Source organism: Oncorhynchus keta, chromosome 9 (genome assembly GCF_023373465.1).
Source record: "Oncorhynchus keta strain PuntledgeMale-10-30-2019 chromosome 9, Oket_V2, whole genome shotgun sequence".
NCBI classification, from domain to species: domain Eukaryota; kingdom Metazoa; phylum Chordata; class Actinopteri; order Salmoniformes; family Salmonidae; genus Oncorhynchus; species Oncorhynchus keta.
The window spans coordinates 17,245,528-17,382,479 of NC_068429.1; the positions used below are offsets into that span (position 1 = coordinate 17,245,528).

Consider the following 136,952-nt stretch of genomic DNA (forward strand, 5'->3'; position numbering starts at 1 on the left):
ACTGCTGTTATCTGTCCCATGTGTTCCTCTTCCTCCACCTTCAGTGCTGTTATCGATGCAATGTCTTCCTCTCTCCTCAAGTTCTCTCACCTCAGTCGGGAATGCAGCCAGCTCTTTGACGGCCGTCCATCTCCACCTTCCGAGTCTTGTAGTTGGGGGGGGGGTTGTTGTGCTGGTCTGTTCTGTCTGGATTGTGTGGACTAGCTCTCTTAGATCCACCATGTCTCTCTCCAGCTCTGAGAATTTATCCCTCTCAGTGATGGAGGAGCAGTGCTGTTGTGGGACCTGGGTGTGTTCAGTGCTGTCGAGGTGACTATCCTCGTCTGCAGGACAGTTTGAAGAGGTGTGATCAGACTCACTCAGGACAGGGGAGTCGTCACAGAGAGCTTTTCCTGCTGTGTTCTCTCTCTGATCCCGTAAAAGTCCTGCTGGCACTGCTAGAGTATGCCCTGCACCATTACTGTTCCAGACTTGTGGCTTTTGGCTTCAGAAGTAAGTTCAGACTGAACATTACTCACTCAGTTCTTCTGTTGGATGGTATTTCCAGATTTCCGCTGTGTTTCTTCTGCAGGTTTTGGTTTGTTCTAAAGTTTTTTTCCGTGATAGTAAGAATCCATTCAGGTAATTTTGTCCAAAAATCAACGTTTTAAGTATGGAATATTTATCTGAAGGTTTTACCGTAGAGGATAGTTTCCTGTATAAGTCATTGCAATTTTTTTGGGGGGAAGTTTATCTACATTTATCCAACTATAATTCAATTTTTTGCCAAAAGGAGCCTGGTCATTGCCTGATAGTCAGCAGGTCACAGTGAAATATATATATTTTTTTTGAAAGAAAAATGTCATGGCGGCAGTGGTATATTTTCGAAAGTAGCCCAAAAACCTGCCTCCCTCGACCAATACATATTCACCCATGACATTGTTTTCAAAGTAGCCCAATTTGCAAGAAAACCACAAACATTGCAACACTGAAGCCCTCTATAGATGGGTTAGTGGACATCATCATGAAAACAATGTGCATGCTTCCATGGGGCAGAAGTCAACAAGTTGTTATGATTCTGGATGGCCAAATTGCTTGGAAGAATATCCCTTAAGAAAAAAGATTGCAGTCAGAGTATTACTGCAGTACACAAAAAAATACTACATCCAAAATTACACCTTTAAAAAAAAAAAAGTATTACTGCAGTACTTTTGCAGTGTAATTGCAGTCTACCTAAAGTTCAATTGCAGTACACTGCAGTTATTCTGCACCCAAAATACCAGGCAACTGCAGTTACTGCACTTTTATTGCAGTTTCAAAACCGCAATCTTTTTTGTAAGGGAAGAAAGTGCCATGTGGGGTATCGTAAGTGGCCCGTTTCAGGTTGTTCTTGATACCATGTCTTGTTTTGAGGCGTTTTGACTATTTTATGTCAATAGGGTAAACATTTCTAGCTTGCAAACCAACAACTAACGGCGTATTGGACACAAGTGGTCAATATGGAAATGTAGGTTTTAAATAAACATTTGAGATGAAATATAGCTTACATGTCAATAATGTAAGCCAATCCTGTCTAAGACCAAGCAGTCTTTATAAACCACAGCCCTCTGCAAAAGCACCTTCTCGGATGTTGGTTTCAAGACAGTACTTATTTAAATTAGGTAAGAATATCATGTTATCATTGGTGTATGGAACGGAGAGTTAGGATGACATCACGCTGTCCCCTTAATAATCCTGCCTCCTGAATCCAAGTGTTTGACATGGGGGAGGGAACCATAAACTATGATCAAACAGTGTCAATGTGAAAAACAGTCATTTTTCATACAGTAATTTGATCTGGTTTCATCCAAATATCACTGACACTTCATGACCTTAAAAATATGTCCAACATTTTTGTTCAATAGTCCCAAAATATGACATCTATAAAATACATAATGATGCTTATCTGGACCTCTGTCTATTTCCATACCATGGACCACTTTTTGTTGACTATTCACTGAAGAATTGGAGGGAAAAGAAGCCTACAATTGTACATAAACACAAAATTTCTTTATTCAGCCTGATATGAGTTACACTAGATGAAAAAAAAAAAAGATAATCTAAGAGAACTACTTCCCTTTATGGAGTTAATGACATTTCCAAATCAGCTTTTGACCCTCACCAGACCGCTTCAAACATCAGTTGTTGCATTTACGAGAGGAACACAGCGTAATCAAATGCTACAATTGACCTGAGGTTTCCTTTGAAAAAACAAACAAAAAAACACATTTTTCCCTCAGCAGTCATCTCGTTTGTTTTTCCACCAAAAGATATGGAATGTTTTGGAAAGGTAGGTGAAAAAAATGTTTGGAAAGACAAGTGTCAATCCACCATTTCATGTTCTCTCGAACTGCAACAAAAATGGAGAAAAAAAAAAGAAAAACTAATCCTAGGTTTCTGCTCCTGGGGTGTCAGACATGCAGGGAGAAAGGGGTTGAGAAAACAATCCTTTGCTCACTGTGTGAGTAAGAGGTGCAGAAAAACACTTCCCCTTGTGTTGTGGCGCTTATTTCTCTGCTTCTCGATCATCTCCAACAAACAGAAATCCAGAAGTCGTTGCTGTACAGCAGGTAAACTAGCCCCAGCTTGTACAGTATGTGAGCGCTTAAACGCCTGTAAGTCAATTTTGGAAACGAATACACAGGGTTGGCCGTCATACAGAGACAGGAAAGAGGTATCAGAGGGGTATTTCTCCCCCACCTTTTTCTTACATTTTCAGAGTTCAAATGTGTTTATATTACGTTTTACACAAGTTTTTATTTTTTTTTATTCTCTTTTTCGTAATACAAGAGCCAAAAAAACTGTTTGCTTGTTTCCCCCTAGAATTATGCAATATAAAAAATAACTAATTTCATGCTGTTTTAACATCAGCCAATATTTGTACTTGACAGAGCCCTCCATGGTTACCATCTGCGCATGTGCTTTTACAGTTAAAATATAAACTCAGCAAAAAAAGAAACGTCCCTTTTTCAGGACCCTGTCTTTCAAAGATAATTTGTAAAAATCCAAATAACTTCACAGATCTTCATTGTAAAGGGTTTAAACACTGTTTCCCACAAACAATTAATGAACATGCACCTGTGGAGCGGTCGTTAAGACACTAACAGCGTCTAGGCAATTACGGTAGGCAATTAAGGTCACAGTTATGAAAACCTAGGACACTAAAGAGGCCTTTCTACTGACGCTACCATCTGACTCTACCATCTAAAAACACCAAAAGAAAGATGCCCAGGGTCCCTGCTCATCTGCATAAACATGCCTTAGGCATGCTGCAAGGAGACATGAGGACTGCAGATGTGGCCAGTGCAAAAAATTGCAATGTCCGTACCTTGAGACACCTAAGACAGCGCTACAGGGAGACAGGACAGACAGCTAATCGTCCTCGCAGTGGCAGACCACGTGTAACAACACCTGCACAGGATCGGTACATCCGAACATCACACCTGCGGGACAAGTACAGGATTGCAACAACTGCCCGAGTTACACCAGGAACACACAATCCCTCCATCAGTGCTCAGACTGTCCTCAATAGGCTGAGAGAGGCTGGACTGAGGGCTTGTAGGCCTGTTATAAGGCAGGTCCTCACCAGACATCACCGGCAACAACGTCACCTATGGGCACAAACCAACCGTCGCTGGACCAGATAATACTGGCAAAGTGCTCTTCGCTGACGAGTCGTGGTTTTGTCTGCCAGGGGTGATGGTCAGATTCTCATTTATCGTTGAAGGAATGAGCGTTACACCGAGGCCTGTACTCTGGAGTGGGACTGATTTGGAGGTGGAGGGTCCGTCATGGTCTGGGGCGGTGTGTCACATCATCGGACTGCATGCAATTGCAGGCAATCTTAAAGCTGTGCGTTACAGGGAAGACATCCTCCTCCCTCATATGGTACCCTTCCTGCGGGCTCTTCCAGTACCCTTCCTGAGGGCTCATCCTGACATGACCCTCAAGCATGAAAATGCCACCAGCCATACTGCTCGCTCTGTGTGTGATTTCCTGCAAGACAGGAATGTCAGTGTTCTGCCATGGCCAGTGAAGAGCCCGGATCTCAATCCCATTGAGCACGTCTGGGACCTGTTGGATCAGATTGAAGGGTGAGGGCTAGGACCGTTCTCCCCCAGAAATGTCCAGTAATATGCAGGTGCCTTGGTGGAAGAGTGGGGTAACATCTCACAGCAAGAACTGGCAAATCTGGTGCAGTCCATGAGGAGATGCACTGCAGTACTTAATGCAGCTGGTGGCCACACCAGATACTGACCGTTACTTTTGATTTTGACACATTCCATTTGTTAGTCACATGACATTGGAACTTGTTCAGTTTATGTCTCAGTTGTTGAATCTCGTTATGTTCATACAAATATTTACACATGTTAAGTTTTCTGAAAATAAACGCAGTTGACAGTGAGAGGATGTTTCTTTTTTTTGCTGAGTTTATATTAATTTATCATTAAATAGTATACCTCTTGCACAGTCTTGCATGCATTGGGGGAGCATTTCGGCAGCTATACAAGGAGAGGCATATGGACGGACTTGCTAAGGCTGTGGAATCCGGGCCGAGTCCAGACACTCTTTTGGTCCACCTGTAAATCGATGGCCTTTATACCATTTCAACCAGGTCAGTCCAGAAGATAATTGATTCTCCAGTGTGTTTTTAATGAGTGAGTGAGTGAGAGTGTGTGTGTATGTTCCTTTACTCAATTTCTCCAAGGAACTGCTGAGATCACTGAAGCTTTGTTCCAAGCTTCCGTTGTCTGTTTCTGGAGGATAAGCAGACATTCAAACCATTACTACACATGTAAACATGGTTAAAAACATCAACTCTATTTGGAGTCACACAGATTCCCACCTAATGTGGTTATTAAAATATGTCCCTTACCTCGCCTCTGACCTGGTCACTGTGTACTCAAACCAAAGGATGTTGGGGATCAGGCTTGTGTCCCGCACCAGAAAGAACTCTGATATCGGCCTGTCAGCAGTCAAGGATGGCGAGAGAGGTGGGACAAAATAAAAAATGGAGACACACTGAGAAAGGGAAAAGTACACAACAGATAATCAAGATGAACACATCAGTAGCTACAGTATACGCTGCCCAAATCTGTGCCAGGCTCTGATGGTTCACTTCTTGCTAAGCCTGTGTGCCCCCCTGAGAGGTGTCCCTGTTCTTTACCATGCTGCTATCTTGGGGAAGAGCGGTGTAAGCACCTCCTGTGTGAAGAAGAACCAGACTACTCCTATGGTGCTACCGGCCACTCCCCCATAGAAGACCTGACTCCAAGTGTGGTACAACAGGTACACCCTGCAAAAAGGTACATTGAGCATTTTTTAAATACAAATTGTGCAATTGTGCTAAATGGTTAAGAGTTGGGACCAAATTGACAAATGTGTCATGGTCTAAAAATACATAAAAATCTAGATAAATTAGACTTGTCCCTCACCTGCTGTATGACACTGATAAGGCCACGCCCAACAAGGTGATGGACAGTATGTGTCTCCACAGCAACTCCACACACCGAGCGTTGTTCGTTTGATGCATTCTAGACACAGGGGGCAAAGTGCGTCAGCCGACATCAAATGTTATGTATGGTTACAATGCATAATTTCCCCCCCTTTTAAATAAATGTAGTCTGCGAGAGAATGGTAACTCACCTTAAATAAAGGAAAAGAAAGAAGTAAACAACAAAAAACCAGATGAACTGGGAATGACTGGAGGGCATCCCATACTCTGTTGTCAGGGTTGTGTGAGCTCCTGGGAAAAGATACAGAAGAACAGGGTTTAACCACACGCTATGACAATCACAAATAGAACACAGTTAAACCACATTAATCACAAATATTTATGGCCATTTTTGTCCATCAAAAGCTGAAATTAGTCAAACTCGTGACAGTTAATGTCAGAGATGCTTCCGTTAGAAATGCCTTCAACAAGCTGCCACCCATAGTATTGTTGTTTTGTGTATATATTACCACTATCATATGAAGTATTTTGCTAGTTTGGGATTATATGATTGATGTGAAGATTATAAATTGGTGTACAATTCGGTCTATGACTGAAAGAAACTAATAAAACCTACTACGTTAAATCGACTGACAACTGAGAATGCTCCCCGTTCTCTCCACTGTGACCCATACAAAAGCGATTGGCTCATTTGTTTTTGACTAATACAAAATCTGTGTCTGGCTGCATCCTGGAAGCATGAATTTAGTAATGCTGTGTACCATTCCTGCATTCTGTCTTGCCTACAATATGAACTTATGTTACCATTGTTGGGTTCTGAGAATATGAAATATACTTCATGTGTATTTGTGATGAGTGTAGGGGAGCGATTACATGTGGCAGGCGTGAATGGTAAGGGGAGAGAGCCATGAATTAGTGATGGGGGGCGTATCACTAGTGTCCTGCCTAGCAGTAAAGAATGATGTTTGTACAGATGGTTAGAAGGAAACTCAACTTATGAGGAATGGTTAAATATCAGTGCGTGTGTGAAAATGTTTTTTTTTTGTCTAATGCAGCTGTATTGACCCTCTGGGAAGAATAAACTTGTTTAAGCTTTCAGTGTCCGTTGAGTGTTTTACTCTGAGAATTAACACAATACACCTACTGTATATTTATTTGATGCACAGACAGACACTGTATTGGCATTATTTGTATGTGTACAGACATATCCAAGGTGGCGTAGCAGTGCAGACGTGGTTTGTTGTCCTCTCGTTTACTTTTTGTATTTTTTGTCTTTTTTGTATATATTCCAATTTATTTTTCAATCTCTTTTTCCATTTTTAAATTAAATATACCTTCCGGGAACCCGCCTCACTCAATGTGACACAGATCCACTATTTGTTTTAGACCCTATAGCCAAAACTTTCATCAGAAGGTAGCCAGCTAATTAACTAAGTTACTATCCATTTATTCATTGTTAGCCACTGCTAGCGGCCTTTACCCTCTGCTCAGGCACCAGCCGTTTTTTTAGCCTGGATAATACCTGCCAGCCTCGGACTGTTTTTCTCCACTACGACGCCAGATTCCTGCCATAAACCCTGGACCATTGATCATCACAGCTGCCACTGAGTGACCCAGCCCCGAAGCTAGCCCAGAGCCAGGCACATCTCCCAGCTAGCAAACTAAATTCCCACAACTACAATACCTTTTTCGTCATCTGGCCCAGTCCCTTCGTCGTCACGGAGATAGCTTGCAAAGTTCTTTCATACTTTCCAGGTCTATGCCCAAACAGTTCAAGCTTCAAATGTTTAAAATTAATCTCTCCAGAAATAAGTCTCTCACTGTTGCCGCCTGTTATAGACCCCCCTCAGCTCCCAGCTGTGCTCTGTACACCATATGTGAATTGATGGCCCCCCATCTATCTTCAGAGTTCGTTCTGTTAGGTGATCTAAACTGGGATATGATAAACACCCTAGCAGTCCTACAATCTAAGCTAGATGGCCTCAATCTCACACAAATTATCAAGGAAACCACCAGCTACAACCTTAAATCTGTAAACATGGGCACCCTCATTTAAAAAAAAAAAAAAACTTTATTTAACTGGGCAAGTCAGTTAAGAACAAATTCTTATTTTCAATGATGGCCTAGGAACAGTGGGTTAACTGCCTGTTCAGGGGCAAAACGACAGATTTGTACCTTGTCAGCTCTTGGAATTGAACTTGCAACCTTTCGGTTAATAGTCAAACGATAACCACTAGGCTACCCTGCCGCCTCATAGATATTATCGTGACCAACTTGCCCTCCAAATACACCTCTGCTGTTTTCAATCAGGATCTCAGCGATCACTGCCTCATTGCCTGCATCCGCTATGGGTCCGGGGTCAAATATTCACCCCTCATCACTGTCAAACGCTCCCTAAAACACTTTTGCAAACAGGCCTTTCTAATCGATCTGGCCCAGGTATCATGGAAGGATATTGACCTCATCCTGTTAGTCGAGGATGCCTGGTCGTTCTTTAAAAGTAATTTCCTCACCATCTTAAATAAGCATGCTCCTTTCAAAAAATGTAGAACTTGGTTCACTCCAGACCTGACTGCCCTTGACCAGCACAAAAACATCCTGTGGCGGTCTGCAATAGCATGGAATAGTCCCGGCGATATGCAACTGTTCAGGGAAGTCAGGAACCAATACACACAGTCAGTCAGGAAAGCAAAGGCTAGCTTTTTCAAACATAAATTTGCATTCTGTAGCTCGAACTCAAAAAAGTTTTGGGACACTAAAGTCCATGGAGAACAAGAGCACCTCCTCGCAGCTGCCCACTGCACTGAGGCTAGGCAACACGGTCACCACCGATAAATCCATGATAATCAAAAATTTCAATAAGCATTTCTCTACGGCTGGCCATGCTTTCCTCCTGGCTACCCCAACCCCGGCCAACAGCTCCAAACCCCTCGCAGCTACTTACCCAAGCTTCCCCAGCTTCTCCTTCACCCAAATCCAGATCGCAGATGTTCTGGCAGAGCTGCAAAACCTGGACCCGTACAAATCAGCTGGGCTAGACCAATCCTGGACCCTCTCTTTCTAAAAAATTATCTGCCGCCATTGTTGCAACCCCTATTACCAGTTTGTTCAACGTCTCATTTCATCCGAGATCCCTAAAGATTGGAAAGCTGCCGCGGTCATCCCCCTCTTCAAAGGGGATGACACTCTAGACCCAAACTGTTACAGACCTATATCCATCCTGCCCTGCCTTTCTAAAGTCTTTGAAAGCCAAGTTAATAAACAGATCACTGACCATTGAGAATCTCACCGTATCTCCGCTGTGCTAAACGGTTTCCGAGCCGGTCACGGGTGCACCTCAGCCAAGCACAAGGTACTAAACGATATCATAACCGCCATCGATAAAAGACAGTACTGTGCAGCCGTCTTCATCGACCTGGCCAAGGCTTTCGACTCTGTCAATCACTGTATTCTTATTGGCAGACTCAATAGCCTTGGTTTCTCAAATGACTGCCTTGCCTGGTTCACCAACAACTTCGTAGATAGAGTTCAGTGTGTAAAATTGGAGGGTCTGTTGTCCGGACCTCCTGCAGTCTCTATGGGGGTACCACAGAGTTCAATTCTCGGGCTGACTCTTTTCTCTGTATATATCAACGATGTCGCTCTTGCTGCGGGTGATTCCCTGATCCACCTCTATGCAGACGACACCATTCTTTATACATCTGGCCCTTCTTTGGACACTGTGTTAACTAACCTCCAAACGAGCTTCAATGACATACAACACTCCTTCCGTGGCCTCCAACTGCTCTTAAATACTAGTAAAACCAAATGCATGCTTTTCAACCGTTCGCTGCCCGCACCCGCATGCCCAACTAACATCACTACTCTGGACGGTTCTGACCTAGAATAAGTGGACAACTACAAATACCTAGGTGTCTGGCTAGACTGTAAACTCTTTCCAGACTCATATCAAACATCTCCAATCCAAAATCAAATCTAGAATCGGCTTTCTATTTCGCAACAAAGCCTCCTTCACTCACGCCGCCAAACTCAAGCACACACTCAAGCAGGTATATCTCACTGGTCAAAGCCAACACCTCATTTGATCGCCTTTCCTTCCAGTTCTCTCTTGCCAGTGACTGGAACGAATTGCAAAAATCGCTGAAGCTGGAGACTTACATTTCCCTCACTAACATTAAACATCAGCTATCTGAGCAGCTAACCGATCGCTGCAGCTGTACATAGTCCATCTGTAAAAAGCCCAACCAATCTACCTACCTCATCCCCATATTGTTTTTATTTACTTTGCTGCTCTTTTGCACACCAGTATCACTACTTACACACCATCATCTGCTCATCCATCACTCCAGTGTTAATCTGCTAAATTGTAATTAATTTGCTACTATGGCCTATTTATTGCCTTACCTCCTCATGCCATTTGCACACACTGTATATAGACTTTCTTTTTTTTCTCTATTGTGTTTACTGTATGCTTTTTTTATTTCATGTAACTCTGTGTTGTTTCTGTCACAATGCTTTGCTTTATCTTGGCCCAGTCGCAGTTGTAAATGAGAACTTGCTCTCAACTAGCTAACCTGGTTAAATAAAGGTGAAATAGAAAAATTAAAAATATATATTTTGGAAAGTTCAGACGCCTCGACTTTTCACAAAAAAAAAAGAAAGTCAAGGCACGTTCCGAATGTACTGGGTCACTACAGTAAGTGAATTGTCGCTTTCCTCACCTTCACATGGGCGGGGCTCCCGTAGAATATGCTTCAGCAGCCAATTCACACCTTCGTTCAGGACGAGCCCCCCGAAGGAGGAGATCTAGGGATGAGGATTGGGAAAAGGATTATGTGTGATCATATGCCTTATTCATACACATGGTGGACTACAGCTTTTAAATATTTTCTTACAGAAATGTAGCTTGCAACATTAGCCTAATCTTTACTATTAATGGCCAATATCTATATCTATATGACCTTGCACAAGCTTTTCTTTATGTACAGTGCCTTGCAAAAGTATTCACCCCCCTTGCCGTCATGCAATTGACACACACAAAATAGCCCAAGTGGGTGAAGTGAAATGAAAAAAATAACTTGTTTAATTTTTTAAAACAGAAACAGAACTGGTGCATGCATATTCACCCCCTTTGTTATGAAGCCACTAAATAAGTTCTGGTGCAACCAATTACCTTCAGAAGTCACATAATTAGTTATTTTACCTTTATTTAACTAGGCAAGTCAGTTAAGAACAAATTCTTAATTTCAATGACGGCCTAGGAACACTGCCTTGTTCAGGAACACTGCCTTGTTCAGGGGCAGAACGACAGAGTTATACCATGTCAGCTCAGGGATTTGAACTTGCAACCCAACGCTCTAACCACGAGGCTACCCTGCCACCCCAAGTTAAAGTCCACCTGTGTGCATTCTAAGTGTCACATGATCTCAGTATATATACACACACCTGTTCTGAAAGGCCCCAGAGTCTGCAACACCACTAAGCAATGGATACCACCTAGCAAGCGGCATTATGAAGACGAAAGAACTCTCCAAACAGGTCAAGGACAACGTTTTGGAGAAATGCAGATCAGGATTGGGTTATAAAAAATATCAGAAACTTTGAACATTCCACAGAGCACCATGAAATCCATTATTAAAAAATGGAAAGAATATGGCACCACAACAAACCTGCCAAGAGAGGGCCGCCCACCAAAACTCACAGACCAGGCAAGGAGGGCATGAATCAGAGAGGCAACAAAGAGACCAAATGTAACCTAGAGGGAGCTGCAAAGCGCCACAGTGGAGATCGGAGGATCTGTCCATAGGACCACTTTAAGCCGTACACTCCACAGAGCTGGGCTTTACAGAAAAAAAACAAGCAAACACATTTGGTGTTCGCCAAAAGGAATGTGGGAGACTCCCCAAACATATGGAAGAATGTACTCTGGTCAGATGAGACTAAAATTGAGCTTTTTGGCCATCAAGGAAAATGCTATGTCTGGCGCAAACCCAACACCTCTCATCACCCCGAGAACATGATGTTTTTCCATCGGCAGGGACTGGAAAACTGGTAGGAATTGAAGGAATGATGGATGGCGATAAATACAGGGAAATTCCTGAAGGAAACCTGTTTCAGTCTTCCAGAGATTTGAGACTGGGACAGAGGTTCACCTTCCAGCAGGACAATGACCATAAGCATACTGCTAAAGCAACACTCGAGTGATTTAAGGGGAAGCATTTAAATGTCTTGTTATGGCCTAGTCAAAGCACAGACCTCAATCCAACTGAGAATCTGTGGTATGACTTAAAGATTGCTGTACACCAGTGGAACCCATCCAACTTGAAGGAGCTGGAGCAGTTTTGCCTTGAAGAATGGACAAAAATCCCAGTGGCTAGATGTGCCAAGCTTATAGAGACATACCCCAAGAGACTTGCAGCTGTAATAGCTGCAAAAGGTGGCTCTACAAAGTATTGACTTTGGGGTGGTTGATTAGTTTTGCACGCTCAAGTTTTTTTTTTTGTCTTATTTCTTGTTTGTTTTACAATAAAAAACATTTAGCATCTTCAAAGTGGTAGGCATGTTGTGTAAATCAAATGATACAACCCCACCAAAAATCTATTATAATTCCAAGTTAAGGCAAAAAAATAGGAAAAATGCCAAGGGGGATGAATACTTTTGCAAGCCACTGTATGGCTTAGCGTGTGTCATGTGTCGGTGTGACACGTGTCCTGTCCTCATTTAGTGATTCAGCAGGGAGTTGGGTAATCCCGTATGGGGCAAGGATCTGGGTTACATTACTTACCGTGTGCAGTTCACGCTTGAACACTATGAGGGTGACAAAGCCTACGAGAATCGCTATGGGCAGCAGGCTGGTGTAGGCCAACACTTGTCCAGTCAGATCACCTTTGAGAACAACCAACAAGAAATTCTTAAACACAATCCCCTTGCAGGAAAATGTGAACATTCAGGGGAACATCCAGCAGGGCAGTGCCTTCAGGAAAGTATTCAGATTTCTTGACTTATTCCGAATTGTGTTACGTTACAGCCTTAATCTACATACAATACCCCAGACATTTTTGCTAGTTTATAAAAATAACACTTAAATATCACATTTGCAGAAATATTCAGACCCTTTACTAGTATTTTGTTGAAGCACCATTAGCAGCAATTACAGCCTTGACTCTTCTTGGATATGATGCTACAAACTTGGCACATAGAAGCAAGCGTTGCGGGTACTATTTAATGACGCTGCCAGTTGAGGCCTTGTGAGGCGTCTGTTTCTCAAACAAGACATTAATGTATTTATCTCTTTCTATTCTGGTTAGAGACAGTTTGCACTGTTCTGTGAAGGGAGTAGTACAAAGCGTTTTACGAGATCTTCAGTTTCTTGGCAATTTATCGCATGGAATAGCCTTCATTTCTCAGAACAAGAATAGTCTGACGAGTTTCAGAAGAAAGTTCATTGTTTCTGGCCATTTTGAGCCTGTAATCGAACCCACAAATGCTGATGCTCCAGACACTCAACCAGTCTAAAGAAGGACAGTTTTATTGTACTTTAAATCAAAACAAGTTTTCAGCTGTGCTAACATAATTGCTAAAGGGTTTTCTAATGATCAATTAGCCTTTTAAAATGATCAACTTGGATTAGCTAACACAAAGTGCTATTGGAACACAGGAAAATAAAAACAAAAAAATAAAGCAATTTCCAGCTACAATAGTTATTTACAACATTAACAATGTTTACACTGTATTTCTGATCAATTCGATGTTATTTTACAATGGACAAAAACTTGATTTTCTTTCAAAAACAAGGACATTTCTAAGTGGCCCCAAACGTTTTGAATGGCAGTGTATATGGATGAATTATAAAGCCACGTACATTTAACAGTTAGGCTATTGATTATAGACCTCATTACTTTGGACTTTGCGCTCTCAATTTTATTAGACAATTAGGGTAAACCCGATTTGCACGTGACTAGTATTACTAGAGGACGTTGGTTATGTAATTATTACCCCAGAATGTCCTATTCCAGAGGATGATTCGGACTGGATTCGTTTTTTTCCAAATTCTTTCTACAAATAATTGAACCATTATGACCGATGCCTAGAGTTTTTTTTTCATAGGCGGGAATAAGTCCAGGCGATAACAGGGCTACACTTATAACTAGAGCTTGGTTCCCACGTTTCTAAACCATCTTTGGTTCGTGTCGCCATAATATTTGAATTGAGCAAGTATGATCATAATCATTAGGATTTTTTAGCAATCCATAGTCGACATACTAAATGGCCACCAGCCTTCAGATGTGAGCTAAACAGTGCACTTGAGATGTGTTTTAAGGCTATATGCGCACGTGAATGTATACTTTCTGAACGTTTAGGTCAGTTGTACGCTGCTTGGGAATCTATTAACAGCAAGGCTTATATTAAATAGGCACAATATTTTTTACTAATGCATTTGTCAATATATAAAATTCATACGAACACAACATTTTAACAAAATAATTCACTGTGAAAGTTGATACATGTAGGCCCTTCATATAGGCTATGCGTAGCACTTCATTAAATGTATCGAATCAGTTATTGTTTTCTTGCTCAAACCATGATTCGGAGACACCTGAAACCCCACCTCTTTAAGGAATACCTAGGATAGGATAAAGTAATCCTTCTCACCCCCCTTAAAATATTTAGATGCACTATTGTAAAGTGGCTGTTCCACTGGATGTCATAAGATGAATGCACCAATTTGTAAGTCGCTCTGGATAAGAGCGTCTGCTAAATGACTTAAATGTAAATGTAAATGTAATGATTAACACCTGTCAAACTCAGACATTTCTCTCAAAACACATGGAAGTCGATTCGCACGCGTGTAGAGTTATCAGAGGACCTTGGAGTTCGCCAAAAAACTGGTTATTCTGGATGAAATTGTTACTCTGCACAAATTACTGACATGGCAGATTCGGACGGGACTCAAATTACAAATGTGTTTTGTGCTTGTGCACATAATTACATTCATTACCCGACCAACCACAGTAAAAAGAATCCCTTCCGAACAGCAATGGCTGTTTAATTGCCTCTGCTGCTCTCAATATGCAGGTTAATTTTGCTATTATGCACATAGCAACATAGTGAAAGGCGCCAATTCTACTGCGCACCCTAGATTGTTTCAGTACAGAGGACAGCGACCATATCCAACACGGGAGAAAACGCATTTGTTATCAAAAAATAATAATATGATGTATTAGTGTTGCACCATTATCTTTACATAATAACCATATACAATCAGTATCACATGTCTTCGAGTGATTGACTGTGCCATCCGCAATGGATTAGTCTGAGACATGTGCGAATCAGACAGGTAGGTGTTTTGTGCATCATAGAAAAAAATAAAATCCGACTGCTCAACTAAAGAAATCTCAGTCAACCAACAGCCTTTCGACCAAACAATCGGCGAGTCGACTAAATGGTGTATGTTTTTGGGCAACCTGACCAAATTCACATAGAAATATGTTAGATCTGTCATTCTCATAGAAAGCAAGTCTCATATGCAGTAGATATGTTCTATTTGAGCCATTTCTATGCTTACTGTTTTGTACACCAACTTCAAAGGACGGAAAATACAATATATTCATTCATCATTAATGGAAAATATACTTCACAACGGTTTAGATGGAACAATGATTCAATGTCCTTGCTTGTATTGTCACAAACGGAAATTAGGCAAACTAACATTTTTGCAACCAGGAAATGGTAGAGCGATTTCTGCATAGCACATCTTTACGGTTGGTGGAAAATTCTGTGCTACACTAAACAGTACCAAACCTGTAACTCTCCAGTAATGGATACCAAAAATACATGGTAAACTCAGTTTCAGGTGTTACAATCTGTAGTTAGCATCAAGCAGAAGTTAGTATCAATGTGATAACTAATTTGGGTTTATATTAAAACACCATAAAGGTAGTTAGCTAAATTGTATGATGATACTTTTTTAATCGTTACCCACGTTCCATTAAAATGGGTGATGGTTGGTGTACTGGGTAGTTGGCAAGTTATCTAAACCAGCTAACGTGAAGATGTTCGTACAATGTATTACACGTGATCAATTTGCGTGATAAATGTAACACGATCCACAAATGTATTGTCAATGTTTGAGGCATGGAAGGCATAACGTTAGCTGGCCAACTACACTCAGTGTATTTCAACTAGCTAACTTTGCTAGCTACCTTACGGTCTCACAGTCAAAACGAGTTGGCTATACGGGGCCAGTAGTCAAGTGGCAAACAAAGATATATTCTAACGAATACATTTCATTATGGGCATGGGTTGTACATGACCATTTTTAAATGCAACACGTCAATGTAGCAATGAAAGCTCGAGCTCGTTAGCTTGGCATTATGGTCAACTGCGCATGCGGAACTATCACACAATTTGGCAGTTCATGTTCGGAGCTGTGTATACGCTTTTTCCAGGTCTCACTATTTGGCAGTTCCCGTCGGCCGTGCCCAGTCAGTTGCAAATCCTCCCAAGATCTCTTGCAGATTACCAAATCGTCAAGCATCTTTCATACGAATGTAAGCGAATATTAACGCTTAAACACACTTACCAGCAGGGAACTCTATGTGGGTTAGCGATATCGACCGCCATCGAAGTGGTACCGAGCACTGTTCTTCAGACGCCATTTTTCCCGGACACCGGTGACGAATCAAAATGTAATACGTAAATCCGACAAAAAACCAATAGGAAACACGGTTCCTTCCATGAAAATCACCATTCACAAGAGTAGATCCCCATGAAAAATAATGTATGGCTAATCGGAATGCGTTTTTCCCCAGAAAGGAGCATTATTACAGACATAAATACTCCTCCGTTTCATCAGCTGTCCAGGTGGCTGTTCCCAGTTGATCCAGGAGGTGAAGAAGCCAGATGTGTAGGTCCTGGGCTGGCGCGCTTCAGACTTGGTCTGCGGTTGAGACCAGTTGGACATACTGCATAATTATCTAAAATGACATTGGAGGCAGTTTATGGTAGATAAATTAACATTAAATTATCTGGCAACAGCTCTGTTGGCCATTCTTGCAGTCAGCATGCCAATTGCAGGCTCCCTCAACTTGAAACATCAGCACATTTTAGAGTGGCCTTTTATTGTCCCCAACCCAATGTGCACCTGTGTAATGATCATGCTGTTTAATCAGTTTATTGTCAGGTGGAAGGATTATCTAGGCAAAGGAGAAATGCTTGCTAACAAGCATGTAAACAAATGTGTGCACAACATAAGAGATATATACCTTTTGTGCATACATATGTAAAATGTCTGATTTTTTTTCAGCTCATGAAACATGGGACCAATACTTTACACGTTGCATTTATATTTTTGTTAAGTATATTTAGCTACTGTCCACATCACCAACAAACTAGAATGGTCCAAACACACCAAGACAGTCGTGAAGAGGGCATGACAAAGCCTAGTCCCCCTCAGGAAACTAAAAAGATTTGGCATGGGTCCTCAGATCCTCAAAAGGTTCTACAGCTGCAACATGGAGAGCATCAGGATGGTTGCATTACTGCAAGGCACTACAGTGGGTAGTGCGTACGGCCCAGTACATTACTGGGGCTAAACTGCCTGCCATTCAGGACCTCGACACCAGGCGGTGTCAGAGGAAGGCCCTAAAAATTGTCAAAGACCCCAGGCACAGACTGTTCTCTCTACTACTGCATGGCAAGCGGTACCGGAGTGCCAAGGACATAAAGGCTTCTCAACAGTTTTTACCCCCAAGCCACAAGACTCCTGGACAGGTAATCAAATGGCTACCCGGACTATTTGCATTGTGTGCCCCCCCAAACCCTCTTCTACATTGCTGCTACAGAGGTAGCAGCAATGTAGAAGAGGGTTTGGGGGGGCACACAATGCAAATAGTCCGTTTATCATATGCAGTCACTTTAACCATATCTACATGTACATACTACCTCAAATCAGCCCGACTAACCGGTTCCTGTATATGGCCTCACTACTGTTGTCTTTTTTACTGTTTCTATTTCTTTACTTACCTATTGTTCACCTAATACCTTTTTTGCACTGTTGGTTAGAGCCTGTAAGTAAGCATTTCACTATAAGGCCACTGGTTGTATTCGGCGCACATGACAAACTTTGATTTGATATCCTTAAAATGTCTGACCCCATACTTTAATGTACAGTACAAAAGGCTATCCCAAAGAAATATGGAAGTAGAATTGCCATTCACACTTGACCATTGACTAATGCCTTAATGATCAGCTATGAAAAGTCAACTGACATTTACTCCTGAGGGGCTGACTTGCTGCACCCTCAACAACTACTGTGATTTATTATTTTATTTGACCATGCTGGTCATTTATGAACATTTGAACATCTTGGCCATGTTCTGTTATAATCTCCACCCCACACAGCCAGAAGAGGACTGGCCACCCCTCATAGCCTGGTTCCTCTAGGTTTTGGCCTTTTTAGGGAGTTTTTCCCCTAGCCACCGTGCTTCTACACCTGCATTGCTTGCTGTTTGGGGTTTTAGGCTGGGTTTTTGTACAGCACTTTGAGATATCAGCTGATGTACGAAGGGCTATATAAATAAATTTGATTTGAGGGATCTCTCTTAGGTGATGCAATGCCAAAAGCCAAAGACAGTCACAATTTATTTGATAGGGAAAAGTCTAATTGAAAGAATTTAATAAGAATAAACAAAAAAATATGCAGATTCTAAAACTTTCAGTTTGTGCTGGCATTGTAATTTCACAACAATAAAAAAAGACACAAGGCATGAATAGGACACTTGTAGTGTACAACAAGTCATTTCATCATACTTAACTGAGTAAGAAGTTTCTCTCCTCTTTGGCCATTTTGAAATCATAAACCTACTAATGTTGCATAATGCAGACTTAAAAGATTGAATAAGCAAAGAGTTAACTGGCCTGTCTCATCAGCTTACATAAGAGTTCCTACAGCTGAATTTTGAAGTATAATCCATACAGTACAGAGTAAACAGTATTAAGCAGTTAATCATTCACTAAATCCGCATTGACATTTTCCTAGTTTTGATACCACAATTATTGGTAATTAAGATTAATTGATCATTAAAAAGGAAGTCACAGGGCATCTAATGCAATCCAACACTATGCTAACTGATGGGACACATTAACAAGATGCAAAAAGCAGTACAGGTATGACAAGAGTCCACATGCAAAGGCTGTTGAGGATAGTGCAATTCTGATACTACATATAGATCGATTGTTGGTTCAACCGAGAAGGAAAAGTCAACTAATCTCACAACCCAAAGGCCACCATTTGGGCATCCGAGCAGTAACGCATAACTATTACATTAATCTCCCATTGGGATGTGATACGTATTGATCAATTCATATACTTTTCATAGTAACTGGAGCCTAGGAGATCCCAAAATAGGCAGGGCAGTTTTCATTTGTTACTCAAATCAACTGAGTGACACAATAGAAATATCTGATTCAAATGTAGGTCTGCGAGATAATTTGCCCAAATTAGACCAACAAATCACATGTACAAAAAAACCAAGAATTCAATCTAATACGTCATCTGGCACAATGTCTGCCAGTCTTACAATGGGTATTCAATAATGCCATTTCTAGGGGAAAAGCCTCAAACTTGCTGTCATTTACTCATGCTAAAATATATCCAATAACATCAGTACATTTCATGGCGCAAGAACATTTTAAAACTAGACCTACCAATGACCTATCCAACTATTGATTAACAAAATAAAGGGTTAAAAGAGCGTTAATGTATGTTTTCCAATATAGTGCAAAGGAAGGATCTTTCATGTGCCAAAAAAAGAAAGTTTAAACTCTACTGGTTACTAGAAAAAGCTCCATAAACAGTAATGGGTATTAAGTTAGACTTAGATTTTTATTTAACCCTTCTTTTACCAGGTAAGTTGACCGAGACCACAATCTCATTTACAGCAAAGATCTGGGGAAGAAGAGGTGGGATGAATGAGCCAATTGGAAGCCTGGAATCCAAAGTGATATGTTCCGTTTCACTTCACCAATATACACTACATGCTTGAACATCTCATTCCAACCGAGGACAGACTATTTTTTACACACTTTAGCACTCGCCGGACCCGTTCTGTGGGCTTGTGTGGCCTACTACTTCTCGGCTGAGCAGTTGTTGCTCCTAGACATTTCCACTCCACAATAACAGCATTTGCAGTTGACAAGGGCAGCTCGAGCAGGGCAGAAATCTGACAAACTGACTTGTTGAAAAGGTGGCATCCTAGTACAGCGCCTCATTGAAAGTCATGGAGCTCTTCCTTATGGGCCATTCTACTGCCATTTTTTGTCTATGGAGATTGCATGGCTGTGTCCTCAATTTTATACACAGGTTAACAACGAGTGTGGTTAAAATAGCCAAATCCACTAATTTGAAGGTGTGTCCACATACTTTTGTATATGGATTTCACAGTTTGGATTCCAGGCTAACAAGACAGCCCCAAAGCAGATTCTGAATACACAGCTACAATATACTGAACTCTTATATCAAGATCACAATAACCGCATACTATACCACAACATTTGAATGTACATTGACAATCCCCATTTCAACAAAATGTGTGACAGAGCTCAGTACAAGGTAGCTGTGAATTCAAACATGTAAGGTAGTATCGCTCCTGTCTTTTGTTGAGGGCATGTGGGAATATTAGTGGGAAGTGCTATTCAGAAACAATGCTTTTCTCAAAAACAGCGGAAATGCATTTAAAAAAAATCTCATCCTGCTCCGTTAAAGTGCGGTAAATACCGGTATCACTGTTTTTTTTTTTTACAGACAAAGCGTGATTACAGACAATAAGAATTTCACTCGATCGTATACTCACACACTAATGCAGACACACAACTCGACAACAATCATCAGAACTGGCAAAGCAGTTCATGATATCCTACACCACCATTCAAAAGTTTAGGGCCACTTAGAAATGTCCTTATTTTTGAAAGAAATGGTTTTTGTCCATTAAAATAACATACATTTGATCAGAAATACAGTGTAGACATTGTTAATGTTGTAAATGAATATTGTAGCTGGAAACAGCTGATTTTTAATGGAATATCTACAGAGGCCCATTATCAGCAACCATCACTCCTGTGTTTCAATGGCAATCCAATGGCAATCAAAGTTTATAATTTTAAAAGGCTAATTGGTCAGTAGAAAAAACTTTGGCAATTATGTTAGCACAGCTGAAAACTGTTCTGATTAAAGAAGCAATAAAACTGGCCTTCTTTAGACTAGTTGGGTATCTGGAGCATTTGTGGGTTCGATTACAGGCTCAAAATGGCCAGAAACAAAGACCTTTATTCTGAAACTCGTCAGCCTATTCTTGTTCTGAGAAATTAAGGCTATTCCAATCGAGAAATTGCCAAGAAACTGAAGATCTCAGACAGAGCTGTGTACTACTCCCGTCCCAGAACAGCGCAAACTGGCCCTAACCAGAATAGAAAGAGGAGTGGGAGTCCCCGGTGCACAACTGAGCAAGAGGACAAGTACATTAGTGTCTAGTTTGAGAAACAGACGCCGCACAAGTCCTCAACTGGCAGCTTCATTAAATAGTACCCGCAAAACACCAGTCTCAACGTCAACAGCGAAGAGGTGACTCCGGGATGCTGGCCTTCTAGGCAGAGTGGCAAACAAAAAGCCATATCCTAGACTGGCCAATAAAAAGAAAAGATGGGCAAAAGAACAGACACTGGACAGAGGAACGTTGCCTAGAAGGCCAGCATCACGGAGTCACCTCTTCACTGTTGAGCCTGTAATCGAACCCAAAAATGCTGATGCTCCAGATATTCAACTAGTCTAAAGAAGGCCAGTTTAATTCCTTCTTTAAATCAGCACAACAGTTTTCAGCTGTGCTAACATCATTGCAAAAGGGTTTTCTAATGATCAATTAGCCTTTTAAAATAATACACTTGGATTAGCTAACGTGCCATTGGAACACAGGAGTGATGGTTGCTGAGAATGGTGTGGTCCTTCTGTAGCTCAGTTGGTAGAGCATGGCGCTTGTAACGCCAGGGTAGTGGGTTCGATTCCCAGGACCACCCATACGTAGAATGTATGCACACATGACTAAGTCGCTTTGGATAAAAGCGTCTGCTAAATGGCATATTATTATTATTATTATTAATGGGCGTCTGTACGCTTATGTAGATATTCCAATAAAAACCAGCCGATTCCAGCTACAATAGTCATTTACAACATTAAATGTCTACATTGTATTTCTGATCAATTTGATGTTATTTTAATGGAAACAAAAAAGTGCTTGTCTTTCAAAAACAAGGACATTACTAAGTGACCCCAAACTTTTGAAAGGTAGTGTATTTCCTGTTCTCCAAGCGTAACCTAAATTCAGCCTGCATTGTCACACGTCACCGAGGTATATGCTACAGTATATTATTAGGATTTCTGGGGTGGTATGCCCCTGCTTGGCATCTTTTTTTACCCCCACAGTACCTCGATACTGACCATTTTAAGTATGAGGACAAGATAGGAATATCTGTGCACTTTTTCTGTACATACAAGTTAATGACTGTCCAATGCCCTGCCTGACCTTATGTACAGTATTAGACATTTGTATTACACATTCTCTTGAATGAACAGGTGCTTTTTTTTTCATTAATGCGGCACCTAACACTATTGGAATAAATACGATAAATGAAAGGGATGATCAATCAATGGATAGAGACGGAAGCAACGAGTCCTGCAGCATCACGTCCCAGGGCACGCCTTCAAATTGGCCAAGGGTGTCGGGACAATAGAGGGGATCGGTTCGGATCACCTGCCTCAGAACACACACACTTACTGTACATCCATTACATAGAGACAACAAACATTTTCTTGCCGGATGGTTGTTGGTTCATCACACATTTGGAAAAAGGGATAACTAGTATTGACTGATGAACAACTCCAGATTCAACTCAGATGATAAAATGTACGAGGAGAGCTAGAACAAAAACATCCCTCTTTCACGTAAGGACCAATACAAGTCGGGTTCTGTTCGATTTGGTGGCTGTTATGTTTAGGGTGTAGAACCACAGACTGACTGGGTGATGCTGCAGTTCAAGCATGTGAATTAACAACCCTCCTAAATCTTGCTTGTTAAGTCCGGCTTTGACCAACCCAGTCCATTCCAGCTCAGCTAAGTCAGATACAGGGTCATATTCATTATGCCACACAGTAGCAAATCACTTTCTAACTGAAAATGAAAATCAATGTTCTTATTGGACAAATTCATGTACTACCTCCCCGTTTCATAACATCCCAAATGAACACTACTCATGTCTCAGTGGTGGTTGGAGGGGCTGGGGCCCGGTTCTGTGTCTCCTTGGGGTAGGGCTCCATTGGGCTCCAGCAGGCTGTCAATGCCAAGGTAGCCCAGCAGGATGTCACTGCGGCGGTGGGACAGGCTCAGGATGTCCTCGGCTAACGACTGGGCCGAGGTGAAGCGCACCTTGTCGTGGTCAAACATATCTTTCAGGTACTGCACTATTTGTTGCTGGAGAAGAGAAAATGACATTGGTGAGGAATGTGCTCATAAGAGATGTCATTTTGCAGATTTATTTCTAAGAAAAATCTAACTTGTTTTCCACATTAATTTCCCTCCTGAAATTCTCTGTCGAATTTAGGTAGACTGGGTAAATCACTTGGTAGACTGTCCACAGGGATTATGATATTTGAGAGATTAAGGCATCGTAGAGATCAGCGTGATTAAACTGCTGATGTGGGGTAAAAAGGACAGAGATTGAAGGATGCAGACAGAGACACACACGTGAAAATAGTAAATTAATAGAAAATAACAAAATGGTGACATGTGACCTAAATACTGCTAGTAGTAAATTGGAGACAAAAAGTTAGGATTAAAACTCACCTTGAAGATGGTGCACACCTCACTGAGGTGCTGTCGGGGCCCCAGGAAGCCAAAGGCCAGGACGGGGCTGACCTGTTCTGATATGGCGTAGAAGTGGGAGATGAAGCCGTCTGGAACCATCAACAGACGCCGCTTGGCCTTCAGAACGGACCAGCACGCAGTAGCCAGGGCCTGAGAAACACACAAAGTATGGTTTATTACATTTTAACCAATGGTAAAGTTGCAGTGAATGCTATATAGACCCTGTTTTCCATGTCTGCCTGTGTAATTATATTTATGCTGTGTAATGCTTGTTGTGTTTGTATTGCAGTTGTAACAGCTAGTATCACTAGATCATGTTGACTATAGGATTGTGGGTGTCTGTCTCACCGTCTCCTTGAAGCTGTCAGAGAGCCAACGGTTCCTGAGCACGGCCACAACGGACGAGGGCGGGCTCTCCAGGTCATCAAAGGCATCCATCAGGATGAAGTCCAGCACGATGTCAAAGAAGTTCATAACCACCACCTGGTAAAGGTCATAGATCATACGAGGTCAGGAGCTTTAAAACACAACTAGGTCATATATTCATCAAGGCACACCATAGGAAAACAAGGGTTTTTCTTACTGGTAGAAAAAAAACTGGTATCAGTCTGTTTGGTTTGCAATGAATATGGCCCAGCTTCAAGCCACATGTAAAATGTGAGTTCATGAGTTGTCAAGCACTAAAGTCAGTCTATCCAGAGTGATTTATAGACACGGATTCTTCCTACAATACCTTGAAAGAATCACCAGAATCTCTACAAACACTTTCATTCATGTTTGAAAAAAAAGAATAAAGGAAAATAGTGTCTCACCCCTCGCCCCTCCAGTTCCATCCTGCTGACTGGCCAGGTCTCCTCTCTCTGGGTGTAGAGAAGCATGTCCTCATAGGTTTCCAGGAAGGCTTTGGGACTCTACAGGTGAAACAGGAACACAGCCAACTCAATAAAAAAGCGAATCAGAGGAGTTCATTACAAAGTAACATGTTCATAGAGAAGAGTGTTGGTGAGGAGCCGCCTGTCCAGTGCACGGTCTGTCCAGTGCACGGTCTGTCCAGTGCACGGTCTGTCCAGTGCACGGTCTGTCCAGTGCACAGTGGGAATGAAATAACTTACAGCAAAAAAATATATAATCCAAGTCAACAGACAATAAAGTTGCAATGCATTGTCTGGGTTAGTGTTGCCACCTTGTTTGCCTTGGTCATGAGTCCTGTGATCATCTGCTTGCCGGTCTCCATGAAGAACGTCCGGTGAGTTTCGTCCAACAACAAAACCTGTCAAAACAACAACAACCACTGAGGACGTCAGCAAATATGACCAATCTTAGTCACATCAAATCCAGAGACATTATCCATATACAGTTGAAGTCGGAAGTTTACATACACTTAGGTTGGGGTAATTAAAACTTGTTTTTTAACCACTCCACAATTTTTTTGTTAACAAACTATAGTTTTGGCAAGTTGGTTAGGACATCTACTTTGTGCATGACAGAAGTCATTTTTCCAACAATTGTTAACAAACTGATTATTTCCCTGTATCACAATTCCAGTGGGTCAGACGTTTACATACTCTAAGTTGACTGTGCCTTTAAACAACTTGGAAAATTCCAGAAAATGTCATGGCTTTAGAAAATGGGGATGCTTCTAAGCCGAAGAACACCATCCCAACCGTGAAGCACAGGGGTGGCAGCATCATGTTGTGGGGGTACTTTGCTGCAGGAGGGACTGGTGCACTTCACAAAATAGATGGCATCATGAGGAAGCAGAATTATGTAGACATATTGAAGCAACATCTCAAGACATCAGTCAGGAAGTTAAAGCTTGGTCACAAATGGGTCTTCCAAATAGACAATGACCCCAAGCATACTTCCAAAGTTGTGGCAAAATGGCTTAAGGACAACAAAGTCAAGGTATTGGAGTGGCCATCAGAAAGCCCTGACCTCAATCCCATCGAAAATTTGTGGGCAAAACTGAAAAAGTGTGTCCGAGCAAGGTGGCCTACAAACCTGAATCAGTTACACCAGCAGCTCTGTCAGGAGGAATGGGCCAAACATTCACCCAACTTATTGTGGGACGCTGGAAACAATTTAAAGGCAATGTTACCAAAAACGAATTGAGTATGTAAACTTCTGACCCACTGGGAATGTGATGAAATAAATAAATAAATAATTCTCTCTACTATTATTCTGACATTTCACATTCTTAACATAAAGTGATGATCCTAACTGACCTAAAATGGAATTATAACTCGGATTAAATGTCAGGAGTTTAAATGTATTTGGCTAAGGTGTATGTAAACTTCCGACTTCAACTGTACCAATAAGTCATCTTCAGTAAGGATTTCAGACCTGGAAGGCTTGTCTCACACAGTGGAGCTTGGCTAGGAAGTCTTGGTCACCGTAGCATTCTAGCAGCTCAGTTCTGAGGAAAAATATGGAAATCAGAAATGTGAATAGTTATTAGTTCATTTTAACAGAAATATACGGTTGTGAGTAACACTGAACAAATAGTAGTATTTGTTTTCTTACAAATACTTAGAGCTACGATGGATTTTCGCTGGCGCAATGGAATCTATGGAATAGTCCAAAAAGTACAAACCCCAAAACTCTCCCATCTGGCACTCAATCAAGTGCACAAAAAAAAAAAAAATACTACTACTATTTTAACCCAGGACCAGTACTTAGCTAGTCCTTACCGGAGCTCTCGACAGGGCACGCTGCCGTGCTGGACCAGTGACACAGCCTCGTCGTAAAGAGCAGCGGGCCTCAGAGGCTGACACACCTCCAGAGATAGGTTGTCAAACAACTGCAGAGTAAAGAGGAAGAGGCACAATCCTCAACACATGTTCATAACATAGGATACATGATAGACATATGAGAGAGACTGTGTGTGAGGGAGAGAGAAAACGTGCGTGATAGGGTGTGTGAGGGAGAGAGAAAACGTGCGTGATAGGGTGTGTGAGGGAGAGAGAAAACGTGCGTGATAGGGTGTGTGAGGGAGAGAGAAAACGTGCGTGATAGGGTGAGTGAATGAGAGAGAAAACGTGCTTGATAGGGTGTGTGAGGGAGAGAGAAAACGTGCGTGATAGGGTGTGTGAGGGAGAGAGAAAACGTGCGTGATAGGGTGAGTGAATGAGAGAGAAAACGTGCTTGATAGGGTGTGTGAGGGAGAGAGAAAACGTGCGTGATAGGGTGAGTGAATGAGAGAGAAAGAAAGAGAAACTAACTTCTGCTGCTGAGAAGAAGGAATCGTCAGAAGTGATTGTAGTGGCATCGTCTTCACGCATTCTACTCTCCAAGTTTGGCAGGATGAGTGTTCCCTCACTCTCTGACAGGACGACAAAGCAAACAGTCTGAGCAACAACAAGGACTATGTAAGTCAAATGACCCATTATGGATAAATGCTAAAGCTTACTGTCAACATATTTGAACTAGCTGCATGCTAATAACAACCACAAAAATCAACAGATTTGCACTATCGTAGCATGTTAATTACCAAAGTCTGCCAGCAGGCTATCTGGGGGAATAGTGGCGCCAAAGTCCTCCTGTAGGTGGTAGGCCCTGTGAAGGAGGGTCTCCAGCTTCTCGGCAAAGACCTTGTTACGCGATTCAGACTGAAACCATGAAAACAAACAAATCACTACATTAGTTGATTAATTCAAAATCACAGTGGCCCTCCAGGGCTGGAGTTGCCCATCCTTTCTCTGAATTTTTAAGGAAATAGAGGCTGGTGGAGGAAGAAATCCGATGGGCTCATTCAATTCCACTCTTGCAATTACAATAAGCCCACCCTCCGATTTTTTATGTAATGGTAGGTGGATTTGTGAGAGTGCTGCTTGCTCTTGACCAGGGCTCAGTTGAGAATGAGATGCATATCTCAATGGGACTCACCTGGTTAAATAAAGGATAAATAAAAGTGTACCGTACCGTTGAGAGTGCGATAGTTCTGTGGCATACCGTGGGCAGGTTGGGGTCGGCCGCTGCCCCCTCCAGGGCTAGGCTGGTACTGGCTTTGGAGGCATTGGAGTGGGTGTGGTGCCGGATGTTCAGGGCCTGCTCCCACTTCTGAAGGGCCTCCTCAAACAACTCCATACCTGGGAGAGGGGAGAGGGGAAAGATGTCTGGGATTTTGGCTAAGGGAAAGGTCAGTTTCAATAATATATGAATGATAAATGGCAGAAAAGCAGGAATTACGAATTAATCAGGAAGAACGGCATTCCTGCTAGGGGAGGGGGACCTTAGGGTCTGTTCCTATTCCTATTCCTTACCCTTTCCACCAGAGTGTGCAGTGCACTTGTAAAACCGATGCTTATATCAATCCAGTGTTTCTTTACATGCATGAGCGAGCGGGAAAGAACAATTGTACATATGGGGAAAATACAGTAGGGAGAATGGAACACAACCACAGCTTAATGTCAGTCCTTAGTATTATGATGCATCATAAAATGACAGGATGAGTGATGCTATCCTGCCAGGTTGGTTTGATAATGACATCTACGTGCTGGGAGGCCACCCAGGTGTTTGGTTGTCGAAGAAGGATAACGGAGTCTAGCTGAATTACAGAGATGTCTTTGTCCAGGTGTTAATGGAAAAACTAACAGTGCAAGAAATACAGCATAGTCAGATGTAACCCTCTATATCAATGTCCCACTTCTATTCTTCCTCTACCAAGGGTCCTCATAGCCCCTTTCATTGAGCCAAACAGTTATTTTGAATGTCAAATAAGAACTAATTCCACTTTGGGAAATACTTTTACCCATTGGTGGGCAGGTAGCCTACATTAGAGTTTAGAGTGTTGGGCCAGTAACTGAAAAGTTTCTGGTTCGAATCCAGTCGACAAGGTGAACAATCTGCCCTCGAGCAAAGCACTTAACACTGTTTTCTCCTCTAAGTCGTTCTCGATAAGAGCTTCTGCTAAATGAATACAAATTTAAAAGCGCACCAAACACTGTCTCAGTTTGCTATGGACAGTCACGCTGAATCTTTGAGGGAATCCATGAAGGGGTATTATTACCAATGATGTACAGGTTCTCTGCGTTTGCGTCCCCCATGGCTCCCGACTCCTCCTCCACAGGCTCTGACTCCCAGGGAGTCGACGGATTGGCCGTCTGGTTCGGAGAAGTCGGGACTCGCATCTGTGACAACAAAAAGACAATAACAAATTGAAATCTTGAGGGGCCATGGACCACAAGGGTCTAAAAAGAGTTAAGTGAGGTAAACAATCCACTGAAGAAGAAGAGTGAAATCAGAATGAACTATGTTAAAATTATCGTCAAAGACTATAGCTCAGCGTTCAACACCGTAGTTCCCTCCAAGTTCCTCACCAAGCTAGGGACTGAACACCTTCCTCTGCAACTTCCTGAGAGGCCGGGCGCAGGGTGTGAGTGTAGGCAACAATACATCCGCCACGTGTACCCTCAACACAGGGGCCCCTCAGGGGTGTGTGCATAGTCCCCTCCTGTACTCCCTGTTCACCCACGACTGAGTGGCCACGCACGACTCCAACACCATCATTAAGTTTGCAGACGACACAACAGTGGTAGGCCTGATCACTGACAAGACAGCCTACAGGAAGGAGGTCAGAGACTTAGCAGTGTGGTGCCAGGACAAATGACCTCTCCCTTAACGTCAGTAACACCAAGAAGCTGATCGTGGACTACAGGAGAAAGGGGAGAGTACGCCCCCATCCTCATCATTGGGGCTGAGCTCCCTGCCATCCAGGACCTCTATAGCAGCGGAGAAAGGCCCAAAAGAATGCCAAAGACAACAGCCACCCAAGCCATAGACTGTTCACTCTATCATCTGGCACCAGATCATCGACTCTGTGACCAACAGGCTCCGACACAGCTTCTACCCCCAATGCATAAATCTTCTTAGACATAAGATTGCTAAATAGTCCATTAAAAATGGTTACCCGTGCCATCTACACTGACCCTACACACACTTCATTGACATTCCCACACATACTTATATTCACACACACAGACACACACTTTTACACATAATTTTCTGAGTCTACTCTGTTCTTTATTTTACGCTATTTATGTTCTATCCTGATGCCTAGTCACGTTACCATGCCTTCATGTACATATCTACCTCAAATACCTCGTACCTCTGCACACTGATCTGGTACTCAGACGCCTTGACTTTTTCCACTTTGTTATGTTACAGCCTTATTCTAAAATTGATTAAATAAAAATCTCAGCAATCTACACACAATACCCCATAACAAAGCGAAAACAGGTTTAGAAATGTTTGAAAATATATATATATATATATATAAAAATATTCAGACCTTTTGCTATGAAACTTGAAATTGAGAGCAGGTGCATCCTGTTTCCATTGATCATCCATTAGATGTTTCTACAACTGGATTGGAGTACACCTGTGGTAAATTCAATTGATTGGACATGATTTGGAAAGGCACACACCTGTCTATATAAGGTCCCACAGTTGACAGTGCATGTCAGAGCAAAAACCAAGCCATGAGGTCGAAGGAATTGTCTGTAGAGCTCCGAGACAGGATTGTGTCAAGGCACAGATCTGGGGAAGGGTACCAAAAAAGGTTCTGCAGCATTGAAGGTCCCCAAGAACACAATGGCCTCCATCATTCTTTAATGTAAGAAGTTTGGAACCACCAAGACTCTTCCTAGAGCTGGCTGCCCGGCCAAACTGAGCAATCGGGGGAGAAGGGCCTTGGTCAGGGAGGTGACCAAGAACCCGATGGTCACTCTGACAGAGCTCCAGAGTTCCTTTGGAGAGGTTGTCCTTCTGGAAGGTTCTCCATCTATGCAGCACTCCACCAATTAGGCCTTCATGGTAGAGTGGCCAAACGGAAGCCACATCTCAGTAAACGGCACATGACAGCCCGCTTGGAGTTTGCCAAAAGAATCTCAGACCATGAGAAACAAGTGGGTCTGGTCTGATGAAACCAAAATTAAACTATTTGGCCTGAAAGCCAAGCATCACATCTGGAGGTAACCTGGCACCATCCCTATGGTGAAGCATGGTGGTGGCAGCATCATACTGTGGGGGTGGTTTTCAGCAGCAGGGACTGCGAGACTAGTCAGGATCGAGATAAAGATTAATGGAGCAAAGATCCATGATGAAAACCTGCTTCAGTGTGCTCAGGACCTCAGACTGGAGGCAAAGGTTCACCTTCCAACAGGACAACGACCCATAGCAGAGAGGATCTGCAGAGAAGAGTGGGAGACCCCCCCCAAATACAGGTGTGCCAAGCTTGTAGCGTCATACCCCAAGAACTCTTGATGCGGTCATCACTGCCAAAGGTGCTGCAACAAAGTACTGAGTAAAGGGTCTGAATACTTATGTACAATGTGTTATTTCAGTTTTTTTAAACCAGTTTTTGCTTTGTCATTATGGGGTATTGTGTGTAGATTGAGGGGGGGGGGGAACATTTTAGAATAAGCCTGTAACATAACAAAATGTGGAAAAAAAGAGTCTGAATGCTTTCCCAAATGTACTGTATATAGCACCAGATTGATCTGGTACCTACTGTATATAGCTGTATATATCCTTGTTACTATTGTTACTTTTTTTTTTTTTTTTTTTTTTACTCTGCATCGTTGGGAAGGGCTCATAAGAAAGCATTTCACTAAAGTCTACACCAGTTATAGTAGGAGCATATGAAAAATGTCTTTAATTTGAGTGATAGAAAGTAAGGAGAGTGAAACGTACAGAGGCTATGCTGTGGGAGGAGCTTGAGTGTTTGCTGGGAGCCAGTGAAGAGATGCCGCTCATGGTTTCATTGCTCCGTGTGCTGGGGCTCATCATCTGTCGCCCGGGAAACGGACCACCTGGAATGGAAACGAGACTGTTAGCTAACACTTCTATCAAAAAGGCATTTTGATCACATTAATAACTGGTATTCTAACCGTGATCATGCTGAAACAGCTTTCACATACAGTATCCACACAGCCTTATGGAAACACCAGCATGTCAATGAACCAACTTACTTGACTTAATCCGTTTTACTTCCTTGATGTCAATCAGCCAACCAACAAACACATCAACAAAATGAGCCAATTCTACAGCCTGATTGAAACCACCAGTAATCACATTGAAGTGAAACTCACCTCTCCTCAGAGATGACTGTTTCCCTGACCGGATCAACGCCTCTGGTATTCCCACCTGCTTCTGCTCATCTTTCACAGCTGTTGCCTGTTTCCGTTTCCTGCCGCGTCTCTTCATGTGGTGGGCGGTGAGGGCCAGGGCTACGCTCCCCAGAGCTGTGGCAAACAGCACCTTCTTCAGACTGGGAGAAAGCTTCAGCTGAGAGAATATGGACTGACAGGAAAAGAGATGGGGTGAGTGGTCACAACAAACTAAAACAACTTGAAGCATACATGCTTATGTATCAAACATGTCTTTTCAGTGTGTCAAATATGGGGGGGAATTACAAATAAGTTACTTGCTAATAAAGAACAAACTTATGCTTTTTTTGGCAACATTCTTTGCAATGTTTTAGGATTCTTACACACATATTCAATAGTGTACTTGAAAGTGTCTTCTTGGGGAACATTGTTTACCTGCCCAAAGGTGGAGTAGAGAAACACGGGGATCTCGGCCACAGTCATGGCCAAGGCCTGGGCGATGGACATCCCTTCTGCTCTTCTGATTGACATTTCAGTAGAATGCCCACAGAGCCTCAAACAACCCCTTTACATCAACCTCCTCAGGGGCTTCCTTCTCTGTTCTGCTCTGAGACCAGCCAGCCAGCCAGCACAGTGCCTGTTCGAAATTGGGCTGTGGTCAGCCACTTCTGAGTCTGGGTGGGTCCCTCTGGTTCAGCTTCAGACTGTAGCCGCAACCAGTGTACCGGAGTCCTGTCCACACTGGTTTTGGTGCCCTGTCTCTCTTCTTCACTTATCCAAAGGCACCATGTTTCTCGATCCGTGCAAACCTAGGGGGAGTGTGAATTGTTGTCATCATTGCTACAATGAGTGATATCGATCAGTGATAGTTAAATCTGACTACTTCACAAATATGTAATGAACTGAAATAAACACATATACATAACATCGTCTCAGGCTATATAATGTAACAACCAAACAGCATCGAGAACAGAGTGAAGTAGACACACAGGCATTGCACAGGCCACCACACGACAGCTGCAGTTACACACTTAGCTAGCTAGCTAACGTTAGTTATTAGCCAGCATAGCATCAAAGAAGCACGACCAACTAAATATGAGTAGAATTCCTCTAGAAGATAACATGTTTAACGTTACTTTTTACTTTGACCAAATATTAACAAAAAAAAGAGACCCCCACAGCCTAGCGCCAAAGTAGCATTAGCATCATGCTAGCTGACAAGCCGTCCCAGCAGGTTCACAACTTTCAAGGGTTATCATATTTGACAATAACCTTTAACATCAATAAGGTCTCTTCGGTTTTGGCTGCGAATGGAATATTACAAACCAGTCCTGATTGCTGACCAACCCCACAAGCCGAACATGCTAGTTAGCCAGCTAGGAACTTTGATTCGCGCACTGACAGCTACTGCTGGCTTCAATCCGGCCTGGCTGTCAGATCACTCAGTCAACGGTCTCCGATGGACTACTAAAAGCTGCCTAACCGTGTATTCAAGAGATTGCTAACCTTTTTATGGATAAAAAAGATACCTAACACAATAAATCATAGAATCATCCAAAAGCTACTAATGCACATTGCGCATCCAAAGAGCCGTAGAAGGACATTCAGCAGCGCATTTCACACACTACTGTGATATTTGCTTCAGGGCGGACACATTTGTAATTGATACCATGGAAGACCAATGTCTGTTGAGTATATGTGGGCGCGTTCCTATTGTGGTCAATCACAATTGAGGAAGGAGGAGGGTGTACATTGGATATCCAATCGTATCAAAGATTGGGGCCTGACTCTTGCTTGTTCCATGGCAAAAGTTAGGTGAAAAGTCAAAACGTTTCATCCAAAAATGGATCAATAGCGTTAAAGTATTCATATGTTTAACATTGTAACGGATTGTTTATTTATTTTTTGTACACACAATTGTGTTGTCACAGTTGGATCTGTGCATAACAAGCCATTTCTGTTTTAGGTCTTGTGAGATAAATATCTACTCCTGTCTTAAGTGTAGTGTATGGACATAAACTGTTCCCAGTGCTGGTGTTTGTATTGGTGGTGTTGGGTTTTGACTAGATGGGATAACGGCAGTTTATGTCAGAATTAACCAGAATAGAGAGCAATAGTAATTACATACTCATCAGCTAACGTTGCTTTTTGTGAATTTTTAAGCATTTATGTAGGATTTTTTTAAAGCAAAGGAAAGGCATCATAATTCATAAAGATCACTGACTGATATTATCTCATATAACAAAACGTATAAGATATCCTAAGCCTGCGTTAACCTTATTTTCGGCGTTTATCCCCAACCCCTATTCTTTTCGCATTAATTTTCCTCATTAGAATGGCTGAACGAACCAGACGTAACTCATTTCCGCTTTTTTAGGAAGTTACATGCTGGCGAGTGCTATTGACATTTCGGAGCAGGCTAGGAAAACTTACTCCGCAGGTTAGAATAATTAGGTTATAAGGTTAGCGTTGGTTTAAATGCAAAAAATGTTAGTGATGCTTGTGCTGCAACCAAGAAAGATAATGTGCCTGCTGCTCATTAATTTAATTAGGCAAGTCAGTTAAGAATACATTCGTGTTTACAATTACGACCTACACTGGACGCAGCTGGGCGCCGCTCTATTGGTCTCTCAATCAATACAGCCTGGATTCGAACCAGAGACTGTAGTGTCACCTCTTGCACTGAGATGCAGTGCTTTAGACCGCTGCGCCACTCGGGGGTATGATGAAAGGGATGTCTTGACTAGTATGGGCTATATAAATAATTGACTAGTATGAAGGATAGAAATAATTAGGTTTTCCATAATATTAACTTTTAGAGGGGCATATATGCTTTTAAATCATTATATTACTGCATTGTATTCGTTACATCTTTCATTCCCTGAAATATCTTTCCAGTAATAAAATGTGTCCAATATCAGGAACTAAAGCTATCCAGGTTCTGTTCACTGACGGAACATAATATGGGTAACACCATCACTCACCATCACACACACCATCACAACAAGGGAAATACTAGGTTAGTTAGCTTATCATGTATCTTCTTATTTCATGTTAACGTATTATAATAATTGCATAGAGTCGGTTATTCGTTTGGTCAACGTTTCTGTTAATTGATTTCCTTTTTGGCACTGAATTAGCTGCCACCATGTTATGGCAAAATATTGGTCATGATGATAGTTAACGTTAACTAGCTAGCTAACGCGGTTCGATTGGTTATCATGTCAGTCATTTCGACCGATGTGCACTGAAGTTGACCCCCTACACTGGTTTTAAATGTGCTATTGATTAAACATTAGTTGTCAAATTAACGGTAGACGTTTTTATTCAACAGGTGAGATACCCAACTTATTTCCCACCAATTGTGATGAAATCCATTAGGGGCGGGGCCAGAGGTCTCTAATGGATATGAAGTCTCAGGTAAACATGACATCTTGTTTCCTACTCCTCATCATTATTACAGTAACATTTACTTCCTATGCACACTGACTACAGTTTTTAACCTGTTCATCTGATGTCAACAGAGGTGCCACTGGATTTGTCTAGTTATTGTAACACTGTCAGTGTTGTTATGGTACGTCCACATGACCAGATCAGATGGGTCCAACAGCATGGTCAACATTGGTCTCCAAGGATACCTCAGGATCACCCCTGGCAGGAGGGATCAGGTGAGCTGTTGATTTGCAGAGGTCTGCGTTGTGTTTTGCAACAGAGAATTAAAATCAGCATTTCCATTGGTCAAGCCCAGGTAGTCCCTAGTCTATTTCATTCTATTTTTATTTTTTTTGTTGCCTAATGAACACAACCCATGCCTTGTTCCACTTGCCAACACCTTCAGCCAGAAAGAAACAAACTATATGTTGATGTAAACACATTAATACATTTTCACCTCATGTGATTTTATGCCCTATTCTCTCCCTCCAGTTTCTGAAGATGCACTGCCGCCAGTGTGCCTTGGTGTCCAGCTCGGGCCAGATGCAGGGGGCAAGTCTCAGAGAGGAGATTGACCAGATGGGGTGTGTGATCCGCATGAACAACGCCCCCACACTGGGCTATGAGAGGGACGTAGGGAGCAGAACCAGTCTGAGGGTCGTATCGCACACCAGTGTTCCCCTGCTGATTAAAAACGAGAGCTATTACTTCAGGCACTCTGCAGACACCACCTACGTGTTCTGGGGTCCTGAGCGGAACATGAGGCAGGATGGGAAAGGGCGTGTTTTTAATGCCTTGATGAAGATGGCCACGAAGTACCCGCAGGTCAAAATATACATGGTGACTCGGGAGAAGATCCAGTACTGTGACAGTGTTTTTCAGAATGAGACAGGGAAAAACAGGTAAATAATGTCCTCGCCAAGCACTCAGGGGTCATGTTAATTAGGGTACGAGGGTCAAGTCCAGGTAGTCTATTACTTTTTCAGTCCGTTTTCTTCTGTTTGGTGCCGAAATGAACACGGCCAAGATGGCTATGTTGCTATTCTTATTATTATACGTTTTCTGTTTCAGAATGAATTCGGGTGCTTTTCTCAGCACTGGTTTCTTCACCATGATCCTGGCCATGGACATGTGTGACAGTATTCACGTCTATGGGATGATCGACGATAACTTCTGCAGGTGAGTTATTTGAAAAAGATGTGGAAGCAACTACCTGTCCAATAGCACATTTATTCTGGCGTAAGAGCACATTTATTCTGTTTTGAGACTAATTACATTTGAATAAAATAAATAGGAACCCTGAACTAGCAGTCAACTTGCCTTATATTACACTGTTTTGTGTTACACCACATTGTACTGAGAGCTATTGGGATTGATTGGCTGTATTTGACAATTAACCACACCCCTTTCATGCTTCTCTGAAGCCGTGCTGATCACAGTGTTGCTCCTTACCACTACTACGAGGGAAGCCGGATGGACGAGTGCCGCATGTACCGGCTGCACGAGCACGCAAGTCGTGGCGGCCATCGCTTCATTACCGAGAAGGCCATCTATGCCCGATGGGCCTTGCACCACAGGGTGGAGTTCAAACACCCTTCCTGGAACCTGCAGGAGAGGAAACATGACCCCTGAGTGTTGTGCCTGGTGACTTTTTAAAATCTTTGACCTCTGACCCCCGTATGACCCCGTTGGGGAATTCTGTGCAGTATGAGAGTCAAATTATCTTACTCCTTCATGGGGCTGCAGTATTAATTATAATATTTATGACAGCCTAAATGGTGTTCAAAACATTGTATTCAATAGTCAAGCATCAAACTGCCAACTTTTTTTTACATTGGTCAAAGTGCTCATATTTCTAATTTTAGACCTTTAGCCTATGTCTAAAGTACAGTATTCTAACCACTATTAAATTAAAACTGCTATTGGTAGGTCTAGTGATGCCAAATCAAATAAGATTTTTAGTGTTTGAACAAACTTGATGCCTTTGTTGTTTGTTTGTCATAATTATGCCTTTTCATTTCTGCACTCTTAAGATCCAATGTTTTTTCATTTAATGTAGCTTTTATGATGCACTGACTGAATGTTCAGCAACGTATTATGTTTTTTCCTGTTCACTGCTATATGCCCATGTATTTCAATGTAATGAAACATTGTTGTGCTTTCCTATCAGAGTTTAGTCTTAACAACATTTCAAACTTGTACATATATTTATTATGTTATGGTTCAAATGTAACAAGAATCATGAATTTAGTGTCACTGAAATATAATAATGTGCTGGTCATTTACTATCAGAGAAAGTGACTATCTGATAGCAAAGAGAAACTCTTGCTGATTTGATTGGTTTTTGCAGAGGCCAATGGAATGATTTGACATGTTATGAGTAGAGACTCATCCCCAAAAAGTGTGCCTTTTTCTTTAAGTTCCTATTTTTGTCTGACATTATACACATGTTGACTTTAAACAAAAAAAGGTGTTGCTTGACAAATGGTAAATGGTGTAATGTTACTTTTATATAAGGTCTGATATGCCTTATATTCTGATGGTCTTCATGATGATATTTACAAAGCTTGACAATGCTACTATCATGTTCAATGGAAAATCCCTATAGTGCTCTCTTTTAGGAAATATGAAATGCTCTTTACCTGCCTTTATAAATTACTTAATGATGTCTGATTCCAAAGAACTGTATTATAAATGTTTACAGTATTGTGGTGTTGATTAGTTTATTCTGAAGGTGTCTGGTTTTCACAACACTGAAATTAACTATGTCCATTTTAAAATACTAGCCTTTGTGTCTTCTCTAAATGATTTATTAAGTTCCTAATAATAATTTTCACTGCGGCGCTGAAATTTTGATGACGCAAGCGAGTCCCCTCCTACGATGGTTTAGGGAGATGGGGGACGCGCCGACAGATCAAACGTCAATGATGCACAGATCTCATATGGATAAAAAACGAATTGGTAAGCAAACATCGTATTCATTTCATTTAATCATTATTCTACAGAAATTGTTGAATGACAGCCATTTCCCGCTATTATGGCTTAGAATAAAGCTATTTATGGTGTCAACACGAGTCATGTCCGATAGCCAACGTTAGCAATGAGACAACGGGTTTAGGTCTGGGCCAGAATATTGTCATGTCCCCCAATAGCTTATTCTATTGAATTTGTATATTTAAGTTTTGATAGGCTTATAATTACAGTTGTGCCAGTGCGCTCAAATGAAATATGTGCAATAGATATTCCTTTTTATTTAAACCGGAGGTGTTGGTTTTCATGAACCACTGTCAAACGGATAGGGCCCAGATGTTGGACATCAGTTGGAATAACAAAAAACGAAAGAAAATAAAAAAGATTGTGGTTGTCAAATTCTTGAGAATGCAATATGCCGATAACCACAAGACATTATTCTGAGACAATTGTGATTAATTTTCATTGCTACCATATCATAGGATTCTTATAGGTCGTTTTAAATTAAACGTCACAATAGGCTATTTATTGTACGTTTGATTTGGCTTCTGGGGGGCAAGGACACCCCCATCTCCGCTCGAACTATTGACAACTACTATGCTTCCCGTTCTTAAATTTCATTTTTTTTGTCTTTTATTTTCGGTTTTCTACACCAGCTTCATACATTGATTCTCTACAAATGCTTGTTTTGTCAATTAGAATGAAAATAGGCAAACTATTAGAATGTTTGCAACCAGGAAGTGGCGGAGCGATTTCTGCATAGGTCCCCTTTAAATAAATGTTTGGCATCCTAGCAAAGAAAACAACATAATTTAGCTTGCTTCGTCAGTGATTAACCGAGGTAAAAATAAGTTTCAGGTTGGATATTCAACGGATATTCGCGCTTTCAAACCACTTGAAAGCTATTGTCATGAGGTTGGAAAAAATGCGCACAACATTGCACAGGTCTTATTTGACTAGCATTTTTTATTCCTAGTTGAATTAGTTAGGGAGCGTAAACAAAGTAAAAACGTTTTTTTTTTTACATTCAAATGTCAATAGCTCCTTGGTCATGTGACCTACTGACGTCAAACAAGGTGCACAATGTACACTCAGTGGGCCTACACATTGCACAACCTTTAGTTTGTCTATTTTCATCTCACACGTTTTTACATTAATTTTAGAGCCAATCCTTATCCTGAAGTTACAGATATTTTTTGCCAACTTCCCTTACTACATTGTTATAACATGCCAGAGGCTGTTCACCTTGGAGACCCGCTGCGGATATGGGTACGCCCCGGCGTGAGATTTACACCCTCTCCCATGGATTTTCAAGGGCCAGGGAGAGCTCACCAGATGCCGCCGAAATCGCAACGCTTTCCAGAGCTTGGGCCCCTCTCTCTTGGGCGAACCCATTTCAGGGCACCCTGCCCTTCACAAAGAAAAGAGAACTCTCCCCGAGGCACCCGCAAGCTTATCCGGGATCGGCCGCATTACCGCACTGGATGACTCGCGGTACCCGTCTCCGCCAGTCCATGGACATTCTGAAAGTAGTTTGAGGTCAGTAGGTCACATTACCAAGGAGCTATTGAAATGATAAAGTTTGAAAAATGTATGTAAAATCGTGTGCGATGAAAATGGACAAACTAAAGGGTGTGTAATATACAAGGGTATTCCCTGGACATTATGAACCTTGTTTGAGTCCAGTAGGTCACATTACCAAGGATCTATTGAAATTAGAAACATTGAAAATGAATGTAAAATTGAGTGAGATGAAAATGGACAAACTAAAGGGTGTGGGATGTGTAGACATTCTGAACCTTGTTCGAGGTCAGTAGGGCACATGGCCAAGGAGCTATTGAAATTAAAAAATGTAAATAAAGAATTTAAAATAGTGCGAGATATAAATTGACAAAAAAAAAAGTGTGTGCAATGTATATCTATGCCATCAGGTTAGCTAGAACCAGTTTTGAAACTTTTAGGAATAATGGTTATAGATCCATTGAAATTTGAAAAATATTATTTGTCACTATGTTGACGGTCCCTAACTGCTGTTGGTGGACGTAAAGAAGACTACAGGCGAATATCCAACCTGAATCTGTATTTTCCTCGGTCAGAGATTAGGTTTTGAGAAAGAACTTGATATCTGTAAATCATCATCCTCCTGGTAAAGTTGTCAGTATAGATGGCAAGCAAATCAAACAATATTTGGATATACTCATCTAGTTTAACCCCAAAAGTTCGCTTGTTAACTAACTAACTAGCAAGCCAGCCAGCCATATTGACCTGATCTGTGTTTAGCTAACCATTTTGCCATGGTCCATCAATAAATATAGACGATATTGGTATATCATGTCTGTCAACAGCAATCACAATCCAACACTATTAAAAACGGTTGAAAAGGGGAATAGGTTAGCGATTTTCGCTTTGTAGGCCAAAATGGTTGGGGGGAAAAGTACATTAGGTCTACCTACCACACTAGCTACACGTTTAGCCAACTGTACAAAGTTTCTACCTGCGGTAGCTTGCAAAGTAAACGTCAGCAAACCGTCCCATGGCAATTGCTCCCTTCTGCTGCTTGACAGGCAGACCAAAAAATATTTGAAATGAACCTAAACCATGCATACTTGTCAGGTATAGTTCACTTTTATTTTATATCACTCAAATATCAAAATAATGGTAGCCAATGTTGAGAGATGTCGTGAAGCTACCTTCACGTATCTGAAATTACATGGATCAATTGATGTTTACTAATCATGAAAAGTATGCAGTAACTTGCTGTATAACTCTGGTATAGCTAAATGTGCGCATTTGTTTTGCATGGAATAATTGGAAATGTGTAGGTCTGACAATGCTCTTCAAGGGGTGACGATATTACAGCCAAATAGTTAACATAGCTGTTGTCAATGGTTTTAGCGGAGAAGGCAAATCGAACGGAAAACAACTTATTGTGACGTTTTGTTAAACTACCTATTGACTATAAGTATACAAGATAGCAGCCTGAACGAATTTAGCGTGTATTCACTATGGAACATCTGACTCTTGACAGGGGTGGTGACCAGAAAAGCACAGAACATGCAATGTAGCTCAGCCTGACTTGGAAGCATGGGGATGAGGCTTGTTGAAAAGGTAAAATCATTCTGAGCATTGATATACTCTCACTTAAAATGTTTTTTTTGTTCTTGTCAAATTAGCTATAAAATATTATTACTGATGCACTGTGCATAATAGGCCTATCTGTATGTTTTGTAAAAGCATTTGGTCACATTATGTGCAAAAATGGTAAACTTGACACAAATGAGTTCCTCTCAGAATGGCAACTGTTATTTGAACTGCCTTTTAGAGGTTGTTTTTCATTACTATAAACCAGATAGACAACAAAGCACTAACACTGACCTCGGCACCCAGAACCAAATACAGTGTACATGCTAGTCAGCTACTAAATACATTTATGTAACAGTCTGTCACAAGAGACTAATATTGACAGACAACACACCGCGAACACATGTATATTATATCAATGGTTCCCCCTATCTTTGGCAGCAAGGGCCTCAGAGCCAGAAGATGGTGATCTTCGGAGCCATCTTCCTCCTGATGACCCTCCTCATCCTCTTTAGCTCCAACAGCGGCAACGACATCAGTCCCTTCTACAGTCCCTTCCGGGCGTCCTCGCCTCATCACCCCATCAAGGTCACTGACCTCAAGAAATGGGCAGGGAAGGAGGGCTATGTGGCTGTCTATGGAAACAAGGTAATTTACACTCAGGGTTTGAATTCCAGAGAAAATCTATGGAACCTCTATTTAATCCAGGAGATGTGGTCAAGAAGGCTACATCTTGTATAAAAACAACATTAAAGTCATGGGTTAATATGAACCCTGTTCTCACACTTGCGGGGTTAAGTTAAAGTAGTGTCAAAAATGCTTAGCACTGGCTAAATGTAGTGGGTGGATTATAGTCTCTACCACATGATCCATAGAAATCAAATAAAATGTATTTATATAGCCCTTCGTACATCAGCTGATATCTCAAAGTGCTGTACAGAAACCCAGCCTAAAACCCCAAACAGCAAGCAATGCAGGTGCAGAAGCACGGTGGCTAGGGAAAACTCCCTAGAAAGGCCAAAACCTAGGAAGAAACCTAGAGGGGAACCAGGCTATGTGGGGTGGCCAGTCCTCTTCTGGCTGTGCCGGGTGGAGATTATAACAGAACATGGCCAAGATGTTCAAATGTTCATAAATGACCAGCATGGTCCAATAATAATAAGGCAGAACAGTTCAAACTGGAGCAGCAGCACAGCCAGATGGACTGGAGACAGCAAGGAGTCATCATGTCAGGTAGTCCTGAGGCATGGTCCTAGGGCTCAGGTCCTCCGAGAGAGAGAAAGAAAGAGAGAATTAGAGAGAGCACACTTAAATTCACACAGGACACCGAATAGGACAGGAGAAGTACTCCAGATATAACAAACTGACCCTAGCCCCCCGACACATAAACTACTGCAGCATAAATACTGGAGAAACAATAATGCATAGCCCAAAAACAGACACAAATGCATTTTAGGAACAACTTAAGTCCAAATTGAGTAAAAAACTGCTTCACAGTTCATACAGCTGTATTCATATAGCTGTTTTCTGTATGACTGGTGAGCTTTAGTTTTGAACTGCTATTTAATTTCCACAGAAATTTTAGAGAGAAAGAGAACACGGAGACGAACACCTACCTAGAGGTGACAGCATCCCCTCCCCAATATGCCCCCACAAAGCAACCAACAAAAGCGGGTCACCACTCCTGCAGCTCTCTCGCAAGCTGGGTCTGTACATAGTCAATGGCAGGCTTTGAGGGGACTTCTGTGGTGCACCTACAGTTGAAGTTGGAAGTTTACATACACTTAGGTTGGAGTCATTAAAACTTGTTTTTCAACCACTCCACAAATTTCTTGTTAACTATAGTTTTGGCGCAGTCGGTTAGGATGTCTACTTTGTGCATAACACAAGTAATTTTTACAACAAATGTTTACAGACAGATTATTTCACTTATAATTTACTGTATCACAATTCCAGTGGATCAGAAGTTTACATACACAAAGTTGACTGTGCTGTTAAACAGCTTGGAAAATTCCAGAAAATGTCATGGCTTAAGAATCTTCTAAATTGACTCATTTTTATTTTATTTTTTAATTTCACTTTTATTTAACCAGGTAAGCTAGTTGAGAACAAATTCTCATTTACAACTGCGACCTGGCCAAGATAAAGCATAGCAGTTCGACACATAGAACAACACAGAGTTACACATGGAATGAACAAAACATACAGTCAATAATACAGTAGAAAAAAGGAAAACAAAGTCTATATACAGTGATTGCAAATAAGGTCAAATAAGGGAGTTAAGGCAATAAATAGGCCATGGTGGCGAAGTAATTACAATATGGCAATTAAACACTGGAATGGTAGATGTGCAAAAGATGGATGTGCAAGTAGAGATACTGTGGTGCAAAAGGAGCTAAATAAATAAATACAGTATGGGAATGAGGTAGATAGATGGGCTGTATACAGATGGGCTATGAACAGGTGCAGTGATCTGTGAGCTGCCCTGACAGCTGGTTCTTAAAGCTAGTGAGGGAGATGGGAATCTCCAGCTTCAGTGATTTTTTGCAGTTCGTTCCAGTCAGTGGCAGCAGAAAACTGGAAGGAAAGGCGACCAAAGGAGGAATTGGCTTTGGGGGTGACCAGTGAGATATACCTGCTGGAGCGTGTGCTATGAGTGGGTGCTGCAATGGTGACCAGGGAGCTGAGATAGGACGGGGCTTTACCTAGCAGAGACTTGTAGAAAACCTGTAGCCAGTGGGTTTGGTACGAGTATGAAGCGAGGGCCAGCCAACGAGAGCGTACAGGTCGCAGTGGTGGGTAGTATATGGGGCTTTGGTGACAAAATGGATGGCACTGTGATAGACTACAACCAGTTTGCTGAGTAGAGTGTTGGTGGCTATTTTATAGATGACATCGCCGAAGTCAAGGATCGGTAGGATGGTCAGTTTTACGAGGGTATGTTTGGCAGCATGAGTGAAGGAGACTTTGTTGCGAAATAGGAAGCCAATTCTAGATTTAATTTTTGATTGGAGATGCTTAATGTGAGTCTGGAAAGAAAGTTTACAGTCTAGCCAGACACCTAGGTATTTGTAGTTATCCACGTATTCTAAGTCAGAGCCGTCCAGAGTAGTGATGCTGGCTGGATGGGCGGGCAGGTGCGGGAAATGATCGGTTGAATAGCATGCATTTAGTTTTATTTGCGTTTAAGAGCAGTTGGAGGCCACGGAAGGAGAGTTGTATGGCATTGAAGCTCGTCTGGAGGTTAGTTAACCTCTCTAGGGTAGGGGGCAGCATTCAGAATTTTGGATGAAAAGCATGCCCAAATTAAACCGCCTGCTATTTGGGCCCAGAAGATATGATATGCATATAACTGATAGATTTTGATAGAAAACACTAAAGTTTCCAAAACTGTAAAGTTAAAATAGTGTCTGTGAGTATAACAGAACTGATTTAGCCTGTGAAAGCCTGAGAAAAATCCATTCAGGAAGTCGTTTTTATTGTTGGTTTTGTAGTTTTCTATTCAATGCCATTTTTTTGTAGTTTTCTATTCAATCCATTGACTTAGGACTCGATTTGTAGTTCCTATGCCTTCCACTAGATGTCAACAGTCTTTAGAAATCGTTTCAGGCTTGTATTCTTATAAATGAGGGAGTAAGACCAGTCTGAAGGAGTGGACCTAACGTGACGCAGATTTTTTTCAGGCTCTTGTGCATTTCTTGTTTACCTTTTATATTGACAACGTTATTGTCCGGTTGAAATATTATAGATCATTTAGGCTAAAAAACAACCTGAGGATTGAATATAAACATCATTTGACATGTTTATATGAACTTTACAGATACAATTTGGATTTTTTGTCTGATTGTTTTGACTGAGTTTGAGCCTGTGGATTACTGTAGAAAACGTGCTAACAAAACAGAGGTTTTTGGATATAAAGAGACTTCATCGAACAAAAGGAACATTTGTTGAGTAAATTAATGTCTTCTGATTGCCACCATATGAAGGTCATCAAAGTTAAGGGATTAATTTTATCTCTATTTCTGAGTTTTGTAACGCTTCTGCTTGGCTGGTTACTGTTTGTAATAATTGGTCAACTGGGCTATGTTCTGGGCTAGGTATGTTCTGGGCTAGGTATGCTTTCACCGAAAAGCATTTTATAAATATGACACTGTGGTTGGTTTAACAAGAAGTTAATCTTTAAACCTATGTAAAATATGTTTTGTTTTCTGAATTTTTATAATGAGCATTTCTGTAATTAAATTTGGCGCTCTGCAACCTCACTGGATGTTGGCCAGATGGGACGCTAGCGTCCCACATAACCTAGAGACAGTGTCCAAAGAAGGGCCAGAAGTATACAGAATGGTGTCGTCTGCGTAGAGGTGGATCAGAGAATCACCAGCAGCAAGAGCGACATCATTGATGTATACAGAGAAGAGAGTCGGCCCGTGAATTTAACCCTGTGGCACCCCCATAGAGACTGCCAGAGGTCCGGACAACAGGCCCTCCGATTTGACACACTAAGCTCTATCAGAGAAGTAGTTGGTGAACCAGGCGAGGCAATCATTTGAGAAACCAAGGCTGTTGAGTCTGCCAATAAGAATGTGGTGATTGACAGAGTCGAAAGCCTTGGCCAGGTCGATGAATACAGCTGCACAGTAATGTCTCTTATCGATGTAACTTGTAACTAACGGATTACATTTAGAAAGTAATCTACCCAACCCTGCTTGGGGGTATGATGTTTGTCCGTCTTTCTTACTCATTATTCAAAATTCATTCACGATTATCCGTAATGTTAGAATCCACATTATTGTAGAAGGGTTTAGAAACATATTATATTCTTATTGACAATAAGTGACTCAAATGGCACAATATATTATTTACCAATCATTTATTTTGGGCACAAAATAATCTGAAACACAAGCAGAAAACAAATCCAACAAATGTGTAGAATCACAAGCTTGATGTAGTCATTGCGTGTTATGAATATGGGACCAAATACTTAACTTTTGACTACTTTAACACGCATATAAATGAATTTGTCCCAATACTTTGGGTGTCCTAAAAAGGGGTGGATTATGTACAAAAAGTACTGTAATTTCTAAACGTTTTTCAAAATGAAAGCTGACCGTCTGCATTTTAACCGCATTGTCATTGTATCGTTTCAATGGGCTTGAGTATAAAGCCAAAAAAACATGTCACTGTCCCAATACTTTGAGCTCACTGTATGTTATATACTGTATATATTTTCTCAGTTGTTGTTTCTGCATTCCCTCTCCAGAGTCTGACCCTGCACTGCCACCACTGTGCCCTGGTGACCAGCTCCAGCCATGTGCTGGGCAGCGGGGCCGGACCGGACATCGACCGTGCCCAGTGTGTGATCCGCATGAATGACGCCCCCCTGTCGGGGTACGAACGTGACGTCGGGAGCCGGACCACCCTCAGGGTGGTGGCCCACTCCAGTGTGTTCAGGGTGGTTCGACGGCCAGCTGAGTTTCTCAACCTCACGGACCACCAGGCAAATTCTGCAGTCATATTCTGGGGACCACCCAACAAGATTGGTAGAGAGGCTAAAGGAACACTGTACCGTCTGATCCAGAGAGTCAGCATGACCTACAGTAACCTGTCCAGCTTTACCATCACGCCCAGCAAGATGCACAAGTTTGATACACTGTTTCAGAAGGAGACAGGGCGAGACAGGTGGGTAGAATGAAGGAAAGCTGTTATGGTGAAAGAACAATGGGGATAATGCAGAAATCTGTACAAATTCAATATATAATTACCAATCTATTTTGGCACTAATATCGATCGATAATGATGAGCACAATGTGGGGATTTTCCTGGCATCTAATGATAGAAATATCTATCAACCTCTAAATGCTATTTTTGTTAGCGTTTTATTCTACGGTTTCCTTCCACAGAGCAAAGTCTCAGTCCTGGTTGAGCACCGGCTGGTTCACAATGGTGATTGCGATAGAGAAGTGTGACAATATTAAAGTGTACGGGATGGTTCCGCCCAGTCACTGTGGGTGAGTATGAACTAATGAACACTGTTACACATAAGAGGATGAATCAATGATAGTGATCTATCAAGCACTTAAATCTACCAGGCTATTACATTGTGTGTGTAATCATAAATTAGTAGTAAGCAATAAATTAAATCTATACTGATTATTATGGAACCATAGTCTCCAACTGACAGGATTGCTTTCATATAAACAACAGAATATTGTTTATTATGGTTGTCTCTGAAAGAAGCCGGACGAAGATCTTTGGGTCGGAATGTTGCACTTTAAAACAGCAGGTCTATGAAGGAGCCGTTGGGTTATTGCTACCCAACGTATGCTGGTTGTCAACGCAATCATTTGTAATGCCTCTTTTTCCAGAAAAAAGCCCCAGCCCAAGAAGATGCCTTACCACTACTATAAACCCAGAGGCACAGATGAGTGTGTGACCTACCTGCAAAATGAGAGGGGTCGGAAGGGCCCCCACCATCGCTTCATCACAGAGAAACAGGTGTTTGCACGCTGGGCCAAGCAGTATAACATCACCTTCACTCACCCAACATGGTGAGATGACTAGCTCCTTCAACAAAGTTAGCCCACGGTATGAGAGAGGTGACGCACACATCTGGACCAGGGTCCTGGACAGTGCACAGATACCCTTTTTACACGACTGGACCAAACTGAGCTGAGCCTAGCTGTATTGGCCTGGTTGGGCATCTACCATACAGTAGTTGCTGGAACTGTGATGTAAAGGACAACGTGAAAATAAAATATCAGAGCCAGCACGTGTATGGTTCAGGTCGGCCCTATTATGTCAATCGGGCAATAAGTTGAATATACTTTATTATTCTTATAGAACTACACATTTCTGTGCCCCCTTCTCCGAATGGCAGCCATTTCTGTAGCTCTGATGAACCTGAGCTTAGTTTGTTAACATTAATATACATTCTGAATGGGCTTCTTTTTTTTTTTACAGTGCAAAATCAATATTTTATGGGATTTTGTAAATACGGTATTTCCTGTGTTTGGCAAGGAAGTTTGAAGAGGGCAACTGCAAAAATATTTATTGTAAATAAACAAATGAATTGATATTTAAATATGTATTTTTACATGTTTATAATGCTTTTGTTAAATGTCCTCAAAAGCACTGACATAAGATAATGTCAACTTTACGAATTGAGGGAAGATTGTATTATTCAAGAAGTTTAAGGGGAAATCTGCAGTAGCTATATCAATTTTTTAACTTGAGGAATATAACTTAAATGCCTCATGAGCTTTGTTCAACTTTCTTACCCCATCAGAACTGAAAATAGAAACTTGTTTTACTCCAATGTTTGTAAACAAATACTGTATAACCTCAAAGCAAAAACTCACTTTTTATATCGTGTTCAGTCCTTGCATCCATAGCTCTATGAATGAGTGGTTACATTTCTCCATCCCTTAGTGAAAGTGGGAGTACACTTGTTTCAACGCTTTAAAGGAATTCATTGGAGACCTTTATATGCTTACAGACAGTATGGCTAAAGTTAACAGTGACATGTTGTTTGTAGCATTACCGTATCCAATCTAACCTTTAATGGCTCAGTGTTAATATACCAACATCAGAACACAAGCTTACATTTATAGCGCTGTAGGTTGGCTCGTGCCAAGCCAATGGATTCACACCATGCCTGTTGAATGTAGGGGTGTGTGAGCTTCTATAAGGCATTCACACAAATGTGCTGTATTAGATACCAAGTAGTTTTATCCTGTCTGACATGGACGAACGTTGCCTCGTCATCATGCTTGACCCTTTACCTCTGACATCCTGAGGCATGCAGCGGTTTGAGTTTGAATAATTCAAATTAATGTATTGCGGTATTCATTAGCATCACTGAACAGAATGTATTGCATTATTTATTGTTAGCATTGTGTTCAGCAACTTATTCTTCATGTATGTTCTGTAATGCGTCTTGAGAACAAATGACAAACTGATGCATATAAATGACTTAATTCACCTGGAATCCTATACAGAGGGGATAGTAGAAACAGAGCAAAGCTAGCGTTAGCTTTAACTAGCAAAATGCTACCAAAGAGAGAGGATGTAAATAAGGAAACACCAAGAATGAGGTCTCATGGCCAAGACACTAGGTTCTTCTTCACTTGTGCTGTGATCTCTTACCCTTCAATAAATAAAAAAAACAGCACAGAATAATCCCAGCAACGTCCATTCATTCGAACCCAGAAGTATTTAAATATTAAATTGACTCCTGGGTCAGTTAGCTTCACCCAGGTCCCCAAAAAAGTGAATTATTTTTAGATCCTTTAGTCTTCCTCTTAGTGATGGTTTGTCAGTAGCCACTTCCTGTTATGAACCGTTCGACTTGTCTGGAAATGCGGCTGTGATTTTCTGCCTCAGGCTGGACATGGAGATCAGGATGGCCTCCTGTGGAAGACATGATCAGAGCAACAGAATATAGACTGGTCAGATTGAACTCCCAGCCAATATGACAGATTAAGGGCCCCGAGATTTTCCTTCACCAAGTAGGGCACCTGTCAAACTTATTAAATGGAGGATTGAGTGTCTGGGGGTTTCGCTGCACCCTTGTACTTGATTGATGAATTAACTAATTAGTAAGGAACTCGGCTCACCTGATTGTCTAAGGCTTAATTAAAAATAAAAAATAAAAAAAACGCAGACACTCAGGCCTCTGTGGAATGGGTTTGAGATCCCTGATGTAGGGAAACCATGTTCCATTGTCAGTCTTTCCTGGTCAGGGAATAACTCTTGACCAACAGCAGACATGTGAACGATAGTTTGCTATACTCTGTCTTCCCCTGCTACACACTCACCTCTGTGCGGATGGTTCTGCTGCCCTGGTTGGGGCAGGTGTTGAGGTACAGGTCAAATAGGACACCGGGGTCCGCCACCTCCAGGTTCTGATCAGCGTCCACACTGGCCTCCAAGCCCTGCAGACCACCAAACACAACCAACATGTGCCTGGAGAGTGAAAACAGAATAAAGTTCAGGCCATATAATCTCAGCGAACCCAGAATTAAAGTCTTGCATTATTGGTCAGCTGCTCGATTAAATTCGGGGTCCTTACATGTTAAGGGATTAAGAGATGCTAGAACAAGGAACTCCACCCTCTATCTTTGCTAGTTACGTACAAGTCTATGTCCCCTACTCTTCTGAAATTCTAAAGATGCTAACGCCTGCGACATTGTGATATGTCAAAATAACCAGTGATGAAAAACCCCAAAACCAGAACTACTGCTGCACATTATCCCACACATTCCCCACAGACTCTACGGTACCAGTTGTTGACGTAGATCTGTCCACGAGAGATTCAGTCATATAAAACAAAGTTATGTAACACATGTAAACAGGTCTTCCACCAGACCTTCTTGCCCTCATACTCTGAACTTACGTGAATGGAGAAAGAGAAGTTTTGTCAACATCACTGCCCTTCTCAGATGTTCCAATGGTCAGATCATAGCCCTCTTTATGTGGACACTCGGTGAACACATTACCTGCAATCCAAATCAACACTTGGTAAGGTGAGATTAGTCAAATTGAATGAAACTCAACCTCACGAAATTGAAAAGAATGGCTCCAGGTGTGGAAGATATGTAAATAATACACCTACTTAGACTTGAGGCCAGGCGAACACTGTAGCCCCAGTACAGACCTCCCTCTGTTCGCGGCTTGTGAGGCGCCACCACCACCCCTTTGTGTAGTCTACCATCTGTGTAAACACACACACAAAATACTGAGCAACTATGAGTGAAGCATCATATTTGTATGTGAATAGCTGAAACGTACTTCTCAGAAGCGCCTATTCATGGAATCAAAGATAAGCTGAGTTGGATGGACAGATGTGGACCTACCTTTATTCTGGATCTTGTTCATGTGGACAGTGACTCTGAGACCAGACTGTAGCTGCTTATCTATCTGCACCTCCTAAAAGTAGCAGAAAAATACATCAGTCCTCTACTACATCCTGCTGCTGTTGGGGTTCAATATCAGCACACAGCTTTCTCGGTCCGTTGACCTATGGTTCTTCTTATGGCATATTACCGAACTTTATCATCATATCGAGACATCTACTCACCTTCCACATTCCACAGTTGACCAAGGAGCCTTTTCCTGGTTTGCTAGGCCGATCGAGGACCACCCCCTCCCGGTACTCACACTCATCATCCTTCCTCATGTGGTGAGGGCTGTCCAGAGGGTTGAGCAAGCCTTAGTGGGAAGGCACCAACACACGGTTAGGGCAACTATGGCTGTACTAGAAAATTCATTATAATGTTTACACCATGACATATGTTCATATATGGTTGGGAAAACCAAGAATGGAGGTGGAGTTTTCAGCTACTCACTCACCAGCATACTGTAAATCTTTATGCATTGGGAAGAATGATTTGCGCAGGTACCTTGGAAAATAATACAAAGAGAAGAGGATTCAAACCATAGTCAAAGACAGCAGCTGCGTTTGACTTAGTTATAAGTCAATGTAGTACTTACTGTGGGCATTCCAAGAACTGGAGGATTCTAGCCAGTTGAATGCAGGCTTGACCCTTCTTGCCGACACCATTGAATTCTCCCTCAACAGTCCTGTGAAATAAAACATTGTGGATCAGTATAATTATACTGCCACTGTCAAGACCTAACATCTAAAACAGCATCAAATTTACTAAAGACATGAGCCTAAAATAAGACGCACAGAAACAGAGGTCTTACTTGACATCCTCATCTTGTTCGTCAAATACGATGATCTCGTCTACACAGAACACGACGCAGGCTCTAGCTATCTGTCCAGCCAGGTATGTGCGGAGTTCTGTAGACTGGGCATTGTCCAGGACAGAACCAGGCAAGGCCACGCTCACTGTGTACGACCGTCCTATGGTTGCAGATACGGGAGTCAAAATCATACATTATTTTATTCTTATGCATTTTTTAAAGATAGAGGGATCATAGTGGAATAACCAGTGGGGTGAAAACCTAATCAATATTAACCTGATCGGTTTTCCCTCTGACTCTGCTGCAGTGCTGCCTCAGTCTTCTCCTCCTCCTCTTGCTTCTGTTTGTCAAGTTGTTGAATCAGCTTGGATTCTTTGATTTGCTTCTTGATCTCTTTTCCTATTATTCAAGAAAAAACATGAGCTGGATTCACAAATCAACAAGTAGTAGGAAAGGAAGTCAAGGTGGTTACCTAGTCAGTTGTACAACTGAACACATTCAACTGAAATGTGTATTCGGCATTTAACCCAACCTCTGAATCCGAGAGGTGCGGGAGCTGCCTTAATCGACATTCACGTCATCGGCACCCCAACGACAGATTTTTCCACCTTGCCAGCTCGGGGATTCGAACCAGCGACCTTTCGGTTACCGTTAGGCTAAGATACTAAGCAATGTACACTTAGCATCTACATAGGCACATGGCAATTTTCATTTCATGTCTTCGAGAGTCTGCTTATATACACGGTTGTGATTTCTGATGTAGTACAAGACTGAACTCAATCCCAACTGGGGTCAGATAACGTCTGTAAAAGTGCGCATGCCCCGATAATTAACCATCGCGATTAGTTTGGCAAGTTTTTCACAATAATAAAGTTGGATGAAGGATGCTTACGTTCCGCTTTCCATTTCTTCCAATCTACTCTGTCCTCGCACTGTAAAACATGAACATATACACACCATGTTAGTTAGCATTATGCTAGCTGGCGAACCGATGTAAAATTACGGTCGTTTATCGTAAAAATTCCCTAAAATCTCAAGATGTGTCTGACACGAATTGCCTCTTTTACACATTAGAAGACAACGTATGGCGTCCAAGTTTAAAATACCTGAGAAGAGGACAATTTGGGCTTTTTCGATGCAACGCTGTCCGTCATCTTTCCCTGCAACCAACACGTGAAAACAGAAACGGACACTTCCGGTTCGCATAATACATTTTCAAAATAGAAGTAATCTACCAGCCTTAAATCAAACATGATTGCTCTAAACATGTCATTTACACAAACCTGGTAAATGTAGATGATTTCATAAAAAGCGGGACTCATTCAAATTTTGCCGCTTCAAAACTCTTTATTTTTACAAGATCAGCATACAGTTTTATGCAAATAAGCACACTTTGGGACAATTTCTGAGGAGTAGACCACCAGTTGATAATACAACAACAACAAAAAATCACTAAAAGATTGAAGGACATTGTTGGGTTCTGAGAATATGAAATCTACTTCATGTTACTGAGAGAGGGTCTACACCAGAAGTGAATGGTTATAGGAGGAAGGTATATAATGTGTGCAACTAAGCTTGAAATGTGTTGAGTGCAGGGAAGCGATTACATGTGGCAGGCATTGATTGATAAGGGGAGACTCAGAATTAGAACCTTACAGCATCAAATACAGTGATGTCTACCAAAGACAGCAAATTCAATGCACATCATTCCCTTGATCTCATTTTTAAATGTGCATTAATGTCATTCAGAGCAGTTAAACAAAAATATTAAAATCAACAGTAATGTGATAAAATTATAGTGCACTCTGGATGGTGATCACATCCATGCAGGACGGATGATTACTCTAAGTGGTTGATTACTACCGTATCAGGACAGATTTGAAAAAAATAAAAAATAATAAAAAAAGCCAACTAGAACAATCAGAACTGGGAGTGTGACCGACTACGCCGACATATGTCTTCATGACATTGTAGATATACACAGTATCCAAAACATTAGGAACATCTGCTCTTTCCATGACAGACTGACCAGGTGAAAGCTATGGGCCATCCACTTCAAAAATCAGTGTAAATGAAGTGGAGGAGACAGGTTAAAGAACAATTATTAAGCCTTGAGACAATTGAGACATGGATTGTGAATGTGTGCCATTCAGAGGGTTAATGGGCAAGACAAAATGTTTAAGTGCCTCAATCGGTTATGGAAGTAGGTGCCAGGAGAACCGGTTTGTGTCAAGAACTGCGACGCTGCTGGGTTTTTCACGCTCAACAGTTTCCCATATGTATCAAGAATGGTTCACCACCTGACGGCCATCCAGCCAAATTGACAACTGTGGGAAGCATGGGAGTCAACATGGGCCGGCATCCCTGTGGAACACTTTGGATAAGAGTCCATGCCACAACAAATTGAGGCTGTTCTGAGGGCAACAAGGTATGCAAATCAATATTAGGAAGATGTTCAGGACACTCAGTGTACGTTGACAAAGGAAAACATCCTATGGAGGTCTATTCCTACAGTACTACATAGTGTAAACAAATCCAGGTGTTGAATATGGCTCGGTTCAACGGAGCAGACTTAAATTGAGCTAGGGTGGATAAAGGCAAAACAGGAAGGGTTGTCTGTGCCTTCTTCATTTTCAGTCACTCCACTTTCTGAGGATATCCTCAGCAGCGTTCAATGTCGAGTCCTCCTTGACGAAGCAGAACCGAATGTAGTTTTGGAAGTCCTTGCGGTGCTCAGGGCTGTAGAAAGCAGAGACAGGGATAGTGGCCAAACCCTGCATTATGAAGAACATATAGAAAGTCAGGATTACATTATGCATCATCCACACCATGTCAACATTTCAATATTTAGTTCAACCTAAACCTCTCCCCTCTTGTTACCTTCTCTTTAATGAGCCACTTGACAAATCTGTAGTCATGAGGTTCATCCTGAGTGCTTGGATCATTCAAGTCAACCTCTTTGGGGAAAAAAAACAGTTATGAAATATTAAGGGACATTGAACCATTACTTCATATGCCCATATTAACCAAGACAAATTTGATGAAGCTGAAACATTGTTACACTCACAAAAGCGGATCCATGAAAAAAAAACACATTGCAACACTCGCAAACAGATAACTGACATTTTAACAACCAGATACGAGCAAACACACTGTACTGGTACAATAATACTCACTGAGAGAGGAGATGTCTGATATCATGAAGTAGCCTCCCTCGGGCAGAATGGGCTGCAGGCCAACACTCTCCAGACAGGTCGCCAGCTTCTTCCTCTTTTGATTCAGCATCTCAGGCAGCTGCAGGAAGTAACTCTCTGGCGTCCCAAAGAGCTCGTACTCTCTCTGGAAACCTTGGGCCACCGCCTCCTGAGTGGGTGCAAGAGTGAGTGTGAATGACTCACCCAAATCATGAGCTGGAGGATGTTGTCTTACCTTTGAAAGCTAACAATTCAATTTCAGATAAGATTTAGACTGAATTTAAAGACAACTTCCGTCAATTTAAAAGTTGTGAGCAAGACATACAGTATGCTCACCTTCCTCATTCAATAGGCAAGTTAGTTAAAGTAAATAAGTCAAGAAGTTAGTGGAAGGGTGAGGTCATATGTCTTTATACACCAACAGTAGTGGTTTAGAAATCAGTCAAACCTGAGCGGCCGTGGCACAGTGGTACACAGAGTTCTGATGGACGGTCTTCAGGTGCTTTACAATGGGCCCTGCTCCAATAGCCCAGCCAACCTGAAACAAGCATCATTGCAATACAAACAATATGGATTAGATATGTCTTAGTCAATTCAATACACACAATATAGATTGCATATGGCACTGTGCCTCAACTTGAGCATAGTATTTCAGTGGGTTACCTACCTTCCACCCTGTAGCACTGAAGCTCTTTCCTCCGCTTCCTATCGTGACAGTTCGCTCCCACATCCCAGGAAGACTGGCTTGAATGAAAACAGTCAAAATAATATTTAGCTGCATCAGGGCATTATTAACATACTGCTATCACCGTTGACCATGGCTATTACATCATGCTATAGAAACTGTGCTGCTCGTCTCTATCGAATCCACTGTCTCTCACCCATCTTCACGTGCTTGGCACCGTCATAAGTCAGCCACTCGTACACCTCGTCACTGATACACACCACATCGTGCTTTATACACAGGTCAGCAATCACTTGGAGCTCCTCCCTCTTATACACCTATGTGACAAAGAGGAGATGTGGTAGGTGAGAAAAGTCAGTGATTAAGGTGTTTCTAATTCAATTGCACTGCCAGATTACGTGGTTAACTGTGTTTCTGCACAGATCGTTTGCACGACAAGAATGTCACCCGTAATATGAAATGGATGAATAGCTCAAGGATCACATTGAAACAAGTCTCACCATACAGAGGGGGGTCTCACCTTGCCTAGTGGATTGTTGGGAGTGTTGATGACGATGGCTTTGGTGCGTGGGTTGAATTTACTGGCCAACTCCTCAGAAGATAGGACCCAGTCTGCACTAGTCAGGGCCTTGCCCCCCTCCACTCTCTAGGACAACACAACCTCAGCTTTATGTTATCTGGACTTCTCTAAATTAATTACATGCACACAATAAAATAAAATCACCTTGACTAATCTGTATCCCCGCACATTGACTAGGTACCGGTACCCCCTGTATATAGCGTAGTTATTTTTATTATATTCCTTTCAAATTAAAATGTTTTACTTTTGTTCATATTTGAAGTCTTTCTTGAACTGCATTGTTGGTTAAGGGCTTGTAAGTAAGCATTTCACAGTAACGTCTACCCCGTCTGTATTTGGTGCATGTGACAAATAACATTTTATTTGATGCAATTATTGTGGATTGTTCAGATTAATATAAAAGTTTAATTAAAACGTTTACATGCTTTGCAAGGAGAACAATTTTCCTAATAATTATGTTTACATGGACCCATCTGAAATCAGGCTACTTCATGGAACTTTGATAAATGCAGAATATCGGCAATCAAAATAAACGTTCTACCACAGTGTCCATGTTATTTGAGAAGCATAGTTGATTATGAGTTCGGACATACAAAACCCTTCAAATTAGTGGGTTCGGCTATTTCAGCCACACCCGTTGCTGACAGGTGTATATTATTATTTATTTTTTAATCGAGCACACCGCCATGCAATCTCCATAGACACACATTGCCAGTAGAATGGCCTTACTTTACTGTAAAGTTTGGTGATGTAGGAATAATGGTCTGGGGCTGTTTTTCATGGTTCAAGCTAGGCCTCTTTGTTCCAATGTTTAAAGTCTATGTGAAAGGCTCGCTCGGCGCTACTACATGCGCAGATCAAATACACTGCTGGAATGCCGATTAAGGGGTTTACATGTCTTAATAATTTGAAAGATTGCTCAGAAAACCAGGTGTTTTAATGGGCATATGCTTACTTCGATTTTTACCTTACGCTGATTAACATAAGCAGAGTCAGGTGTTTACAGGACTATTACATAATCTGCCTACTGCCATAATCAGTTTAATATCGAATTACTGTGCATGTAAACATTATCAATGAGCTTTAGGCTAGCACTTACTGTTACACCATAGGAAATGGGCTATGAAAGGTATGTAAAAATATATTTTTTAAATATAATTTTTTTTAAATAAAAATACATTTAAAAAAATTAAAAAAATCACACTACTCACAGGCCTCAGTGGCACATAGACACCTTTTCCTCCTGCCATCTTCACCATTGGCTGATAGCAGTCGAAAAAAGGCTCAATAATGATGACCTAGAAGACAGAAGTGACTGACTGATATGAGATGCACAGTAAAAACTGTGCATCTCAGTATTGAGTTGCACCCTTTGTCTAGGTGTTGTTGACGACAGTCACTGTTACCTCATCTTCTTCATCGACCAGGGCTTGAAAGGTGCAGAAGAGAGCCTGGTAGGCTCCGACAGTGACCAGGATGTCCTCGAAAGCATTAATCTCATGTCCCACGACTCTACCAAAGAACTTAGCCAGGATCGACACAAGAGGGGGATGGCCCTGGAGAAGAACAAAATAAACCACACACACACTTTAGAAGAATTAACACGCACATTACCAAGCTTCTTATTTGTGGTGCTGGGAGTTACCGTCCCAAAGACCAACAATGTAAAAACAAAATGTGTGTGTGCGTGTGTGTGTATATACAGTGGGGCAAAAAAGTATTTAGTCAGCCACCAATTGTGCAAGTTCTCCCACTTAAAAAGATGAGGCCTGTAATTTTCATCATAGGTACACTTCAACTATGACAAACAAAATGAGAAGAAAAAAAAATCCAGAAAATCACATTGTAGGATTTTTAAAGAATTTGCAAATTATGGTGGAAAATAAGTATTTGGTCAATAAAAGTTCTCAATACTTTATTATATACCCTCTGTTGGCAATGACAGAGGTCAAACGTTTTCTGTAAGTCTTCACAAGGTTCTCACACACTTTTGCTGGTATTTTGGCCCATTCCTCCATGCAGATCTCCTCTAGAGCAGTGATGTTTTGGGGCTGTTGCTGGGCAACACGGACTTTCAACTCCCTCCAAAGATTTTCTATGGGGTTGAGATCTGGAGACTGGCTAGGCCACTCCAGGACCTTGAAATGCTTCTTACGAAGCCGCCACTCCTTTGCCCGGGCGGTGTGTTTGGGATCATTGTTATGCTGAAAGACTCAGCCACGTTTCATCTTCAGTGCCCTTGCTGATGGTAGGAGGTTCACTCAAATCTCACGATACATGGCCCCATTCATTCTTTCCTTTACACAGACCATCGTCCTGGTCCCTTTGCAGAAAAACAGCCCCAAAGCATGAGGTTTCCACCCCCATGCTTCACAGTAGGTATGGTCCTTTGGATGCAACTCAGCATTCTTTGTCCTCCAATCACGATGAGTTGAGTTTTTACCAAAAAGTTATATTTTGATTTTATCTGACCATATGACATTCTCCCAATCTTCTTGTGGATCATCCAAATGCTCTCTAGCAAACTTCAGACAGGCCTGGACATGTACTGGCTTAAGCAGGGGGACACATCTGGCACTGCAGGATTTGAGTCCCTGGCCATGTAGTGTGTTACTGATGGTAGGCTTTGTTACTTTGGTCCCAGCTCTCTGCAGGTCATTCACTAGGTCCCCCCGTGTGGTTCTGGGATTTTTGCTCACCGTTCTTGTGATCATTTTGACCCCACGGGGTGAGATCTTACGTGGAGCCCCAGATCGAGGGAGATTATCAGTGGTCTTGTATGTCTTCCATTTCCTAATAATACCTATTGCAGATTCAGTCTTCCCAGCCTCCTGCAGGTCTACAGTTTTGTTTCTGGTGTCCTTTGACAGCTCTTTGGTCTTGGCCATAGTGGAGGTTGGAATGTGACTGTTTCAGGTTGTGGACAGGTGTCTTTTATACTGATAACAAGTTCAAACAGGTGCCATTAATACAGGTAACGAGTGGAGGACAGAGGAGCCTCTTAAAGAAGAAGTTACAGGTCTGTGAGAGCCAGAAATCTTGCTTGTAGGTGACCAAATACTTATTTTCCACCATAATTTGCAAATAAATTCATTAAATCCTACAATGTGATTTTCTGGATTTTTTCTCTCATTTTGTCTGTCATAGTTGAAGTGTACCTATGATGAAAATTACAGGCCTCTCATCTAAGTGGGAGAACTTGCACAATTGGTGGCTGACTAAATACTTTTTTGCCCCACTGTATGTATGTATGTATGTATGTATATATATACACATACACGTTTGGGGGTCACTTAGGAATGTCCTTGTTTTTGTCCATTAAAATAGATCAGAAATACAAATATGTTAGCACAGCTGAAAACTGTCGTTCTGATTAAAGAAGCAATAAAACTGGCCTTCTTTAGACTACTTGAGTATCTAGAGGATCAGCATTTGTGGGTTCGATTACAGGCTCAAAATGTCCAGAAACAAATAACTTTATTCTGAAACTCAGCCTATTTTTGATCTGGGAAATGAAGGCTATTCCATGCAAGAAACTGAAGATCTCATACAATACGGTGTACTACTCCCTTCACAGAACAGCGCAAACTGGCTCTAACCAGAATAACAAGAGTGAAAGGCCCCGGGGAACAACTGAGCAAGAGGACAAGTACATTAGTGTGTCTAGTTTGGGAAACAGACGCCTCACAAGTCCTCAACTTCAAAGTCAACAGTGAAAAGGCGACTCCGGGATGCTGGCCTTCTAGGAAGAATTGTGAAGAAAAATCCATATCTCAGACTGGCCAATAAAAAGTAAAGATTAAGTTGGGCAAAGAGGAACTCTGCCTAGAAGGCCAGCATCACGGAACCGCCTCTTCACTGTTGACGTTGTGACTGGTGTTATACGGGTACCATTTAATGAAGCTGCCAGTTGAGGACTTGTAAGGCGTCCGTTTCTCAAACTAGACACTAATGTACTTGTCCTCTTGCTCAGTTGTGCACCGGGGCCTCCCACTCTTTCTATTCTCGTTGGAGACAGTTTGTGCTGTTCTGTGAAGGGAGTAGTACACAACATTGTACGAGATCGTGGCAATTTCTAGCATGGAATAGCCTTAATTTTTCAGAACAAGAGTAGACTGACGAGTTTCAGAAGAAAGTTATTTGTTTCTAGCCATATGGGGCCTGTAATTGAACCCACAAATGCTGATGCTCAACCAGTCTAAAGGCCAGTTTTATTGCTTCTTTAAAATCAGAAGTTTTCAGCTGTGCTAACATAATTGCAAAAGAGTTTCCTAATGATCAATTAGCCTTTTAAAATGATCAAATTTGATTAGCTAACATAATGTACCATTGGAACAGGAGTGATGGTTGCTGATAATGGGCCTCTGTACACCTATGTACATATTCCATTTTAAGAAAAGCCATTTCAAGCTACAATAGTCATTCACAACATTGTCTACACTGTATTTCTGATAAGTTTTATGTTATTTTAAATTTACATTTTTGTTGCTGCTATTCTTTAAAAAACAAGGACATTTCTCAGTGACCCCAAACTTTTGAACGGTACTATTAAAAATAAAGTAAAACCCTGGAATAAGTAGCTGTGTCCAAACTTTTGACTGGTTCTGTATATATGCCACACACAATTTTACCTCTGCGCATTTATTGTGATGGACAAGACATTTCTGTACAATACATTTTTCTAAACAAAAATACCATGTAATTTCCTCACCATCCTACATAAGCACGCCCCACTCAAAAAATGTAGAACTAAGAACAGATATAGCCAAGATCTGACTGCCCTTGACCAGCACAAAAACATCCGATGGCGGTCTGCAATAGCGTCGAATAGTCCCCGCGATTTGCAACTGTTCAGGGAAGTCAGGAACCAATACACACAGTCAGGAAAGCAAAGGCTAGCTTTTTCAAACATAAATTTGCATCCTGTAGCTCGAACTCTTTTGGGACACTAAAGTCCATGGAGAACAAGAGCACCCCCTCCCAGCTGCCCACTGCACGGAGGCTAGGTAACACGGTCACCAACGATAAATCCATGATAATCGAACATTTCAATTGGCATTTCTCTACGGCTGGCCATGCTTTCCTCCTGGCTCCCCCAACCAACAGCTGGGGTCATCCTCCTCTTCAAAGGGGGTGACTCTCTAGACCCAAACTGTTATAGACCTATATCCATCCTGCCCTGCTTTTCTAAAGTCTTCGAAAGCCAAGTTAATAAACATATCACTGACCATTCCGAATCCCACCGTACCTTCTCTGCTGTGCAAGCCAGTTTCCCATGGGTGCACCTCAGCCACGCTCAAGGTACTAAACAATATAACCGCCATCGATAAAAGACAGTACTGTGCAGCAGTCTTCATCGACCTGGCAAAGGCTTTCGACTGTCAATCACTTCAATAGCCTTGGTTTCTCAAATGACTGCCTCGCCTGGTTCACCAACTACTTCTTCGATAGAGTTCAGTGTGTCAAATCGGAGGGTCTGTTGTACTGTCCTCTGGCAGTCTATGGGGGTACCACAGGGTTCAATTCTCGGGCCGATTATTTTCTCTGTATACATATCAAAGATGTCGCTCTTGCTGCCGGTGATTCACTGATCCACCTCTACACAGACGACACCATTCTTTATACATCTGGCCCTTCTTTGGACACTGTTAACTAACCTCCAAACGAGCTTCAATGACATACAACACTCCTTCCGTGGCCTCCAACTGCTCTTAAATACAAGTAAAACCAAATGCATGCTTTTCAACCGTTCGCTGCCTGCACCCACCCGCATCACTACGCTGGACGGTTCTGACCTAGAATACGTGGACAACTACCTAGGTGTCTGGCTAGACTGTAAACTCTCCTTCGACTCATATCAAACATCTCCAATCCAAAATCAAATCTAGAATTGGCTTTCTATTTCGCAACAAAGCCTCCTTCACTCACGCCGCCAAACTTATCCTAGTAAAATGGACTATCCTACCGATCCTCGAATTCAGCGATGTCATTTACAAAATAGCTTCCAATACTCTACTCAGCAAATTGGATGTAGTCTATCACAGTGCCATCTGCTTTGTTACTAAAGCACCTTATACCACCCACCACTGCGACCTGTATGCTCTAGTTGGCTGGCTACATATTCGTCGCCAAACCCACTGGCTCCAGGTCATCTATTAGACTTTGCTAGGTAAAGCTCCGCCTTATCTCAGCTCACTGGTCACGATAACACCACCCACCCGTAGCACACTCTCCAGCAAGTATATCTCACTGGTCATCCCCAACTCCATAACCTCCTTTGGCCACCTTTCCTTCCAGTTCTCTGCTGCCAGTGACTGGAACGAATTGCAAAAATCGCTGAAGCTGGAGACTTACATTTCCCTCACTAATTTTAAACATCAGCTATCCGAGCAGCTAACCGATCGCTGCAGCTGTACATAGTCCATCTGTAAATAGCCCACCCAAGCTACCTACCTCATCCCCATATTGTTTTTATTTACTTTGCTGCTCTTTTGCACACCAGTATCACTACTTACACACCATCATCATCTGCTCATCCATAACACCAGAGTTAATCTGCTAAATTGTAATTACTTTGCTACTATGGCCTATTTATTGCCTTACCTCCTCATGCCATTTGCACACATATAGATTTCCTTTTTTTCTATTTTGTTATTGACTGTACACTTGTTTATTCCATGTGTAACCCTGTGTTGTCGTTTCTGTCGCACTGCTTTGCTTTAACTTGGCCAGGTCGCAGTTGTAAATGACAACTTGTTCTCAACTAGCTTACCTGGTTAAATAAGGGTGAAATAAAAAATAAAAATGTCTTGAAAAAAGGTATAAAACATCAACCACAAATGTGCTGAGGTAAAATCAAGTTTGTGGCACACAGACACTATTGTGTTTCTTACAAAAGCATGTGTGTACTGATGCATTGAACATCCTCCGTTGACTGCTTTGCAGAGGGCCTCTTGGATGTAGCTTGGTGGGGAGAAGTCAGGAAAGCCCTGGCCTAGATTCACCACCTTGTAGTCAGCAGCCAGCTGTGTAAAATCAACCCTGTCAATACAGAACAATTGATAAACAACAATGTATGATATAAAAATGTTGCACGCACATGAGCCATTTCTGTAAAATTACCATATATTTTTGTCAATTCCCTCGATTCTGCGAGCATGTAGCTGGCGTGCCATGATTAACTGAAATGAAATAAATGTGCATTTACTTTATTAAATAGTCAATTGAAATATGTAGATGATTTCACATTGCTCTTTAGAGCATACAACTCCTTATAAAATATACTTGAATAGCCACAAGTGGCCATTTCAATAGCCTGACCCTGGACACTTTGTTTAGTCACCTGAGGCATAGGGCTGGGGAAACCACTCAAATTAATTGACATATCTATGGGTGCAATGATTGACAGTCTGACATGCCAACATTTTGAAGCTATATTGTTTGCTGCTTTCAAGAGAACTGAGAACTCAGGAGGAAAAAAAAATAGCTGACTGGGGAAAATCATTTGAATGGTCAGTCATCCAGCTCGGAATTCCAAGTTGGGAACTCAGGCCTCTCCAGAGTGGTTCCCAACCCTTTTCATTTACTGTACCACCAATTGAATTTAGCTCTGCCCGGGGTACACTTTCATGTGCATTTTAACAGTTGGCTTATGTTCTCATCTCAAATAACCCCCGTGGATAGGCCAAGTAACACCAGGGATCCAAGTAACCCTGGTTGGGAACCACTGTTTTCGAGCGCCAATCTGAAGATCACTGACGCCATGATTTGACGTTATTTTACAGAGTTCCCTGTTGTCTTGAAAGCACAAAGAGAACATGTAAAAATGGTTACTTAGTCATATCGGTAGATCCCCGATACCTTATGATCAAGTTCAAAAATGTTTCCTTTCCAACTACTCACAGCCACATTTGCCGCTAATCTTCTTAGCATGTCAGTGAGGAGTGCAGATTACCTTGAATCAGTTAACCATTAGTGTAATGAACCACCCACACAACTCAGGCTACGCATTCAATTAATGATTAGCCACAATAAAACTGGTTAACACAAAATAATCTTTGACTAGTTCAGTTTGACATTTTCAGCTGGAGGCTATAAGTTAGCAATTTATCTTATAAAGGTTATCTAAATTCTAGTAAAACAAAAATATTACCTGACCTTGTAACAGAATCAACGTTTGCAAATTCGAGCTATACGTTCGTGTCTTTAACCAATTCGCTGATGTTGTGCTAGTGTGCCGACTGCACTCCTTCAGCTGGGGTAAAAATGTTTTATTAAAAACTCCCTTCAGCTGGGGGAAGACGTCACGATACTGCCCCCGAACCTTGACCCCCCCGTTTTGATTATAACTTCCCGTATAGGCGGGGCTTAATATATAAATTGTCGCTTGTGCCTTTAGTTTTAGGTTGGTTTATTTCACCGGTTCGACACCAGCGGATGAATAGTGCACGCGCCAATTAAATACATAATTAACCACCAGTTGCTACCTTAGTGTTTCATTTGTTTACATAAACACCCATCAATAGGCCTATGAATCACTCAATCAATCTATAAGAGTCAGTGTGCACCACATATGGCAATTACGTGTTTCCAATGCTATTTGTGTGGCGCTTTCAAACAAAGAAGTACAGGGTAGTTAATATGGGCATATTTAGTAAGTTCAATTACATTTAGCAAAACATTGACATTCAATATAGAGAAATCAGATGAAGTTAGGTATTTTAAACTGAAGCTTACACTTTCAATACAGGACATCCATGGCATGTGTCAACCATTGCGACCAACAGAATAAAAAGTAAAAAAGCAAGCATTGATTTGACAAAGAGCTCTGGTTATTCAAACCTTGAGGAACCCTGTATTGGGTCTTTGCCCTGTCCAGTGGCTTTTAACAGAAGTCCAAAGCATTATGAATATTATGTGGACACTAGACAAAGCACCATACCACAAAAAAGCAGTAGAGCTCAATCAAAAATACATGTTCATCAATTAATCAGTCCATTTTCCACAACCCTCAGCTTGACCCTCCTCCCCATCCACCTACACCTGAGCCTTCTTCAGGTCTTCAGGCAGCACGCGGCCCCTCTTCCTGGCACGGTCCTTTTTCTTCTCCACTTTGCCCTTGTTGTTCTTCTGGATGTTCCTGCGTCTCTTGTCCTGTCGCCTTTGCATCTTCTCCACCACCGTCTCGCTGCGCTCCGTCCACTTCTTCTTCCGCTGCGAGCGCATCTTCTCTTTCCTCTTGAGCGAGGCCCTCAGCAGGTTCTCGTCATCCTTGATCTTCAGACCCTCTGCCTTGTACAGCACATTGGTCCACTTCATCTTCTCCTCCTGCACCTTGGCCTTGCCCTCATCCTTCTCCCGCAGCTCCTCCAGCTTAGCCTTGCGAGCCTCCACGCGCCCCAGCAACTGCTTGTAGTTCTTGCCCACCAGCGGTGTCAGGCCGCCTTTTATCCGGTTCTTCTTCTCCTTCTTCTTCTGCTCTTTGTCCAAGAACCCACCATCGCCCAGCTCCACCTTGTTGAAGACGATGGCTGTCTCGTCCCGCTTGCCCGCAGCTGGTGCGGTGGGAGGAGGGGCCTCTTCCCTTTTGATCTCAGGCTCATACTCTAAGCCAGCTTTCTCAGCGAGCTTCTTAATGAGGAACTCTTTACGCTTCCTCTTCTTGCGCTCCCTCTCCTGCTTTCTCTTCTCTCGCTTCTTCTGCACCTCCTCAGAGGATGGGTCCTTAGGGGTTCCCTACAGGAAGAAAAGGGGATGGAAGGTTAGTTGTAGGCTATGTCAACAGGAATGTGCATTGCCAAGTCATGACAGTCAACTGTGGATCGGTAATGAGACAATTTACCACATGTAGACACTGAACAACCCCTTAGATAACCTAACACATACCTGCCCACGAGACTCCTCAATCTTCTCATGAAGTCTCTGCCGTAGAATATCTACCGTGGAGAATTTAGTACCCGGCTTTCCACCTTCAGGGTGAGAACAAAAGTCAGTGAAGAGTACAATAATGTCTCTGACATGGCTATTACACCATTTATATTGGACCTAGACAAAAAAAAAACAAAGAGGAAAGGCAAGTATCACCAGAAGATGTTAGGAAGTTGAGCATCATTTGTGGACTGAACATCAATATATAACTTTACCTTTGGGCTTCTGTTTAGTCTCAACCACCACCCCATTTGGAACTGTAGCTTTTGAGATCTTCTGTTCTACTACACCAAGTGCTCTCTGTGCTAGGGTGATGGCAAGCTTCTTGTTAGGCTTCAAAGGTAACTTCTGGTGTTTCGCTACGTTGCTGTTTACACTTATCTGTTTGTGATTGGTTTTGTTCCTCTTCTTTGGAGGACCAGCCACACGTCCACCTTGAAAAGGGACTTCAGTCATGAAGAGAGACAACATGTTAGGTTGTATAAGTACAGATGAAAATGCCTACACATTGGAGGGGTGTTTATTTTTAAGTCAGTGATGCTAGAGGTTCATTGATTAACATCAGCAACCATTAAAATGTATTCAAAAACAATTGTCATACAAATTAAAACATGCAGCTAGCTAATAGATAGAACCTGAAAACATTTACCAAATGGCCTATTCCTTGGTTCTTGCTGTTGAGCACATACTTTACTCGCCAATTTCTGAAGGTATGAGTCCTTTGAAGCAAGACTTGCCATTTCTCGAACAAACAAAAAAAAATCGACAACCACGAATCTGTTAACAATAAATAGCCACTAGCTAATGTAAAGTCCCTCTTCAAACAGAAAGTACGAGCGAGATGTTGCAGGTCATATTTCTGATACCTTAACCAATGGTGAATAAATAACTTTACTTATGATGATCAAAATAAAATTGCAACATTTGCTGTTAAAATGACAACCAAATACAGGCAGCATTAAAAGTACTAGCTAGCTACAAATGCACGTGTACAGACTGAAATGGGCGTCACATTGAAGTCAGGTTGGACCGGATGTAGTTACATCAAACACAATCCCTCCTGCACACAGGACATGTAAGTTATTTTGCCAGTTGCCTCGTCAAATTGACTATCTCTGTGTGTTTACCATATTTTCAGTAACTATGGGCAGTTTAACAGTTATGTTCGCGTGTTCTGCTAAGACCTTGAAGATGATCAAAAATAACGTAAGTTGATATAGCTACAGTACATGGCTACTGTATTTCAAGTATGAATATCTTAAGAACTAACGTTAACTGGCGTTAGCTAGCTTGCTGTTGCATAAATTCCAGTGACCTACAGTTTGACTGCTGATGTAATGATGTAGGTGAATGCATTTCTCTTTTCAGTCACATGCAATTTATTTCAAGAGGACTCTATTGCCACGACTGCCTCTCTTCAAACAATCAGAAGGTAATGTTTCAGACATATTCATAGCTAGCAAACTAGCAATGTGAATCAATGACCGAAGCTTACCATTTCATAACGTTAATTCGTAATGGTTATAGCTCTGACACCTTTCCAAACACTCCGACACCTTTCCAAACATTCCAGGCAAGTGTATCAACTTTGGTCGACTGTCAAGCTCCACAGCTGCCAGTGCAGCGAAGGGAGAGGACTCCTTCCTCAAATGGCTCCTGCTTCTGATCCCTGTCACCACATTTGGTCTTGGGACATGGCAGGTATGGCTCCATTAAACAGTAGTTCAAGTGGCAGTACCTCTAGAATGGATATGACAAATTATACTGACCAAAGCAACTCTTCTACTTAGGTGAAACGTCGAGAATGGAAAATTAAGTTGATTGCAGAACTGAGAAGTCTTACTTCCGTTGAACCCATTCCTCTTCCTATTGAGTGAGGAACACATGCACACACACGTTATCAGACAGATAACTACACATAATTATGTTGTCTTGATTTTTTTTTTAGTTCAGACTGGAAGTGTTTGTAATGTTCTTGTTTATATGGCTTTGTTTCCTAGTCCTCTGGAGTTGAACAATCTGGAGTACAGGAGAGTAAAGGTGCGTGGGCACTATGACCACTCCCAGGAGATGTACATCTTACCACGCTCACCTGTCGACCCAGAGAAAGAGGCAAGGGAGGCAGGCCAGCTGTCATCCAGTGGAGATACTGGAGCCAATGTCATTACCCCGTTCTACTGCAGTGACCTAGGGTAAGAGACACACACACACACGCACATTGCAATTGCTGCTACCAGTATGTGTGTGTGTATGTATGTGAGAGCTCCAAAATGTTAAGACATTATTGTTTCCTTACACTGTTGACATTCTTGTATACATTTCACAGGATCACGATCCTTGTAAACAGAGGATATGTTCCTAGGAAGAAGATCAAACCAGAAACCAGGATGAAGGGACAGGTAAGCCCCCCATATTCATTGTCTAATTCAAGACTCAAAGTTGTCATGGGTGATGATTTTGTCATGGCGCTGCTCTGTAGGTGGATGACGAGGTTGACCTGGTAGGTGTGGTGAGGCTGACAGAGATCCGCAAACCCTTTGTGCCACAAAATGACGTGGAGCGCAACCGCTGGCACTACCGCGACCTGGAGACAATGGCTAGAGTCACAGGGGCTGAGCAGATCTTCATCGATGCTGACCTGGGTACAGCTCTCAGTATTACCCTATTTAGACAATACACTTTGATTTAATTGCATGGTATATGAGAAAATAAGGTATGTGAAAGACTGAATGGTGATTAACATTCCCTTCAGCTGAGGTTTGGAATAACAGTAAATCCATTATTTATCTGAAGTGAGTTGGTAGTGTGTGTTTCATTGAGAATGAATGAAAAACTAAGGTTTGTTGGTTAATATTCTCAGCCAGCACAATTCCGGGTGGACCTATAGGAGGACAGACCAGAGTCACCCTAAGGAATGAACATATGCAGTACATTATGACGTGGTAAGTTGTAATTTTTCACATAAATTACTGTAATTATTTTCTTCATTGTGAGCCTCTATGGCTTGCATAACTAAAAGTAGAACTAGGATCACTTAAGCTGTATGCATATCCAATGAGTGCTTCTCTTCCTCTCTGTAGGTATGGTCTCTGTGCAGCAACCTCTTACATGTGGTATGCCAAGTTCATCAAAAGGATTGTGTAAAACACCCCGCAATGGCTTGAGTAGTGGAAATTAAGTTTGTCATGAATATACCACAGCAGTATAGTAGCTGCTGTAGGTATTTAATGTCTAGGTTCTATTTGACAAATGTACACTTACAAATGCAACATGTAAAGTTGGTTTCATGAGCTGAATGAAATAAAGACCCCAGAAATTTGACACCAGTATTTCTCTCAAATGTGTAAAAATGTGTTACAACCTGCCTCAACTGCAGCCCACTTGTAGGCGAGCGGTTTAGACAACATGAAGTGCCCCATAATGGCATGGGCATTCATAAGCTGTGGACAACGAACAATGAACATTTTTATAGATGGCAATTTGAATGCAAAAATACCATGAGCGAGGCCCATTTTTGTTGTCTATGCATATCTGCATTCCTAGTCATGTGAAATCCATAATTGGCCCAATGAATTTGATGATCAAATCAATGAAATTGCGTGTTTGTAAGGATTGTAGTGTATATGAAGTATCCTAATAAAATAGCAAACTGCACCCAGTTGTCATGTTATTGGGTGGTTTAAATATGTTCAGGCCCGAGCTGTGCTATTTCAAAGCACACTACACAATGTTTCTGCTGGGTAATGCCACCTGTTGCACCGCCAACAGTGGCCTTAGGTCAGCAAGTGTAATACACCGAGGAGCACCATTAGTCCCACTTTTTGTCCAGGTAATTCTCCCGGCATCAGAAATAATACCAATATGTTAAACATGATTGGCACCAATGGTGTATGATCATTTATTTTATAGATTCAATACACATACAAAATGTGCCACTACCGTTGACATTTGAAACTCATGTGATCAGCACAATATCCATTTAAGGTTCACATGCATAACATAGGGGTTCTCATTGGACAAAAACACAAGAGCATATTTCTTGAGACATTTATTTTGATATCAAACAGTTTATCCGAGCTTGGTGGCCAGTTCCTTGGCCTTAGCCTTCTCCAGCTTGGCAATACGGGCTGTGGACTTCGGACCCATGATACCACCTCCCCAGTGACGACGGATCTAGGAGAGGAAGCACATTGTCATGAGTTCATTTAGTGGGAACCAGGTTAAATTAAGTCAGTTCAGGGAGACAAAGTGGTGACTCATGTGCTTTAAGCTAGATTCCCCTCAAGTTAAATACATGTTTTTTTGGGATAGGGAGCAACATTTTCACTCTTGGATGAATAGCGTGCCCAGAGTGAACATCCTCCTGCTCTGTCCCAGATGCTAATATTTGCATATTATTAGTATTGGATAGAAAACACTGAAGTTTGTAAAACTGTTTGAATGATGACTGAGTAACTCATAACTCATATGGCAGGCAAAAACCTGAGAAGAAATCAACCAGGAAGTGGGACATCTGAGGTTTGTAGTTTTTCAAAGCTTGGCTCACCAAGTACACATTGAGATATGGATGAGTTTGCACTTCCACTAGATGTCAACCGTCTTGAAACTTGAGTGAGGATTCTACCATAAAGGAGGGGCTCATGAGACCTGTTTTGAGTCAGTGGTCTGGCATAGTGCCTTTGTCATGACGCAAGCTCCCGACAGTTACCTCGCGTTCCAGTGCTTTATCTGAAGACAAAGGAACCCCCCGGTTGGAACATTGATGTTTTATGTTAAAAACATCCCAACGATCGATTCCATACATCGTTTGACATGTTTCTAAAAGGACTGTAACGGAAGTTTAAGTCTTTTTCTGGATGAAATGCTCACGCCTCATGAAGATGGATTACTGGGCTGAACACACTAATAACAGGTGGCTATTTGGACATACATGGAACTAAGTCATTTATTGTCTACCTGGGATTCCTGTGAGTGCCTTCCGATGAAGATCACGGTAAGTGAATATTTATGGTGTTGTTACTAACTTTTTTGATTCCAAAATGGCAGCCAAACCCCTAGCTGTTTTGGGTTCTGAGCACAGTTCTCAGATTATGCTTTTTTAGTTTTATTTTATTTGAAATCTGACACCGCAGTTGCATTAAGGATAAGTCTCTTTAATTCTGTGAATAACAGTTGTATCTTTTATCAATGTGTATTATTAGTATCTCTGCAAAATCACCAGATGTTTTGGAATCAAAACATTACTGCACGTAAGGCACCAATATTAACAGATTTTTGGATATAAATATGCACATTATCGAACAAAACATAAATGTATTGTGTAACATGATTGTTCTATGAGTGTCATCTGATGAAGATCAAAGGTTAGTGATCAATTTTTATCTATATTTTTGCTTTTTGTTGACTCCCATCTTTGGCTGGAAAAATGGCTGTGTGTTTCTTCGCCTTGGTGGTGATCTAACATAATGTTGTGCTTTAGCTGTAAAGCATTTATTTTAAATCGGACACGATGGGTAGATTAACAAGATGTTTATCTTTCATTTACTGTGTCGGACTTGTTAATGTGTGAAAGTTACATATTTCCCTAAAATATTTTTTTTATTTTGCACACTTCCTTTTCAGCGGAATGTTGTTGAGGTGTTCCGTTAGTGGAACCCCTGCGATAGAAGCTAATTGCATCAGTATTCTTGGTGGGTGTCAGCATTGCTGTTAAGACAGCAAATATTCATTCCCATCTGCAAAAGCCAAAAATGAACCCACAAGAAAATCCATCCATCTTCAGGACCCAGAAACATTGTGGCTTGACTACTAGTCAATATTGACAAAACAGTAGCTGATCAGACTGGCCACTCACCTCCTCATATCGGTCATTGTAGTTGGTCTTGATGGCTTCCACCAGCTTGGCAAGGGAACCTTTGTCTTCACTGAAAAAGTAGGAACATGTCAGTGCATCGCCAAAGTACAATTGACATCCAGGTGAACTGCTCGTAAACATTTGGCTCAGGGTTAAAAAGCTCATAAAGCCACACGGTTGTTCAGTTGAAGAAATTCATACATCATCGCCAAAAGGATTTCATAGATTTAAAAAGAGCACAAGCGCAACTTACTAGAGGTAGGCCTCAGTGCATCAATGTTTGGCTTTGCCACTTGCTACTCACGGGTTTGTCTGTGTGAAGGCGACTGAGGTACAGGTCTTTCTGTGCACCAGTCTTCCCAGCCTGGCCTTGCCTTTGACAATGCAGTAAGGGACGCCCATCTTGCGACACAGAGCAGGCAGAAAGACTACCAGCTACAGAGGAGACAAGAAAAATGACTAGTATCAATATCTATGGACAACACATTTCTGGCTGTGCCTTCTCAACTACAATACAGGGCAGCGGTCTTAGCTCAGAATTAAAAAGCTCGTATGTTTCGATCCACATAGAGGATTCAGGTGAAGAAATTCAAGCATCATTGCAAATGACCACATATGCCCACAAGTAATAACAGCCTGCTAAAGCGAACCCATACAGCAAGAAACAAGCCTACGAAGTTCAGTTGTCTTACCTCAATAGGGTCCACATCGTGGGCAATGACCACCAGCTGGGCCTTCTTGCTTTCCACCAGAGTGGTGACAGTGTTCACACCTATGGGAGAATTCAACATTGATATCAAACCCACATTCAACAGAGTTGTTGAAATAGTCAAACAATTCATGGCTTATGCTCAGGGTTAAAAAGCTCAATAAAACTACATGATTGTTTCAGGTGAAGAAATTCAAACATCATTGCATCTTCGCCAAAGTATGTATAATTTATTTTCTTTAAAAAGACCTCAATATCTGCCTCACCTGCACGGAGAACAGGTGGCCTCTTTGTTGGGGTGTCTCCCTTTCCAGCAGCCTTCTGTTCAGCGCGGGCCAGCAGCCTCTGCTTCTTCTCCTGCTTGGTCTCCGGCCTGTACTTGTGGGCCAGCTTGAACAGCTGTGTGGCTGTGAGGGAAATAGAAAACCAGTACATTGACTGACTCTGGGACATAACAGAAAACATGACCTGCGACTCAAAATGTCTCAAGTTAGAGATTCATTGTAGGTGCATCAGTGATCTTGGTGGGATGTCAACATTGCTGTTCAGATAGCAAATATTATTCACATCATCTGCAAAATATCCCACAAAATAATTCATTCAAGACCCAGAAAAAACTACCCAAACAATACACAAATCAACAGCAAAATTGATAAACGTATGCACTGAGAACTACCAGTCTGGCGGTCTAGTGCCTGGGTGAACTGGTTGATCGCTGGGGGGACCTTCAGACGCTTGTACAGGATGGAGCGCTGCCTCTGCAGGCGGATGTAACGGGGCCATTTCACAAAGCGTGTCAAATCACGCTTTGGCTGGATGTCCTGACCTATGAACAAACATGGGTGATTAGTGCATCAAATCAGTACTGCGTAATCAGAAAAGTCAAAAGCCACTATAGTCATGGAAGTAGTGCATCAGCGATCTTGGTGGGTTGTCTGCATTGTTGTTAAGATAGCAAATATTCTTTACATCATCTGCACAGGCAAGACAGAACAGTTACTAGAAATCAAATACAAATCCCAAAAGGTTCACTTTACGCACCAATGCCATAGTTCTTTGGCCTCTTCTCGAACAGGGGGTTGACCACTTTCTTGGCCTCGTGCTTTTTGGCCACCGAAGGGGCTGGTGCCACCTTCTTCCCCTTAGACTTCTTGCCTTTAGGCTGTTTTAAAAAAGTAGATTGGTCAGCATACATGAGTTTATTCAAAGACATTTAAACAATAGTGTGGCTTTAGCTCAGGGTTAAAACGTTTGTTTTTAATCCACATATAATATTCAGTTGAAGAAATTCAAAGCATCACAGCAAAAGCCAGAAAATAAAGACTGTTCCGTGGTTATAACGAAAAGTTCAAAGGAAGCCACACATCGTGACATGTAAGTTGGTTAACCAACACAAAGTTTACTGCGAGGTAAGGTTAGTTATGGATACCAAGCCAGCTAAGTAATCCAACCAAACTATTAACTTGCGTCACTCGTTAACTATCCAAACAGGCATTTGACAATTTGATGTAACGTTACACAAGGCCAGTATCCCCTTGTCTATGCGAATTGACTGCAAGAGGGCAGGCACCGTAGTTAGCAAAACGGGCTGAAGCGAGGTTAGGCCTACTACTTGGTTGTCCATCTAGTCTTGTACACTACCCGCCACAAGCGTGAAGCGGTTTATACGTGCATACACTACATTTCAGCCGCAGTCGGAATCCGAATAGATTAATTAAAATGCTGTACTAGGAGGTCCCGTGTGGATAACGTCACCGGCAATATCACTGCCAATTCATGAGTTATCCGATAAAACAGCTAAATATTACCACACCATTCAAATATAAATGTGGTGCTTGTGTTATGTATACCATATTACTATAACGTTTATCAGATATCACAGCTTTAGAAAGAGGATGACGAGGGATGAAAACATCTAGATTTCCCCCCGAAATAAAATACCCGTACACTCACCATGTTGGATCAGACAGAAAGGAAGATCCATGGATTGTGGGTAATTTAAGTACCGCGAGACATTTCTGTGACGTGATAAACAATCGACGGCAGTGGAGATTTTGAACGGGATGTGCACCTTTCTATTTTCATAAATCATACTTTTCAACAATGTATTAGGAGGTAGGTGATGTTTTATAATTGATATAGAACTGTATATACCGTTATATACGTTACAAACGCATTCGTGAAAGTAGAAAAACATGTTGACTCACCCTACTTGTAGAGGAAGCTTATGAACATCCGCCTCTCTTTCATGTTGGCGAAACTGTCTATCACGCTGTCATACAGTACAGGCATTTATTTTTGGTTATCTTAGGCTACTTGGCTAAAATGCTAGCTCGCTTGTCTGACTTACTTTCATGTGAAACGTTGGCTAGTTAACATTGGCCTTCTATCCTTTCAGGCCAGGAACACAACAACGAGTTATCCGAGTTAGAGTTCGATCGATTATGATTTTTTAACGCAAACTCGTACATCGCCTTGGTCCGTACAATTGCCCTTATTCTAGCGCCCCAAAAAGTAATATTTATTTTATTTCACCTTTATTTAACCAGGTAGGCAAGTTCTCATTTACAATTGCGACTTGGCCAAGATAAAGCAAAGCAGTTCGACACATACAACGACATGGAGTAAAACAAACATACAGTCATGAGCAAATGAGGTGAGATAAGGGAGGTAAAGGCAAAAAAAGGCCATGGTGGCAAAGTAAATACAATATAGCAAGTAAAACACTGGAATGGTAGATTTGCAGTGGAAGGATGTGCAAAGTATAAATAAAATTAATGGGGGCAAAGGAGCAAAATAAATACAGTAGGGAAAGAGGTAGTTGTTTGGGCTAAATTATAGGTGGGCTATGTACAGGTGCAGTAATCTGTGAGCTGCTCTGACAGTTGGCACTTAAAGCTAGTGTTTCCAGTTTCAGAGATTTTTGTAGTTCGTTCCAGTCATTGGCAGCAGAGAACTGGAAGGAGAGGCGGCCAAAGAAATAATAGGTTTTGGGGGTGACCAGAGAGATATACCTGCTGCAGCGCGTGCTACAGGTGGGTGATGCTATGGTGACCAGTGAGCTGAGATAAGGGGGGACTTTACCTAGCAGGGTCTTATAGATGACATGAAGCCAGTGGGTTTGTCGATGAGTATGAAGCGAGGGCCAGCCAACGAGAGCGTACAGGTCGCAATGGTGGGTAGTATATGGGGCTTTGGTGACAAAACGGATTGCACTGTAATAGACTGCATCCAATTTGTTGAGTAGGGTATTGGAGGCTATTTTGTAAATGACATGGCCAAAGTTGAGGTTTGGTAGGATGGTCAATTTTACAAGGGTATGTTTGGCAGCATGAGTGAAGGATGCTTTGTTACGAACTAGGAAGCCAATTCTAGATTTAACTTTGGATTGGAGATGTTTGATGTGGGTTTGGAAGGAGAGTTCACAGTCTAACCTGACACCTAGGTATTTGTAGTTGTCCACGTATTCTAAGTCAGAGCCGTCCAGAGTAGTGATGTTGGACAGGCGGGTAGGTGCAGGTAGCGATCGGTTGAAGAGCATGCATTTAGTTTTACTTGTATTTAAGAGCAATTGGAGGCCACGTAAGGAGAGTTGTATGGCATTGAAGCTTGCCTGGAGGGTTGTTAACACAGTGTCCAAAGAAGGGCCAGAAGTATACAGAATGGTGTCGTCTCTGTAGAGGTGGATCAGAGACTCACCAGCAGCAAGAGCGACATCATCGATGTATACAGAGAAGAGAGTCGGTCCAATAATTGAACCCTGTGGCACCCCCATAGAGACTGCCAGAGGTCTGGACAGCAGACCCTCCGATTTGATACACTGAACTCTATCAGAGAAGTAGTTGGTGAACCAGACAAGGTAATCATTTGAGAAACCAAGGCTGTCGAGTCTGCCGATGAGGATGTGGTGATTGACAGAGTCAAAAGCCTTGGACAGATCAATGAATACGGCTGCACAGTAATGTTTCTTATCGATGGCGGTTAAGATATCGTTTAGGACCTTGAGCGTGGCTGAGCTGCACCCATGACCAGCTCTGAAACCAAATTGCATAGCAGAGAAGGTATGGTGAGATTCGAAATGGTTGGTAATCTGTTTGTTGACTTGGCTTTCGAAGACCTTAGAAAGGCAGGGTAGGATAGATATAGGTCTGTAGCAGTTTGGGTCAAGAGTGTCCCCCCCCTTTGAAGAGGGGGGTGACCGCAGCGGCTTTCCAATTTTTGGGAATCTCAGATGACACGAAAGAGAGGTTGAACAGGCTAGTAATAGGGGTGGCAACAATTTCGGCAGATCATTTTAGAAAGAAAGGGTCCAGATTGTCTAGCCCGGCTGATTTGTAGGGTCCAGATTTTGCAGCTCTTTCAGAACATCAGCTGACTGGATTTGGGAGGAGGAGAAATAGGGAAGGGTTGGGCGAGTTGGTAGGAGTAGCCAGGTGGAAAGCATGGCCAGCCGTAGAAAAATGCTTATTGAAATTCTCAATTATAGTGGATTTATCAGTGGTGACAGTGTTTCCTATCTTCAGTGCAGTGGGCAGCTGGGAGGAGGTGTTCTTATTCTCCATGGACTTTACAGTGTCCCAGAACTTTTTTGAGTTAGTGTTGCAGGAAGCACATTTCTGCTTGAAAAAGCCAGCCTTGGCTTTTCTAACTCCCTGAGTATAATGGTTTCTAGCTTCCCTGAACAGCTGCAAATGCTAATGAATAATGCCATAGGATGTTTTTGTGTTGGTTAAGGGCAGTCAGGTCTGGGGAGAACCAAGGGCTATATCTGTTCCTGGTTCTAAATTTCTTGAATGGGACATGCTTATTTAAGATGGTTAGGAAGGCATTTAAAAAAAATAACCAGGCATCCTCTACTGACGGAATGAGATCAATATCCTTCCAGGTCCCCCGGCCAGGTCGATTAGAAAGGCCTGTTCGCTGAAGTGTTTCAGGGAGCGTTTGACAGTGATGAGTGGAGGTCGTTTGACCGCTGACCCATTACGGATGCAGGCAATGAGGCAGTGATCGCTGAGTTCTTGGTTGAAGACAGCAGAGGTGTATTTAGAGGGCCAGTTGGTTTGGATGATATCTATGAGGATGCCCGTGTTTAACGCTTTGGGGCGGTACCTGGTCGGTTCATTGATAATTTGTGTGAGATTGAGAGCATAAAGCTTAGATTGTAGGATGGCTGGGGTGTTAAGCATGTTCCAGTTTAGGTCGCCTAGCAGCATACTTCCAGATCAACTGTAATGTCAATACCATTGTAAAGCACAATTTATCCCTTTTCCAGCAGAATCAATTACATGACCTAAACCCTGCACGTTTCTGCATAATTCAAGCAGGCAATGAGCCCGTCGGGTCTTTTTAAAAATGGCGGGTGGGGAAGCGAAACTAATGCGTGATAGTGAGAAGGAGAGATGTTGTGTGGGAAATTGCTTTTTTTCACTCGATTTGTCCAACGTATCACCTTATCGCCTCTAAAATGTAAATAAAACACTATAAAGAGTTCATATAATGTGTCATTTACATACCTATTTGAAGGTTTGTGTCGAATTTGAATCAAGTTTTTATGGCGGTGCTAAAGTGATCTTAGAAGTAAACAGCTACTTTGAGAATGATGATCGCATGTCCTTTTCTTGTTTTTAAAGTATGATAGAATAGCTACACCTGGTGGAGAGAGATTGTAAGACAGAAATAGTTTCTTTATGCGTGCTGTACGTTACGACATGACACGTCAAGATGTCACGGAGGGTCAGTTTTTTTCAACTTTTCTCCAATACTATAGATCCATTACCATGTCGATCAACGCTTGAATAGAAACCTAGTTCATACCCCCGATTTTGACGTCAACACAGTCGTTACAGTCCCATTAGATTTCTTTGTAGCCTCGTTTCAATGTTGCAGTTGCGCACATTTGTACGGAATGAGGTGAGTTTACGTTACCGATTATTGGAGGACCAAAAAAAAGCTGATACCGATTAATTGGCCAATTTTTATTTATTTATTTGTAATAATGACAATTACAACAATACTGAATGAACACTTATTTTTGACTTGATATAATACATCAATAAAAATCTATTTAGCCTCAAATAAAAAATGAAACATGTTCAATTTGGTTTAAATAATGCAAAAACAAAGTGTTGGAGAAGAAAGTAAAAGTGCAATATGTGCTATGTAAGAAAGCTAACGTTTAAATTCCTTGCTCAGAACATGAGAACATATGAAAGCTGGTGGTTCCTTTTAACATGAGTCTTCAATATTCCCAGGTAAGAAGTTTTAGGTTGTAGTTATTATAGGAATTATAGGACTATTTCTCTCTATACCATTTGTATTTCATATACCTTTGACTATTGGATGTTCTTATAGGAACTTTAGTATTGCCAGTGTAACAGTATAGCTTCCGTCCCTCTCCTTGCTCCTACTTGAGCTCGAACCAGGAACACATCGACAACAGCCACCCTCGAAGCAGCGTTACCCATGTAGAGCAAGGGGAACAACCACTCCAATTCTCAGAGCGAGTGACATTTGAAATGCTATTAGCACGCACCCCTCTAACTAGCTAGCCATTTCACATCGGTTAACCAGCCTAATCTCGGGAGTTGATAGGCTTGAAGTCATAATCAGCGCAATGCTTGAAGCATTGCGAAGAGCTGCTGGCAAAACGCACGAAAGTGCTGTTTGAATGAATGCTTACGAGCCTGCTGGTGCCTACCATCGCTCAGTCAGACTGCTCTATCAAATCATAGACTTATAACATAATAACACACAGAAATACGAGCTGTAGGTTATTAATATGGTCGAATCCGGAAACTATCATCTAGAAACAAGATGTTTATTCTTTCAGTGAAATACGTAACCGTTCCGTATTTTATCTAAAGGGTGGCATCCATAAGTCTAAATATTCCTGTTACATTGCACAACCTTCAATGTTATGTCATAATTACGTAAAATTCTGGCAAATTATGCGGCCGACCTGTTGCATATTCACTGACTCTGCGTGCAATGAAGGCAAGAGAAGTGACACAATTTCGCCTGGTTAATATTGCCTGCTAACCTGGATTTCTTTTAACTAAATATGCAGGTTTAAAAATATAAACTTCTGTGTATTGATTTTAAGAAAGGCATTGATGTTTAAGGTTAGGTACACGTTGGAGCAAGTTCAGTCCCTTTTCACGAATACGCACCACATCGTTTATATACAACGCAGGACACGCTAGATAAACTAGTAATATCATCAACCATGTGTAGTTAACTAGTGATTATGATTGATTGATTGTTTTTTATAAGATAAGTTTAATGCTAGCTAGCAACTTACCTTGGCTTGCTGCATTCGCGTAACAGGCATGTTCCTCACGGAGTGCAATGAGAGGCAGGTGGTTGGAGCGTTGGACTAGTTAACTGTAAGGTTGCAAGATTGAATCCCCGAGCTGACAAGGTAAAAACTTGAAATCGGCCCTAATTAATCGGCCATTCCGATTTAATCGGTCGACCTCTAATCCGAGTTATCCCATAAAACAGCTAAATATTACTACACCATATAAAATTAGTGCTTGTGTTATGTATACCATATTACTATAACTTTTGAATTAATGGTTGGATCAGAATCAAATCCCTATCTCCACCCATGCCTAATATAGGAGAGGGACCATTTTAGCTAGCTAGCCACTGGAAGACAAAAACACAACTAGTAGACGCGAATTGACAGCAGTGACGTGAAATACAAACTGGCTTCCCTTGACCCTTTATTTTGGTGCACTATTCACAGTTGAGCGCACTCCGTTTAGGTCAATACTGATTGGCTATTATTTTGTCTTTTTTTTTATTAACCAAATGCTCGCTGGCTTCCCTTGCATTGAATGCTACTGGCCAGACAGGGGCACTGTTTTGCTTTCTCCGGTGAGATACAGTACATTCAGCCTCTTGCGAATTGAAGGAAAATTATGAAACACAGAGAGACAAAGGACAATTTAAAAAAAAAAAAATTGTATTTCCTGGCATTCATGAATGCGACGCCACTGTCAAGTGTAAAAAGTCAAGACATTGGCTTATGTCGCTGGAGATTGGAGGTGTCCTGTGAGAGAAAGGCATGTTCAGGTTGCCAGGGTTAGAGCAGTACAGAAATTGTTGTATGCTGAAGCAATGAAGAGAGTGGTAGAGGAAGATGGGTACAGGGTGAGGGATTCTGCAAAGATTCCTGTGAGTAGGCAGAGACCAATAAAGCGTTATGGGAATAAAATGTGCTTCGTAAGGTGGGTTTTTTAGTACTCCTAGCCATGGTTGTCAACAGTCACAGAAAACAGCTGCAGAGAAGTACTTGGGACTGTTGGATCTAGGAATACAGGCATTTCGCTACACCCGAAATAACTTCTGCTAAATATATGTATGTGACCAATACAATTTGATTTGATTGTGATATTTTACTGCAGAAGAGTTGCAGGGAATATTGAGAGATAGTGCTCTGTCCTCCCAGGCTTTTGGCCTGGAGAAGGGTAAGATAGGGTTAAAAAGTGGATTTAGGTAGTGTTTTTTTGTGGGGGCTAATAGTTGTCAGAGTCATTTTAAACTCCCCCAATTTTGTATTGCCGTAATTTAACGTAGGTAGGTTGTGACTATCCTCACACTCCGGTACAATAGGTGGCAGTGTATGCACCTAAAAATTGGAATGTGATCCGCCAAACCAATCCCAAAGAAGACGAAGAAGTGAAGACATTGCATTTGATGATGCGCGCTAGCAATGCCATGCCGTTTTATTTTGCTGTCTAACTACAGTATAACGTGGGGTATTTTGAATGTTATGTATCTCCTTTATTTGCTTTTAGGGGTTTGTTTACATTCCTGAATACAATGGCCAATCAAAGAGCGCTCCCTCAAAGCAAGGAGAGTCTTCTTCAGAACTACAACAAAAGACTGAAGGATGATATCAGGTCCATTCTAGATAACCTCACGGAAATCATAAAAACTGCAAAGGTAGCTGTAACGTTACGTGTGTGTGTGTGTGTGTGTGTGTGTGTGTGTGTGTGTGTGTGTGTGTGTGTGTGTGTGTGTGTGTGTGTGTGTGTGTGTGTGTGAGATCATGCGATCACATTTGAGTGTGTGCGACTGTGTGTGTTTCTATGTGAGCAAAAGAGAGAAACAGACAAAGGAGTTTTTTCCTAATGTTTTTTTTACTTTAAGAATGACGGTTTAACCCATAAAGTCATTCTATCTCTTCTGTTCAACCAAAATGTGTTGTGTTGTTTTGCTACAGGTAGAGGACGAGACACAGGTCTCTCGGGCTACACAGGCTGAGCAGGACCACTATGAGATGCACGTCAGAGCAGCCAACATTGTAAGTACATGCCAGCAAGACTCCCTAGAGACTAGGAGAGCTTTCCTTCAACCCCTTGCTTAGGGAACTTAATGGTTGAGTTAGAATTTAATCCTGGGTCATGTTCATTTGGGCCTGCAATGGAAACGATTTGAAAACATTTTGGAACAGAAAACTCAAATGAGCGTTTCTTATTCAACAATTTCAGGTAGTCCCACCCTGTTTCAGTCTGTTTCTTCCACATTTGTTGCATAATGAACATGACCCTGTCTTGAGTGCATGTTACAAGGCAAAAGCACCAGTGATAATCCCAGTGGTTTGTTGTTGTGTCTGAAGGTGCGTGCGGGCGAGTCCCTGATGAAGCTAGTGTCGGACCTGAAACAGTTCCTGATCCTCAACGACTTCCCTTCGGTCAACGAGGCCATCAGCCTGCAGAACCAGCAGCTGCGCTCGCTGCAGGAAGAGTGTGACAAGAAGCTCACCTCGCTCCGTGACGAGATCGCCATCGACCTGTACGAGCTAGAGGAAGAATATTACTCCTCCAGGTACAAGTAGGCTCATACTGCACAGTCAAGGTTCGGTTGATCCACTCTATCTTGACTTATAGCCCCTAGTCCCCCTCACCGTCGTGCCTTATGAAGGGTTTATCTTACCCCACCACCTCAGTCATCGCCATTAGTCCTTTAGTGTCTCTGTGTATTGCATCAACTTCAATAGAATATCCAAATGCTGGTTTTAACAGCAAAATAGATGGTTGATCTATGGGCAAAGTTATTTTGCAGTACATTCACCATGATGAATCTAATCTCATTTGGTTGAAAATTAAATTATGTGCCTTGTTTGTAATGCCTCTGGAAGTTTTTTTTTTTATATTTCCGTCATGTATGATAGATTGTAGGTCTCAACATGGTAAATGTTATACCCAATCATAAGTGTGGTCCTAGTGTACACTATATATACAAAAGTATGTGGACACCCCTTCAAATTTGTGGTTTCTGCTATTTCAGCCTCACTTGTTGCTGACAGGTTTATAAAATCGAGCACACCGCCATGCATTCTCCATAGACAAACATTGGCAGTAGAATGGCCTTACTCGAGCTCAGTGACTTTCAAAATGGCACCGCCATAGGATTCCAACTTTTTGTTAGTTCATTAAATTTCTGCGCTATTAGAGCTGCTCCCTGCCAACTGTAAGTGCTGTTATTGTGAAGTGGAAACGTCTAGGATCAACAACGGCTCAGCCGCAAAGTGGTAGCCACACATGCTCACAGAACGGGACCGCAGAATGATGAAGTGCGTAGAGCGTCTGTCCTCATTTGCAACACTCACTACCAAGTTCCAAACTGCCTCTGGAAGCAATGTCAGCTTTCCATGGCCGAGCAGCCGCACACAAGCCTAAGATCACCATGCGCGATGCCAAGCGCCGGCAGGAGTGCTGTAAAGTTTGCCGCCATTGGAGTCTGGAGCATTGGAAATGCGTTCTCTGGAGTGATGAATCATGCTTCACCATTCATCAGTCCGATGAATGAATCTGGGTTTGGTGGATGACAGGAGAACGCTACATGCCCGAATGCATAGTGCCAACTGTAAAGTTTGGTTGAGGAGGAATACTTGTCTGGGGCTGTTTTTCATGGTTTGGGCTAGGCCCCTTAGTTCCAGTGGAGGGAAATCTCAATGCTACAGCATATAATGACATTCTAGACAATTCTGTGCTTCCAACTTTGTGGTAACAGTTTGGGGAAGGCCCTTTCCTGTTTCAGCATCTCAAAGCACCCGTGCACAAAGCGAGGTCCATACAGAAATGGTTTCTTGAGATCGGTGTGGAAGAACTTGACTGGCCTGCACAAAGCCCTGACCTCAACGCAATCGAACCCCTTTGTGATGAATTGGAACACTGACTGCAAGTCAGGCCCAACATCAGTGCCCGACTTCAGTAATGCTCTTGTGGCTGAATGGAAGTAAGTCCCCGCAGCAATGTTCCAACATCTAGTGGAAAACCTCCCAGAAGAGTGGAAACTGTTATAGCAGCAAAGGGCGGACCAACTCCATATTAAGGCCCGTGATTTTGGAATGAGATGTTCAACGAGCAGGTGTCCACTTACTGTTGGTCATGTAGTGTATCTAGTTGCTATATTCTTCCTCAGTTGTTTGTAATAGGCTGATGATTGAGAGAACATACAGTTGAAGTCGGAAGTTTACATACACTTAGGTTGAAGTAATTAAAACTAATTTTTCAACCACTCCACAACCACTTTCTTGTTGACAAACTATAGGTTTGGCAAGTTGGTTCGGACATCTACTTTGTGCATGACACAAGTAATTTTTCCAACAATTGTTTACAGACAGATTATTTCACTTATAATTCACTGTATCACAATTCCAGCGGGTCAGAGGTTTACCTACACTAAGTTGACTGTGCCTTTAAACAGCTTGGAAAATTCCAGAAAATTGACATCATTTGAGTCAATTGGAGGTGTACCTGTGGATGTATTTCAAGGCCTACCTTCAAACTCAGTGCCTCTTTGCTTGACATCATGGGAATATCAAAAGAAATCAGCCAAGACCTCAGAAAGAAAATGGTAGACCTCCACAAGTCTGGTTCAGACTTGGGAGCAATTTCCAAACGCCTGAAGGTACCACGTTCATCTGTACAAACAATAGCACGCAAGTATAAACACCATGGGAACATGCAGCCGTCATACCGCTCAGGAAGGAGTTCTGTCTCCTAGAGATGAACGTACTTTGTTGCGAAATGTGCAAATCAATCCCATAACAACAGCAAAGGACCTTGTGAAGATGCTAGAGGAAACTGGTACAAAAGTATCTATATCCACAGTAAAAAGAGTCCTATATCGACATAACCTGAAAGGCCACTCAGCAAGGAAGAAACCACTGCTCCAAAACCGCCATAAAAAAGCCACACTATGGTTTGCAACTGCACATGGGGACAAAGATTGTACTTTTTGGAGAAATGTCCTCTTGTCTAATGAAACAAAAATAGAATTGTTTAGCCATAATGACCATTGTTATGTCTGGAGGAAAAAGGGGGAGGCTTGCAAGCCGAAGAACACCATCCCAACCGTGAAGCACGGGGGTGGCAGCATCATGTTGTGGGGGTGCTTTGCTGCAGGAGGCACTGGTGCACTTCACAAAATAGATGGCATCATGAGGAAGGAAATTGTGTGGATATTTTGAAGCAACATCTCAAGACATCAGTCACAAAGTTAAATCTTGGTTGCAAATGGGTCTTCCAAATGGACATTGACCCCACGCATACTTCCAAAGTTGTGGAAAAATGGCTTAAGGACAACAAAGTCAAGGTATTGGAGTGGCCATCACAAAGCCCTGACCTCAATCCTATAGAAAATTTGTGGGTAGAACTGAAAAGGCAAGGATGCCTACAATTCTACGCAGTTACACTAGCTCTGTCAGGAGGAATGGGCCAAAATTCACCCAACTTATTGTGGGAAGCTTGTGGAAGGCTACCCAAAACGTTCACCTAAGTTAAGCAATTTAAAGGCAATGCTACCAAATACTAATTGAGTGTAAGTATATGTAAACTTCTGACCCACTGGGAATGTGATGAAAGAAATAAAAGCTGAAAGAAATTATTCTCTCTATTATTCTGAAATTCACATTCTTAAAATAAAGTGGTGATCCTAACTAGAGATCGACCGATTAATCGGAATGGCCGAATTTCAAGTTTTCATAACAATCGGTCATCTGCCTTTTTGGACACTGATCATGGCCGATTATATTGCACTCCACGAGGAGACTGCGTGACAGGCTGACTACCTGTTATGCGAGTGCAGCAAGGAGCCAAGGTAAGGTGCTAGATATCATTAAATGTATCTTATGAAAACAATCAATCTTAACAATCACTACACAGGTTGATGATATTACTAGTTTATCTAGCTTGTAGGGTCAGGGTTAGGGTTAACCCTAACCCTAACCCTAACCCTGCGTTGAGTATAATCGATGCGGTGCCTGTTAATTTATCATTAAATCATAGCCTACTTCGCCAAACTAGTGATGATTTAACAAGTGCATTCGTGAAAAAAAGGCACTGTCGTTGCACCAATGTGTACCTAACCATAAACATCAACGCCTTTCTTTAAAATCAATACACAAGTATATATTTTTAAACCTGCATATTTAGTGAATATTGCCTGCTAAACATTTAATTTATTTTAACTAGGGAAATTGTGTCACTTATCTTCTGTTCTGTGCAACAGAGTCAGGGTATATGCAGCAGTTTGGGCCGCCTGGCTCGTTGCGAACTGTGTGAAGACCATTTCTTCCTAACAAAAACAGCCAACTTCGCCAAATGGGGGATGATTTAACAAAAGCTCATTTACGACTGGGAGGTCCATGGGGCAACGCACAATTGACCTAGCATCGTCGGGGTTAGGGAGGGTTTGGCCGGTAGGGATATCCTTGTCTCATCGCGCACTAGCGACTCCTGTGGCGGGCCGGGCGCAGTGCGCGCTAACCAGGTCGCCAGGTGCAAGGTGTTTCTTCCGACACATTGGTGTGGCTGGCTTCCGGGTTGGATGCGCGCTGTGTTAAGAAGCAGTGCGGTTGGGTTGTGTATCAGAGGACGCATGACGTTCAACCTTCGTCTCTCTAGAGCCAGTACGGGAGTTGTAGCGATGAGACAAGATAGTAACTACTAACAATTGTATACCACGAAATTGGGGAGATAAGGGGGTTAAAATAAAATTAAATGTACCTAACCATAAACATCAATGCCTTTCTTAAAATCAATACACAGAGGTATATTTTTTTTAAACCTGCATATTTCATTAAAATAAATCCACGTTAGCAGGCAATATTAAACTAGGGAAATTGTGCCATTTCTCTTGCGTTCATTGCACGCAGAGTCAGGGTAGGGTATATGCAACAGTTTTGGCCGCCTGGCTCGTTGCGAACTAATTTGCCAGAATTTTGCGTAATTATGACATAACATGGAATGTTGTGCAATGTTACAGGAATATTTAGACCTATGGATGCCACCCATTAGATAAAATACGGAACGGTTCCGTATTTCACTGAAAGAATAAACGTTTTGTTTTCTAAGTTATAGTTTCCGGATTTGACCATATTAATGACCTACGGCTCGTATTTCTGTGTGATATTATGTTATAATTAGGTCTATGACTTGATATTTGATAGAGCAGTCTGACTGAGCGGTGGTAGGCAGCAGCAGGCTCGTAAGCATTCATTCAAACAGCACTTTCGTGTGCTTGCCAGCAGCTCTTCGCTGTGCTTCAAGCATTGCGCTGTTTAACTCCCGAGATTAGGCTGTTGTAACTGATGTGAAATGGCTAGCTAGTTAGCGGGGTGCTCGGTAATAGCATTTAAATCGGTGACGATACTCTCTGAGACCTTGAAGTAGTTGTTTCCCTTGCTCTGCAAGGGCGGTGGCTTTTGTGGAGCGAAAAAGAAAGAAAAAAAGCTTCGAGGGTTACTATTCTCGATGTGTTCCTGGGGCGAGGAGAGGGACGGAAGCTATACTGTTACACTGGCAATACTAAAGTGCCTATAAGAACATCCAATAGTCAAAGGTATATGAAATACAAATGGTATAGAGAGAAATAGTCCTATAATTCCTATAATAACTACAACCTAAAACTTCTTACCTGGGAATATTGAAGACTCATGTTAAAAGGAACCACCAGCTTTCATACGTAAACGTTAGCTTTCTTACATGGCACATTCTTACTCTCTTCTCCAACACTTTGTTTTTGCATTATTTAAACCAAATTGAACATGTTTCATTATTTATTTGAGGCTAAATTTATTTTATTGATGTATTATATTTAGTTAAAATAAGTGTCCATTCAGTATTGTTGTAATTGTCATTATTACGAATAAATAGAAAATAAAAATCAGCCGATTAATCGTTATCTGCTTTTTTTGGTCCTCCAATTATCGATTTCCATAATCGGTCGACCTCAAATCCTAACTGACCTAAAATAGGGAATTTTTACTAGGATTAAATGTCAGGAATTGTGAAAAACTGAGTTGAAATGTATTTGGCTAAGGTGTATGCAAACTTTCGACTTCAACTGTATACCGTTTATAGGTATCTAGTTAACACATTCTTAAGCTTTACAGTCAGTATTTGTGGACTGGTGAGTGGGTGTAGTTGTGTGCTGAAATGTGGATAAGATCCTTTAGTAAACTATTCAATCATGTAATTGAAAGATTTGTGTTAACTCAGAGCAAACGGCTCAGGAAGGGAAATGTAAGAAAAAACATGTTTTAAAAATGCTTTCATTGCAAAATACTTGGAATCTAATGAAGAAGGAAAAACTATGCTTTAATTACAAAATCACTGTAAGATCATTTCTACAAGCAAAAGTATTATGCATTTATAACCCTAATTATAAATTGTGAACATATAGGTCCATTAACCAACACACAGGCATTTGTGTTATTTATTTTCTATTGAATGGTTTTATACTGGAAAGTGCTAGACAAATCTAATCTCTATGAGGGTTCCAGAAACTTTGCATTGAACAGAATCCAGTGTTGTATCTGACAATTGACCAAGCCAGTAACCGTGCAAACTGTGTTCACAAAGCATGCACACACATCAACTATGGCAATATGTATTTAGTCTGTGTCCGTCACCTGCATAGACCAATGATGTATATAAACCCTGGATTGCTGATGCAATCTATTGACCATTGAGAGGCTTTGAAGCCACCGGTCGGCCATATTTGCACTGCCCAGTAGGAGCAGTCCTCCATAGGAATGAATGGAATTCTACAGTGTTTAAATTACATTTTCAAGGACAAAATCGCATGTATTTAAGTGTTTTTGTTGTTGTAGTTGCGACAGTAACATTAGTAATCTCCCAAAATTATACTTTGTAAGTAAAAAAATAGCTCACAATATAATGTAAAAATATGCATTAAGGTATCTGTAATAGAATAAATGTGGCAAAAACAAATGTAGACATTAATAAATGCATTTATTTATATTCCATTTTTTACACTGGTGGGGGGGGGGCATGTCAAGATGGCGGCACGGTGGCTTCAACACAGCGCCCTCTATTGGTCATATAGTGTGTGTGTGTGTGTGTATGTATATATATATATATATCATTGGCATAGTATTTTATCTTTATAAACACTGAAAAATAAACTAGAGACAAAACAATGTAATTTTCTGTCTAATTTTTTTAACTGTGAGAAATCTAGCTGTCTCTAGATGCTGCTTTTCAGCATGCAAGGCGTTGTATCCCCTTTCTTTTTTCCTGTGCATTTCCTGTTCTTTGCCCTGCATCAGGATCTAATGCACTTCTGGGGGTAAGATTACACAGCTAGGTGATACAAACTAGGGTTGTCATGACACCAGTATTGTGATACTACGATACTTGGTTTTCCTTGGCAAAAAGGAAAACACAAAGCAGACTAAACTCCTTGATCCTTCAAAAACCAACTGTATGTGACATATAGTGTGCTTTAGCTTGGAAAAGAAACATGGGATTCTGGGTGACAACATCAGGCTGCTGGTTTCTGACATTAGGACTGTTTTCCTCAGGAAATTCAGTTAGCCTCATGCTTTGTTTTCTTCCCACGATACTTCAGAGTATCACATTACTTGAATCGCAACAACCCTAATACCAACAGCTAGTGTATCTAACAGTCAGTTACAGATGACCCAACTCTACGTTTACATTTGAGGCATTTAGCAGACGCAATTAGTGTTACATGCCTTTCTCAAGGGCACATCGACAGATTTTTACCTACTCATTGACCCTTTGCTCCAGGTCATGTTTCATTGATTGTGTTGCATTTGGAAATGGAAACAAAACAAGCAATGAATGTGTCCAGTTTACCATCTTTGAGCCTGCATTGCAGCTGTTAATAGCGAAGACGAAGAGGAATGAAAGACTACAGACATTTATTTAGGGAAATGGTCACAGCACCAGACCTAGCTGACATTCCCCTGGAATCCTTTTAGAGCTTAAGCTTGTACTTCATACTGCTGTTTCCTGTGCATCATTCCTGTGTCTGTCTCTTTAATGCAGGTGTGTGTCTGTACTCTACCAGATGTGTCAGACACACACCTCTCTTCTCTGTGCTTTGCTGATTCTATGCCCCTCTATGGTTTTTGTTCTGGTAAAGCTACGGTCAGTGGGACAGTACCGACCTGCCCCTGTGTGAGGCCTACTGGCGTTGGGACAGTTGGGCGTCCCCGGACGGGGGCGCCACCTCCGGGTCAGCCCAGGGGGTCGAGGAGGACACAGACGGACCCGCCTCCCAGGAGACCACCCCCAAACACCACCTCAACGGACACGGGACCACCGCCGCAGCAGTCAAGCCCTAAAGCAGACCACATATAGATGTAGAATGGACCTCTCCCTCCAACACTGTCACTCAGATTCTCAGTGGTACGTAGATTAGTGTTAATGTATCATAGTCTATCCATGTACAGTATGACAAGTCTTCCACTGTCAGTGTGTCTGGTGGAAACGGGGGACAAGCAAAACTGAAGACCTTTAATGTTCCAACGGTATTCCTCTGTATACTTTAAGATTACAAGGGATCAGTATGATGAACACTGTTGATAAGCTAATGTTACTCCAACTGCACAAATATCACTCATACTTTATTTAATCAATAATGCTAATCCATCTAAGGTTGCTTCTCCGATATTTTATAAATGCTGTAAGCTCTGTAGCAAGGTATCTGACCAAATGGATAGTGTTATTTTTTTCCAATTTAATTTTGGACAAGATTAGAGATAATGCTTAATGCAACTAGTGTGAAGACTTAGCTGGCCCAAACAACTTTAAAACTGTGTCTCCCGAAAATCTAACCAAGATTTGTTTTTGCTTTGTCGGTCTAATATCCCCATTACACTTGTTGAGATTTAGTTCAAAAGACATTTCAGTTACCCCAGTGGCAGAAACATGGTGTATTACTGATGCCAATTTCTTTATTTTGGTTAACTTGTCTAAATGTATGACCATAAGACTGCATGTCATGCAAGTGTATGGATGTTATGTTCTTGGATATCTTTTGTAGCATTGTTTTTGTAATATTGCAATTTCAGTTAGTAAGCTTTTAATTGCATGAAGAATTCAACAAGTGAATAAAACACCATTATAAACTCAAGCCTGTCTCTAATCTTTCAAAAAAAAAAAAAAATTCTGGAACAATCCAAAAATAGTCAGCTATTACTGTTTTTGTTCTGACAAATGTCAAAGAGAACATAGTACATTTATTGTAGAAACCAAGGATTGAATGACATCAAATAATTCAGATGTATGACATTTCACATGCTATTGATAGAATGCACTACATCAATCGAGTCCCAGACAAAACAACAAAAGCTGGAAACAAAAAGCAGAAGGGGCTATTTATACAAATGGGCATAGATGTTTTTTGTAAAGGAAAAACTAAGCCTAGCCCTTGACTAAAAATCATGTTCAATGGAGATTATCCAAATTCCAGTCAAAGGGCAAATCTATCCTCAGTATCTACGGTTCATCTTCTTGAACTTCTCGTAGTGGTAGTCGTCCGTGGCCTTCTCGTTGTTAGGCCTCTTACGATGGTTGGCTGGTTCCACAGCTGGAAGAGACATGAGAGCAGATTGATAGGTAACGTCTCTAATAGGTGTATTCTCTAATATTTCAGCTAAAAATATACAAATGTTTTCATCTCAGATACTGTGTTATGCTATCAGGCTTCTCTCTAGCAATATGTTTGTATATATCCTCTGGTCTGTAGTGGTTGATGCAGTTGTGTGGATTCTTCTCTTACCCTCTGGTCCTGGTTTCTCTGTGTCACCCACACGAAGAGGCCTGGCCTCTGGCTCCTTTGGTTTGTGTCTGTTGTGGTGTCTCTGTGGGGCGTTCACATCTTCACGGTAGACTGGAACAAAAGATATTCACACAGTTAAAGGCTGACAGATCAGCATGTGTGAAGCAGGTGGACGTGATTTGATGTCATGCTACGGAGTCAAGCCTAGCGGTACTGGGCTGGCCTGGTTATGCATCCACCACTGTTCGGGTCTGCCCTGTAGTGTGAAGCAGGTGGACGTGATTTGATGTCATGCTACGGAGTCAAGCCTAGCGGTACTGGGCTGGCCTGGTTATGCATCCACCACTGTTCGGGTCTGCCCTGTAGTGTGAAGCAGGTATCAGATGACATGAACATAACTCACAGCGGTTGTGCTGGACGTAGTTGACAGCGATGTTGGTGGGGACGAAGGAGGTACCGTTGTCCTTCTTCTTGTTCCTCTGATCCTGTAGCAGCTTGGCCTTGGCCTCCTCTGTGAAGATGATGTTCTTTATCTTAGCACTGAAAAACAAAAACCTGACATAATGCTCTTTATCTAAGCTTCAAGGTGTGCTAAACAAACACAGCTGTTGTGCAAGGTTTTCAGTCGCTGGATTTGTTGTGGTAAGATTACGAGACATTGCTATAGTTGCTACAGACATTAATACAGGTTTAACAAGAGCAAAAAAACAGAACTCCTAGGGGAAACACTCTTGGTGTATTCAGCTGAAGAAACATTGAGACCCTGGCCACTCACTCAATGCCAAGGTCAACTTCGGGGATCCCACTCAGCATCTGATTGGACAACATCTCTTCAGTCTTCTTGGCCGAGTTGACTCGGATGTTCTCCGGCAGCTCGTACAGGAGGTCCTCAGCGTTCTTCACTTTTACCTTCTGCTCCTCCGCTTCCACCAAGCCCTTCTTCTTCTTCAGCTCTGTCTCAATGTACTTCATCCTAGTCGGGGGGAGAACATTTAAAAATATACAGCAAAATATAGAAGACAGGAATGTCAGCGTTCTGCCATGGTCAATGAAGAGCCTGGATCTCAATCCCATTGAGTACGTCTGGGACCTGTTGGGTCAGAGGGTGAGGGCTAGGGCCATTTCCCACAGAAATGTCCGGGAACTTGCAGGTGCCTTGGTGGAAGAGTGGGGTAACATCTCACAGCAAAGAACTGGCAAATCTGGTGTAGTCCATGAGGAGGAAATACACTGCAGTACTTAATGCAGATACACCAGATACCGACTGTTACTTTTGATTTTGTTCAGAGACACATTATTCCATTTATGTTAGTCACATATCTGTGGTACTTGTTCAGTTTGTCTCAGTTGTTGAATGTCATACAAATATTTACACAAGTTTGCTGAAAATAAACGCAGTTGAGAGAGGACATTTCTTTTTTTCCTGAGTTTTTGTTTAATGTATTTTCCGTATGGCGTCAGCTAATGGGGATCTTAATAAAATCGAATAAAATGTTTGGTGTGCAGAGGTTTGTTGATAACATACATGTCGGCATCTTCATCTCGTCTGTTGGTCTCGGCAGAGAAAGAGGTGCCCAGATTAAGGTCCCCTGTGTCGTCATCGGTCCTGAAGGTGGAGAAGAGACGTACACCATAAATACTGACAAAAGCTTGGTCTTACACACATTAAAAGCCTCAAACTGGTAGCAATAAAAGCTTACATGTCTCTGGCCCGGTCTTTAACTTTTTTCATGTCAACAACCCCCCCCGTCTTCAATTTAAAAGGGTCATTCTGTTGAGCAATGAAAGTTTAGAAGAATGTAGTTAGTATAATATGTTTGAAGCAGAAACACAAACACATTCAATGTATCAACTACTGAACAATAACACTATGTAAACATGGGAAAAGACATACATCACCCCCTTCGTCCAAGCGAAGTTTCTCCCCCTCCAACAATGCGGCCACGCTGAATAGTACAACATAAAAGTTAATCAGAACTTTTCAGTTTCGTTAAGGTACAATTTTTTAATATGCCTGTTTATTTTTTTTAGAATATATGCTAAATTGTACATGCCTCAGTAGGCGCAAGTAACTGTCTTTACTCCATCCTAACACAATAAGCTTGCTCATTTGAGTCTTCGTAAACAAACTATGATTAAAGCTATTATGTCGATCTCATGGACTGAGATAATGATTCAATTTATCCAGCCGCATCCCTTGGCTTTATAGCAGCAAACCAAGTTATGAGCCTGTAATTTGGCTGAAAACCCAATTCAGTCTTTAAAACAAATGTTGATAATCAAATATTATTGCATAGCTAGCTGTGATATACACTTCTAGCTAAGTGCAATTAGTTTATGTACACAACAGAAACATGCTGTTTAACTGTAAACTTTACCTACCTAACTCCAGTCTGTCTTTTCCGTAAACTCTGCAGTTCTTTAGCTTCGTCCAGTTTCGATCTGAGTAGAGAAAAAAATATTTTACTAGTGTCAATATCAAGAACAGGAAGAACTGCTATCTGGCAATCGAAGTCATTAGCCAAGTAGAAGCTAGCCATCATACACGTCGTGGCTAACTAAGGTAAGCTATATTGAAAACGTCTCAAACGTTACCTAACTTCAGCTGTTATCTCGTCTTCCTCTTCATCCGAAGAGCTTTCTCTTCTCCTTCTAAAGTTTTTTCCCGACGGCATTATTGTAAAGTTTTCGAAAGGATGGTAGCAAACGTTGTGTACACGACTTTACAGTGTACGCAGATGCTCTTTTGCCAACAATAATAACACAGGGGACAGATTTCGCTGACGGACCTATGCACCACTTCCCCCCAAACAGGATGTGACGTAATACTTGACGTGTATTGTGACGATAGTAAAAAAATATATACATATATGAACATATATATTTTATATGTTTTATTTCTTAACCCTCCTGTTGTGTTCGTTTCATGTTAATTAATTATGTGTAATTATATGTCCAAAATGAACGCAACATTAGTGCTGAAAATAAATATTTTATAATACATATATTATCAGCTAATGTTGCCTTAGATCTTTTTATCAATTTAAGTTATTGTGAACATTACACGTTTTGAACTTCTATTTGGTATTTATGGCCTGTATGCCTCATTGACCTGAGCTCCTACAACTCGTTTTTGAGTAGAAAAAAGCAGAATGTATGGATTATTTTGACTATAACAAATACTCAGATGAAACATATTGTGCTATTTATCACAGACTACTTTGAGTCAAAGTTTAACACGGACTCTTTTGAACACCACAGGCGTACAAAAGTTAAATAATACACCCAAAATGTAATGGAAATCATCCACATTTATTTTGTGTGTTCAGATGACAATCAGATTAAATTAACTACATTTTTCAGAGAGAAAACTTGTAAATCGGTCCAATTCGACCGGAACACAGCAGAAGGGTTAAACCTGTGTGCTTGGTTATGCACTTTGCTTAATAGGCATTTTGAATGTATAATTCCACGTCAGTATATGTTTGTACAATTTTAAAACCTTTGTCTCCTGAGTGGTGCAGCGGTCTAAGGCACTGCATCTCAGTGCTTGACACTTCACTACAGACACCCTGGTTCGGATCCAGGCTCTATCATAACCGGCCGTGATTGGACGGCGCACAGTAGGCACAGAGTCGTCCAAGTTTGGCCGGCATAGGCCGTCATTCTAAATAAGAATTTGTTCTTAAAGTATTGCTACAACTCTTTATAGAAAACAATGAAGAGTGTTTTTCTATTAGTGAATTTACATTTATGAATATTACATTTAGCCATTACATTTGAGGTATAAAAAATGTCTTTATCCGTTTTTATAGTTACGGAAATTGGCATCACATTTTATCATTTTACGATGTATCCTTAGCTCAGTTGGTCACGCATGGCGCTTGCAAAGCCAGGGTTGTGGGTTTGATTCATACGGGGGACCAGTACGAAAATGTTTGCACTCGTTACTGTAAATTGCTCTGGATAAGACTAAAATGTAAACAAGTCTTCAAGAATATTATTAACTACAAATGTCTTGCCATAATCTCTTTACGTGTAGACAGTGCCATAATCTCTTTACGTGTAGACAGTGCCATAATCTCTTTACGTGTAGACAGTGCCAAAATCTCTTTACGTGTAGACAGTGCCAAAATCTCTTTACGTGTAGACAGTGCCATAATCTATTTTACGTGTAGACAGTGCCAAAATCTCTTTACCTGTAGACAGTGCCATAATCTCTTTTACGTGTAGACAGTGCCAAAATCTCTTTACGTGTAGACAGTGCCAAAATCAATGCAAAGCTGTTTCTGGACGCTCAACACAAAAAGGACCGTTAATGTCTTTGACTTTCTTCAGGTAATGATTCGCAGGGTAATACTTATGGATCATTCTGAAAGAGACCTATTTCACCTTGTTAACAAGCAGGTATTTGTGTGGTAATAACCATACCCTTTTCCAACAGATATTATTGACACATGTATTCCAGTAAATTGTATCATGAGGAATCGAAACAACATCCCTATGAAATAAAGCAACAAGCTGCTAGTTCTTGCTGACGTGGTGCATAACAACACTGACGTTAAACCAGTGTGTGAGTTGGGGAGGGGAGCAAGTGGGATGGGGTATCTATTCAACAGCCACAGTAGCTAGCCAGGATACCATCGCTAGCTAGGTGTTTACCTATTTTTAACGCACGTTTCCCCTTAAATGAACTTATCTGAATATTGTTGTGACATCGCCTGGTGTTGGTAAATAGTTCATGTTGAGATTCATGTATTTGTTGTCGATGTCATCATCGATTTTTGATGCTAGTTAGTCGTGGAAAAACAGGGCCTTCAGTTTGCAGCAGAGCTGTCAGATTTCGGTGTCTCTAGCCAAACCATAGTGCAGGAATTGGTTTTATAAAATTAAAAAAGTGTACCTGTGTTGGCTGATGTGCGATAGTTAGATGTTTAGTTAATTGATTATCCATTTCTAGAATGTCGATGGGTTGTCAGGCAGCTAGTTACTAGTAAATGCAGTAATTTCAAAGCTTTGAGTGAGTAGAGTAACGTTAGCTTCCTAGCTAAACTAAAGAGCATCATTGTCGGGGACATTCCCTGCAACAGTACGACTAATTCGACATATGTTTTGTAATAGTCTACTCTGGCAGAGTCAGACACACCCCTTGATTGAACTGTGTCTACTTATTGTAGCCACTTACTGATGTCAGCTTGCTTCAATGTATTGTTTTATCTACACAAACAAAATATCAGATTCATATTTTTGTGTATTAGCTAGATCTTTAGAAGAAGTTGAATAAACATGAGTGACCTGGGGGACATTTGTCCCCACCTGGAATCCATAGGGGAGGTCACCAAGGAGGACCTTCTGCAGAAATCCAAGGTAAGAGAAATGATGGTTTCTAAAGAGATTTGCCCAGTCGAGCTTGGGACTATAAGGTTCTATTTGCATTTTGTTCAAAATTATACTGTAAATACCTCAATTCATATTGTTAAAGTTCAAAAGAATACAATATGAAAAATGCTGACACCATTAAAACCAATGAGGGGTTGGAACTTTAAAGACAATTTGCAGATATTGCAGATATAGCCTTATATCCCCAAGCTCTCGCATTGTCAAGCATCTAGAATATGTATGGAATGGGTGCAATGTGACCAAAGTCATGTCTTTTGCTCTTGAGTCATGTCTTCTAGATTTGCCTTCACATTTTTTCTGGTCTAAAAGGCCTCAAGTCCCACAAAATGTACAATACATTCTGGTGGTCTGACAAAATCACACAGGAGATGGTGCTGTATAATTGTTTTGTGTTTTGAAGGGAACCTGCCAGTTATGTGTAGCAGGAGGACCCAACCTCTGGGCCTGTCTTCAGGTAAACAGCAGAGGCTGCTTTTCTTCACTGTTTCAGATATTCTGTGGACCATAATATATATTTTTACCCGTAGACTAATGTAATAGTTGTTTTTATTTTGTTCAGAGCGAGTGTCCATATGTTGGCTGTGGAGAATCCTTTTCAGATCACAGCACCCTACACGCTCAGGTGAATTCTGCTCAGAGCTTTTCTTCTTTGGGTTGTGGGAGATGCTATTTCAAGATCACTTTATTGGCTCAACCGAAATTTGACTTCCACCTCCTCAAACATGTGCAACAGCATTTAGGATTTAATACCATTTAATACCAGCAACCAGGCAGTTGCCAGCTCACTTCCTGACAGATTTTTCCCATCGGACCCGGGATTTGAACTTGCAGCCCTTCGGTTGCTGTCTCACCTCCCTAACCACTAGGCTACCTGCCACCCTAGCATTTCATGCAACAAAAATGTTTTTCAAAATCTTATTAAGTGTGTGAGCGTGTGTCTCTGTGTCTCTCCCCCCTAGACTAAGAAACACAGCCTGACAGTAAACCTGACAACATTCAGGATCTGGTGCTATGTGTGTGAGAGGGAGGTGTTTCTAGAGCAGAGGCCTGCAGTAGTATCTGCTATGTCTGCCACTCACACTCCCCACCACTGTAAAGCTATGGACAACCAGGTACGCCATCGCACAAAGGTCAGCTCAGCTATATTCAACTATACTATGTTTACATGCCTTTTGGGCACTGGTCTAAATTAGTGCACTATATAGGGAGCCATTTGGGATTGGCCCTATATCAACTATGGCTAAAATATATTTTAATTTAGAAAGGGTTCATAAACTATTCAGAAGGCCTGCATTATGTACTGTGTATAAATCATTTATTTATTATAAAGTTTTACTCAACTAGGTTTAATTTTGATCAGCTCACATTCACACTTGTGAGCTGAAATGCAGCCGATTCTGTGTTTGTATATTTTAATTGGCTTCCCACAGGCACACAGACTTATGTTCTTATTCGTTTTTTTTAATGACAACGAATAATTTTCCCAGGATGCATTTCATCAACCAGTGAGTCACCACCGCCCATTGAAGGCGGTGCCCATCGCGGTGGCAGAAGAAGAGGGGTCAGAGTCGGAGGAGGATGACCTCAAACCCAGAGGTAACCTCTGACCCCCTCTGGTCATCATGGCAACCATTCAATAACAGTAAAGAATACAGTGCATTTGGAAAGTATTCAGACCCCTTCACTTTTTCCAGCTCAGATGCATCCTGTTTCCATTGATCATGCTTGAGATGTTTCTACAACTTGATTGTTTTTACAACTACCTGTGGTAAATTCAATTGATTGGACATGATTTGGAAAGGCACAAACCTGTCTATTTAAGGTCCCACAGTTGACAGTGCAGGCCATGAGGTAGGAATTGTCCGTAGAGCCCTGAGACAGGATTGTGTCAAGGCACAGATCTGAGGAAGGGTACCAAAAAACCTCTGCAGCATGGAAGGTCCCCAAGAACACAGTGGCCACCATCATTCTTAAATGGAAGAAGTTTGGAACCACCAAGACTCTTCCTAGAGCTGGCTGCCCAGACAAACTGAGCAATCAGGGGAGAAGGGCCTTGGTCAGGGAGGTGACCAAGAACCCGATGGTCACTCTGACAGAGTTCCTCTGTTGAGATGGGAGAACCTTCCAGAAGGACAACCATCATTGTATCACTCCACCAATAAGGCCTTTATGGTAGAGTGGCCAGACCGAAGCCACTCCTCAGTAAAAGGAACACGACAGCCCGTCTGGAATTTGCCTCAAGGACTCTGACCATGAGAAACAAGATTCTCTGGTCTGATGAAACCAAGATTGAAGTATTTGGCCTGAATGCCAAGCATCTGGAGGAAACCAGGCACCGCTCATCACCTGGCCAATACCATCCCTATGGTGAAGTATGGTGGTAGCAGCATCATCATGCTGTGGGGATGTTTAACGAAGCAACGTGCAGACAGATCCTTGATGAAAACCTGTTCCAGAGCGCTCAGGACCTTAGACTGGGGCGAAGGTTTAACTTCCAACAGGAGAAAAACACTAAGCACACAGCCAAGACAATGCAGGAGTGGCTTCGGGACAAGTCTCTGAATGTCCTAGAGTGGCCCGAACTTGAACCCAATCAAACATCACTGGAGAGACCTGAAGATAGCTTTGTAGAGATGCTCCCCATCCAACCTGACAGCTTGAGAGGACCTGCAGAGAAGAATGGTAGAAACTCTCCAAATACAGGTGTGTCAAGCTTGTAGTGTAATACACAAGAAGACTCAAGGCTGTAATCGCTGCCAAAGGTGCTTCAAGAAAGTACTGAGCAAAGGGTCTGAATACTTATGTAAACATCATATTTAATTTTTTTATTTGTAATAAATGTGTAAACATTTCTAAAACTGTTTTTGCTTTGTCATTATTGATTGAGGAAAAATAAAATAATTTAATTTTAGAACTAGGCTGTAACAAAATGTGGAAAAAGTGAAGGAGTCTGAATATTTTCCGAATGCACTGTATATTGTCCAACATATACACAGTTCAACTGATACCCTTAGCCTGTACAGGGGATACCTAGTCAGTTGCACAGCTGAATGCATTCAACCAGAAGTTCTCTCTTTATGGGTGACAACCATAGCCATCAGATATGGTCTGCATTTTAAATGTAACATACGATCAGATATAGAGCTCTGTACAATCGTTTTGTTCATCCTTTTCTCTGACACGCTTAGCAGGTCTATTCCTTAGTGAATTGTGCCAAGCTGATTTTGTCAGAGACCTCCAAAATTATCTGAGAGCCTAATGAGACGAGCTCTGGGTTAAGAGAAATATAATTGCTTTGGTGCCTAAGAGTACGTACCAGACAATGGTAATAGACTAATGGTCAATATTAACTGACAGGGTCCATGTCATGCAATTTCACTAACAGATGTAGTATCTTAATTTGATCACTGTTGTTGCAGATAATTTTTCATGTGCTGCAATAAATTAAAATGAGCCTTGTGGTTTACATAAATTCACTGAAAGCCTGCAGTTCTTACTAATTAGATCACACACCTAAACTATAGCCTACTGTAGCCTAGCAAAGCTAATTTCCCATAATAAAGTATCACTTTAGAGTAATCGAATCATCCAGGAATATTTTACTCCTGTGAGAAACTGGTCAAATGAAGATCCCACATACTGTATGTAGGCCTGTTCTCCAAATATTAGGTGTAAACAGTGGAGTGGCTTGTATCATAGTCCTACCATATAATATTATAAATATACCTGTATGACGTTATTAAGCTTCTTCTTTTTTTCCCCCTACATCTTTCTCAAAGGTCTGACAGGGATGAAGAATATCGGTAACTCCTGCTACATGAACGCAGCTCTTCAAGCCCTGTCCAACTGGTGAGGTCACTTCCTGTCTCGTTTCGTAAAGCTGAAACTGTATGAGCATATGTGTATTCGTCTTCCAGTTCTTTCACGATTCTGTAATAGCAGAATTTTTTGCAAAATCAACAATTCCCTGCATATTATAGAGTGGGTGAAAACGTGCTTTGATGATGATGACAAGTTCTGAATCGTTCAGTGGGGTCTTTCTCTAACATTCTGAATCGTTCAGTGGGGTCTCTCTCTAACATTCTGAATCGTTCAGTGGGGTCTTTCTCTAACATTCTGAATCGTTCAGTGGGGTCTTTCTCTAACATTCTGAATCGTTCAGTGGGGTCTTTCTCTAACGTACTGAATCGTTCAGTGGGGTCTTTAACGTACTGAATCGTTCAGTGGGGTCTTTAACGTACTGAATCGTTCAGTGGGGTCTTTAACATACTGAATCGTTCAGTGGGGTATTTAATGTACTGAATCGTTCAGTGGGGTCTTTAACGTACTGAATCGTTCAGTGGGGTATTTAATGTACTGAATCGTTCAGTGGGGTATTTAATGTACTGAATTGTTCAGTGGGGTCTTTAACGTACTGAGTCGTTCAGTGGGGTCTTTTTCTAACTTACTCTTGAGTGTACAAAACATTATAAACACCTTCCTAATATTAAGTTACACCCCCTTCTGGCCTCAGAACGGCCTCAATTCGTCGGTACATGGACTCTACAAGGTGTCCAAAGCGTTCCACAGGGAACGCATTCAAACCAGTGCGCCTGGCACCTGCTACTATACCCTTTTCAAAGGCACTTAAATATTTTTTGTCTTTCCCATTCACCCTCTGCATGGCACGCATACATAATCCATGTCTCAATTGTTACTCACCGGTTTATGTCAAGAACTGTAACGCTGCTGGGGCTTTCATTCTGAACAGTTTCCCGTGTGTATAAAGAATGGTCCACCACCTGAAGGTCATCCAGCCAACTTGATACAACTGGGAAGCATTGGAATCAACAAGGGCCAGCATCCCTGTGGAACCCATGCCCGACAAATCGAGGCTTTTCTGGGGGGAGGAGGGGGGTGTGCAACTCAAAATTAGGAAAGTGTTACCAATGTTTGCTATACTCTGGATAAGAGCGTCTGCTAAATGACTTAAATGTAAATGTATACTCGGTGTATTATCCGAGAGCCTGCATATTTTACCAATCACCCGCATAAAACAGTAAATTCATCACAATGGTATCACGTAAGACTGATCCGTCACTGCAGTACAAAAAGAGGGCTCGCAATTTCAACCAATCACTGCACATTTATTGCAAGCAAAATGTCATAATTGCCGAGGCAAAATCAATCATTTTAGCCTGCAGAAAAATCTCAGTGGAATCCTGTAGGGATCGCTCTTCTCAGCAGAAGCCAGTGTGTTAGTTTTCATAGATTGGATCTCCAACTGACCAGTTCTTTCTTTCTTCTCCGTCCCTCCCCTAACCCCCTCTAACCCCACCTAACCCCCTCTAACCACTCTAACCCCACCTAACCCCCCCTAATCCCTCTACAGTCCTCCTCTCACTCAGTTCTTCCTGGACTGCAGTGGACTGGTGCGGACAGACAAGAAACCTGCGCTGTGCAAGAGCTACCAGAAACTAATCTCTGAGCTCTGGCACAAGAAACGGTAGTGTACCAATGGACATGCTAATATGTAGAATATTACAGTCTGTATGTACCATTCAACATGCACATTTTTGGGCTAGATATTCACAAGAATGCAGCAAAATTGTGTTTTTAAATGATACTGTCTGACCTATGTAATAGAAGAAAATACATCTTACCCCAAGACACTTTCACAAGGGGGGCTATCCCAGAAAACGTGTGACTTAACGTATGTTTAATGAGTCTACCTGCTTAGTCATGGCCTGCTACACATTCTGCTTCCTCTTCTTCATTCCCTCGCTCTCACGTTCCTTCTCTCTCTGTAACTCTCTCTCTCTCTTTCCTCCAGGCCTAGTTACGTGGTCCCCACCAGTTTGTCCCAGGGAATCAAGCTGGTCAACCCTATGTTCCGTGGCTACGCCCAGCAGGTAGGGGCAAGCTCCCAGCAGGTAGGAAACAAAATTATGACCTGACCCCTAGCACCTACCCCCCCCTCTGGCTCCTCTCTTTAACCCCCGACTTAACCCACCTCTACCTGTGTCCCATACCCCCAAAATAATCACTGTTGCCACAAACCAAATGGACCCCCAGGGACAGTGAAGTTTCATAGGTTGATTGTTGTGTTGCTGATTGGCTAACCCTGTCAGTGATACTTGGAAGTAGGGTGCCAAGACAGTGAAATGGGGAAGATCTCCATTGCATACTCCTCGCGTTCTTTCTCCTCGTCTCCTTCTCAAAACCCATTGAAGGAGAAAGTCAGGAGACGAGGAGAGAGGACGTGAGGAGTATGCAATTGAGATCTTCCCAAGTGGCACCCTATTCTCTGTGTAGTGCACTACTTTTGACCATAGCGCTATGGATCTGGTCAAAAGTAGTGCACTATATAGGGAATAGGGTGCCATTTGGGATGCTGACATGCTGTAACTAACACACAGTAACTAGTGGACATTTTTATGTTACTGCTTGGCTTAATGGGTGTTTGGTTGATTGGAATGGGATTGTGTGTATGTGACTTTTGGTTTTGATTGCTGTGGAAAAATACAATGACAAAACTGCTGTGAAAATAGTATTGTGTTGAGCCTGTGTGATCAGCATGCTTTCTCTCTGTTTCTCTTAATGCTTCACCTTCTTTTACCATCACACACACTCTCAATGACTTTCTGTGCCTAAGCGCTGCAGGGAACACACACACACACACACACACACACACACACACACACACACACACACACACACACACACACACACACACACACACACACACACACTCCCTGCTTCGTAGTCCTCCCACACCAATATCCCCTCTCTCTTTCTACTTGATAGAGCAGCATCCTCCCCTCTTCTACCTCTTTGTTTGTGTAGTGTGTGTGTGTGTGTGTGTGAGATCTGAGTATATAAGACAGTTCCACACACTCTCCCTCTCGCCCTGTATACTACTACATAGGATACCCAGGAGTTTCTGCGCTGTCTGATGGACCAGCTCCACGAGGAGCTCAAGGAGCCATTGGCAGAGTTCGGCAGGGGGGGTGAGGGGGACGAGCGGAGGGACGGGAGCGACCGCTCCCCCGCCGAGGACGAGTTCCTCTCCTGCGACTCAGGTGCCAGCAGCGACCGGGGAGAAGGAGGAGGGCTGGGGGAGGCGGGGCTGCTCATCCAGGACGAGTGCGGGGTGTCACCGAGGGTGGGAGGAGGGGGGACAGGCACTGGGGGGCGATCAGGGACAGGAGGACCCATCTCGGAGAAAGAGAGGCTGAAGGAGAAGAGGGTTTTGGGCTCGCCCCTCCACGGAGGCTCCCAGGAGATGGACGAGGACGCAGATGTGGATACGGCGGCGGCCGAGAAGGGGGCTCTAGAGAGGGGGGCGGAGGAGGAGGAGGGGACCCCCCCTAGACCACAGAGCCCCAGTCAGAGTCAAACACAGGGGCAGATGCAGAGCAGCAACACTCCAGGTATGGGCTTTGTTATTGTTGGACCCAAAGCACAGAAAGAGAATCTGGACACATATTTTAATTCACAGGCAATAAATATTAAACAAGTGTCATTTTAGATTCTGAACCCAATTTCGAGTCGCACCATAGGAATGTCTTCAAAAATCGCTTTTTTTCCACCTGTGAAACATTGCCAAGGTGCGTCCGTTTCTCTCTGATACAGAGAGACTCATACATGCTTTTATTACAAGCAGGCTTGACTGTTGTAATGCTCTCCTGTCTGGTCTACCCAAGAAAGCCATTGGTCAACTGCAAAACATACAGAATACACAGGTACTGACCAGGACCAGACGGAGAGCATACGTTATGCACCGGTTTGAAATTCTCTGCACGGGCTGCCTGAGTTTTAGAATTCATGTTAAGATGATTTTATTGGTTTTTAAATCAGTCCACAATTGTGCACCCCAAAACATACCAGATATACTTTTAAGTTATGTACCCAGTAGGTCCCTCAAGTCCTCTTACTACCTCTGTTAACTATCCCAAAGCCTAGGACCAAGAGGCATGGAGAGGCAGCCTTTAGTTACTATGCCCCCTGTGTCTGGAATAGCCTGCCAGAGAACCTCTGTGGGGTTGAAACTGTGGACATATTTAAAAGATATCTTAAAACACACCTTTTTAGCTTTGCTTTTCCTTACAGTGCTTTTTAGTCGTTCATTTCTTGTTATTCTTTAGTTTGTTATCTTCTTGTTTGTTGTGTAGTAAATATTTCCGTTTTTATTTTCATGTTTTTTTTTCTGTGAATCGCATTTTGTTGCTTCCATGTCTGAAATTTACTATATAAATAAAGCTTGATTTTGATTAGATTTGAGATTTTTGGTAATGGTGGAAGTAGAAAATGTAGTGTGTGTGTGTGTAGTGACCTGTTGTAGTGATTTGTGAGTAATCTCTTAAAAGCCCCCTCTTCCTCTTTCCTCTCCTACCCAGAGCCAGACAACGAGGCATCGATGCAGCAGCGCCCCCAGTCTCGCCCCTGCAGCCCTGTCCGTACGGTCCAGGAGCTGCAACCAAAACTCTCCTCCAGCCCCCCTCGCTCTAGCACCCTCCGCTCTGCAGGGCCCACATACTCCTTCAAGAAAGGTATGGGGGGTGTCCTCGTCCATACACACACACACACTGTCACGTGTGCACACACTCTCCCACCCAAACACAGAGACACACCTTACCCTCTCACACACACACAAACTATTTCACTCCCTTTCCCATGATCTACCTCTTAGCCCAGCTGATCCTGGGTGCCAAGAAGAAGAAACAGTCTCTCTACCGCAGTGTCATCTCAGACATATTTGACGGCTCCATCCTCAGCCTGGTCCAGTGTCTGACCTGTGACAGGGTGAGCTGTGCTGTGTGTGTGGACCACCACCAGGGGGCGACACTCCCATAGGAACTCTGCTTTACTACCTCTGTTGAAACCTCAGTACTGTCACATGAATATTGAATGTTGACCTCTTTTAATTTGTAGACCTTTTTAACAGAAGTTTTGGTCCATTTCCTCTCATCGACCCCTCTCTCTCTTCTCCTCTCCCTTCCCCCCTTTAGGTTTCGACCACTGTGGAGACCTTCCAGGACCTGTCTCTGCCCATCCCAGGTAAGGAGGACCTTGCCAAGCTACACTCCTCCATCCACCAGAACATCCCAGCCAAGACCGGGGTCTCTCTGGATGTCTACGGCTCCCAGGGCTGGATCACCTACATCATGGACTCCATACGCAGGTCAGGGGAAGGCAGCTGTAGGAGCTGGGGGTAGAGGGCTGGTGGTAGAGGGCTGGTGGTAGAGGGCTGGTGGTAGAGGGCTGGTGGTAGAGGGCTGGGGGTAGAGGGCTGGGGATGGGGATGGGGGTAGAGGGCTGGGGATGGGGGTGTAGAGGGCTGGGGATGGGGGTAGAGGGCTGGGGATGGGGGTAGGGATGGGGGTAGAGGGATGGGGTGGAGGGCTGGGGATGGGGATGGGGGTAGAGGGCTGGTGGATGGGGGTAGAGGGGCTGGGGATGGGGGTGGGGGGGGAGGGCTGGGGATGGGGGTAGAGGGCTGGGGATGGGGGTAGAGGGCTGGTGGTAAAGGGCTGGTGATGGGGGTAGAGGGCTGGGGATGGGGGTAGAGGGCTGGTGATGGGGGTAGAGGGCTGGGGATGGGGGTAGAGGGCTGGGGATGGGGGTAGAGGGCTGGTAGTAGAGGGCTGGGGGTAGAGGGCTGGGGCTGGGGGTAGAGGGATGGGGGTAGAGGGCTGGGGATGGGGGTAGAGAGCTGGGGATGGGGTAGAGAGCTGGGGATGGGGGTAGAGAGCTGGGGATGGGGGTAGACAGCTGGGGGTAGAGGGCTGGGGCTGGTGGTAGAGATCTGGGGGTAGAGGGCTGGGGGTAGAGGGCTGGGGATGGGGGTAGAGGGCTGGGGATGGGGGAAGAGGGCTGGGGATGGGGGTAGAGAGCTGGGGATGGGGGTAGAGAGCTGGGGATGGGGGTAGAGAGCTGGGGATGGGGGTAGAGAGCTGGGGGTAGAGAGCTGGGGGTAGAGGGCTGGGGTTAGAGGGCTGGTGGTAGAGGGCTGGGGCTGGTGGTAGAGGGCTGGGGGTAGAGGGCTGGTGGGGATCTGGGGGTAGAGGGCTGGGTGTAGAGGGCTGGGGGTAGAGGGCTGGGGATGATGGTAGAGGGCTGGGGATGGGGGTAGAGGGCTTGGGATGGGGGTAGAGAGCTGGGGATGAGGGTAGAGAGCTGGGGATGGGGGTAGAGAGCTGGGGATGGGGTAGGGGTCAATGGATGGGGCTAGCATTGGGGCCCGTTCAAGAGGGTGCAACATTACAGAACCTTCATATGGAAATGTATTGTGTAGAACAGATGTGATTGACTGTCATCTAGAACAAGGAATGGTGTCAGCTCTATTCATTACATTTCTATCTGCAACAGCCAGTTGTGCAATGTAAGACTTACCATTGCCATGATTCATTCCAAGGAAATAACCTTACCTAGTATGTAACGACCTTGTAACAAGTAGTAAACCACATGTAACAGCTACATAATACTTGCTATTTATTCCCGTATACCCCCCCACTCCCCCCTCTGCAGGTTTGTGGTGTCCTGTATCCCCAGCTGGTTTTGGGGCCCCATGGTAACGCTGGAGGACTGTCTCGCTGCCTTCTTTGCTGCTGATGAGCTCAAAGGTAAACTCAAAAATATACAGTTGTCCAATAAAATGCATCAACATCCCTGATCTACTGGCTGCTTTTAATGTCACACACAAAGCTCTTGTTAACTTTAAACTGGTACTGAATTAGGAAGAAGTGTATGTTATTTTCTAGAGCCCACAACATTGACTCCACAGATTTACATGTCTGCAAATTGAGCGTTATCCCTCTTAGAAATACCAAGGCATTTGGATGGGTGATAAGTTGTCTTTTAAAACGCATATAGATTAGTTAACGAAGAAGCTGAGAATAAAACTGGGTTTCTTCATGAGAAATAAATGGTGCCTCTCGTTTAATAGTAGAAAACAGATCATTAAATCAATGTTCCTGTCAGCCCTGGATTAAGGCGACATTGTCTATATGAATGCAGCTGCCACTGCGTTAAAACCATTAGATACTGCTTATCACAGCGCACTTTTTGTGACGCAGGGCTCCCTGTCAAAGAGACATTGGTCTCAATAGGATTTTCCTGCTTAAATGATTTTTTTTTAAACGAAACCATATCCTGGCGTGAAATAATTTCAGTAATTTCTTAATTGTTTTGCAGGGGACAACATGTACAGCTGTGAAAAGTGTAGAAAGTAAGTATTTTGGAGAATTTGTAGTTCCATTTAGCATTAGAAGATGAATCTGCCTAGTTGATAATACAGATCACATTTCAGCACACATTTTAAAACTCTTTCACTTATCTTGCAGATTGAGAAATGGTGTTAAATATTGCAAAGTACTTCAGCTACCTGAGGTAATGCTCTTATCTTTGTCCCCATCTATTATCTCATACTTTGACATTCTGCAAAGAAGATAAAACAAGCTTTATCAAAGCGACTAAAGATACCGAAGTTGTGTAATGTTGTTGATTTTCATCGTGAAGATGAGGCATTTGTTTCAGGAAATCTACATGAAACATTTTGTGTGTGTACAGATTCTGTGCATTCACCTGAAGCGTTTTCGTCATGAGGTGATGTACTCCTTCAAGATCAACAGTCACGTAGCCTTCCCATTGGAGGGACTCGACCTCCGACCTTTCCTGGCCAAGGATAGCCTCTCCCAGATCACCACTTACGACCTGCTGTCCGTCATCTGTCACCATGGCACCGCAGGCAGTGAGTAACAAGTAACAGTTGACTGACTGTACTACCTGACGTTTATTAGGGAACATGGTTGTTAGGCTTCACGGTTTTGATTCAACTCAAAATGTGTGTCAACTCATGTAAAAATGTGAGTTTATCACAACCAGTAACTTTCAGCTGCAGGGTACAGAAAGGGAGGTCATGGTACAGAAATAGATAGCCGCACACTGATGAATATGGTTGATTTCACAGCATACCTTTATCTACCTTTCTGCAATTCCTTCCTCTCTGTCTCTCTGCCTCTGCATCTGCCTCTCTGTCTCTGTCTCTCTCCCCCCCAGGTGGTCACTACATAGCGTACTGTCAGAACGTAATCAACGGTCAGTGGTATGAGTTTGATGACCAGTATGTAACAGAGGTCCATGAGACGGTGGTGCAGAATGCTGAGGCCTATGTGCTCTTCTACAGGCGAGACTAACCTTCATACTACATTACAATGATAATAACAATGTATTTCTGTTTTGCTGAACTAGTTATGGTATGTGTGTGTGTGTGTGTGTGTCTGGTCATGTGTGTGTCTATGTGTGCCTGCATGCGTGTGTGTGTCCACAGGAAGAGCAGTGAGGAGTCAGTGAGGGAGAGGCAGAAGGTTGTGGCTCTAGCCAACATGAAGGAGCCCAGCCTGCTGCAGTTCTACATCTCCAGAGAGTGGCTCAACAAGTTCAACACCTTCACTGAGCCAGGGCCCATCAGCAACCACACCTTTCTCTGCCAGCACGGAGGTCAGTACTGTACTGGACCTACCACAAAAACACATCCTAAACATCAACTACACCTTTCTCTGCCAGCACGGAGGTCAGTACTGTACTGGACCTACCACAAAAACACATCCTAAACATCAACTACACCTTTCTCTGCCAGCACGGAGGTCAGTACTGTACTGGACCTACCACAAAAACACATCCTAAACATCAACTACACCTTTCTCTGCCAGCACGGAGGTCAGTACTGTACTGGACCTATCACAAAAACACATCCTAAACATCAACTACACCTTTCTCTGCCAGCACGGAGGTCAGTACTGTACTGGACCTACCACAAAAACACATCCTAAACATCAACTACACCTTTCTCTGCCAGCACGGAGGTCAGTACTGTACTGGACCTACCACAAAAACACATCCTAAACATCAACCACACCTTTCTCTGCCAGCACGGAGGTCAGTACTGTACTGGACCTACCACAAAAACACATCCTAAACATCAACCACACCTTTCTCTGCCAGCACGGAGGTCAGAACTGTACTGGACCTATCACAAAAACACATCCTAAACATCAACCACACCTTTCTCTGCCAGCACGGAGGTCAGTACTGTACTGGACCTACCACAAAAACACATCCTAAACATCAACTACACCTTTCTCTGCCAGCACGGAGGTCAGTACTGTACTGGACCTATCACAAAAACACATCCTAAACATCAACTACACCTTTCTCTGCCAGCACGGAGGTCAGTACTGTACTGTACTGTACTGGGAGGTCCTGTACTGGACCTACAAAAACACATCCTAAACATCAACTACACCTTTCTCTGCCAGCACGGAGGTCAGTACTGTACTGGACCTACCACAAAAACACATCCTAAACATCAACCACACCTTTCTCTGCCAGCACGGAGGTCAGTACTGTACTGGACCTACCACAAAAACACATCCTAAACATCAACTACACCTTTCTCTGCCAGCACGGAGGTCAGTACTGTACTGGACCTACCACAAAAACACATCCTAAACATCAACCACACCTTTCTCTGCCAGCACGGAGGTCAGTACTGTACTGGACCTACCACAAAAACACATCCTAAACATCAACCACACCTTTCTCTGCCAGCACGGAGGTCAGTACTGTACTGGACCTACCACAAAAACACATCCTAAACATCAACTACACCTTTCTCTGCCAGCACGGAGGTCAGTACTGTACTGGACCTACCACAAAAACACATCCTAAACATCAACCTACACAAAAACACATTTCAACTACACCTTTCTCTGCCAGCACGGAGGTCAGTACTGTACTGGACCTACCACAAAAACACATCCTAAACATCAACCACACCTTTCTCTGCCAGCACGGAGGTCAGTACTGTACTGGGAGGTCAGTACTGTACTGGACCTACACAAAACACATCCTAAACATCAACCACACCTTTCTCTGCCAGCAGTACTGGAGGGAGGTCAGTACTGTACTGGACCTACCACAAAAACACATCCTAAACATCAACCACACCTTTCTCTGCCAGCACGGAGGTCAGAACTGTACTGGACCTACCACCAGAACCCATCCTGAACATCAACCAGACTCAATCTAGACCTGGGCTCACTTCAAGTAGTACTTGTTTTCTTTCAAATACTTTGAGACGTGCTTGATTGAGCTTCCTGGCACACTGGAACCAATAGAGTAGTCCCAAAAGTACAAACTCCACCCATCTATTCCAGTGGAGGCTGCTGCTGAGGGAAGGATGGCTCATAACGGCTGGAATGGAGTGAATAGAATGGTATCAAACACATAAACATTTTTGATGCCATTCCATTTACTCCATTCCAGCTATTATTATGAGCCGTTCTCCCCTTAGCAGCAGCCTCCACTGATCTGGTATGAGGATCTAGGGATTCTATTTCTATGCCCTCACCAACCCCACCAACAAATACCAAGCACAACCACTCTCAACCCCCAGCACAACCACTCTCAACCCCCAGCACAACCTCATTGAAATAATCTTCTTCACGTTTTGTCCAGGGATCCCACCCAACAAGTACCACTATATAGACGACCTGGTGGTGATCCTGCCGCAGAATGTATGGGAGTACCTGTACAACAGGTAAGATGAGACTGTCTGTCCGACTGTCTGTCTTCCTACCCACTTGTCTGTCTAACTTAACTGTCTGTCCATCAGACGGTCTGTCTAACTGACTGTGACTGTCGGTCTGTCTGTCTGACTAACTGTCTGTCTGTCTGTCTGTCTTAACTGTCTGTCTCTGTCTGTCTGTCTGACTGGTTGTCCATCTGTCTAACTGACTGGCCATCTGACTGTCCATCTGACTGTCCACCTGTTTCTCTGTCTGACTGCCCATCAATAGGTTGCATAGCAACAGCATCAACTTCTGATAGACAGGCGAAGAGCTAGTATGCTCAACTGAAAGGATACTGTTTGTTTACGGTATACTAAAATGAACTAGTCGTATGTAGTATACAGTATGTTAGTATTCGAACACAGCTTCTGTCTGAATGCCAATCTATTTCTCTGTCCATCGAACTAACTGTCTGTCTGTCTCCTAGTTTTGGAGGAGGCCCAGCAGTGAACCACCTGTACGTGTGTGCTATCTGCCAGGTGGAGATAGAGGCTCTGGTCAAACGCAGAAAGGTGGAAATAGACACCTTTATCAGGGTAAGAGGGATGGGTCACTGTGTATGTGTGCGCGCTTGCCTGTAAGTGTGTGGTGTGTCCTGTATCAAAGGCCTCACCTGTTCTCTCGGTCTGTCTCCAGTTGAATAAAGAGTTCCAGGCGGAGGAGGCTCCTACAGTTATCCTGTGTATCAGCATGCAGTGGTTCAGGGAGTGGGAGAACTTTGTCAAGGGCAAAGACAATGGTACGATTCTACGAGAATGGATGATTTATAATCAGAGGCATTACAGTACCAATGGAAGCTAAAGATCAGGATTACTTAATACACTATAATTATCACATTGTATCCTCTGTGCAGACCAGGGCCCATATACACACAGTGTTTTAGAGTAGGAGTGCTGATCTATTATCAGGACCCCACCTGTACCTATAATCTTATCAATTATGATCTAATAGACTAAACTGATCCTGGATCAGCACTCCAACTCTGAGACGATTTATGAATACTGGCCCCGAATATGTACAGGGAATAAATACAGTGTGAAATGTTCTTTAGTAACGACACTAAAGCTCTTGGGGGTGCTTGTCATTGTCTTCTCAGAACCCCCTGGTCCTATTGACAACAGTAAGATTGGTGTGATGAAAGGGGGACACATACAACTAAAGCAAAGTAAGCAGTATATGCTGTTACATGTGTCGATTGGTCGGTCTGTCTGGGTGCGTGATCCTGTGTGTATTGGTCTGGGCCTGTGTGTGTTCACTTGTATGTGTTAATGTGCGCACGTGTGTGTGTTCATTTGTATGTGTTAATGCGTGCACGTGTGTGTGTTCATTTGTACGTGTTAATGTGCGCACGTGTGTATGTTCATTTGTATGTGTTAATGCGTGCACGTGTGTGTGTTCCTAGGGGCTGACTATGGTCAGATCTCAGAGGAGACGTGGCAGTATCTTCTCAGTATCTACGGTGGAGGGCCTGAGACTGCAGTGAGACAGACAGTGTCGGCCCCGGCCCTCGACACAGACAGCCTGCACAGAGAGAGGAAGATCGAGGCAGAGACCAGGGCACTCTGAGAAACACACACACAATGGTGAGACACACACTTAAACACATTGTGTTTACACACACACCCAAGTGTGTTGATTTATAAACACACTCACAAGCAAACATACACACGCACCCAAGCATCATCTCTGCCCACTGACGGTTTCCCACATCCATACACAAGAACCCAAACACACACACACACACACACACACACAACCACCCACCTCAGGTCTAAGGACGATGTAGCATAAACATTCCTGTCTCTACTAAACACTTCAGTACTAGACCTGTTGGCTCCTGTAACTGTCTGGTCCCGCTACAGTCCACTCTGTTCTCTCACGTAGCTCAGGTCATTCTCCTGTAACTGTCTGATACCACTACAGTCTACTCTGTTCTCTCACGTAGCTCAGGTCATTCTCCTGTAACTGTCTGATACCACTACAGTCTACTCTGTTCTCTCACGTAGCTCAGGTCATTCTCCTGTACTTCATGTAATGTATAAACAGTTTGTAAATCAGGTCAACTGTGTTTGAGATCCCAGATACTGTAACTAGGTAGAGAGAGAGAGTGATAGATAGAACATAATTTCCCTGAAGGGGAATTTGTCTTGCACAATAAAACATCAAAAGCTACGCAATTCTATTAGAGGAGGTCTGAACTTTTAAACGAAATTCAATCGGTAACGCTAAGAAAAAAACAGAAAATATTCTGGGTCCCCCCCCCCAAATGAAAAGCACAATGCAGTTATCACAAAACTACCACTACCAGGTCCTAATCATCATCAAAATTGACTTTTACAGATATGCCTACAGAACACAACAATGCTGTAACGTTAATAGGAGGAGATATGCATCTTTCAAATCATTTGCCACAGATATAAAGTGCTCCGCAAGTCCTCGTCTTTAACCGTTGGGGGGGAAAAGTGCTGATTACAGAAATGATTGCAGTTGATATGCAGCCATTGTCAATGGCCTAGTTCAGTTGGTATGCAGCCATTGTCAATGGCCTAGTTCAGTTGGTATGCAGCCATTGTCAATGGCCTAGTTCAGTTGGTATGCAGCCATTGTCAATGGCCTAGTTCAGTTGGTATGCAGCCATTGTCAATGGCCTAGTTCAGTTGGTATGCAGCCATTGTCAATGGCCTATTTCAGTTGGTATGCAGCCATTGTCAATGGCCTAGTTCAGTTGATATGCAGCCATTGTTAATGGCCTATTTCAGTTGGTATGCAGCCATTGTCAATGGCCTAGTTCAGTTGATATGCAGCCATTGTCAATGGCCTATTTCAGTTGGTATGCAGCCATTGTCAATGGCCTAGTTCAGTTGGTATGCAGCCATTGTCAATGGCCTAGTTCAGTTGATATGCAGCCATTGTCAATGGCCTATTTCAGTTGGTATGCAGCCATTGTCAATGGCCTAGTTCAGTTGGTATGCAGCCATTGTCAATGGCCTAGTTCAGTTGGTATGCAGCCATTGTCAATTCAATTCAACTCATTTTCACATTGAGAAATACTGTACCAAACATCATAGTTAGATGTAAAATTGCGAGACTAAGATATCCTCAGGAAAAGAGTTATATTAATTCTGACTATTTTGAGGAAGTGTATACTGGCTACGGCGTCTCAAGATAGACAAACAGTACTATTGACGCTTTTCGTTCCAATTTACAAGCAAAGGTCTTTTAAAGTGGCTATGCGAGCACACTCGTTCGGTTAGCCTAGCTGAGCTCAGCTAGGCGCCAGCCAAACAGAAGCATGCGGAAGCCTTAAGCCTACTTTTTTCTTCCTTCCCTCCCTTCTAGGTCATCTGTCTGTCTGACTCCTACACCTGGGTGAAGAGAAGCACCTGGGTGAAGAGAAGCACCTGGGTGAAGAGAAGAACCTGGGTGAAGAGAAGAACCTGGGTGAAGAGATGCACCTGGGTGAAGAGAAGCCTTGTCAGGAGCACTTTGTAAAACGTAGCAACGCGCCTCATTCTATTACATGTGCAGAAGGACATAGTTGTCAATTATCATCCTACCGTAGTGAAAAGGTCTTATTTATTGAATAAATCTTAATAAGATTTCTAAGTGAAAAATGTAACATTGCGTGACGCCATGTTTCTGATGCTGTTAGCAGCTATGGTTGGTTAAGTCTAAATCTAAAGAGCTGCTGTACCAGTGTAGTAGGTGTGTCATCGTTAAGGGTGTTCAGACGAGAAGTGGAGGGAGGTAGTGGTGTTTGGGACCATGATGCCAAGGAGTGTGACATCGTCAGTGTTAATCGCTGCTTGACGACTCGGGTCAACATATACATTCTGCTCCACACAGGACATTCAGTGACGACACGTCGGCCACTCATTTTTCTTTTCACGAGACAACAAAAGGACTGATATAAAAAATGTAAAGAAATAAAAGGATGTTCAGAGTTGAATGTTCTGCTTCTTTCCGAGGAGGACTACAGTGTTTTCCGATTGGCGTGACTCGTGCCGTCTCATCGCATAGTCAATTGACGTTACAATTGATTTGTTTAAGTCATACAGATTAAAGCTCATCCCATCAAGACCCCCTAATATTGTGTTTACAGACAGTAGGAACAAGCAGATGAGGGGATTCTCTCTCTCTGTTCCTTAGTGAGCGATTTCACAAGGTTTTGAGGTGTAGGAGATGAGCCTTGTCCCAGATCTGTTTTGTGCCGTCTTACTAACTCTATGGTCTAGTTGGCAAGATGGCACAAACGATTCTGGGACCAGGCTAATAGGAAACCGCAGCAGATCTACAGGGGAGGAGGGGACCTTCAGGAGAGTAGCCCCAGGTCAGGATATCAGGCTAACAGGGAGGAAAGAGAGGGGGTACAACCCCCAATCCCCCTGCAGGGATAGAGGTGACCAGTGTGGAAGAGTGCCAAGGGCTATATCTGTCAAATCTCTATCACGTCTCGTACTTCTCCCCATCTCCATATCCCAGAACTCAACACTCCCCCAGGTCACTAGCCTGCACCAGCCTGCACTCGTCTCTCTGCTTGGGGAAATATCATATTCACCCTTATCCCTCTTACCATAAAGGTTCATTAACCTGCAGTGTGCATGTTAGTACTGCACGCTAACACAGATGTTCAAACTTGTTTTCCTTTTCTTTGGTATCGGTTGGCAGGAGGATGTTGTTGTGTACCCTCTTAGTAAAAACAGTTCCAAAAGGGTTCTGAGTCTGTCCCCATAGGAGAACCCTTTTTGGTTCCAGGTAGAACTCTTTTGGGTTCCATGTAAAAACCAGATGGAACCCAAAAAGGTTCTACATGGAACCCAAAAGGGTTCTTCAAAGGGTTATCCTATGGGGACAGCTGAAGAACCCTTTTGGGTTCTAGATAGCAACTTTTTTTCTAACAATGTACAAGAGGGAGATGATGTAATCCAAGCGGGCATGTCATTATGAGCTTCACCTGAGTTCTGATTCCTTCAGAATGCCAACTAGCCATTTAAATGTTAACTAACATACGTTCAAGCGTGTCTGTCTACTGTAGCAATGCTATGTAATAGATGCTGAATGACAGTGTTGGAACCTAAATGTGAAAGTTTGAGTGATTCTGTGCTGGTAATTGGTATGTCGGTGTCCAAAGAGAAGTAAATGTTTCCCCCTTTTTTTCTATATATATTTTTTTGTATTCCTTTGTTTTTGCCAATTCTGTAAAGAAGTGAAACCTCCAAGTGTTTTTGCAGAGAAGTGCAATGAAAACCTTTGACGGTCTATCTGTGCTCAGACACCTTAGAGTTTATTATTATTATTATAGGCTACCAATGGGTTGCTGAAGCGTTGTAACTTAGTTATGACAGCTGACTATACAGTGAGGGTCCCTGTGGTACATTCCAGCGGTCTGTGATTATTTTCTCAATCCACCTCTGAATTCCTGGTTTGTGTGTCTACGTTGGGTTGTGTACACACACTTGCGTTTAAGCGTTTCATTTTCACTGGTAAATGGTTGAACATAAAGATGTTGCTGTGGTGGGATTGATTGCATAGATAATGACTCGCCTCATATCTTTTCCCCAAAACAATAATAGGAGTTAATCAACTGCTGTTTTTCAATGACGAGAGAGAGTGTGTCATAGTGATGGTGATCTTTTGTTGCTATTTGACTTCCGTGGTTGATCCACACTCAGATGATTGTCTGGGATTGTCTGGAAAACAGATGTAATTATAAATGATTATATGATTAAAAGCCTGCTCTATCTTGTGCTTGGTGTGTAATCATATTTGAACACTGGTTTTCACACAAAGGCACAGCACAGTGTTGAATTAGAACCAGGAGTTTGGTTTACACTGGCAGGGGCGTGTCCAGAAAACACAATTATTGCTTGCTGACATCCATTTAACAAATATTCTCATTCTGAACCATGACACTATGATCAATATGCCTCACTTTGATGTATTGATGACCACTTACCTATCCCACTGCCACACCCCATAGGATACACTGAGTAGTGGTTTAGTATCTGGTTATAACGATTCTGCTCACAGACTGGGCCATCTTTCCAAACACTTATGAGGGAAGAGTTATGATTTTTAATGTTGGAATGGTGACCAGATCAATAGGTAATCTAGAAGACCAGACGCTTCCCATTGATTAAGCTTTTAGGAATGTTTTAGGGGCCACTGACCCCCCTACTGCATGCTGGGTAAATTCATGTAATTGGACACACCCTCTTCTTGCTTTGGTGACCCACATGTATTGTGTGCGTGTGTGTGCGTGTGTGAGTGAGTGAGTGAGTGAGTGAGTGAGTGAGTGAGTGAGTGAGTGAGTGAGTGAAGGAGAGAGAACAGTCGTCTCACTATGAGAGACTGTGATGTCATAGTCTTTGTTCCCTACGCCTTGTTCTGCTCTGACTGTATCAAGCTAACCCAGACAGAGTGAGGACTAAGGGGAGAGAGGAAGGAACAGAAGGAGGAGAGGAGATGGAGCACACTGATCATCCTTTGCAGACAGGAGCAGTTAAACAACATACAAGGTGAGTGAGAAGTAATGTGTACCTCTCCGTCACTCTCTCCCCCTCCTCTCTCTCAATCCCTCTGTTTTTAAAGGTGCTGTGTTTATCACCCCCCCCTCTCTCTTTGACCCACCCAAACAAGACTGCTGCTGCTGGATCGCTCCACTGTTTCAGAACATTGTCATGTGTGCCTCTGACTACAGCATCTGACTACTGCATGTGTGACTGTTCAGCAGCAGCTGTCTGATTTGAGAGTTAGACTGATATGTTCCTGTACAGACAGTGTTTTGCCACCACAATCTGGGTGTGCTGTGTATCTGACTGTAGGCGGGCAGATTTCATAGTGTGTTTATAATGGCTGTTAGTTCATTTTCTGACACTCAGTAAACGGCAGAGTCTCAGCTTTCCAGATATTGACTTCATCTTTCCGGAGAAACCAAGCCTCATTAAATAACTGATTGATGATGGGTAAATAGCTATATTACGTGCATGACTTTAAGCCTTTGCTATAACTGAATAAGAACATGGAGCTTATGACAGGGATGTTGTGCTGGCTACTGTACACGTAGCTGTGATGGAACGGGGTGGGGCTGTCCCGTCCTCACCCCAGCGGCTGACATCATTGGCTAATTTGGATGTCTTTGCACGATGCACAAAGGCTGCTCATGATGTCTTCATCTAGACAGGTTCATGTCTACTGCCAGTACATTACAATGCTCTTATCTGGATAAATTGACTGGTTTAATTATTAGTTCTAATAGATGACATGGAAATACAAAAATTGTGTATTTTCATATTCTTATATAAGATAAAATGTATGTCACACAAAGTAGGATTTACATTTACATTTACATTTAAGTCATTTAGCAGACGCTCTTATCCAGAGCGACTTACAAATTGGTGCATTCACCTTATGACATCCAGTGGAACAGCCACTTTACAATAGTGCATCTAAATCTTTTAGGGGGAGGGGGGGGGGGGTGAGAAGGATTACTTGAGTCCTGCAACTCATGGCTTTAGGGTAATGTATGTTGCAGGGTAATGGATATATCTACCATGGCAACTATATCTATGGTGGAAATAAGGGTAGGCTTCTCTGATTACTATTACTGGCATGGATCAGTTTGACCTCAGGGGTGGGTATGTCTGTCTGTCTGTGACTGTATGAACAGTTTGACCTCAGGGGTGGGTATGTCTGTGACTGTATGAACAGTTTGACCTCAGGGGTGGGTATGTCTGTGACTGTATGAACAGTTTGACCTCAGGGGTGGGTATGTCTGTCTGTCTGTGACTGTATGAACAGTTTGACCTCAGGGGTGGGTATGTCTGTCTGTCTGCGACTGTATGAACAGTTTGACCTCAGGGGTGGGTATGTCTGTCTGTCTGGGACTGTATGAACAGTTTGACCTCAGGGGTGGGTATGTCTGTCTGTCTGTGACTGTATGAATGAAGAAATAGGGAAGATTTATTAGACAGATAACAGAGAATATAAAAACAAAGACTGTTGGTTTGCATCTACTCTACCGCAGCACAGTCTGCATTAGATAGCCTTGTGGCGTCAGTGAGTAACTGGAAAGATTGGGAGAGAAACAGATGACTCATTAAGCCCTCGTTCTTCTCTTTCGTTCTTTTTTCTCAGGCACAAATACATCCCCAGCTTCGACTGACCTGAGGATCCCACATCGACAGCAACTCTTCCATGACCAAAGACTGACCAGCACCACATTTGAAAAAATAACACTTTTCAGAGCCATAGTAAACCATACTGCCGATAACCCATGTACTGACTTGAAGGAGAGAGGGACAAATATCCAATCAAATCCAACTTTATTTGTCACATGCACTGAATACAACAAGTGTAGACCTAACTGTGAAATGCTTACTTACAATCCCTTAATCAACACTGCAGTTCAAGAAGAGTTAAGAAAATACCCCAAATAACAATAACAAAGCTCTAGACAGGGGTACCGGCACCGAGTCAGTGTGCAGGGGTACAGGTTAGTTAAGGTCATTTGTACATGTAGGCAGGGGTGAAGTGAATATGCATAGATAATAAACAACGGGGAGCAGCATTGTCCAACACTTCCCCTCCTTACTGGCACTAGAGAAGTACTTTCTAGATCAGACTATATCTGATATCTCTAGTGCAGAATTAAGAATCACTGAAGCATAAGCTACCCTATATATTGTCCTCTGTCTAGGGGCTGAGCTAGGCTTCTCATCACAGTCCATCTTGGAATGGATGGAGCTGATGTAAATATTGATATGGTGTGGCTGCCTGTCCTCATCTGATCTGTACTAAAAGAGAGAGAAGAGAAAGTGCTGGGAGCTCATCCATAACCCTTTGACTCAACTGGCGGTGACCTCAGAGCTGCCCCAGGGGCAGAGTTGGATGTGAGGCAGCTTTCCGCTGCAGTCGACATACAACCAACTTTCTCGTCTTTTATGCCCTCTGTTTGTTCTCTTATTGTAGCTACACGTCTTTCTCTCTCATCAAAGAGTTCAGATAGGAGTGCTGGCATAAACACATTCTGAGGGAACACGCTCGCGCTCTCACTGGAGGCTGGAGTCCACGCTCGCTCTCTCACTGGAGGCCTGAATCCACGCTCGCGCTCTCTCACTGGAAGCCTGAGTCCACGCTCGCTCTCTCACTGGAGGCTGGAGTCCACGCTCACGCTCTCACTGGAGGCCTGAGTCCACGCTCGCTCTCTCACTGGAAGCCTGAGTCCACGCTCGCTCTCTCACTGGAGGCCTGAGTCCACGCTCGCTCTCTCACTGGAGGCCTGAGTCCACGCTCGCGCTCTCTCACTGGAGGCCTGAGTCAGTCCACGCCTGAGTCCACACTCGCGCTCTCACTGGAGGCCTGAGTCCACGCTCGCTCTCTCACTGGAGGCCTGAGTCCACGCTCGCGCTCTCTCACTGGAGGCCTGAGTCCACGCTCGCGCTCTCTCACTGGAGGCCTGAGTCCACGCTCGCGCTCTCTCACTGGAGGCCTGAGTCCACGCTCGCGCTCTCTCACTGGAGGCCTGAGTCCACGCTCGCGCTCTCTCACTGGAGGCCTGAGTCCACGCTCGCGCTCTCTCACTGGAGGCCTGAGTCCACGCTCGCGCTCTCTCACTGGAGGCCTGAGTCCACGCTCGCGCTCTCACTGGAGGCCTGAGTCCACGCTCGCGCTCTCTCACTGGAGGCCTGAGTCCACGCTCTCACTGGAGGCCTGAGTCCACGCTCTCACTGGAGGCCTGAGTCCACGGAGGCCTGAGTCGCGCGCTCTCTCACTGGAGGCCTGAGTCCACGCTCGCGCTCTCTCACTGGAGGCCTGAGTCCACGCTCGCGCTCTCTCACTGGAGGCCTGAGTCCACGCTCGCGCTCTCACTGGAGGCCTGAGTCCACGCTCGCGCTCTCTCACTGAAGGCCTGAGTCCACGCTCGCGCTCTCGTCTGTCTGTCAAGTGTGAGTGACATCAGGTATCTAATGGTTACCTGTGTCTGTCTGTGTGAATGAGTGACATAACGTGTGTGTGTATATCAGCATCTAACCTCCACCTTGTGTCAGGTCCACTGTGTTTGTCCCTCTCAATAAAGCAACCATGGGCTGTGCCATGTGTTCCCAGTTGATTGACATGTGGAGCGTGTCGGTGAGGAGAACCAGCCGCAGAGCCATGGAACAGACTGCCCTCCCCAAGGTGCTCCAGGGGGGCTACCACAGAGTCACCCGCCTCCACTACATGTCCTCCTTCTCTGATGCAGAGGGCTGCTGTGATGACAACAACAGTCACAACAGCACCACCGGCAGCTCCTTCACCATGGACTGGCAAGAGACGGATGACTGACACTTGGGCGGCAGGTAGCCTAGAGGTTAGAGAGGCGGGCCAGTAACCGGACGGTTGCTAGTTCAAATGTGCCCTTGAGCAAAGCACTTCACCCCCAAATCTGCTCCATGGTTACTGCACTTTGACTGACCCTGGCTTCCAACCCCTCAGGCATGGATGTGGGGGGTTAAAAGCAAAAGACGAATGTGTAATCTGCGAAGAAAATGGACAACACGTAAACCCAACATAAATACGTTGGCTAATCCTCTCTGTGTGTATGTGAGTGATTAAAATGTCCATTATTGATCAGTATTTATTATTTCTCATCTGTATTATTTTGTTTGTTTATTTTTCTATAGGGGGAATAAGAAAGCCTTTCTCAGAACTCTCAAAACATCCCACAATGATGTGGCCTTATTGTCAAGACTCACACTCACTGTGTCAATGCAGCCAAGAGTTTTTTGACTACGGACCTGACCAGGAAAATATAGCCTATAACCAGGGTTGTAGAGAAACATGTAATAAATTACATATAATCTGATTACAAAGAACTAACTAATCAGTTATGTTACCAGCAGAACATTGACAGGTAACTAGTGGAATACATTTAGAAAGTTACCTTCCCAACCCTGCCTATAACTAGCACCTGGAGTTTTTCCAGGTCAGTTCAAGTGAAACACTCTGGGCCCTAATCAGTCTACAATAAATCTAACATTGAAATGCTGTCAGTGTCTTATGACAGCTTGTTTATACAGTCCTGTCTAAGATGTTCTATGAAGGCTTTTCCAGTGTGTCAGTCTGAACACACTGCTTAGGAATGCCTTGACGTTGCTCTGTTAAAATGGGGGTGAGGGGAAAAGCAGTTGTATATTATACAACACCAGACCCTATTTTGGCAAAGCTGTGTACAGACGCTGAGCAGCTACGCACATAACTCTGTCCTGTAGTCTGGTTAAACTACTAATAACAAGGCTAGAGATTCAGAGCCAGAGAAAAAAAGAGAACCAACTCTCCTTTCATGGATAGGAATATTTTGTTACCATAACAGAATGAACATAATCCAGTAGTTGTGCCTTGCCCACTAATGTCTGCATGGTGTGGACAGTTGGTAAGAGCTTGGTGATAGCAAGGCGAAGGTTATGGGTTCAATTCCTGCAGGGATCAAAATGATCAAAAACACACACATGCATGCACCCCCCCCAACTCAACTGTGAGTCACTTAAAACCATACCAGTGGTTTGACTTGGCCCACAGGAACTGACACCAAATCAGTGTTGTTCTCAGTCAGGTTGTGGAAAAGTGACTAAAATTGTGAATACTGATCTTAGAACAGTTCATATAATACTGTTAAAATGAAGTGCTTTGTAACAAAACTGAGCTGCCACCACCTTAAAGCAGAGGAAACCTTAACGTTGCTAGAGTATTGAAACATGGTTGTGAGGGTATTGGGACAGATTTAAGATGTACTAAAAAATTCATCCTGAGGTGTTCTGAAACACGACATGGTGTGTTGTAACACCACAGAGTCAGGAGTTGTGCAGCACCTTGCCAGAGACTGGGAGCACTAACCTGGAAAAGATTGAAAACACTTATGGCGTTGAGTCCTGTGTAAGTGCAGAATTGGATCCCTTCTCTTTTGGTGTCGTTTCCTCTCTCTACAGCTACTTCACACTATGACGGTGTTTTGAGTCCTGTCTTGTGCAGAATTAGTTCCCTACTTTTGGAGTTTCCAAATACTGTAAATGAAAGCCCCCCATTATTGTATATTCCATGTTCTTGTATGTTTATAAACTCCTCATTGGTCATTCCAAAAGGTCAAATGTACAGTATTCTCAAACAAAGGACAAGAAAATATAGTTGTGAAAACACAAATGAATAATTTTGTCCAAGATTTATTTAGATTTACATTTAGAAGCTTAATTTCAAATTATCAAATGACAAAACAAGTCTTTCACATGTGTATACTGAGTTCAAAGATCTGTTATTTATCATTAATATTCTTCAAAAATCAATACAGGCAATGACTGCTAATGTTAGCAGCAGCACTTCTACAAACTTCAGCCCAGGGCTCAATATGATCTACCAGTCATCCATTATGCTAATACATTTAAACTGTCTTAATATTCAGATGATGCCATTAAAGGTTGCTCAGATGGATTGAATCACAGTACAGTTGAGTTAGATGATATGATTGACAGTTCAGTTGGCGTTAGTCTGATTCTTGTCGTGATTTGGTTAGGATTGGCCAGCCGGTGGGTAACGTAGTATGTATGCATGTTTTTTTTGCAGGGAGACAGACATATAGCAAGCAAAAATACATGAGTGCATAATTTGGTTATCATCAAATGCTATAATATTAAGGGAAACCCAACCAAGAGCTGCCCAGTGACGCAAGCCTTCCAGACGAGCTAAATGCCTTCTATGCTCGCTTAGAGGCAAGCAACACTGAACCATGCGTGAGAGCTTCAGCTGTTCTGGACAATTGTGTGATCACACTCTCCGTAGCCGATGTAAGACCTTTAAACAGGTCAATATTAACAAAGCCGCAGGGCCAGACGGATTACCAGGACGCATACTCGGAGCATGCACTGACCAGCTGGAAAGTGCCTTCACAACATTTTCAACCTCTCCCTGACCCAGTCTGTAATGCCTACATGTTCCAAGCAGACCACCATAGTCCCTGTGCCCAAGAACGCCACGGTAACCTGTCTAAATGACTACCGCCTCGTACCCCTGCACATAGACTCTGTACTGGGACTCCTTGTATATACAGTCATAGCTGTGGGAAGTAGGGGTACTGAGGGTGCTGCATCACCCCCTGAAAAATCCAATAATAGAAATCTTTAAAAAATATATATATCACAGAAGTAGTGCACTTGGCCTTTACAAGTCCTGTATTAGCAGACTGATATAGCCATCTGTAGGGTGGCAACCAGTCTGTAGCACTGCAAAGAAATTCAGCACCACCTGTGTTTGAAATTAACTGCTGGACTAAGGGACCTTACAGATAATTGCATGTATGGGGTACAGAGATGAGGTAGTCATTCAGTAATCATGTTAAACTCTATTATTGGACACAAAGTGAATCCTTAACTTATGTGACTTTAGCACATTTTTACTCCTGAACTTATTTAGGCTTGCCATAAATGGGGTTGAATACTTTGACTAAAGACATTTCAGGTTTAATTTGATTCATTTGCTAAATAAAAAACATTATTCCATTTTGACATTATGGGTTGTAATGTGTAGGCCAGTGACATATCTAAATTGTATCCATTTTAAATTCAGGCTTTAACACAACCCAAGTCAAGTGTTCTGAAGGCACTGTAGCCTCGTTATTGTTATTTTATATTTGTTACCATTTCCTTTATTAAAAAACCTTTAACGTTTACTTTTTAACTCTGCATTGTTGAATGTAAGTACGCATTTCAAAGTAAAGTCTGCACTTTGCACGCATAAAATGTTATTTTATTTCAAAAAACTAATCAATTAATCAAAATGGCTGTTTGATTTATTCTTTTAGCATTGTTCTTATTGAATTAATAATTCCTTTTGTGTTTCCTTCTTCAGTGTCACAAAGGGAAAGGGGGATACCTAGTCATTTATACAACACAAAGGGGGATACCTAGTCATTTATACAACACAAAGGGAGATACCTAGTCATTTATACAACACAAAGGGGGATACCTAGTCATTTATACAACACAAAGGGGGATACCTAGTCATTTATACAACACAAAGGGGGATACCTAGTCATTTATATAACACAAAGGGGGATACCTAGTCATGTATACAACACAAAGGGGGATACCTAGTCATTTATACAACAGAAAGGGAAAGGGGGATACCTAGTCATTTATACAACACAAAGGGAAAGGGGGATACCAAGTCATTTATACAACAGAAAGGGAAAGGGGGATACCTAGTCATTTATACAACACAAAGGGAAAGGGGGATACCTAGTCATTTATACAACAGAAAGGGAAAGGGGGATACCTAGTTATTTATACAACAGAAAGGGGGATACCTAGTAATTTATACAACACAAAGGGAAAGGGGGATACCAAGTAATTTATACAACACAAAGGGAAAGGGGGATACCGATACCTAGTCAGTTATACAACAGAAAGGGAAATGGGGATACCTAGTCATTTATACAACACAAAGGGAAAGGGGGATACCTAGTCATTTATACAACAGAAAGGGGGATAGCTAGTCATTTATACAACACAAAGGGGGATACCTAGTCATTTATATAACACAAAGGGGGATACCTAGTCATGTATACAACACAAAGGGGGATACCTAGTCATTTATACAACAGAAAGGGAAAGGGGGATACCTAGTCATTTATACAACACAAAGGGAAAGGGGGATACCTAGTCATTTATACAACAGAAAGGGAAAGGGGGATACCTAGTCATTTATACAACACAAAGGGAAAGGGGGATACCTAGTCATTTATACAACAGAAAGGGGGATACCTAGTCATTTATACAACAGAAAGGAGGATACCTAGTCATTTATACAACACAAAGGGAAAGGGGGATACCTAGTCATTTATACAACAGAAAGGGGGATACCTAGTCATTTATACAACAGAAAGGAGGATACCTAGTCATTTATACAACACAAAGGGAAAGGGGGATACCTAGTCATTTTTACAACACAAAGGGAAAGGGGGATACCAAGTCATTTATACAACAGAAAGGGAAAGGGGGATACCTAGTCATTTATACAACACAAAGGGAAAGGGGGATACCTAGTCATTTATACAACATAAAGGGAAAGGGGGATACCTAGTTATTTATACAACAGAAAGGGGGATACCTAGTAATTTATACAACACAAAGGGAAAGGGGGATACCAAGTAATTTATACAACACAAAGGGAAAGGGGGATACCGATACCTAGTCAGTTATACAACAGAAAGGGAAAGGGGGATACCTAGTCATTTATACAACACAAAGGGAAAGGGGGATACCTAGTCATTTATACAACACAAAGGGAAAGGGGGATACCTAGTCATTTATACAACAGAAAGGGGATACCTAGTCATTTATACAACACAAAGGGAAAGGGGGATACCTAGTCATTTATACAACACAAAGGGAAAGGGGGATACCTAGTCATTTATACAACACAAAGTGAAAGGGGATACCTAGTCATTTATACAACACAAAGGGAAAGGGGTGTACCTAGTCATTTATATAACAGAAAGGGGGATACCTAGTCATTATACAACAGAAAGGGGGATACCTAGTCATTTATACAACACAAAGGGAAAGGGGGATAACTAGTCAGTTATACAACAGAAAGGGGGATACCTAGTCATTTATACAACAGAAAGGGGGATACCTAGTCAGTTATACAACAGAAAGGGGGATAGCTAGTCATTTATACAACACAAAGGGAAAGGGGGATACCTAGTCAGTTATACAACAGAAAGGGGGATACCTAGTCATTTATACAACAGAAAGGGGGATACCTAGTCATTTATACAACACAAAGGGAAAGGGGGATACCTAGTCAGTTATACAACACAAAGGGAAAGGGGGATACCTAGTCAGTTATACAACAGAAAGGGGGATACCTAGTCATTTATACAACACAAAGGGAAAGGGGGATAACTAGTCAGTTATACAACAGAAAGGGGGATACCTAGTCAGTTATACAACAGAAAGGGAAAGGGGATACCTAGTCATTTATACAACACAAAGGGAAAGGGGGATACCTAGTCATTTATACAACACAAAGGGAAAGAGGGATACCTAGTCATTTATACAACACAAAGGGGGATACCTAGTCATTTATACAACACAAAGGGGGATACCTAGTCATTTATACAACAGAAAGGGAAACGGGGATACCTAGTCATTTATACAACAGAAAGGGAAAGGGGGATACCTAGTCATTTATACAACAGAAAGGGAAAGGGGGATACCTAGTCATTTATACAACACAAAGGGAAAGGGGGATACCTAGTCATCTATACAACAGAAAGGGAAAGAGGGATACCTAGTCATTTATACTACACAAAGGGGGATACCTAGTCATTTATACAACACAAAGGGAAAGGGGGATACCTAGTCATTTATACAACACAAAGGGAAAGGGGGATACCTAGTCATTTATACAACAGAAAGGGAAAGGGGGATACCTAGTAATTTATACAACACAAAGGGAAAGGGGATACCTAGTCATTTATACAACAGAAAGGGAAAGAGGGATACCTAGTCATTTATACAACACAAAGGGGGATACCTAGTCATTTATACAACACAAATGGAAAGGGGGATACTTAGTCATTTATACAACACAAAGGGAAAGGGGGATACCTAGTCATTTATACAACACAAATGGAAAGGGGGATACCTAGTCATTTATACAACAGAAAGGGAAAGAGGGATACCTAGTCATTTATACAACAGAAAGGGGGATACCTAGTCATTTATACAACACAAAGGGAAAGGGGGATAACTAGTCAGTTATACAACAGAAAGGGGGATACCTAGTCAGTTATACAAGAGAAAGGGAAAGGGGATACCTAGTCATTTATACAACACAAAGGGAAAGGGGGATACCTAGTCATTTATACAACACAAAGGGAAAGAGGGATACCTAGTCATTTATACAACACAAAGGGGATACCTAGTCATTTATACAACACAAAGGGGGATACCTAGTCATTTATACAACAGAAAGGGAAAGGGGATACCTAGTCATTTATACAACAGAAAGGGAAAGGGGGACACCTAGTCATTTATACAAGGGAAAGGGGATACTCAGTCATTTATACAACACAAAGGGAAAGGGGGATACCTAGTCATTTATACAACAGAAAGGGAAAGGGGGATACCTAGTCATTTATACAACACAAAGGGAAAGGGGGATACCTAGTCATCTATACAACAGAAAGGGAAAGAGGGATACCTAGTCATTTATACTACACAAAGGGGGATACCTAGTCATTTATACAACACAAAGGGAAAGGGGGATACCTAGTCATTTATACAACACAAAGGGAAAGGGGGATACCTAGTCATTTATACAACAGAAAGGGAAAGGGGGATACCTAGTCATTTATACAACACAAAGGGAAAGGGGGATACCTAGTCATTTATACAACAGAAAGGGAAAGAGGGATACCTAGTCATTTATACAACACAAAGGGGGATACCTAGTCATTTATACAACACAAATGGAAAGGGGGATACTTAGTCATTTATACAACACAAAGGGAAAGGGGGATACCTAGTCATTTATACAACACAAATGGAAAGGGGGATACCTAGTCATTTATACAACAGAAAGGGAAAGAGGGATACCTAGTCATTTATACAACACAAAGGGGGATACCTAGTCATTTATACAACACAAAGGGAAAGGGGGATACCTAGTCATTTATACAACACAAATGGAAAGGGGGATACTTAGTCATTTATACAACACAAATGGAAAGGGGGATACCTAGTCATTTATACAACAGAAAGGGAAAGAGGGATACCTAGTCATTTATACAACACAAAGGGGGATACCTAGTCATTTATACAACACAAATGGAAAGGGGGATACTTAGTCATTTATACAACACAAATGGAAAGGGGGATACTTAGTCAGTTATACAACAGAAAGGGAAAGGGGGATACCTAGTCAGTTATACAACAGAAAGGGGGATACCTAGTCATTTATACAACAGAAAGGGAAAGGGGGATACCTAGTCAGTTATACAACAGAAAGGGGGATACCTAGTCATTTGTACAACGATGCATTTAACCCAACCCCTCTGAATCAGAGAGGTGCGGGGGCTGCCTTAATAATCAACATCCACGTCGTCGACGCCCGGTGAACAGTGGGTTAATTGCCTTGCTCAGGGGCAGAACGACATATTTGTACTTTGTCAGTACGGGGATTCGATCCAGCAACCAGTTACTGGCACAACGCGCTTACCCTCCAGCATAACATTTTGTACTCACGTTTTCCTTGACACATACTTTCATGGTCAGTGCTATCTGAGATCCTTGAGACGTCCCTACCCTAAATCCTTACCTAAACTATTTTCAAATTAAGGATCCCGGATAGCACGGATCCATACTTTCTTTGATTCATTTTGTTAGTTTTGTCTGTGCGTTTGGTGTGCTCTCTCCTGTCTGAATTTGTGAAGGACCCCGAATACAGGGGAGGTGCTTGCAAACTTGCCTGTTTTTATACTTGACCATAGAGTTTGCTAGAGGGCGTACCTGCCACGAATGCTTTCTCTCCACCTCCAGGCTGCAGACCAGGTGAATTCTGAACAGTACGGTAGCACATTGTTCAAATTACACATTTTGCTTCTGATATTGGGGCCCAAGTTCCTCACTTGGTTCCCGGCTGTGTGGTTGAGTGGGTAAAATTACAAAGGAACGACTCCCATCTTACTGCCCCAGCAGTTCATGGTTCATTTCCCACTTCCACCTTTCCAACTTTCACTCCTTCTATGTATCCTCTTGTTTTTAATAAGCAAACCACAGAATTGTTTTAATTATTATCTATAGGGCCGATTCAGACTTAAGATAACCCACTGGGCGCAGATGTCTTTTAAAAACTGGTTTAATGTAATTTCATTGAAATGACGTGGGAACAGCATTGATTAAAACAGTGTGTACCAAGTGGGAAGTTGATCTAACACGGACTTAACATGAGTCCATGTTAAGTCTACTTATCTCAACTCTGAATCGGGCCCCATGTGCTCAGCATAACCATTTAGTCCTGAAGACTGGCAGAGTGCACCAAGGCAGAGTGCACCAAGGCAGAGTGCACCAAGGCAGAGTGCACCAAGTGCACCAAACACAATGATTCAGAATGAAGAACCACTTTGGGTGTTTCAGAGTACTTCCATTCTGTTTTGAAATCCATTCAGTGAATCAGAACACGTCCACTGGGTTTACATTCAAACACCCTCCAAACACCAGATCTCAGCTTAGGTACACTACTTCTCATGGTTTACCTACACAATGATGGTGTTTTGAGTCTTTCTATTTTAAGAGTGAAGGACTTTTAGGGCCCTTTATGGCAGAGGAAACAGTCACCGTGAAATGCAACAAGTTATTCTGCCAAAGTCAATTAGAGAGCTTTAGTGTTGACAAGTTTGACATTTCTGGTAAACACCAGTCTATTAACACTGACATCATTTGGATGTCTGCATTGTGATGATTGTACACACTGCTGTGTTAGTGTTATGATGTGTATTTTGTATACTTCTGTCAGGGTCTCTGAGAAGGATATAGAGACCTCTCTCTCATTGTCAACCCAGGGTTTTCGGGGGCCACTTTAGCTCATGCTGGACAGATTTTCTGGCACAGCGCTCCATAGCACCATGAAGTTGCTGGTTCAAGTCCCACTCCTGCTGTTTCTCTGCCCTCATTCGCTACAAACAAAAGTTATGTCCAGCAGAGATAAGCCCAGTGGTGGACTGGGAAGGCACAGCCACACCAGCCCAGTACTGCTGTACCATACCAGCACCACATTATGAGCTTACTTCAACTATCGTACCCCAGATTGTTTTACTCCAGTGTTGATAAACAATGTCAGTGTAAACAAACACTGTATATAGCCTCAAAACATAGCTAGAGTCCTTAATTGAAACAATAACAAAGTGGTCTACCCACCTGTGTTTTGGTAAACAGTTGATGGATGGGCCTGGAAAAATGTAACCACTTTCAAATACATAGACAGAGCTATGGATGCAAAGACTAACCATCCATGATATCAAAATGATTTAACTATGTTTTGAAGCTATATAGTCTTTGTTAACATTTTCTTTGTTTACAAACATGGGAGTAAAACAAGCTTATATTTTGGGCTCTGATGGGGTAAGACAGTTGAACTAAGCTCATGAGGCATTTATACGTTATATTCTTCAAAGAATCAATATGTATATCAATAAGTCCAAAACTGGATGTAAACAATTGCAGATTGCCCTTTTAAACTCTCTGTGCGCCTAGAATCACCTTCTCTGGTCCTCGTCATCCTGATTTGACTGGGCTCATTTAGCTCATTTCGCCTATCAAAGACTAGTTTGTTCTTGATTAGTCTTTCACATTTATTGAATTCAATATAGATCAGGCAGCCCCCACGTTTCACTGCTGCCTTTTTAAAAGGGCTGACGAAACATCCCTTAGTCCTTATCCCAGGTGCACATCCTGGCGACAGTAGGCCTAGCTATCCAGTACTATTGAATTCTAAATATGTCCCTCATTAGAAGGAAACAGTGGCAATTTTAGCATGTAAATCTTGGGGAAAACTAAAAAAATATATTTTTAGATGCATGCCAGCAAAGCCACAACACAACACTTAACAATACATTAATTGCATTATAACGGTGACAAAGGTTGCCCACAAACTGTTAGGGCCTACATAAAGCTGTCCCAATAGCAGAATCCCAACAGCAGAGTCCCAACACCCTACCACTGCTACACCTGGCTATCATCTGAGCCTTGTCTGGCAGGGAAACAGTACATTCAGCTTCATTGCTGCCTTTTAAAAAAACATAGCTGATACGGCTGACTTGCTTAAACAAATGTGGTTTCTACTGACAATTGAGATGTACAAACTATGGCATAAGGGGATAATGAGCAGATAATTTAGATTAAGACATTAATGAGCGAGTTAAGACAGACATAGTTAATATAACTATTTGTTCAGCAGTTTTGAAATGTACAGCGACAGAATTCAGAACATGGGCCGTTCTTACAGTATTCTCCCTGTACACCAAGTCAGAACCATAGGATAAATAAAAGGGGCATATAAACAGACAATGAAAGCTCTTAAAATATTTGATGATGACATTTTTCTAAAACAGGCTAAAGGCTACATGCGCACCACCAAATCAAAACAGTAGGCTAAGTTATGAAGAGGAAAGGGACCAAATGATTAGGGTGAGGCACATGGGATACTAACAGCTTGCTACACAACATACACTTAGTATTACTTTGCTTGAATTTTCGAGCACTACCCTTAGATTTGGCGGCGCGCACACCTCCTTTTGCACACGCTCCACACAACCTGCAGCATTTCAAACATCCCGAACGCAAGCATTCTGATAATTCCATACGAAAAGCCCTGTTCAAACATCCTACATCCTGATGTAACGCATGGTTAGGAGCAGTGATGTAAAGTACTTCAGTAAAAATATGTATAGCTGGTACTGACATGCGTCCTTTGTCCTGATCTTGATGCCCACATTTTTAGACAGGTGTCGACAATTAAAAGACGCATGATCCACTTGACCACCTCCGGAGGTAGTTAGGGACCCATTAATATATGGATATCAATCATGTGTAAACAGATCTGGTTGGTCAAACCATTTAAAAAATGTATAATGCAGGCCTAAATAATCACTGACAGGTAGTAGCATTGACTTATGGCATCAGTAATTGTCTTAAAATAAATTAATTCATATCATTGTTTTATAATATCAGTCAAACATATTGCAATGTGGAGGTGGTGGGCAGGTAATATACATATTTTAATAGAATGTGTTGATGTTACAAACCTTGATCAGATAATGATTAGACCACACAGATCACAAAACCCACAAGGTGTATAACCGTGGCTAGAGGGAAAGAGAGAGAGAGCGCGAGAGAGAGAAGCACCAGACCAGCCCCTCCAAAATGTGCGTCAGTGAAAGTGTTGAGTCCTGGTGCTCCATCCCGCTCCATACTTTCCAGTTAGGCTCCATGAGCACGAACAACTCTCCAACCGCAGACGTCGATAACACAGCCGTACTTCACCTGGGAATTGGAAGACCATACCAAACAATCATGTTGGAGAACGAGGCTTTTTCCTGTTTTGTTTTCTATAGTGTTCTCCTGGTCATCAAGATGTACATCATAGCAATCATCACTGGACAAGTCAGGCTTCGTAAAAAGGTAAGATACTTCGCAGTTAACAGTTTATTAGGCTAGTTCGGTATTTGATCTATGGTTTGAATACATCTTAGTTACAAAAGTAAAGTACGGCGCTGTATAAACGTTGGTCAGGGTATTTGTGAATTATCTTTCTCTCCTGTGAAGGCTTTCGCTAACCCAGAGGATGCGCAGAGACACGGCGGGGTCCAGTACTACAGAGAGGATCCGGACGTAGAACGGTGCCGAAGGTGAGAAGAGCGATTACTGTTCTCAGATTGTATTGTAGCCTAGCCCTAGCCTATTGACATTGGTCCTAACAATATAATGTTCAACAGTAGTGGAGACCGGGTTGGTTGTCACACTTTTTTGGTGTATTTCTCAGCACCGGTAACTTTCAATACTTGTGGGGACTCTTTATCCTCATGTCTTATTCCAACATGGAGTTATAAAGCCATCAAACACTCTCTGGGTTGGATGTCACACACAGTATGGGGTTGGTTGTCACAATGTTTGCAAGTAAGGTATTCCTCTTGTAACAGGAAATTAAGCAATGTAGAAAACAGTCTTAGCAATATCTTTTCTTTAATCAAACTATATTCCTAACTAAATTCAGCATTTTAATGCCTTGAGAATAACATGACATTTTGAGTAAATATGTGTGTGTGTGCTGTTTGTGTGTGAGAGAGAGGCAATGAAGGGAGCTCTTTATAGCACCATCACAAAGAGCGTGGGATTTATTGTATACTGGCAGTGGCAATGTTGATAGTGACAGCCAACCCCACATTCCATGTGACAACCAAACATGTAAATGGGGAATTTAACCTGGAGCTGGTTGAACTCTATAGAGATCATTTGTGGCACTTTCATTTTTATTTCACAGATGTTTGTTATCCATCCTGGGGCTGGGGATATGGTTCAGTGTCTGTGTTGTTTTAACAAGACAGGAAATTATCCACGACAGCAGAAAAAAACTATTTTTTCTAGTGAACACTGAAAACTTTCCCCTCTTTTCTCCCCTCACATGAGGCCCTTCCTGACTCGACTCATTGATGATGTAAAATGTGATGAGCTGAGCAGGCATTCATGCACTGATGCGCAATACAATGGAATGCTCTGTGACTGGTATCAATTAGGTCCAATTAAGATTCTCCACGAACAGCATTAAATCTCCCTGTCGATCTCCATGGCCCCGCTGAAATTTAATTAGCATAATCCAAAAATCCCCATAACAATTCGTCAGTTTAAGATAGAGATATAACTTCCACATCTGTGGTGAAATGTGACAGAGGTAGAGTGCTGCTTGTCAGACCATGAGACATTCAGAAAATCGGTCTTCTCACAAAATCATCTGTAGTGTCCGAACGGTTTTGCTTACAAACTACCATGACCCCTCTATGGAAAGATGAGACTCTCAATGATGTTCTCCGTTGTGCTCTATGACCTCCACAAGTCTCAGGAGACTCGTCTGAAGTCGGTACAGCCCATCTGCCAACTTCTGTCGGTAGCGTCCCAACCGTTTGGGCTACACACACACTAATGTGACTCTGAGCAAAGGCGAGACTCTCACAAACATGTACACTGTACATGTTGATTGTTTTGCTCAAGGACGTCCACAGTCCTCACAAGACTCGTCTGAAGGTCCCCCAAATGAATGGCATTATATATGGAGACTGTTTAATGGCAAGAATATGGAGTTATCTTTATTATATCTCTCAGATATAGGACAGACACTTCAGAACAAACTTCCTTTTGATATTTTTTGTGGAGTGTCTGTTGTTCCATTTAGTGAATCTGTTATTCAATGTGTTTGTATGGGCTAATAGCAGTAAGGACTACCTGTTGTTCCATGTAGTGAATCTGTTATTCAATGTGTTTGTTTGGGCTAATAGCAGTAAGGACTACCTGTTGTTCCATGTAGTGAATCTGTTATTCAATGTGTTTGTATGGGCTAATAGCAGTAAGGACTACCTGTTGTTCCATGTAGTGAATCTGTTATTCAATGTGTTTGTATGGGCTAATAGCAGTAAGGACTACCTGTTGTTCCATGTAGTGAATCTGTTATTCAATGTGTTTGTATGGGCTAATAGCAGTAAGGACTACCTGTTGTTCCATGTAGTGAATCTGTTATTCAATGTGTTTGTATGGGCTAATAGCAGTAAGGACTACCTGTTGTTCCATGTAGTGAATCTGTTATTCAATGTGTTTGTATGGGCTAATAGCAGTAAGGACTACCTGTTGTTCCATGTAGTGAATCTGTTATTCAATGTGTTTGTATGGGCTAATAGCAGTAAGGACTACCTGTTGTTCCATGTAGTGAATCTGTTATTCAATGTGTTTGTATGGGCTAATAGCAGTAAGGACTACCTGTTGTTCCATGTAGTGAATCTGTTATTCAATGTGTTTGTATGGGCTAATAGCAGTAAGGACTACCTGTTATTCAATGTGTTTGTATGGGCTAATAGCAGTAAGGACTACCTGTTGTTCCATGTAGTGAATCTGTTATTACATGTGTTTGTAATAGCTAAGTTGTTGTTCCATGTAGTGAATCTGTTATTCAATGTGTTTGTATGGGCTAATAGCAGTAAGGACTACCTGTTGTTCCATGTAGTGAATCTGTTATTCAATGTGTTTGTTTGGGCTAATAGCAGTAAGGACTACCTGTTGTTCCATGTAGTGAATGTTATTCAATGTGTTTGTATGGGCTAATAGCTGTTATTCAATGTGTTTGTATGGGCTAATAGCAGTAAGGACTACCTGTTGTTCCATGTAGTGAATCTGTTATTCAATGTGTTTGTTTGGGCTAATAGCAGTAAGGACTACCTGTTGTTCCATGTAGTGAATCTGTTATTCAATGTGTTTGTATGGGCTAATAGCAGTAAGGACTACCTGTTGTTCCATGTAGTGAATCTGTTATTCAATGTGTTTGTTTGGGCTAATAGCAGTAAGGCCCACTTTTTTTTCTCATAAATGATGGGGTCTTAAAATTCAAAATCATATAGCTAAATGATCCTTGGTATGACCTTCTAAATATTGATCTGTTT

At 42.3% G+C, this 136,952-nt stretch overlaps 13 protein-coding genes, 1 long non-coding RNA gene and 7 other non-coding genes across 43 annotated transcripts in view; 6 read left to right on the top strand and 15 right to left on the bottom strand.

Moving 5' to 3' along the window:
- Nucleotides 1-2,013: 2,013 nt before the first annotated feature.
- dolpp1 (dolichyldiphosphatase 1) lies at nt 2,014-16,577 on the bottom strand. 2 transcript variants are annotated; one of them, XM_035760760.2, is made up of 8 exons: nt 16,056-16,575; nt 12,258-12,358; nt 10,195-10,279; nt 5,665-5,764; nt 5,454-5,552; nt 5,186-5,314; nt 4,895-4,984; nt 2,014-4,775 (listed from the first exon to the last, which is right to left on the bottom strand). In XM_035760760.2, the coding sequence occupies exons 1-8, from the start codon at nt 16,129-16,131 to the stop codon at nt 4,739-4,741; spliced, it is 717 nt and encodes a 238-aa protein (XP_035616653.1). In that variant the 5' UTR covers nt 16,132-16,575; the 3' UTR covers nt 2,014-4,738. The 2 variants fall into 2 exon arrangements, with proteins under 2 accessions (XP_035616653.1, XP_035616654.1); XM_035760761.2 differs by lacking the exon at nt 2,014-4,775 and having other exon boundaries at nt 4,895-5,040; nt 16,056-16,577.
- Nucleotides 16,578-18,097: 1,520 nt separating this feature from the next.
- Nucleotides 18,098-33,150, bottom strand: miga2 (mitoguardin 2). 4 transcript variants are annotated; one of them, XM_035760733.2, is made up of 15 exons: nt 33,000-33,150; nt 31,929-32,302; nt 31,476-31,686; nt 31,078-31,196; nt 28,394-28,514; nt 27,307-27,473; nt 26,876-26,993; nt 26,607-26,707; nt 26,076-26,185; nt 25,729-25,801; nt 24,569-24,655; nt 24,198-24,296; nt 23,734-23,868; nt 23,365-23,535; nt 18,098-22,992 (listed from the first exon to the last, which is right to left on the bottom strand). In XM_035760733.2, the coding sequence occupies exons 2-15, from the start codon at nt 32,022-32,024 to the stop codon at nt 22,780-22,782; spliced, it is 1,821 nt and encodes a 606-aa protein (XP_035616626.1). In that variant the 5' UTR covers nt 32,025-32,302; nt 33,000-33,150; the 3' UTR covers nt 18,098-22,779. The 4 variants fall into 4 exon arrangements, with proteins under 4 accessions (XP_035616626.1, XP_035616627.1, XP_035616625.1 ...); XM_035760734.2 differs by having other exon boundaries at nt 32,820-33,147; XM_035760732.2 differs by having other exon boundaries at nt 32,766-33,147.
- On the top strand, nt 31,667-37,432 carry st6galnac4 (ST6 (alpha-N-acetyl-neuraminyl-2,3-beta-galactosyl-1,3)-N-acetylgalactosaminide alpha-2,6-sialyltransferase 4). 3 transcript variants are annotated; one of them, XM_035760752.2, is made up of 6 exons: nt 31,667-31,706; nt 34,828-34,913; nt 35,018-35,161; nt 35,418-35,827; nt 35,997-36,104; nt 36,350-37,432. In XM_035760752.2, exons 2-6 carry the CDS (start codon nt 34,896-34,898, stop codon nt 36,555-36,557), a joined length of 888 nt encoding a protein of 295 aa, XP_035616645.1. In that variant the 5' UTR covers nt 31,667-31,706; nt 34,828-34,895; the 3' UTR covers nt 36,558-37,432. The 3 variants fall into 3 exon arrangements, with proteins under 3 accessions (XP_035616645.1, XP_035616644.1, XP_035616643.1); XM_035760751.2 differs by lacking the exon at nt 31,667-31,706 and adding an exon at nt 33,848-33,933; XM_035760750.2 differs by lacking the exon at nt 31,667-31,706 and adding an exon at nt 34,415-34,512.
- Nucleotides 37,433-37,764: 332 nt separating this feature from the next.
- On the top strand, nt 37,765-48,051 carry st6galnac6 (ST6 (alpha-N-acetyl-neuraminyl-2,3-beta-galactosyl-1,3)-N-acetylgalactosaminide alpha-2,6-sialyltransferase 6). Of its 3 annotated transcripts, none has more exons than XM_035760745.2 (6): nt 37,765-37,886; nt 40,924-41,003; nt 41,418-41,624; nt 46,237-46,655; nt 46,877-46,984; nt 47,342-48,051. In XM_035760745.2, exons 2-6 carry the CDS (start codon nt 40,980-40,982, stop codon nt 47,526-47,528), a joined length of 945 nt encoding a protein of 314 aa, XP_035616638.1. In that variant the 5' UTR covers nt 37,765-37,886; nt 40,924-40,979; the 3' UTR covers nt 47,529-48,051. The 3 variants fall into 3 exon arrangements, with proteins under 3 accessions (XP_035616638.1, XP_035616640.1, XP_035616639.1); XM_035760747.2 differs by lacking the exon at nt 37,765-37,886 and adding an exon at nt 39,961-40,041; XM_035760746.2 differs by lacking the exon at nt 37,765-37,886 and adding an exon at nt 40,199-40,508.
- Nucleotides 48,052-48,843: 792 nt separating this feature from the next.
- spout1 (SPOUT domain containing methyltransferase 1) lies at nt 48,844-52,907 on the bottom strand. The gene is made up of 12 exons (XM_035760743.2): nt 52,790-52,907; nt 52,576-52,615; nt 51,960-52,082; nt 51,684-51,843; nt 51,468-51,557; nt 51,327-51,376; nt 51,055-51,185; nt 50,831-50,903; nt 50,590-50,688; nt 50,371-50,473; nt 49,793-49,940; nt 48,844-49,385 (listed from the first exon to the last, which is right to left on the bottom strand). Exons 1-12 carry the CDS (start codon nt 52,835-52,837, stop codon nt 49,308-49,310), a joined length of 1,143 nt encoding a protein of 380 aa, XP_035616636.1. The 5' UTR covers nt 52,838-52,907; the 3' UTR covers nt 48,844-49,307.
- Nucleotides 52,908-53,010: 103 nt separating this feature from the next.
- On the bottom strand, nt 53,011-64,487 carry kyat1 (kynurenine aminotransferase 1). Of its 6 annotated transcripts, none has more exons than XM_035760737.2 (13): nt 64,300-64,487; nt 64,045-64,096; nt 63,265-63,323; nt 63,036-63,183; nt 57,549-57,698; nt 57,354-57,440; nt 56,083-56,208; nt 55,759-55,879; nt 55,545-55,621; nt 55,326-55,415; nt 54,860-55,046; nt 54,564-54,640; nt 53,011-54,457 (listed from the first exon to the last, which is right to left on the bottom strand). In XM_035760737.2, the coding sequence occupies exons 2-13, from the start codon at nt 64,072-64,074 to the stop codon at nt 54,317-54,319; spliced, it is 1,293 nt and encodes a 430-aa protein (XP_035616630.1). In that variant the 5' UTR covers nt 64,075-64,096; nt 64,300-64,487; the 3' UTR covers nt 53,011-54,316. The 6 variants fall into 6 exon arrangements, with proteins under 6 accessions (XP_035616630.1, XP_035616629.1, XP_035616632.1 ...); XM_035760736.2 differs by having other exon boundaries at nt 64,295-64,487; XM_035760739.2 differs by lacking the exon at nt 64,045-64,096 and having other exon boundaries at nt 64,295-64,487.
- A 290-nt stretch (nt 64,488-64,777) lies between these two features.
- On the bottom strand, nt 64,778-67,057 carry surf6 (surfeit 6). The gene is made up of 4 exons (XM_035760744.2): nt 66,719-67,057; nt 66,285-66,515; nt 66,028-66,110; nt 64,778-65,877 (listed from the first exon to the last, which is right to left on the bottom strand). Exons 1-4 carry the CDS (start codon nt 66,807-66,809, stop codon nt 65,179-65,181), a joined length of 1,104 nt encoding a protein of 367 aa, XP_035616637.1. The 5' UTR covers nt 66,810-67,057; the 3' UTR covers nt 64,778-65,178.
- Nucleotides 67,058-67,087: 30 nt separating this feature from the next.
- Nucleotides 67,088-69,390, top strand: LOC118374356 (surfeit locus protein 1). Its single transcript, XM_035760748.2, has 9 exons — nt 67,088-67,275; nt 67,438-67,501; nt 67,643-67,770; nt 67,860-67,942; nt 68,070-68,261; nt 68,396-68,468; nt 68,549-68,711; nt 68,930-69,011; nt 69,150-69,390. The coding sequence occupies exons 1-9, from the start codon at nt 67,213-67,215 to the stop codon at nt 69,211-69,213; spliced, it is 912 nt and encodes a 303-aa protein (XP_035616641.1). The 5' UTR covers nt 67,088-67,212; the 3' UTR covers nt 69,214-69,390.
- A 543-nt stretch (nt 69,391-69,933) lies between these two features.
- On the bottom strand, nt 69,934-74,609 carry rpl7a (ribosomal protein L7a). Of its 2 annotated transcripts, none has more exons than XM_035760754.2 (8): nt 74,586-74,609; nt 73,674-73,794; nt 73,309-73,458; nt 72,899-73,039; nt 72,616-72,695; nt 72,228-72,358; nt 71,924-71,993; nt 69,934-70,242 (listed from the first exon to the last, which is right to left on the bottom strand). In XM_035760754.2, exons 1-8 carry the CDS (start codon nt 74,586-74,588, stop codon nt 70,138-70,140), a joined length of 801 nt encoding a protein of 266 aa, XP_035616647.2. In that variant the 5' UTR covers nt 74,589-74,609; the 3' UTR covers nt 69,934-70,137. The 2 variants fall into 2 exon arrangements, with proteins under 2 accessions (XP_035616647.2, XP_052381355.1); XM_052525395.1 differs by lacking the exon at nt 74,586-74,609 and adding an exon at nt 74,483-74,503.
- LOC118374369 (small nucleolar RNA SNORD24) lies at nt 71,744-71,809 on the bottom strand. Its single transcript, XR_004823593.1, has one exon. It is a non-coding gene; the product is annotated as a small nucleolar RNA SNORD24 (small nucleolar RNA).
- Nucleotides 72,065-72,134, bottom strand: LOC118374371 (small nucleolar RNA SNORD36). The gene has a single exon (XR_004823595.1). It is a non-coding gene; the product is annotated as a small nucleolar RNA SNORD36 (small nucleolar RNA).
- Nucleotides 72,452-72,528, bottom strand: LOC118374370 (small nucleolar RNA SNORD36). Its single transcript, XR_004823594.1, has one exon. It is a non-coding gene; the product is annotated as a small nucleolar RNA SNORD36 (small nucleolar RNA).
- On the bottom strand, nt 72,770-72,841 carry LOC118374367 (small nucleolar RNA SNORD36). Its single transcript, XR_004823591.1, has one exon. It is a non-coding gene; the product is annotated as a small nucleolar RNA SNORD36 (small nucleolar RNA).
- LOC118374368 (small nucleolar RNA SNORD24) lies at nt 73,141-73,209 on the bottom strand. The gene has a single exon (XR_004823592.1). It is a non-coding gene; the product is annotated as a small nucleolar RNA SNORD24 (small nucleolar RNA).
- LOC118374373 (small nucleolar RNA SNORD24) lies at nt 73,543-73,611 on the bottom strand. Its single transcript, XR_004823597.1, has one exon. It is a non-coding gene; the product is annotated as a small nucleolar RNA SNORD24 (small nucleolar RNA).
- Nucleotides 73,864-73,938, bottom strand: LOC118374372 (small nucleolar RNA SNORD36). The gene has a single exon (XR_004823596.1). It is a non-coding gene; the product is annotated as a small nucleolar RNA SNORD36 (small nucleolar RNA).
- Nucleotides 74,596-91,058, top strand: med22 (mediator complex subunit 22). Of its 3 annotated transcripts, XM_035760755.2 has the most exons (5): nt 74,596-74,747; nt 81,437-81,584; nt 81,865-81,945; nt 82,261-82,469; nt 90,066-91,058. In XM_035760755.2, the coding sequence occupies exons 2-5, from the start codon at nt 81,462-81,464 to the stop codon at nt 90,265-90,267; spliced, it is 615 nt and encodes a 204-aa protein (XP_035616648.1). In that variant the 5' UTR covers nt 74,596-74,747; nt 81,437-81,461; the 3' UTR covers nt 90,268-91,058. The 3 variants fall into 3 exon arrangements, with proteins under 3 accessions (XP_035616648.1, XP_035616650.1, XP_035616649.1); XM_035760757.2 differs by lacking the exon at nt 90,066-91,058 and having other exon boundaries at nt 82,261-89,094; XM_035760756.2 differs by lacking the exon at nt 81,437-81,584 and having other exon boundaries at nt 74,606-74,747.
- An 86-nt stretch (nt 91,059-91,144) lies between these two features.
- On the bottom strand, nt 91,145-94,498 carry c9h9orf78 (chromosome 9 C9orf78 homolog). Its single transcript, XM_035760749.2, has 9 exons — nt 94,302-94,498; nt 94,089-94,148; nt 93,601-93,652; nt 93,407-93,477; nt 93,232-93,312; nt 92,482-92,679; nt 92,110-92,246; nt 91,707-91,817; nt 91,145-91,514 (listed from the first exon to the last, which is right to left on the bottom strand). Exons 1-9 carry the CDS (start codon nt 94,379-94,381, stop codon nt 91,417-91,419), a joined length of 888 nt encoding a protein of 295 aa, XP_035616642.1. The 5' UTR covers nt 94,382-94,498; the 3' UTR covers nt 91,145-91,416.
- A 1,783-nt stretch (nt 94,499-96,281) lies between these two features.
- usp20 (ubiquitin specific peptidase 20) lies at nt 96,282-117,466 on the top strand. 6 transcript variants are annotated; one of them, XM_052525388.1, is made up of 25 exons: nt 96,282-96,360; nt 96,965-97,073; nt 97,507-97,560; nt 97,666-97,728; nt 98,066-98,236; nt 98,594-98,702; nt 100,886-100,955; nt 102,478-102,591; nt 102,919-103,018; nt 104,014-104,518; nt 105,485-105,637; nt 105,778-105,890; nt 106,097-106,269; nt 107,616-107,710; nt 108,282-108,315; nt 108,431-108,476; nt 108,657-108,837; nt 109,146-109,272; nt 109,417-109,586; nt 111,606-111,687; nt 112,146-112,254; nt 112,355-112,457; nt 112,815-112,883; nt 113,121-113,301; nt 115,058-117,466. In XM_052525388.1, exons 2-24 carry the CDS (start codon nt 96,993-96,995, stop codon nt 113,282-113,284), a joined length of 2,886 nt encoding a protein of 961 aa, XP_052381348.1. In that variant the 5' UTR covers nt 96,282-96,360; nt 96,965-96,992; the 3' UTR covers nt 113,285-113,301; nt 115,058-117,466. The 6 variants fall into 6 exon arrangements, with proteins under 6 accessions (XP_052381348.1, XP_052381352.1, XP_052381351.1 ...); XM_052525392.1 differs by having other exon boundaries at nt 102,919-102,997; XM_052525391.1 differs by having other exon boundaries at nt 98,066-98,218.
- LOC127931762 (uncharacterized) lies at nt 109,668-110,812 on the bottom strand. Of its 2 annotated transcripts, XR_008142842.1 has the most exons (5): nt 110,684-110,812; nt 110,392-110,537; nt 110,151-110,223; nt 109,859-110,077; nt 109,668-109,785 (listed from the first exon to the last, which is right to left on the bottom strand). It is a non-coding gene; the product is annotated as an uncharacterized LOC127931762 (long non-coding RNA). The 2 variants fall into 2 exon arrangements; XR_008142841.1 differs by lacking the exon at nt 110,684-110,812 and having other exon boundaries at nt 110,465-110,624.
- Nucleotides 117,467-133,636: 16,170 nt separating the features above from the next.
- The window catches only part of ptges (prostaglandin E synthase), a 4,974-nt gene continuing 1,658 nt past the window's right edge, over nt 133,637-136,952 (top strand). The window contains exons 1-2 of the mRNA XM_035760759.2: nt 133,637-133,932; nt 134,077-134,159. Of these exons, the coding sequence (XP_035616652.1) occupies nt 133,675-133,932; nt 134,077-134,159 (341 nt within the window). The 5' untranslated portion in view covers nt 133,637-133,674. The remainder of the gene's footprint in view (nt 133,933-134,076; nt 134,160-136,952) is intronic.

What these genes read in the sequence shown, in the direction of transcription:
- st6galnac6 (XM_035760745.2), top strand. Translation starts at nt 40,980, where the DNA reads ATGGGGATGAGGCTTGTTGAAAAG. An exon ending in GGATGAGGCTTGTTGAAAAG is followed by an intron (nt 41,004 to 41,417) that starts GTAAAATCATTC and finishes TATCTTTGGCAG; the next exon opens with CAAGGGCCTCAGAGCCAGAA. An exon ending in TGGCTGTCTATGGAAACAAG is followed by an intron (nt 41,625 to 46,236) that starts GTAATTTACACT and finishes TTCCCTCTCCAG; the next exon opens with AGTCTGACCCTGCACTGCCA.
- dolpp1 (XM_035760760.2), bottom strand. Translation starts at nt 16,131, where the DNA reads ATGGCGTCTGAAGAACAGTGCTCGGTACCACTTCGATGGCGGTCGATA. An exon ending in TCAAGCGTGAACTGCACACG is followed by an intron (nt 10,280 to 12,257) that starts GTAAGTAATGTA and finishes CCTCATCCCTAG; the next exon opens with ATCTCCTCCTTCGGGGGGCT. An exon ending in GTGACCAGGTCAGAGGCGAG is followed by an intron (nt 4,776 to 4,894) that starts GTAAGGGACATA and finishes CTTATCCTCCAG; the next exon opens with AAACAGACAACGGAAGCTTG.
- spout1 (XM_035760743.2), bottom strand. Translation starts at nt 52,837, where the DNA reads ATGACGGACAGCGTTGCATCGAAAAAGCCCAAATTGTCCTCTTCTCAG. An exon ending in CCAAATTGTCCTCTTCTCAG is followed by an intron (nt 52,616 to 52,789) that starts GTATTTTAAACT and finishes CATGTTTTACAG; the next exon opens with TGCGAGGACAGAGTAGATTG. An exon ending in GAACAAGATCCAGAATAAAG is followed by an intron (nt 50,689 to 50,830) that starts GTAGGTCCACAT and finishes GTGTTTACACAG; the next exon opens with ATGGTAGACTACACAAAGGG.
- usp20 (XM_052525388.1), top strand. Translation starts at nt 96,993, where the DNA reads ATGAGTGACCTGGGGGACATTTGTCCCCACCTGGAATCCATAGGGGAG. An exon ending in ACCTTCTGCAGAAATCCAAG is followed by an intron (nt 97,074 to 97,506) that starts GTAAGAGAAATG and finishes TGTGTTTTGAAG; the next exon opens with GGAACCTGCCAGTTATGTGT. An exon ending in ACACATACAACTAAAGCAAA is followed by an intron (nt 112,884 to 113,120) that starts GTAAGCAGTATA and finishes GTGTGTTCCTAG; the next exon opens with GGGCTGACTATGGTCAGATC.
- med22 (XM_035760755.2), top strand. Translation starts at nt 81,462, where the DNA reads ATGGCCAATCAAAGAGCGCTCCCTCAAAGCAAGGAGAGTCTTCTTCAG. An exon ending in ACGTCAGAGCAGCCAACATT is followed by an intron (nt 81,946 to 82,260) that starts GTAAGTACATGC and finishes TTGTGTCTGAAG; the next exon opens with GTGCGTGCGGGCGAGTCCCT. An exon ending in GAAGAATATTACTCCTCCAG is followed by an intron (nt 82,470 to 90,065) that starts GTACAAGTAGGC and finishes GTTCTGGTAAAG; the next exon opens with CTACGGTCAGTGGGACAGTA.
- surf6 (XM_035760744.2), bottom strand. Translation starts at nt 66,809, where the DNA reads ATGGCAAGTCTTGCTTCAAAGGACTCATACCTTCAGAAATTGGCGAGT. An exon ending in GACTAAACAGAAGCCCAAAG is followed by an intron (nt 66,111 to 66,284) that starts GTAAAGTTATAT and finishes CTCACCCTGAAG; the next exon opens with GTGGAAAGCCGGGTACTAAA. An exon ending in TTGAGGAGTCTCGTGGGCAG is followed by an intron (nt 65,878 to 66,027) that starts GTATGTGTTAGG and finishes TTCTTCCTGTAG; the next exon opens with GGAACCCCTAAGGACCCATC.
- LOC118374356 (XM_035760748.2), top strand. Translation starts at nt 67,213, where the DNA reads ATGGGCAGTTTAACAGTTATGTTCGCGTGTTCTGCTAAGACCTTGAAG. An exon ending in TTGGTCTTGGGACATGGCAG is followed by an intron (nt 67,771 to 67,859) that starts GTATGGCTCCAT and finishes TCTTCTACTTAG; the next exon opens with GTGAAACGTCGAGAATGGAA. An exon ending in CCCATTCCTCTTCCTATTGA is followed by an intron (nt 67,943 to 68,069) that starts GTGAGGAACACA and finishes TTTGTTTCCTAG; the next exon opens with TCCTCTGGAGTTGAACAATC.
- kyat1 (XM_035760737.2), bottom strand. Translation starts at nt 64,074, where the DNA reads ATGCTAAGAAGATTAGCGGCAAATGTGGCT. An exon ending in GATTAGCGGCAAATGTGGCT is followed by an intron (nt 63,324 to 64,044) that starts GTGAGTAGTTGG and finishes ATTTCATTTCAG; the next exon opens with TTAATCATGGCACGCCAGCT. An exon ending in TGCCAAGCACGTGAAGATGG is followed by an intron (nt 55,622 to 55,758) that starts GTGAGAGACAGT and finishes TTTTCATTCAAG; the next exon opens with CCAGTCTTCCTGGGATGTGG.
- rpl7a (XM_035760754.2), bottom strand. An exon ending in GCCAAAGAACTATGGCATTG is followed by an intron (nt 73,459 to 73,673) that starts GTGCGTAAAGTG and finishes GTTTGTTCATAG; the next exon opens with GTCAGGACATCCAGCCAAAG. An exon ending in GCCTTCACACAGACAAACCC is followed by an intron (nt 71,994 to 72,227) that starts GTGAGTAGCAAG and finishes CTACTTTTTCAG; the next exon opens with TGAAGACAAAGGTTCCCTTG.
- st6galnac4 (XM_035760752.2), top strand. An exon ending in CCCCTGGCAGGAGGGATCAG is followed by an intron (nt 35,162 to 35,417) that starts GTGAGCTGTTGA and finishes CTCTCCCTCCAG; the next exon opens with TTTCTGAAGATGCACTGCCG. An exon ending in ATCGACGATAACTTCTGCAG is followed by an intron (nt 36,105 to 36,349) that starts GTGAGTTATTTG and finishes GCTTCTCTGAAG; the next exon opens with CCGTGCTGATCACAGTGTTG.
- miga2 (XM_035760733.2), bottom strand. Translation starts at nt 32,024, where the DNA reads ATGTCAATCAGAAGAGCAGAAGGGATGTCCATCGCCCAGGCCTTGGCC. An exon ending in ACAGTCATCTCTGAGGAGAG is followed by an intron (nt 31,197 to 31,475) that starts GTGAGTTTCACT and finishes TTTCCATTCCAG; the next exon opens with GTGGTCCGTTTCCCGGGCGA. An exon ending in CCTCCCACAGCATAGCCTCT is followed by an intron (nt 28,515 to 31,077) that starts GTACGTTTCACT and finishes TTGTTGTCACAG; the next exon opens with ATGCGAGTCCCGACTTCTCC.
- c9h9orf78 (XM_035760749.2), bottom strand. Translation starts at nt 94,381, where the DNA reads ATGCCGTCGGGAAAAAACTTTAGAAGGAGAAGAGAAAGCTCTTCGGAT. An exon ending in AAAAGACAGACTGGAGTTAG is followed by an intron (nt 93,653 to 94,088) that starts GTAGGTAAAGTT and finishes TGTACTATTCAG; the next exon opens with CGTGGCCGCATTGTTGGAGG. An exon ending in GAAGTTGACCTTGGCATTGA is followed by an intron (nt 92,247 to 92,481) that starts GTGAGTGGCCAG and finishes TTTGTTTTTCAG; the next exon opens with TGCTAAGATAAAGAACATCA.